Source organism: Periplaneta americana, chromosome 10, assembly GCF_040183065.1.
Source record: "Periplaneta americana isolate PAMFEO1 chromosome 10, P.americana_PAMFEO1_priV1, whole genome shotgun sequence".
NCBI classification, from domain to species: Eukaryota; Metazoa; Arthropoda; class Insecta; order Blattodea; family Blattidae; genus Periplaneta; species Periplaneta americana.
In genome coordinates this window covers 173,122,921-173,247,802 of record NC_091126.1, presented here as the reverse complement: position 1 = coordinate 173,247,802, position 124,882 = coordinate 173,122,921, and the positions used below count along the sequence as shown (strand labels likewise).

At 36.7% G+C, this 124,882-nt stretch overlaps 1 protein-coding gene across 2 annotated transcripts; it reads right to left on the bottom strand.

Moving 5' to 3' along the window:
• Positions 1 to 4,088: 4,088 nt before the first annotated feature.
• Positions 4,089 to 120,508, bottom strand: LOC138708156 (enolase-phosphatase E1-like). Of its 2 annotated transcripts, XM_069838411.1 has the most exons (9): positions 120,354 to 120,504; positions 85,923 to 85,968; positions 56,205 to 56,332; positions 38,753 to 38,920; positions 36,376 to 36,460; positions 34,339 to 34,395; positions 27,013 to 27,052; positions 16,133 to 16,278; positions 4,089 to 6,016 (listed from the first exon to the last, which is right to left on the bottom strand). In XM_069838411.1, exons 1-9 carry the CDS (start codon positions 120,414 to 120,416, stop codon positions 4,503 to 4,505), a joined length of 2,247 nt encoding a protein of 748 aa, XP_069694512.1. In that variant the 5' UTR covers positions 120,417 to 120,504; the 3' UTR covers positions 4,089 to 4,502. The 2 variants fall into 2 exon arrangements, with proteins under 2 accessions (XP_069694512.1, XP_069694513.1); XM_069838412.1 differs by lacking the exon at positions 85,923 to 85,968 and having other exon boundaries at positions 120,354 to 120,508.
• Between the last annotated feature and the right edge of the window lie 4,374 nt (positions 120,509 to 124,882).

Below are 124,882 nucleotides of genomic sequence, written 5' to 3'. Positions count from 1 at the left end.
ACGCCGTACTTGCTAGGCAACTTCTCTGGCACATAAGTAATATGCCTTTGTGGAAGTGTAGGAAGACTGAATTTTCTAGGCTCAACGACTAGCCACATGACGACATACAGAGAGCCATGACACACTTTGAACTGAACACGCAACTTGTTCAACCTAGAGAACTTTAGTTTCCTTTGTTGCATATTATGTCACAAAAAATTTTCTTGCGTCATTTCTTTCTGCGGCTCCTATATCTTGTAGAGTTCTACATAACCCTAACATTGTAGATGTAGCTCTTTACAGACTGGTGTTCTCAGGTTTTCTCATTCTGAGTTGTCATGTAGCTTCATGGAGCCCTAAAGTCAGCCAATGCCAGCAATTCTGTTATTATCCCATGCTTTGGTATATTAATTTTTAGTAGGTTATTTTACGACACTTTATCAACATCTCTGGTTATTTAGCATCTGAATGAGATGAAGGTGATAATGCCGGTGAAATGAATCTGGGGTCCAACACCGAAAATTACCCAGCATTTGCTCGTATTGGGTTGAGGGAAAACCCCGGAAAAAACCTCAACCAGGTAACTTGCCCCAACTGGGAATCGAACCCGGGCCACCTGGTTTTGTGGCCAGACGCACTTATATTAATTGTAAGCTAAATGACGAGCATAATCACATGCTAATTGACGTATATTTGATTGTATATGTTTGTATAGTTTGGCTGATGAATTGTATATGCTTTTAAAATGAATACTAGTCTTAATAGCTCTACTGATGAATTGTATATGCAGTAAATTGTATAGTAGTCTGTATAGCTCAATTGATGAATTGTATATGCTGTAAATTGTATTGTAGTCTGTATAGCTGAACTGATGAATTGTTTATGATTATAAATTGAATTAATCTACTTGATATTAATTGTACAAATTTGTATAGCTTAATGAAAGTATGCTTGTAAATTGAATTAATCTGCTTACTTTGTATTGTATATGTTTGTAGAGTTCTGGCCGATGAATTGTATATGCTTTAAATTGAATAGTAATCTGTAGAGCTCTATTGATAAATTGTTTGTGTTTGTAATTTGAAGTAGTTTGTATGATATGTATTATCAATTTCTGTATATCACAACTGATTGAATTGTTTATGCCTTAAATTTAATTAACTTACTTGTTTTGTATTATACATATAGCTCAACTGATGAATGATCGTTTGGGTTTGTAAATTTAATAATCTGATTGGCTATGTATTGTATACTTTCAGTAGAGCCATCGATGTAGCTCAGTCGGCAGACTCGCTGGGCTGCTGATCCAGAGCTGCGTTCGGGCTTGAGTTGGATCCCCCTTTGGTCTCAATGAATTGGTTTCTTCCGAGGTTTTCCCCAGCCATGGGACTGAAGCCAGATGGTCTATGGCGAGTCCTTGGCATCACTTCATTTCCCCCTTTGATTTGATTACCTGGTTGGGTTTTTCCGAGGTTTTCCCCAACCAAAAGGCAAATGCCGGGTAATCTTTTGGCGAATCCTCGGACCTCACCTCATTATTGTAGAAAGTTACTACATTGTAAAACTGTAAAAATTGTAAAATATTGTAAAAATGTAATTGTAATATTGTAAAATTTTGACTTGTTCCACATCTTAAAGCTTCATTGCTCATGTAAGATCTATGGAAGATAATAAATGAATGAATGCTAGTCATGCCATAATTATCTTAGTACGTTTAATAATCTAATTAGTTCGAACTCCTGCTCCTCGCTGAACACCTGTTGGCTCATGTATCATGAACCATATTTTCCACCTATATCATTACCTTCTTAAACTTCATATAAAATAATGACGTGTGAGTCATGACACACTTTAAAGCTTCAGCTCATAATGAGAGTTTTCCTTCACTGGCAGACCTTGCTACTTCCTGAATAACTTCATTGGATAATTCATGTTTGTTCTGTTGTTTATGTATGTCCGAACAATTTTACGCCCTAGAAACAAATATAATATCAATAAATTCGTTATATTAACTTTTAAAACGTTTTTCAAAGTATTGTTAAATTATGTTGTGGTGCAGTTTTGAACAATGTTCAAATGTTCACCCAAGAAACTGTTCAAATGTGCCCTACATGACCGTATCAAGTACGACCATTCATTAAAAGGAACAAGTAGTAAATATTAGAGAGCTACAATAATTTCCTAAAAGTGAATTCATTAGGCTCTAATATTACATAATGAAACTCATCCCTGAAACGTTCATGTTGTTAGAATATCCTTATGAAGTTCGAAAAAGAAATAGCACTTTCGAAGCACTTCAACAAAAGTGCATCCACTGAGTTCACACCAATAAATTAAATGAAAGGAAAAAGGCAGCCAGTACATTAAAAGGGCTGCCTTCCAGTGGCGGTTCCTCGGGGGAGGGAAGGGAGGAACGTCCTCCTAACATTTTTCTTCTTCTGAAAGTTAATACCAAATAAAATATGTGCCTTGAAATTCAAGGAAGATTCGATAATTTTTAAGTTCACAGCTATAAGAAAACCTCAGTTGATAGAGTTTTAAACGACACGCGCTCATGTGCTGTAGAAAACTGTGAGAAAGATGCGAGATTGTTTGTGTGGAGGAAAGTCAATCCATTCCTCCTTTACTGCAGTTAGCACACACAGACAACAGCGCACTAGCGGCCAGAGAAAGAAGCAGAGTTTTAAAGCAAGTAAATGAACGGAGAGGGAGGAGATCCTCCTCTGAATCAGCGCATGGGCGAGAAATAGAAACCAACTGGTCGTGCAGCAAGCTTGCTACCACTGCCATCTAACAATCTTGCATTCAACCAGACTATAACACATCTAGGAGGAGGCACAATAAAAACAGTTTTAACGCAATGCTATGAAAGATATATAAACTTTTTTTTTTAATTATAAACCAAAAATATTATTCATTGCACTTTATATAGGCTACTCATGGTTTGAAACTTTCAACGATATTTGAAAGTTAATGTTGGGTTTATATAAAACAAAGAAGTAGTTCTACGTTAGTATCGCAGATCTTTTTGGCACCTGAAATTTACTTCCATTCATTGTGTACTAGACAGGGCAACAGCCAAGTTGTCAGTTTTGTACAAATATATTTGAAATTGAAAGTAGGTACTCCAAACTACATTATTTTTAACATAAAAAATTAATTGGCCACCGGCAACTTTGAACAATAATGGTAGTATGTACATGTGGCAACACAGACCACGTGGGTGGGTGCAGTGTTTTCGCTTTCCTCAGATTATTTCCCATTCCCATTTCTGCAGTTCTGATTACGTGTTAGTAGCTATAGTCTCTTCCAACACGTCTGATGCTGTAGTGTGCTCGAAAAATGCTACGAGATGAATTTCCTTGTAATTGTTAATTTGTGCAAATTTCAACAATGAATGGAAGTGAAAATATGATATATTTTGGAAAATTTAGGAAACTCAGTTTACAAGAACAGATTATTGCTATACAGAAGGGAAGGCCAACCCCAACACTATCTGGTCTTTCCATGTATGCATGTTGGCTAATTTGTAGCATGTTTCATTCAAAAAGGTGTCATTTCGTCCTGTTACCTTCTTTCCTCCCCTTAAGAAATAAGCAGGAGCCGCCACTGCTGCCTTCTGCTGCCAATTCTGACAACTTAATGAAAATTATGTGTTGAGGTGAAAAATTCAATCTATTCTAATGTGGTCCCTTCTCCCCTGCTGCTATATTATGTACGGGTATAGGTTTTTTTCCAAAATTAAAAGGTACTGTTTTTTTTTTTCTTGTATGGAGGAGGAACCCGAAGCCTTACATTGCAGCCTGAGGCTTCTTGTGCTTATCACTCCTATTCTGTGAATGATTGATTGGGTAGCCAAACGACTGTGCTCTCGTACAAGTACAGCACGCCGCACCATGAACTTTTTTTCTCTTGCACTAGTTATTAGGAGGAAGAAGATGAAGTGTTGGCTGGGGAGAAGAAGGGAAAGATAAGATAGACATGTTCAGTGGAGGATTTACCACTAGGCTATCTTAGCCTATTGGGTAGGGGCAGTCCGTGGGGAGGTACACAAAAGTGAAGGGCTAAAAGGACAGAAGTGAGGAAGTTTAATAATAACAACAACAATATAAAAAACAAGAATATAATAATAAATTAATTATGTAATAAAAATAACAATAATTTACGGCAGGATCACAAACCAAGTCTAACCTTGGAGAGCAAATTTTAAAAATCCTCCTGTAAGATTCTAATTTGTAAACACAAACATATAATACAAACACATAAATATACACTAAATGTTCTAGCAGAAATTACATTGCTTAGCTAAAATTTGTATTGTAAGGAACAATGTGACTCCTGCACTTCTTCTCTCTCTCTCTCTTCCGAGCTGCTAATTATAGTTACAGAATTAGTAATTTTCAATGTTATGCAGCCTTATACAGTAGAAAACATAAAATTGGGTTGATATTTCAAAGAGTCTTGAATGTGAGTGTAAAACCGAGCACCTAGTGGAGTACCCAAAAATGTAATCTAAATCTGGCTTACTTATTCTCAGGTGGTAAAGATTTCACCACGTTTTCTGGGGTGTTGTCCTGAGGGACTTCATCTGCAGTTTTGGGCTTATCCAGCATGTTATACTCGTTAACACTTCCTTCTATAACAACAGAAGATGTAATGTTTTCTTCTGGTTCTATCACCGTCTTAATTTGCTTCATGCTCTTAGCAAACTTCATTCTTTTCCGTATTCTTGCGCACATCTTGCTTGTCGATACAACTTCTTGCACACCTTTACTTTGGAGCCAACGTGTTGCCCAGGAACAACCTGCCGTATCACTTTTTTCACTATAATTCCCAGATGCAAGAGATTCTTCTTCCTGAGCTTCGTCTAGAGTTTTAATGGTTGGATTTGAATCCTCACAAGGCCGTAGTGATTTTTCTTTGGTCACATCCTCACTTGTAACGTCTTTAACTAAAGGATCACCGTTGGAATTACTACATTGTCTCTGACAATCGGGTGACAAGTTCTGTGTAACATCTGTTTGTTCTGTTGAATCTTGAACTTTAGCACTTTCAATCTTATCGATCACCCCATCATTACTGTCACCTTGAACTTCTACTACATGCTGAGACGATTTCTCTTCCTCACTGCTTAATTCACCATCTTCACGGTCTCGCTCACGCATGGTGACTGCTTTGCTGACAAGAGCTTTGCTGGACACAGCCTCTCTTCCAGTTGATACCCATTCGCTGTTACCCTCTTCCTTTTCCGTGAAATGGATCACTTCAATTCTCACGGCACTACAGAAGCTACTCTGAGAGCTATCTTCATAGTTCACTCCGCGATCTACATGTTTATCTGATTCAGACTGCTTTCTGCTTCTTGGTCGGTTAGGTTTTCTGGACGAACATTGCTCTGACTTAATTGACCTAGGCACTAGGTCTTTATCAATGACGTCTGATGATACACTTGACTGGTCAGTAGTACCTTTACACTGATTTGTGTTCACTTTCTCAATTTCTTTTCGACGAACTTTCTCCTTTAATTTGGTAATGCTCAATTTTTTATCACTACAAATATCTGATTCTGTTAAATTCTCTTTATCTTTGCACAATCCTGCGTCATCACCACAATCAGTTATCACATTCAAACTCGGACTTTCCTTTGACTGGAAATTAACAGATTGAGACATCTCCGGTGTAATATCAAATGCTTCACTGCATTCAACTGCTTCAGATGATTCTATATCTTCTCCCTGTTGTTTCAGAAGTGCTCGAATTGCACGAGCTCTCATTTCTAGCTCGAGAATTTCCAACAGTGTTTTTCCCTTGCTCTCTTCTGTATTCCCTGGTGAATCATCATCCTTCTCTTCATGTCCAACTTTGTCTTCTGATATTTTAGCAGTTGTAGGTTCTTGAATACTTTTTCTTTTCAGTTTCTTTCGACTACTTACTTTACTCTTGTGTTTTTTTGACGTAGAAGCACAAGGTTCCGACTCAGAAGCTGGTAAATGTCTTTTTCTTTCACTTTTTTCAGTTTTTTTACTGGAAGGTATATCTGAAACAATATATAACACAAAGTTACAATAGCAACATGGAGTATACTCCTAAATTTTGTAGTATACAGTAGGCCCCAAAAACAGTTGTGGGCTAATGGTACTGAGAGGTGGTAAAATTATTGGAAATGAACTGCAGATTTAGGGTCTTATTCATAAACGAGACTTTGAACGAAGACTTCCCAAAGTCGACTATTGTAATAAAGTTTAACTTTGTTGAAAGTCCTATTCATAGACAATACTTCTGAGACTTTGACTCTGCCTTTGGCAATCACAATCACTGCCTTCTAAACCAATTAAATTAATAGATGGGTAAAATAGAGTAAGCATTACCACAATCAATGTCATCTTTTGAGTTACAAATCAATGAAACAATTGAACATGTTAAGCGATTGTTAACCATTCTTGTAGCTTTACATAAGAATAATAAAATTCTTCGAGGGCTTAGTGTGAAACTAACGTAAGTACAAGAATTGACGTTTTTAGGTCTTTACACCAATCAATAATAATTTGTTCTTCTACTTAGTCACAAAATATGTACTTCTTAACTACAAAACATGATGGTATAGTTCATCTGAAATAGTATTGCCTGTTAAGAATTTTCATGTGATTAAACATCGAATGTAGTTACGTTAGTTTTACATTAACCCCTCAAATTGCTTCATTATAAAATAATTTTGTGAGGTATGGAAGATAAGAAGATGCCACCAATGACAGAGACTATGAAAGAGACATATTATCCTGCTGACAGTTGGCAGACTTATTCCTTGCATGTCTGTAGAAACTACTTAAAAATTATTTGAAATCAATATGCAGAAAATATTATTATGGCGACTGCAAGGATTATAAATTAACTGCATATCTAACTGTATAACCTATCCTCTATAGAATTAAATACTAAAAATCAATATTAAGCTATCAATCCTTATCTATAGCGTAAGATCGCGATGAAATAACTTGTATTATGGGTGGAACAGATAATCCTCTTTGATTATTATTCATCAATGAATGTTGAAACATGAAGAGGATATCTAATACTGTCTGTTTAACAAATCTGTACCTTGATTTGAATTTACAATGTATAATTATGCGCTAAGCTTTATTAATCTCCTAAATGTCCTCAATATTCTCGGAAAATTCAACAATTTTCTAAATATCAGCCATTTTCCTTATGTTTACAAACGAAAGCCGAAGTCTAGGTTTTCAGCAACTTCGAAGTAAAGTTACAATTGAAGTTTACTTTCCTCAAAGTGTCGACTGTGAATAGGAAAATGGTGGCTTTGTACTTTGCAAAGTCAACTTTGGTCCAAAGTCTTGTCTATGAATACGACCCTTAATGGAGATCATCAGTTTGGAATACAGGTTCTAGGTTTTCTAACATGGATTTATAGTCAAAGTTCGCAACAACATCTGATATTTAGTTTTGGGCTTTCTCTTCTTTCGTTTTAAATCTTTTCTGCCATGGTAAAGTTCAAATCTTATGTGCGGTAATATTAAAATTACTTTAAAAGCAGAACAAGAATGGATACACAAATAAAAGTTTATGAAACAATGGCCATAAGAACCAGTCTCCATAGAAGTGAAACTTTTGTACTAACTTCAAAGAACGATATCAGATAAAGAAATAATCAGCTACAATAAATTACACGAATGGATAATAATAGATTGTTCCATCAAATATTATATTATCTCCTCAGGAAAACGGTATTTAGACTGTCCAAGGAAAAAATGGCAACAAAACTAGAAATGGAGCTGCAACAGGTCACTAGACCTAATGCTGGAAAAAAGAAGTAATATTTCAAATTTCTGCTTGAAGTAATTATGATGTTGGCACTAATACAACAGTTTTCGATACCATCTGATGTACAATTTGTTAGTGAGCAAGCAATGGAACGAGTTACCTAGTAGCAGAACTTCAATACCTGCTACACACAATACAGTAAGAGGATGAACTGAAGTTTCAATTTCTGGACTTTGTGGCTAACCTTGGCCAATAGCGGAAGTACATTAACATATTCATGGAAAATGTGGGACGGTGCTATCGAATATAATCTTAAGCATATGACAAGAAAAGAGAGTTCTTCTATCTGTTTACAATATTCAAGATGTGAAGGTGATTTTACGGAGAACAGATAGCCTCAACCATATACCACCTGAAAGATTCGTTATGATTTTCTGTAGGCTCCAAAATAGGCGCAGCTGCTGGAGCTGGAGTTTCCTTCGAGATGTGTGCAATAGAAACGAGCATTGCATTCACTTCTATACAGGATGAATCATAAATTATGGTTAGAGATATTTGTTTTTTGTTTAGCGATAAAGCCACATGTTTCATTTAGGTGGTTTTAGTAGAACATATTAAGGCATTTAGAATAACAATGACGTATGCACCAACTGCATGAATTTCTGTTTTTTCTCGCAATATATTCCTTACACTGTCCTCTATCATACATCTTGTAAGTGGGTGAAAATGCTATTCAAATATTTGGTATGTGGTCCTTACAGTATTCTTTGGAACGAGGTAGAATTATGAGAATAGCAATGGCGTATGCACCAGTGTGTCCCTTTAAATCCGCTGTTCTACTACAGAATACAGCATTTAAATTTGCTCATCTTTAATATGCATGAAGTTTAAAATAATGAAACGGTAACTATTACAAAATTATAGTATATTTTACAAAATCAAACCAGTTATTAAAGTTATATTTCACATTTATATCACACCTTTTGTATCAAGCATTACATTTTTCATCCAATTCTTGCTGTGAAGTGTTTATTTCTGTAAGATTTGACAATATTAATCCCAACCCACTTACATTTTTTGTTATTTTAATGTGTTTATGTATTTAATGTGGTCCCTTACTCAACAAGCATTGCAAATGTGATGTTTATTCTTTCCAGTAGGCCTATTTTCCACCGATTTATTGTCTCTTCATCCACAAGTAAACTAGAAACGTGATGCTTGTAAGATTCCCTAATCTGTCATCCATCATGTGACCAATTTAAGCAGTAAGCAAACTTTTTTCCAGTATCAGTTACCCTCATCTCAATCATCTCGTAACAGTAGAGTTTTTTCAGTCTTCTCTAGCTCTCTTACTGAGAAATATCACAGTCTAGTATACACAGTCGCGAAGCTTGGGGTGATTTTTTGCATTTCTCGTGATAGTTGCTAGCTGCTTGGAGCACTGTGTGTACTAGGAACAATAGACTGTGTCACTGCCATCATGATCTAATACAGGCCGTAAGGCAGACCATTTAACTCGCTTAACCTTTAGTTGGTGTTGCATTTTCCTACCTTTTAACTGGTGTTGGCGGTATGCTGTACCTCTCGCGGTAAACATCTCTATTATTAAATTTTGAACACTCTAAATAACTTCAGAAGACTGAAAAACTGTTTTTTCAAACACCTTAATGTCTTTAAAGTCATTTATAGAAGTATTACACACCACATTAATGACTAAAAAGTCATTTACAGTAGTATTACACACCTTATTATGGGTTTATTAGTCTTTCACATTTTTCACACAACTTTTGCACACCTTTTTTGCACACTGTAGGCATATTGGCTTCTGGCAACACAAACACAGGAAAAATGTCTTTCTTTTCAATTTTGGAGGGCAGAGGTAGCAAGTTTTCTTGACCTCCAGACGCTCTGCAGTAGAATTTTCACTGGCACTTGACCCAGAATCCTGTCGTTTCCTCTTGAAAGAAATTACGTGCTCCATGCAGGAACGGAGTTCTGATGAAAGGCTTCTTGACATTTCTAATCTTCTGGTGATATGCGGTATGACCAAAGAATCGGCCAGCTTTTTCATGAAGTCAAAACATGTCAGCTTTTCGTTCTTTTTGTAGCTCTGATGCAGAATATAAGCGTTCACGGTGCTTATGTCCAGTAACATATAAAAGACAGCCATAGGCCATCTATTTGTGCGCTGATTTGAACTGTATATGGAACATTTTTTATCTATGCTGTCCACTCCTCCTTTTGTCAAATTATATAAAGAAATTATCTCTGGTTTGTTGTTTGTAGGGTCGGTTTCTACACTATGATGCATTGATGAGACTAGTATAACTGCTTTGCCTTTCTTAGGAACATGTGAAAGTAAAGTGATGTCATCCTGGAAGGCGTATATGTCACTACCTACTAGTCTTGATCTATTAGGCAAGAACGAGTTCGGGATTTCCTTTTTGTTCTTTTTTAGAGTTCCGACGTATGTCCTACCTCTTTTCTGTAATTCTTCTACTAGCTGAATTGAGGAGAACCAATTGTCTGCCGTTATGTTTCTATTAGATTGTTCAATTGGTTTGGCCAGTCTAATTACGGCTTGGGTGGGTATGGCCAGATTTTTCTCTTCCGGACTTAGAGTGTCTCCATCTGAGCCTTTCCCAGTGTACAGGTAGGCATTGTAAAAATAACTAGTTCTTGCATCCGTCATGCACATTACTTTCAAACCATACCTTGCAGGTTTTTTAGGCATGTACACTCTGAACTTGCATCGTCCTCTGAATGGTATAAGCATTTCATCGACTGTTACATAAGCACCTGGATTGTATGATTGCTGACAATTTTCAACAAACAATGAGAACAGTCTTGAAATTGCTGCCGATCGATCAGTCTTCTGTCTTTCTTGTCGCGTTTCTGTATTGTCAAATCGAAGGCAACTTAGGACAGTAAGGAACAGTTTCATTGACATAGTAGCGCGGAAAATATCGCGACCAGATCCATCTGTAGAAAACAGGCTTAGTACACTTTCATGAGATGACTTGAAAATTGAAGTGTAAATGATGATGCCCAAAAATGCTTTCATTTCCATATAGTCCATAGCCTCCCATTCAGCACGCCTTTCAGCGATACCAACTCTTGCTTTCTCGAACTTCAAGTTTGTCATTTCAAGAATTTCTCCAATAATTTCATCGGTAAATAATAATTTCCACACATCATACGGTTCAGGACTTTCACCAAGATCCCTTGCCGGACCACGTATGATCGGCAATTTCACCACCATATTGTGCCTCCTCGTTCTTACATTTGTAGGTGGAGGTTCCTTACACCACTTGAAACCGTTCTTTCCATAAAAGAAACTTCCACCTACAGGGCCACTATCAGGGGAGTCTGCCTCAGCCTCTTGCTCGTCCTCATCGTCTATCTCTTGCTCTGTGTCAGAATCGTGATCTGACTCCTGCACGTAATCTGAATCACCCCCACTGTCCTCCACGGGTTCACTGTCATTCATAGCGTCAACTGTTTCGTTGATAAATTCTTCAAACCTGTAGTCATCAGCCATCATTGACGAGGGTAGAGGTTTTCCCGCCACTTCCTACAATACGATATTCGTAAAATATAGGCCTACGCATTGTAAACGAATATTTCATAAAAATCATAGAATAAAATTACATTAACAGAATACTTACGTAAGTAGTGTTGGCGGTATCGGATACCTCGCGATGAAAAAAATCATTCTTTATACACAACTGAACCACTATCGCACATGTAGCACTGAGCACTATTGGATAAAGGCTGGCTGAGAAGGTATATGGAAGCACAGCAATAATGGTGATTCATAGCGTCTGCTAGACAAGTTTAAACTTGTCTGCACGGTATGTCATACCGGCCACACCAACTAAAGGTTAACTTGATCACGAAGGGCGGCGTTTCAACCATATAAATTAGTTGGAATGCATAAAGAGTAACATATATTTCTCTAAAATGTAGTGTAATTGCATTAATAAAATTTAAAATAATGATTATGAGACACTTCAGACATAAATCACTTGAGAGTTAAGATAAAATATTATTTTTGGTGTGAAAATTACTTAGTTCGTATGTGTAATACCTGCCTTTATTTCGATTAAATATTGCGAAATACTTGTACATTCACTTATGCACGATTCCATAATTTTCAATTGCACTGCATGGATATTTAGATATGTTGAAATTATAGGTTATGTTTACTGTCCCAGTTGCCCCTTTCTGTCTAATTTTAGAGGTATCCAATGCCCTGCCATTCATATGGAAATATTATAGGTTATGTTTACTATATCTTATATTCCTAAATTCGCAATTATACATTATAATTAAGAATAATGTCATGCATGATACTCCATACATTCAATTTGTCTGTATTTTAATACTACAATTGTGTATTAAATTATTGTATTTATCTACTACCTAAGAGACGAAGTAACAATCGTACGTACACTAATTTCATAGGAGTGGTATGATAAATTTTCTGTCTTTATTAAGGAAGGTAGATGTGCTATATTAAATCACAATATAAATTCTTTTTTATTAAACCTCAAAATAGCTTCCATTCTGAACTTAAAATGTTGCTGCGAAAGATTATGTTAACATGTAAAATTATCTTCACATTAAAATAACACAGTTTTGTAATTATTTTTGCAGCATAGGCTAGTATGCAACAAGAAGTAGAGGGAACTTAGGGACAAATTACACTAAATAAAACTTAGCTATGATACGCAATAAAGTTATAATATAATAATTCACTGAGCTCCATACACTGAGATAGAAAACCCGAACATATATTACAGCCTGGTATAGATCGAAAAGGCATTGACTGTGCTATATTTCGCATTGTTGTGAAAATTTGTGTAAATTGTGAAATGTTCGTTATCGGTTGTAATAACTGTAAATGGCTAAAATACAAGAATTTGAACAATAATATGGGACAAGGAGACGTTTGCAGCACTATAAATTCTAAGAAAAAGAGGTCAGAGTTATCCTTCTTCCGAAAGATCCAAGAAAGTGAGTTTATAAAATATAATATATACTTTATGAAAATGATATATAAACCTTATGTATTTCGTATTTCAATAGTGGAAGGTGTTAATTTTTTCAAAAGAACACGATATCAAAAGTACAATACATTTTATCGTCTGCTAGGGAAAGAGTCTGTGATGAGGCGATAGTAGCAATCCTGGTGGCTAGCAACTATCTATGGATGCATATTTCAACTGTGTATGTTTGCATATTTGGTAAGTATTGAGCTTCGCAACTGTACATACTAAACTGTGGAAGTATATAGACGTACTTGTTTAGTTTCTTGAAGTTGCATTTGTAACAGTGCTAAATAATGAGTGAAACAAGTGGTGTATCATCTCGTCCTAGGAAGTGCTCAATACAGGAATCAAAGTGGAAAACAAGTGTAAACAAAAAGATGCGAATTCTAGGAGAAAATTATTATCTTCCCATCTATGTATCGGCCCCCCCAAATGTCTTTTTCCCTCTGGCCTTCCAACTAACACTCTATATACATTTCTGGATTCACCCATATGTGCTACATGCCCTGTCCATCTGGATTCCTAATTATGTCAGGTGAGGAATACAATGTGTGCAACTTTCTCCATTCTCCTGTAATTTCATCCCACTTATCCCCAAATACTTTCCTAAACACCTTATTCTCGAATACCCCTAACCTCTGTTACTCTCTCAAAGTGAAAGTTCAAGTTTCACAACCATAAAGAACAACCGGTAATATAACTGTTTTATAAATTCTAACTTTCAGGTTTTTTTGAGAGCAAACTGGATGACAAAAGCTTCTCAACCGAATAATAACAGGCATTTCCCATATTTATTCTGCATTTAATTTCCTCCTGAGTGTCATTTATATTTGTTATTGTTATTCCAAGGTATTTGAACTTTTCAAACTTTTCAAGGAATAAATTTCCAAATTTTATATATTCTTGACACGCTTACAATTTGTGTACACACTTTTTTCCTGCTTAAGGCTGGTTCACAATAAACCGGGAACGGAAACGACAACAGTGCGTAGAACTGGGGACCCGGGTTCGATTCCTGGTTTGGGAGTGAATTTTCCTCCATTAATAACTTCTAAAGTTACTTTACGTTATAAATATGAAAAAAACAGAAAATGGCATTATTTCGCAAATACAAAGGATTTCCCCATTATAAACTAATTTCGTTTTATTTCGCAATTAAAATTTGTGGTACATGAATAAATCTAGTATGTATGAATAATTATGCATTTGGAATAGCAGTGACGGATGCGCCAAACTCCTCTTTCTTGTAAAATGCGTTTGAAGTTAATGAATCGGTTTGTTGCTTACCTCTGAGTGGCATATGCTCCACTATAGAGATCCATGCTAATAAAATAAGCCTACTACTACTACTACTACTACTACTACTGCTGCCGCTGCCATCACTACTACTACCGATAATGATTATAGTAGGGGAGACTGTTGTACCTTTAGCATAGTGTACCTTTGAACATTTTTGTTTTTTAATTTTTGCGGCTACCTAGAGGACTCAAACTGAAGAAGATTGTAGAGAAAGCCGCTAAGTAGCTCTGGTCGTAGTTTCAGTTTGATTTATTGCAAAGTGTGAATTCCGTGGACAAAAAGAAGTTTTTTTAGTACCAAAAGTAAACATTTCGTTCATTGATGTATGTTTTCTAACACAAAACCAGATTGCATTTGTTAATATCTTTCAAGTACGGTGTGTTCCCTATCATCTGGTGAGTAATAACATATTTTAATTTCCATGATTTATTTGACTCTCTAGTTTTCGGAGCCATATTTGTTTAAACGTGCACCCTCTTGTACCTTTGAACACAAAACATCTTGTACCATGAAACATGTTCCAAATTACACGATACTATCAATTTTTGTTTTTCTTTTATTTTAAGGTCATGTCACGAAGTAACTCTGGAATTAAAGAGGCCCCCAATTGATTCGGATGCCTTGAAGAAAGCTGTTGAAGCAGTTATTGCTTCTCCAGGAAATAAAATCTAAATCAGAGAAGCCTGCTCTGGTTTATGATTGCAAATACATTTTAAATATGATTGTCAGTTTTTACAGCTATATTCCCTCCTATATTCCGTGTGTTCCAACATACAAGAGGTACATGAACCTGTTGTACCTTTGAACACATTACATATCCCTTCATTTTATTTTTTCCATCCTTAATAGATCTACAAAACCGGAAAATACATACAGGAAGTTGTAAAGGAATCTTCAATAATTATTTCAAGCATTTTTTCATTTAAAAATTTTCATTTCCCAAAATTAAAAAAAAAAATAAAATGTGAAAAGTGTTTAAAGGTACAACAGTCTCCAATAATAATAATAATAATAATAATAATAATAATAATAATAATAATAATAATAGTAGTGATAGTAATAATAATAATAATAATAATAATAGTAATAATAATAGTAATAATAATAATAATAGTAATAATAATAATAATAATAATAATAATAATAATAATAATAATAATAATAATAATAATAGAGTTTAAGTTAAACAATTCTCTCTACATATCATATGATAAACTGTGTCGGGTGTATTAGCGAAGTCTTCAAATCAAGGATGTTGTCGCCTTCTTCTATGGCCACGTCCGTTAGCTGTTCATCTTGTTGTGGACTAATTATAGCACTAAAGTACCTGTGATGAGATGAGGGGATTTAATTTCAAAGTTCCTGAATATCTTCACGTTTTTCTCATGATAATGCAACAGGTTTATTGTATTTGTTCGGAAGAAAAACTTTTTATCAAATTGAATAGGATCATAAACATTGCCTTGGCGCTTATGTAATTTTACCCAATAAGGTGTGTCCATACTGTATGCAGAATTAATGCCGAATTCCATCTTGAATTCTTCAGAGATGAACTATTGTGAATGCTCATATTTAAATACATTTATTTTAACATTATTTCCATTGTCGTTCTCATTGTCGTTTCAGTTTCCGATTTATTGTGAACCAGCCTTTAGTCTCTTCTGATAATAACCACACAATGAATACATAAGACTACATTTAAGATTAGTAAAGTATAGCAGAATTAACGTTTTTTCAACTTCTGAGAGTTCACTAGCTATGTGGTTCATGGGTCTGCTGTCATGGCAATGTTGCCAACTTGCTGCTACTGCTAGGAGCCAGTCAGCAATATGTTCGATAATGTGACAGCATCGCCTACAAGCTTGGGCAGGGGATGTCAAACAGTGAATGTCTACTTCCAAGACTGACTTCAGTTACCATGGTAACCCATAACCCACGTGCGTAACGACTGTAATTCACATGGCTAGCAAATTGGCAGAAGTCAAAAGAAACGTTAATTTTACTGTTGTAATGTAAATTCTTACAATTCAATAATTCTCCCATCTCCTTCTTTGTAATGCCTATTTCAAGGGTATCCATATCATTCCCTGATCCGTTTGTTACTCTATTTGTCTCGTCATCTAGGTTCTCTTCTGCATCTTGTGTTTCGAACCTCATCTCGTCACTTGACCTACAATGAAAGAAAGAATTAGTCTTGGCTTTGTATAACTCCATTTTTTTCAGTTTCTAAATTTTTTCAACCTCATTTTCGGAAAAAATTATTTCAATTTCGGAAATACGAGGCGTGTTCTTAAAGTAAGTTCCAAAAGGGTGTAGTAAGTAAACAGGAAGATATTGACAAACCATTTTTGTTGCATTGTATTCCCCACACTTCAATTACTTCTCAACATAATCTCCACTATTATTGAGGCATTTATCGAGTCGTGGCACATGTCTTTCTATCCCCTCATTGTAGAATTCGCCCACCTGCGATGCGGACCACTCTCGCACTGCTGTTTTCACTTCATCGTCGCCATCAAAATGTTGACCACCGAGGAACTTCTTGAGGTGGAGGAAGAGATGAAAGTCACTCGGAGCCAAATCCGGGCTGTAGGGGGGATGGTCAATTTGTTCCCAGCCAAATTTCGAGATGAGATTTTGGGTGTCGTCGCCATCAAAACGTTGACCACCGAGGAACTTCTTGAGGTGCAGGAAGAGATGAAAGTCACTCGGATCCAAATCCGGGCTGTAGGGGGGATGGTCAATTTGTTCCCAGCCAAATTTCGAGATGAGATTTTGGGTGTCGTCGCCATCAAAACGTTGACCACCGAGGAACTTCTTGAGGTGCAGGAAGAGATGAAAGTCACTCGGAGCCAAATCCGGGCTGCAGGGGGGATGGTCAATTTGTTCCCAGCCAAATTTCGAGATGAGATTTTGGGTGTCGTCGCCATCAAAACGTTGACCACCGAGGAACTTCTTGAGGTGCAGGAAGAGATGAAAGTCACTCGGAGCCAAATCCGGGCTGTAGGGGGGATGGTCAATTTGTTCCCAGCCAAATTTCGAGATGAGATTTTGGGTGTCGTCGCCATCAAAACGTTGACCACCGAGGAACTTCTTGAGGTGCAGGAAGAGATGAAAGTCACTCGGATCCAAATCCGGGCTGTAGGGGGGATGGTCAATTTGTTCCCAGCCAAATTTCGAGATGAGATTTTGGGTGTCGTCGCCATCAAAACGTTGACCACCGAGGAGCTTCTTGAGGTGCAGGAAGAGATGAAATTCACTCGGAGCCGAATCCGGGCTCTAGGGGGGATGGTCAATTTGTTCCCAGCCAAATTTCGAGATGAGATTTTGGGTGTCGTCGCCATCAAAATGTTGACCACCGAGGAACTTCTTGAGGTGCTGGAAGAGATGAAAGTCACTCGGAGCCAAATCCGGGCTGTAGGGGGGATGGTCAATTTGTTCCTGTCCTCATGAATTTTTTCATCGACAGCACGCATCAAAACTCATTGATCAAAGATGGCCGACCGGCATGCTGCTCGCCATGCACAGAAACGCGGCTCTCTTTGAACTTTCTAACCCATCTCCTGACCATTCCATCACTAATGGCATCATCACCATACACCTCACAAAGTTGACGATGAATGTCAGCTAGTTTGATGTTTCTCGCATTCAAGAAATGGATAACAGACCGCATCTCACAGTCGGCGGGGTACTCGAGCACTTTAAACATTTCAACTGATCACAACTAACCACACACACGGACTGAAGCTCTGAAACTGCATGCACAGCTTGTCTGAGGACTGAAGAAGAAAACACGCATGCGCAAAATAACGATTGCAGCGATGAGATGGCTATAATTGAAAACGGAACTTACTTTAAGAACACGCCTCGTAGTTAATTGAAGTTCGGAAAATGTAGTGTCAAATTAAAAAAAAAAAAAGTAATTTGAATTTTGGAAAATTGTTTTACAGATAAATTAAATTCATTTTCGTAAACTAATACATATCACACTAATGACATTATTGTGCATTACTGATCACCAATAGTTAACAAATAAAGGAACATTTCTCTTTGGGTTGCAATAAGCACTCAAAAAGAAAATCAATTAATTATTTATAATAATTATTTCACTAACAAGGAGAGGACACACTCTATATATTACCGAATGGAATAAGATTGAGTGAGATGAAAGTACAAGACGTACTGTTTAAAGTCATACCTGATATGGGTGGCCAATGACCCCACGTTTTGAAAATATTGGCTATTGTTTGTGATATACTTCCGTTAGGTGCTCAATAGGGAAGCATTAGCCTGTGTAACAGCGTAGCCCATATGGTTGGATGCTGAGTTGTTATCCACGCAACCTGAGTTCGAATCTTAGCTGGTCCTATATTTTTTTTAATAATGATTAACATTGTGATCACAGTTATCTATTTACATACCTATATCATATTTCTCAATGTATTGAATGCTTCATCATGTTTTAAACAAATTACTAATTAACTAACATTGTATTGTAAAGGATAAACAATGAAATACTGCTCACGTAGGAAGGTAAGATTTGTCACTGGTGTCTGTTCTGTTTCTGTAGCAGCTATTCCATTTCATTTTGTACCCGATTCATTATGATGTCATAAAAACACACAAAATATACATATTTCTTGCACCATGCACAGCAAATGAAGGAAGGTTGTCCACAGTCACACAAATTTTTCCGCACTTCTACTGCGAAACAGATATCCTCCACATTCACAAACACTTCTCGTTCGTTTATCAATTTTGATGCATACCACGCATATTTCAACATGGCTTTGAATATAGGAGCTGACAACTGAAAGTGAATTATAATAATAATAATAATAATAATAATAATAATAATAATAATAATAATAATAATAATAATAATATCAAGCTTTAAAGAATGAGAAGGCAATAGGATTCGAACTCGGGTTTCCTGGATAACAACTCAGCATCCAACCATATGAGCTACGCTTTCACACACTCTAATGCTTCCCTATTAGGCACCTAACGGAAGTATGTCACAAACAATAGCCAATATTTCCAAAACGTGGAATCACTGGCCACCCATACCAGGTATGACTTTAAACAGTGTGTCTTGTACTTTCATGTCACAAAATCTGATTTAATTCGGTGATATACAGAGCATGTCCTCTCCTTGTAAATAACAAAGTAACAGATTTCTCATTTCAAGTAAGTATTTTTCTTCAATTTCCAAGAGCCATGTTGTCCATTCTCTTGGGAGCACGATAATGACTCTGCACATGTCCACAGAGCTAAGACACATCTGTGCCGTGACAACCTGCAATGTAGCATCAGCGATATTCTCAAAGTAACACATTTTTTTGGGTTAATACACCAGCTGGATCACCCATCAAAATGTAGTAGCTCTTTTTCAGACATTGCTGGTGTCTGCCTTTGCACCACTCCAAATATGTTCAATTGGCTTAAACCCTCCAGCATCTCTGACTGAACAAAGAAATTGAGATACGACGAACAATTGAATTCTTGACTCTCTTGTTCTTTCATGGTCATCTGACATTGATCAAGCATGCCATCTCGCTCTACAAGAAAGGGAAGTGGGCTCATGGCATAAGGCTATTCCATCAGCCAATACAGGCACACTTATGGATAACACCCCCTTTAAAATTGCAGTAGGCTTACAACTTGGGTACAACAAGATCTGCCAACCTTACAGATGCATACGTGATGGGGTTACCGATGTTTATAGTCATCATTAGGCTTCGAGACTTCAGACCCAATAGAACAGTTCAATGGGAAATCCGCAAAATGGCGTACTGAGTATAGTGGTAAAGCGTACAGTGGGTGGGGTACTGTAGAATGGATGCCAACAAATACGCAAAGGAACACGCTCTGGATTTGAAGGTTCTGACGAATAATTTGGTTTTCATACAAACCTATTTTCAAACTGTGTCTGAAACTATTACACGGTTAGAAAAGTCGGAGCAAGAGATGCCGGAAGCCCTCAAATTAATTGAAGAAATTACACAGAGAATTAATGAGACACCAAGTATACCGGTTACTGAACGTGTAAAACAGAAGTGGAAATCAATTTTATGTAAAAATAACGGATATGGAATATTGTGTAATATAAACAGCAAATTAGTAGACATAGAGTCAGTCACCCGAGAATAAAGGACTCTCTCTTAGAGACTGCAATGACGTTAGGTTTTTTCGTTTTGCTTCTATCACGTGATGCGACGTAGAGCGCGCATTTCACTGTATAAACTGTGTTTGGCAGATAACAGAAAAATATTTACGTTTGAGACACTGAAAATGTATTACGCCCAATAGAATAAATGAAGAAATTAAAATTGATACATGTTTAATTCCACCATTAACAACGTGTATAATTAAACACAGTCCCGTGCCATGGCGTTGCGGTCCAAGGCATCCTGTCTAGGACTCGCATTACTGAATGCGCGCTGCTTCGAGTCCCCATGGGAGAAGAAATTTTCTCATGAAATTTCGGCCAGTGTATGGGATCGGTGCCCACCCAGCATCGTGATGCACTTGGAGAGCTACGATAGGTAGCGAAAATCCGGTTCAGCAAACCAGCTATAACAGCTGGGGGGATCATCGTGCTAACCACACGATACTTCCATTCTGGTTGGATGATCGTCCACATCTGCTTCGGCATGAGAATACATGCTTTTCATATTCTCTTGACATTGTCATTGTGCAATGTATGTATTTACTTTCAGAATGTGCATATGTGTCTGTTTCCCCATACTACCGTACTCTACTCTAAATAGCAACGTTGTTACCTCAACACAGCTCTACCTTTCCCTACCTACAGCAAGTCAACAACCTATAGTACATGCACAGTAAACTTATTGTATCGGGTCCAAAGTCTCGAAGCCTGGTCATCATGCTTCAAATTGCTCTAAGAGTGCAGGATGATTTTCAAGACTTTTTCAATAAATTATATTATTAAAAGAGCATTAATAACGTTGCTTTTCCAACTATCTTAGAACCCTGTGATCACGTGGTATTAAGGCCACCACACACGGAAGCTGAGCTACGCAAGTTGAGGAAGAAAGTAGCTCTAATGTAGTTATTGGAACAGCACACACAGGGCACTATGCTAAGCCAAGATAAGCTAAGTTTCACAGATTGCCTAGGAAGTGATTTTCGTAGTTGTAGCCAACTTTGCGCATGCACATAATCAGTTGTTGGTAGGAATCTAGCAGACTGTTGTGTGTAAATTTTGTATAGGCCTACTTTAATAATTATTTTATTGTTTCTGTGTACTAATTATCATGGAAGGCAGACCAAGGAAGAAAACGCTAATTAAAGAAATACAAAAATATCCCTGCCTGATGCAACCAGAAAAAACAACTGTTGGCAAGAAATAAGTGAAACTCTCAGAACTGAATGTACGTATAATTTATTCTCTTGCATTATTATTATTATTATTATTATTATTATTATTATTATTATTATTATTATTATATCCTATATATTATGATTTAAGTACTGCTTATTAATTCAGTAATAAGTTTTTCATTTTATGAAATAAATTTATTGCATTATATTGCTAACTTAATGCTGAGCTTATTTTGAACAGTCAATCTTGATTTCGGCAGTCCATTTCTTTCTCTTTCTTCGTCTTCCACAACAGCAGCCAATACCTAAAATTGCCTCCCCTTCAAATATTAAGTGGATGTAATGCTGCCATTTTAAAACATCTGTGTAGCTGAATTTGGCTGCCATTTCGTGTCTTAGCACAAAATAGTTTAGCATCAGAGAGCGTAGCTTAGCTTTCTGTGTGTGGTAGCTTTTAGTCATTCTGTTGGTAAGAGCCCTCATAGTTTAACTTAAGTCCCATGGAGTAAAGGAAAACCTCTCTTTTGGGATGCTACTTGTGTAGATACCCTACCCATTTCCCATTTGCCACACACTTCCAAACTTGCAAGTTCAGCTGCGGAATCAGCTGTCCACAATAAAAGAAATAAATATAAATATGTTATCGAAAACTATATTTTCGTTATCCTCGCAGTTTTAACTATAGGAATGTGACATCAAGAGGCCAAAAATCTTGTATCATTAAACTAAAGTTTCTCACCTACACTCTAGTGAATTCCTGTGAAAGCAAATAGGAAATGTCATTCAACGAGAGTAAGTCAGTAGTGTATTGGGTACATTTCCTCACACCACTCCCCTGGACGAAATTTTCTATTGTCTAAGACATAATTTCTGCATATATATTCAAGGTATTAATTTTTAAGCAAGTTAGCTACTACACAGTCCACCTTTTGATACATGAGTTGTAAATAAAGTAGTGGGAACACTGCTGGGAATGGGTCATGCACACTTTCGCATGCGATATGAGATAACTGGTGATCATAGTTGGAGATATTGTCGAGGTACTGTATTGAATGATAAAACCAGTGCTATGACAACAGATGATGCTATTGTGCGTGGTTAAATGTAGAGCACTACTTTTAACTGCTCTAAAGTATGTTTACTAAACTTGAGCAGTGATCATGGATAAAAATCATATACGATGAAAGAGTAATGGAACGGAGAAAAATTCTCTCCAGCACCGTGATTTGAACCCGGGTTTTCAACTCTATGTGCTGATGCTTTATCCACTAAGCCACACCGGATACCCACCCTGGCGTTGGGCAGAATCGTCTCAGATTAAGTTCCAACTCTTGGGTTCCCTCTAGTGGCCGCCATCTGCACTACGTCATAGATGTCTATGAACGTAGGACCGAAGTCCACACATGTGCTGAGGTGCACTCGTTATGAGTGACTAGTTGGCCGGGATCCGACGGAATAAGGGCCGTCTTAAATCACGAAGTGATTTACGCATATCATATATATTATTTTAATGTACCGAAGTACTTATGATATTTCCATGCAGATATTCTGCATTATCATACGATGAAAGAGTAATGGAACGGAGAAAAATTCTCTCCGGCGCCGGGATTTGAACCCGTGATTTAAGACGGCGCTTATTCCGTCAGAGCCCTGCCAACTAGTCACTCATAACGAGTGCACCTCAGCACATGTGTGGGCTTCAGTCCTACGTTCACAGACATCTATGACGTAGTGCAGAGGGTGGCCACTAGAGGGAACCCAAGAGTTGGAACTTAATCTGAGACGATTCTGCCCAACGCCAGGGTGGGTATCCGGTGTGGCTTAGTGGATAAAGCATCAGCACGTAGAGCTGAAAACCTGGGTTAAAATCCTGGCACCGGAGAGAATTTTTCTCCGTTCCATTACTCTTTCATCGTATGATGATGCAGAATATCTGCATGGAAATATCATATGTACTTCAGTACATTAAAATAATATATATATATATAAATCATAGTAGAAATGCACGCCAATGTCATCAAGGGTTACTTGAAGCTTATGGCAATGATGCACTATGGTTGCAAGATGGGTCTCTGCATTTCATATGGGTCAGAATGAGACGACACATGTGGCTCGCACAGGTTGCCCATCTATTTGTGATGACCAAGTGGCGTTAGTGCGAGGTCTCCTTGCTGCTGACCATCGTTGGACTGTACGAGAATTATCCATCGAGGTTGGACTCAATCATCAAACTGTGTGGCACATCCTGAAGAAAAGCTTCCACATGAGAAAAATTGCAACACGCTGGGTTCCTCATAACATGACAGAAGCACAAAAGTGGCACCAATATGCAATAGCTCAACTCCACCACAGAAGGGGAGATATTCCTGCAACATATTGTTGCCATTGACGAGACGTGGGCATGGGCATACGAGCCTGAACTGAAGTGTCAGTCTAATGAATGGGCACCACAAAGGATCATCACATCCAAAAAAGTGCGATATGAACCCTCTGGGGTGAAAGTCATGCTGATAGTGGCATACAACAGTGAAAGTGTTATCATTAGCCATGCTATACCTCAAGATCAAAATGTCAATGCAGTGTATTACCAACATTTTCTCGAACACAACCTATGTCCTGAAGAAAAACTTCCATATGAGAAAAATTGCAACACGCTGGGTTCCTCATGACAGAAGCACAAAAGTGGCACCAATATGCAACAGCTCAACTCCATCACAGAAGGGGAGATATTCCTGCAAGATATTGTTGCCATTGATGAGACGTGGGCGTGGGCATACGAGCCTGAACTGAAGTGTCAGTCTAATGAATGGGCACCACAAAGGATCATCACGTCCAAAAAAGTGCGATATGAACCCTCTAGGGTGAAAGTCATGCTGATAGTGGCATACAACAGTGAAAGTGTTATCATTAGCCGTGCTGTACCTCAAGACCAAAATGTCAATGCAGCGTATTACCATTATTTTCTCGAACACAACCTATGTCCAGCTATGCGGTGCAAACGTCCACATTTCCTGAGAGACAATCCACCTTTCATCTTGCATGATAATGCTCGTTGTCATGTCGCAGGAGCAGTGGCCCAATTGCTACAGAGATGGGATTGGAAGTACAATAGTGTCCAAAAGTTAAGCATAATTCGTAAAACAGGGAAATGAAAGGGAAAATGGTGAGAAATCGCTATAAAACTTTATCACAGTGTGTGCCGCACCGTACTTGTGCTCTGTGCATTGTGAGGGGGTACCTCAACCTCTGCCTCCCCTCCGAATAAACAAGTGTTTCGATTTTAAGCAAACAGACCCAGTGCGACTCATTTGTTCTTGTTCTCTCATTGTGAACAGAGGGTAGTTGCTTATCACAGTGTATACAGGACAGCACCAACATGCCACAGAGACGTCAACTGGACTCTGGTTTGAAGGGTAGAATAATCGGACGTCTGGAAGCAGGTCAGACACGGACCGAAGTCTCTCGAGCCCTGAATGTGGCACTAAGTGTCATTTCCAGGCTTTGGCAACGGTTCGAAGACACAGGAGATGTTCGTCGTATGCCTGTACAAGGTCGCCCATGGGTCACAACGCCGCAAGAGGACCGATATTTGACCTTAACAGCACGACGTAATCGGACGATGCCTGCAAGACAACTGTCTTCTGAGCTTGCAGCTGCCTCAGGCGTTCGAGTTTCCAAGCAAACTGTATACCGAAGGCTCAGGGCAGGCGGTCTCTGTGCCAGATGACCAGCAGTGTTTGTCCAGCTCACTCAAGTACACATAAGGAACCGTTTACAGTGGAGTCGGTAACATCAACATTGGACCTTGGATGAATGGAGGAACGTGCTGTTTAGAGACAAGTCCAGATTCAGTTTGACCAATGATTCCCATCGCTCAGTAATCTGGAGGGAACGTGGAATCAGGTTTCATCCCACAAAAATCGTGGAAAAACGCCCATTTTGTGGTGGTGGCGTACTCTTGCGGGCAGGCATAATGTTCAATGAACGTACAGATCTGCACATCTTCGCAGCTGGTACTGTGGAGGTCCAGAGACGAGGTATTGGAACGACATGTGCAATTTTTCAGAGCTGCAGTTGGTCCACACTTCATCTTTATGGACGACAATGCACATCCGCATAGAGCCAATCTGGCGGACGAGTATCATGAGGTGGAAAATATCCGGCACATGGACTGGCCAGCTATGTCCCCGGATCTGAACTCTATAGAGCATGCCTGGGATGGATTAGGAAGACGAGTTGCAGCCAACCAACCTCCACCAAGGACCTTTCAGCCTTCCGCAATGCTCCTTGTCAGGAATGGAAACAGCTGTCTGCAGAGCTCTTGAACCACATGATAGAGGGCATGCCACGGCGGTGCGACGCCTGTGTAGCCATGAGGGTAACCACACCCCATATTAACCGCTCAGCACCATCATTGTTGTGGAAGTGATAGTCAGATTTTGTACCGTAATTGTGTAAAATGTGTCCCTACGCCACAATAAAACAAAATTTGCTGATATGTTCTGTTCCATACCAGATCCTGTGTGATTCATTTGTATAAGTTTGGTGCCATTCTGATAGGTTGGGAACAAAATATTGAATTATGCTTAACTTTTGGACACTAGTGTATTAGATCATCTTCCATAGTCCCCTGACATGAGTCTTTGTGACTATGACTTGTTTTTAGAGTTGAAAGAACCACTTAGAGGCAAAAGGTTTCCAGATATTGCATCAGTGCTTCATGCAGCAGGGCAGTCCATCAGAGAGATCAACAGAGTGGCATTCAATGGTTACCACAGATTTGGCAAAAGATACAGGAAAACACTGGTGATTATATTGAAGGGATGTAAATGTATTTTCCATATATGTTCAATAATATGCTCGTATTGTCTATGTTGCCACTACTTTATTTACAACCCTCGTATGTATTAGCTTTTAAAATTTGCTGTTTGTTGTTGGCCTACAATTGCTGTAATTTTGTTCTTTATCTTTTTGTGAACTCATATTTACAAATTTATCACGATTTCAATAATGTTGCACCAAAGCAGTGCCTAAAGTGACTTTAAAGGTGGTGATGATGGTACAGACCTAACGTGAGATAATATAGGAAGGGTGGTAGCATTAATTTCAATAGAATAAGTAAGCATTTTGAAAAATTAAGTTAAAAATGGAATAGGATAATTATAACACATGGTCTATTTAAAAACTTCAATTATAAAAACTACAAATAACCTCCTAGCAATCAACATCATTTAACTCTTAAGCAGTTGTGCAGGGTGTTATCAACACCCCAGTCACATATAAGTTCTAAGCCTGTCTCTGTTGCAAATCTAACGTGACTCCATAAAATAGAGTTAAATGCAGACTTTCTTATATTTCAAAAGTGACCGAGTTCTCAAACCTAGACATAAATCTACTGATCAAATTTGGCATAAACTTCCTATTTATAAAGGTAGGATTTTTTCATATTACAAAAAACCATACACTGATTTAATGTCACATTTTGTAAGAATTCCTACGTAGGGTATGTACATTTATGAAATATTTCCTACTAACAATAATATTAAAGTTTACGTACCACAGACTTTTCTCTCCTGAAGATGTGTCCATAACATTTTCTGAAAGAGATAAAGAAATATTTTGTAATGAAACTTTGCAAGAAAAATTTTGTAACTTTTATACGAATAAGAGGATTGTTAGGACAGTAGTGTTATAAACTTTCTTCCTTGAATAATATCACTTTATCAAGGAGTGTGATGCTGGCTGATTAAAAACATAAAATTAAAATTACACACATTATGATCATAAAAGAAAATAAGGTTTGGTTAAAAACTGAACAGAAAAAAATTACAAGGAATAGTCTATTATACTTAAAACTTAAATAAAACTACCCGTTCCCTCAAGTAATCACTATAATAATAGACACATTTGTTCTAATGGCATATGAAAAAGTTAAATGTCTTTATCAAAGAAATTGCCATCATTAAAGATAGCTAAAAATCCACCTATAATTTCAGGATTTTGTTCATGAAACACTGTAAGGTCCCCCCCCCCCAATTTATTATGCTTTCTGGCTCTAAAAGCCTTACAACACTTAGGGTGCTATTCACAGACATTTCGCTAGACCGCACTACGAGCGTGCTAAACTAGCCCCGGCTATCGACTGATTACTTGTACAGGATTCATATCGTATCATATCACTAACACTGGTTCATGAATACACAAAACGTTAGTTCGCTGATCATCCACCGGAAGCCTGCGCTAAGAATGTCTGTGAATATGGCCCTTAATGTTTAAATGAACAGTCATTCTGATAATGAAGCCCATAGAAAGACCCCCTATCCCACAGCCTACAAAATGGCAATACAGACATTGTATTCAATGTTTTCCTTTTAGTTGGTTATTTAACGACGCTGTATCAACTACTAGGTTATTTAGCGTCGATGAGATTGGTGATAGCGAGATGGTATTTGGCGAGATGAGGCCGAGGATTCGTCACAGATTAACTGGCATTCACCTTACAGTTGCTGAACACCTCGGAAGAAACCCAATCAGGTAATCAGCCCAAGTGGGGATCGAATCCGCGCCCGAGCGCAACTTCAGACCGGCAGGCAAGTGCCTTAACCGACTGAGCCACGCCGGTGGCTACATTCAATGGTTTTGAATAATGATTAAATATGGAGAGTGCTAAAATGTTTAACACTTTGAAGAAAAAGTGTAAAACAATGAGCTGTTCAGGATTAAATATTGCATTTGGCATTTGAAAATTGATGACGATTATGTGTGCTGGCATTCTGTCACAGATGCGAAAAGGGGGAGTTAAGTCCTGGTCAAGATTAAGATTTCAGTAGGAGGAATAAAGGGCAAAGTGAAGAGAAAATCATTACTTACTTACTTACAAATGGCTTTTAAGGAACCCGCAGGTTCATTGCCGCCCTCACATAAGCCCGCCATCGCTCCCTATCTTGTACAAGATTAATCCAGTCTCCATCATCATATTATACTGTCCTCAAATCCATTTTAATATTATCCTTCCATCTACGTCTCGGCCTCCCCAAAGGTCTTTTTCCCTCTGGTGTCCAATTAACACTCTATATGCATTTCTGGATTCGCCCATACGTGCTACATGCCCTGCCCATCTTAAACGTCTGGATTTAATGTTCCTAGTTATGTCAGGTGAAGAAAACAATGCGTGCAGTTTTGCGTTGTGTAACTTTCTCCATTCTCCTGTAACTTCATCCCTCTTAGCCCCAAACATTTTCCTAGGCACCTTATTCTCAAACACCCTTAACCTATGTTCCTCTCTCAAAGTTAGAGTCCAAGTTTCACAACCATACAGAACAACCGGTAATATAACTGTTTTATAAATTCTAACTTTCATATATCGAAACCGACGAACTTCCATAATGATATACCTTGCATCTTAAAGGTTAACTCCCCGACTGTAGCTCTCCAAATTCATTATCATGCTGGGTGGGCACTGGTCCCATACACTGGCAAGATTTCTTCCCTCATAATTACTTGAACCAGCACTCATTCCATATCGCTCGTCCAAGGCATGATACCTTAGATCACGCAGCTGTGGTGCGGGACAGCGTCGTTAAACAACATACACGCACACACAAAAGTCTTGGTGCCGCCTCTGGTTATGAATTTTTAAAGACCTATTTCACAATTTGTCTGCAAAGGAAAGCCACGTAAAAGTTAGGTTATGATACGTGATCCCGGAATGAGAAGCTGATATGTTCCACCGTCATTACTGAAATCCACTGTAACTTTATTCCGTTAACTTTTTTGGGACCGCGTTTAAATGATTGAATTTATTATATGCGAAGATGTCAAGTTTCCTTAAAATTAAGCAGCATCTGCAGCCTGCAATATGGGCGGAAATCCATCACGTCTCATTACTGACGACTCCTTGTTATTTCACCAGCTGAAGTACGAATCCATGCCTAACAATTTCCGTTTACATGAATCAATATGACAAGATTTATAGGGTCTGACAACTATCAAATAGTCGCCTTGTGGTAAGATCAACCAACAGTTCTGTTTCTACACAACACGTTTTTACAGTCCAGTATTTGCATTAATTCGTAGAACATTTTAAACCGCCCTTTCCCGGCAACGTATTCGAACCGCAAACACAGAAAGAAAATAGCGCAATATGAAAATAAACGTGTTTGTAAACTTGCAAATTAAATTACACAAAAGTATATTTCAGTAGGCCTATCGGCGCGTGGTCTAGGATTTGCGGGCTGGACTCGTGCTCCGAGGTCCCCCCTCGAATCTCGTTTGGGTTGATTATCTGGCTGTGGTTTCCAAGATTTTCACCAAATGTAAGACGAATATCAGGTAATTTTAGGGCGAAACCTAGAACTGGTCTCGCCACGAGACCGAAATAAACTGTCGCAATCATTACCACAGACGCTAGTTAACTGCGCAGTTCTGACAGCGTAGTTAAATAATGGAATAAAAATTGGAAGGAACCGCATTCAACAGGGGAGTGTGTGTGTGTGAGATGTGGATATCGTGTGGAAGAATCTATTGCGTACGGGCTATTCCATCTCAAATCGACCGAAATATAGAGAAAATTGACCTTGAAATTTTTTAATACAATGAAACTTTTTCTGTCCGTTGACAACTGTGATACAATGCTTTGTGCAAAGTTTGAGGCATCAGAACTTCATACTGTTTAAATTAAAAATATTTAAATTTATCGCATTTTCATAAAATTAGCAACTTTAAACTGTTGTGGCTCCGAAACCCTTTCACTCAATGATCAAAATCATGGTTTATTTTGATGCGAGAAATTAAAGTTTATATTGACATGTAAACAGTTTTTCTTACTTTTTATGGAAATGGAGAAATTTAGATTTTTCTTCATTAAGACGCCTTTGACCACGAAAAAATATTTTTAAAATATATGGTTAGATTCCGCATTGAAAGTACAAATAAACACATATTTTTTACTGGTGGTACGTTGATAAGAACGTATTGAAAATATAAAATAAAGAAAATAAATACTACGCGCGTGAAGTAACCAGCTGACTGTGAGACGGGAGCTAGCCGAGACAAGCAAGGCCAAGATACAAACACGTGATGTTTCGTTTAGTAGTGCATAGCTGGGCTAGCTTTATCACAAGTTTTCATAAACACAGGAGTAAAATGACACCCAACGCTCGCTTATCTTCAGCTCTCGTCCAGTGCGTGCGGTACTGCGCCGTTCAAGACTAGGCGTGTGAAAATAATTTATTTAATACCCTTGAAACTTATTGCCGAGCCACTAAGCAAACAATGCCGAAGTCCCTCTTAATAATGCAAGGTTTTTTCTCAATATTTTTTACATTTTTACAAATTGGCAAAGAGCCTAAACGTAAGTAAAATCAGATTATTTGTCTCTCTGTATACATTAAAAATAAGGATTACTTAACATAACCTACTAAATGTCAGCTTCAAAATGAGCTCTCATTCAATGTTCTGCAGTAAATGGTTCCAGAGTTCTGAGTGCTGAAAGAGGCTTGTTTTTATAAAATATGCTAAATTTGTCGCTCAATAGCACGAAAACCGTTTGACTTTCGATAGTATATTTTTGAAAATGCACTGTCTTCAGCACCTTGTATAAATAGGGAAAAAATTAGAGTATTAAAAAATGCGAGGTTTTTTACTGATCGATTTCATATGGAATAGTCCATACTGATTTATATTTGTTATCAGTAACGTTTCTATACACCTAATGCATCTGAGACCTCGTTCCTTAGACTATTATACAACACGCACTGAGAATGCGTCAGAGGGTGAGAGGTTAGTGGTAGTGTTGGTAACTTTTAGGATAGCATCAATGGCCTCAATTTAAGACGACTATAGGAGACAAATCATTTACTTGCAGTTCCAATACACAGCCATGTGACCAGTATTCAGTCAGTTTCAACTATGCTACGAGTTTCAGAGACATAACATGAAAGAGTCGGCCTCGGTAGCGTAGTCGGTATAGCGCTGGCCTCCTGTGCTCGAGGTTGCAGGTTCGATCCCGGCCGAGGTCGATGGCATTTAGATTTACTGGCATGTAAAAGAACTCTTTGGGACAAAATTCTGGCACACTAGCGACGCTAACATAACCTCTACAATTGCGAGCGTCGTAAAATAAACCATAATTCAATTTTTTAACATGAAAGATTAACAAAAAAACATAAGGGCATAAGTAATGCAAGAATCAGTAGAAATATATCACTTCATAAAACGTTATTAGAGAAATTATGTACAATTGGAGGATGAAATAAATAAGAAAAGAGATGTAGAAGAAACAGGAAGAACACGTATGTAGGTAGACAGAAGAAGAAATAAATACTGGTACAGAGATAACATTTAATAAACAGACTTATTCTTGAATAGTGTATGGTATACCCAAGGGAAACATCTAGTAGGTCTACACAATTTGATGGGGGCTGAACGAACCATGGGGTCAACGGAAATACATGTATCTATACCGAGTGATGTAAGGGGTTGTTGGACGATAACTTCATTTAGGTCAAAATTACATAAATTCTTACATAACAAATTAATTGCTGATTAATATTTATTACATATAATGAAACTAACATCTGTCCATTCTTATTATTATCATTCATTTCTCTAAATAGATTTACAAAACCTCTAATGGCAATTACATTAATATTCTCATTATAGAAATATATTTTAGATTTATGTATATATATTTTTTTCTTCCTGTAACATAGTTCTAGTAAGCTTATATTAAATTAATTTTCATTTTACTAGCTATCTCAAATCTCAAATAAATTATAATTGAGTGAATTAAATTAACTCATAAATTAAGTTACTACTTTACCTCATAGGTTTATCTAAATTTAAATAAATATGTAGTCTACTAGTCGTTGAAACTTGACTGAAGATTATTGCTGGAGAACCTTTTAAGTGTAGTGTAAATATTCGTAATTTAAATATGTATTGTATTGATTAAGGCTGGTTGAGTGGAAGAGAAGGCCTTATGGCCTTAACTCTGCCAGCGAAAATAAAACATTATTATTATTATTATTATTATTATTATTATTATGCGTATAAAGATTAATTTCTCTTAGAAAATCATCGAATTTGGTTTGGACTAAAACCGCCAATCATTTTTTTACTACAATTATTATACTTCGTATGCATTATTCCTGCATAAACAGGAATATATTGAAGATGAACAAAACCCTTAAAATATTTTGGGATAAGTATCTGTTGACAGGCAGACAGGCGACATATCGAAACGACTCTTTCGTTATAAGGGATGCTGAATACGTGAATTTCCGTGAAATTGTTCTAGGCAATATTTTTCAGCATCGTAATATACTCTTTTCACACTTTGCACAATCAGAAGGTAAAAATAACCAATAAAGCAAGGAAAAAATAAATTGAAAAAATCAGGAAATATACAAAGAGGAACTGACGTGCAATTCTGGATAGACGACGCGTGAGAAGTGCCTTATTAAAACTTCACCACATACATGCATTCAAGCGGTTCGCTATAACGAAAGGAAATGTACTGACGTCGTCAAATGATCCTACTGCACCTCAAAGGTCCCGGGCGTGGACATATTGCCTCATCACTCATATATCAGTCGCCTTTCGAGAGAACGACGAAGGAGCTGTTTGCCACTTCTCCGAGACGTCTCTCGGCCATACATTAAAATCTCAATCTTTGTGACAAAAAGGCCAACTTGATATCTCTGTTCTTGAGGAAATATGATCCAATTTGGAAAGAAACGTAATAAATGTCCCCTCCGCATACAGTGTGCACCATAGACAAGATCAAATCAATGTATACTTTCGAGAGACAATTAAAGCGGCGGCGGCAGCAGCAGCAGCAGCAGTAGTAGTAGTAGTAGTAGTAGCAGCAATTGCAGCAGCAGCAGGAGCAGTAGTAGTAGTAGCAGTAGTAGTAGTAGTAGTAGCAGTAGTAGCAGTAATTGTAGTTGTTGTAGTAGTAGTAGTAGAAGCAGCAGTAGTAGTAGTAGTAGTAGTAGCAGCAGTAGCAGTAATTGTAGTTGTAGTAGTAGTAGTAGTAGTAGTAGCAGTAATTGCAGCAGCAGCAGAAGCAGTAGTAGCAGTAGTAGTAGTAGCAGTAGTAGTAGTAGTAGTAGTAGTAGTAGCAGTACTTGTAGTTGTAGTAGTAGTAGTAGAAGTAGCAGTAGTAGTAGTAGTAGTAGCAGTAATTGTAGTAGTAGCAGCAGCAGTAATTGTAGTAGTAGTAGCAGCAATAGCAGTAATTGTAGTTGTAGTAGTAGTAGTTGTAGTAGTAGTAGCAGTAGTAGTAGTAGTAGTAGTAGCAGTAGTAGTAGTAGTAGTAGTAGTAACAGTAGTAGTAGCAGCAGCAGCAGTAGCAGCAGCAGCAGTAATTGTAGTAGTAGTAGTAGTAGCAGCAGCAGTAATTGTAGTAGTAATAGTAGTAGTAGTAGCAGTAGTAGCAATAGCTGCAGCAGTAGTAATAGCAGCAGCAGCAGTAATAGTAGTAGCAGTAGCTGCAGCAGTAGTAGTAGTAGTAGTAGTAGTAGTAGTAGTAGTAGCAGCAGCAGCAGTAATTGTAGTAGTAGTAATAGTAGTAGTAGCAGTAGTAGCAATAGCTGCAGCAGTAGTAATAGCAGCAGCAGCAGCAGCAGCAGTAGTAGTAGTAGTAGTAGTAGTAGAAGTAGTATAGTAGTAGCAGTAGCTGCAGCAGTAGTAGTAGTAGTAGTAGTAGTACAACATTTCCTCAACCCTGTTAAGTGCAAAGAACTTACGCAAAATATTGAAGTGCAACGTAATTTAATCGTTACGATTTTAGAGGGGAGATTAGAAGTCATAAGCATCACAGTGAAAAGTAATTAAAACTGTCGCAAAACGCGAGGTGAGTTGATCGTGTCAAACTTACCATGCTCAGCATTAGCATTTGCTTCATCGGATTCCGAGGAAATTTCCAATTCTCGACCTGAAACAAAGTTGAAAAGTTAATTAAAACCATGGTCCACACAGTCAGTTGATGGATTTGTCTTTTAGAATTACAAATATAATGTGAACATGTATGCTGTTCCCCACCTAATGCATCTCTCACGTTTATGGAATTCAAAATTAATTCCAAAATATATAACGAAAATTACCGGAAAATATAAGGTCAAATACTCGTATAAAAGTAAAAAAGTAATCATGTTCTTATGGCAGATATAGCAATATGTAATACTATCAGCAAATATATATATATATTTTTTTTGTAATTTTATAATGTGACGTTTGTTTCTCCTGCCACACTATCTTTCCTTTTTTTCCTTCATTCCTTTCTCCTATTTTAGTTTTATTCTTTTTTTTCTTATAATTTATTTATTTCGTTTGATTAATTCCTCTTTCTGTTTCTTTTTTCTCTTTCTCAATAGAGGATAGTTGTCCTCTTCACGTTGCTGGGGGGTTCGAGGCTTACACCAACACTTTTCAGCTAGCGTCGAGGGAGGGTCTGCTATCAGCTAGCGTCGAGGGAGGGTCTGCTATCAGCTAGCATCGAGGGAGGGTCTGCTATCAGCTAGCGTCGAGGGAGGGTCTGCTATCAGCTAGCGTCGAGGGAGGGTCTGCTATCAGCTAGCGTCGAGGGAGGGTCTGCTATCAGCTAGCGTCGAGGAAGGGTCTGCTATCAGCTAGCGTCGAGGGAGGGTCTGTTATCAGCTAGCGTCGAGGGAGGGTCTGCTATCAGCTAGCGTCGAGGGAGGGTCTGCTATCAGCTAGCGTCGAGGGAGAGTCTGCTACCAGCTAGCGTCGAGGGAGGGCCTGCTATCAGCTAGCGTCGAGGGAGGGTCTGCTATCAGCTAGCATCGAGGGAGGGTCTGCTATCAGCTAGCGTCGAGGAAGGGTCTGCTATCAGCTAGCGTCGAGGGAGGGTCTGCTATCAGCTAGTGTCGAGGGAGGGTCTACTATCAGCTAGCGTCGAGGGGGGGTCTGCTATCAGCTAGCATCGAGGGAGGGTCTGCTATCAGCTAGCATCGAGGGAGGGTCTGCAATCAGCTAGCGTCGAGGGAGGGTCTGCTATCAGCTAGCGTCGAGGGAGGGTCTGCTATCAGCTAGCGTCGAGGGAGGGTCTGCTATCAGCTAGCATCGAGGGAGGGTCTGCTATCATCTAGCGTCGAGGGAGAGTCTGCTATCAGCTAGCATGGATGGAGGGTCTGCTATCAGCTAGCATCGAGGGAGGGTCTGCTATCATCTAGCATCGAGGGAGGGTCTGCTATCAGCTAGCGTCGAGGGAGGGTCTGCTATCAGCTAGCATTGAGGGAGGGTCTGCTATCAGCTAGCGTCGAGGGAGGGTCTGCTATCAGCTAGCGTCGAGGGAGGGTCTGCTATCAGCTAGCATCGAGGGAGGATCTGCTATCAGCTAGCGTCAAGGGATGGTTTGCTATCAGCTAACAGTGAGGAAGGGTCTCCTATCAGCTAGCGTCGAGGGATGGTCTGCTTTGAAAATATTGAGATTATACGACATGTTTTGCTCAGAATGTCTTCAGAAACAAGCTCCATAAGTGACGGCAAATCCTCGTGAATCATCCTGTATATCTCAAAATGTTAAACAGTAAATAACATAAGCGTAGAACTCAGAGAATTTTTACTTTATTATTTAACGACGCTGTATCAACTACTGTATTATTTAGCATCATTGGTATTTATGACAGCGAGATAGTATTTGGCGAGATGAGGCCGAGAATTCGTCATATTTTATCTGACATTCGTCATACGGTTCGGGAAAACCTCGGAAAAACCCAACTAGGTAATCATTCCAAGCAGGAATCAACCCATGCCCGAGCGCAACCTCGGATTAGCAGACAAAAGTGATACCATCTGAGCTAAGCCCGTGCCTACGAAGAATTATTGTGAAAAAAGCGAGCATATTACACGCACACTCATGTAAAATACAAGGCACACTGCAAAGAAATCTTACCTTCGAGTATGCTCTGGATGCGTTTCATGGACATTCCAAGCAACTCCTCTAAACAGTAAGACTTCAGTTCCTCAATAGAACAGTCCTGAAACAATCAAATCTTGCAAATTAACAGTTTTAGAATCCAGTAAATTTACGGTAAAGTACGGCAGAAGTAGCATGCAAGAAGTGAACACGTGCAATGAACAACTGCATGCCTTAGTCTAAAGAGTGGAAAAATATGAAGAAAACTTTGGAAATATATGAAATACATACACCCAAAACATGAAAAATTATTAAACTTTCCTGAAAAAATATTAATGCACACAATGCAGAAAGAACGCCGCAAAATTAAATGTTTGTTAGATTTATCAACTCAACATGAGCAAGTAAGCTACAAAATTCCTGAAATTCAGCTACAAATACCAAAATTAATCTGTGCTCCAAACCAGATGATGTCATAAAAGCAAATAAATAAGAATGAAATACATGCCACCCTCCTTATTTAAAAAAACTGGCTCTTCTCAAGCACATCTCACTGATTGTCGACTTCTATCAACATTTAATGCAAAATACTGTAATCATTGTGCAATAGAATTTCATTCATAGAGAGCAGCACATCTGGAGATGTTTGAGAGTGTCCCTGTTTTCGAGTAATAAAAGGAACCAAGGACCAATGCTACAGTTTTAAAGTTGAAAGGCGGATGTGTTGAAGGTGCCATATATTGGGGTAAGGCCAGTTTATTTTTGTATTATCTGAAGCTGTATCTCCCCCTCAAGGGACCTGCCAATGCACAAAACAAATACCGGCAACTGGGTATACTTTACACAAGGGGGGTAACTTTACACATTTCTAGAAAAAATGTTTAGATGGCAGCACATTACAGACAATATGTAGCAACTCCGTGGAATTGATTCTGTGTGACAACAGCACATGTGTGTAGTAGTCTGAAGTGTGTGCCATTATTAAAGCTGTTATACACCATTGTTGCTGGTGAATTTCACGAAGCAAGTATTTTTACTATTTTTTCTATGTGTAAAAACTTTGTGTTGTACTGAATAGTTCAGTTCATACATTCAATTGTGACTAGTATTGTATGAAATTATGAAGCTTTCGGATGCGGGAAATGACTGCCTGACCAGTTTTTCGTTACATGTGCTACCTGTGAGAGGGAAAACAAGAATGATAACCTAATGTACTTCAGAACGGGGCAACTTTACACAGATGTGAAGTGTTTATGGACACTAATTAAAAATAAAAGCTCTTTTTAATATGATGTATAATGTCACTATTAATGGTGGTAGGATCGATTCCCGTCAATCATACGGGAAAATAAATGACTTTCAAACAGACAAGGTCGTTAGCCTACTTGAAGATTATTATTATTGTTATTATTATTATTTTAAATAATCCGTGGCATGCCAGCTCTGAAGGATCAATGCCAGTTGAATCGGTTACTGCAACTAGTAGGTAGCAGTATAGTCATGTGGTTAGCATGACGCTATCCCTCTACCATTGGACTGTCACCAGGTTCTGCAAACGCTTCCTACAGCACCTCCCCAGGAAAATCACAATGTAGCAACACATTCATGAACAGCATATAACCATTTATTGTACTGTTATTACATTTCTTTACTTTTATATACAATATATCATTTTCAGGAATTTACCAATATATTTTGTTCCCACTGTGCTGACTGTAGTGGGCTAATAAATTGCGAAACACATCATATTGTTCAGTAATGTTTTACCTTTCCAATCCCAGTACTTAAAACAGTGCAATGTTGGACTATATTGAACAGAATACTCGATTATAAGGCAAAGTAAATATGTGTGTAAAGTAACCCGGTAAATGGGGCATCTTTACACACGTGATTATTTATTTACAAGTGTGTCATAATGCATATGTACAACCACTAGATTTTTCAAATTTACTCAAATTAACCAGGAACATTCATATAAAAATTAATTTGTGCATCTAACTTAATAATCTTCAATTATTTTAACGAATAAGCAAAAAAAGGCGTGTTGGTACTGTTAGTCATTTATTCTTTTAGACATATGTCCACAGAAGTACTACAGTGCTAAATTCAAACCAAAAATAACATAACAAAAAGAAAAATATAAATAAATATACATGATACTGCTTTATCTTGGGACATCACCAGTACCAATCAGAGTGTTTGACATCTGAGCTACAGAAACTACTTGCAAGAGACGAAAAATAGGTGAGTACATTACATAAAGAAATTAACTAGCAATCACAGATTTGATATATTTATTTTCCGTTATTGACTTCTTCCCACACAACTGTATCATTCAAATTGGCCATCCCAAGTGCGTTCATTCAGGACAATCTGTGCAAATAAGTAGTCTAATTTCAAGTTTTTCTCTTACCTTCAATGCAGGAGGAAGCATGGCTCGCAGTTTACTTTCTTTGATGACTGAGAACATCTGATTAACCATTTCCGCCTTATCATTGATGTAGTATCCAATGGGGTGAATTTCTTCACTTAGGTCCATAGTTCCTCCTCCAATTTCTTCTTCACAGACATTCTCACGAGCCTAAATTAAACAAGAGGCATTCTGTTAAACTATGTGGTTTAGAGTACAACATAATTATTGTGCAGATGACCTATCTCAAATCGCATATTTAATGACGACGTTGTTCTTTGGTGTTATTGGTAATGAGCGAGACAGTGCTGGGAGTAATGTTGTTGCTTTGTGGCTGGGAGATAATTTGCTCATCCAGTATTTTGGTGAGAAGATACCATGTTGATGCAGCATCATTGTGCTTCTCTCTCAGAATCTTTTCTCTGTAATATTCTGCTCTTTTTTACGTAGGGTAGATGCACCATCTGTGGCCACTTTTAGGATTATTTTTAAGTTTATTTTCAAAAATCAATAAATGGGACACTATAGTCCCCAACTTTCTTGAGGTATGTGTTAACCAATATGTTTACTATGAACTGTTTTATTAGCATAGCTCAAAAACAAATACGTACACTTACACAAAAACTTTTATACATGTTTACAATTTTCACCATTTGTGGCCACGTAAACGGGTCATTCCATATCAAATCAACAAGGCGCTCAACCCAACCGACTCAGATTTCTTTCAAATTTTGAGGGTTTGTTTTACCTGCCGCGCTAACTAAAACTGACGAGTTTCATATGCCCTGTGCTTTTCGTTTTCTGTCAGTGGCGTTTCAAACATGAAGAAAAATCATATTTTTGTAAGCATGCCGCTTCAATTAAAATTATATATCTCAACAACGACTCCAGATAAATTTACAAAAATTAGGTGATACATTCTTAATGTGACAGTTTTTATTGCTTATACTGTTTTCTGCATGTATTCAATTACACTAAAAAAAACATGGTGAAACAATTTTCATATATTCATATTTAAAAATGCGGGGGTTCTATTTTAAGGAAAAAAATATATAGGACGCCTCAATTAGTGATATAATGAACTGATAAGTTTCAACTTGGAATCATCATAGGTTACAAAGATAAAAATTATTATGTCACTGCAAGCGTAAGTTAACCGTATAAGTCGCGATAATTATGTCCCACACATTCGTTGTATTTAATTATATTTGATCATATTCTTGAATGTCGCTATGTAATTTAACATGTAGTACATAATTCGAATTTTTAAAATTATTACTTGAAATAAATTATTGTCACATGGATTTTGTTAAACCTGAAGTTCTGTAAGAAATGCTTACCTTTCATTGCTGAGATGAAATAGCCTGATCATCTTTCCAGACAGGATGCTGCGTTGCTTCAGCTGCATTTTAAAACTGCTTAGCAAGTATAATACCCATCCTAAACAGCAGGACTGTATGAAACTTGTGTTTCAGGCACTGCGGTGGATTTTGCAAATCGAAGAGCAAGCATTATTTCCTCTTCAGTAGGATAGCTTTTTTCAGTCACATAAACGGTATTAATGTTTGGGAGATGATCCGTTGTCCAGTCGTACAATTCCCTAGGGGTAGTTATTTGTTTATCGGATGGTCTCTGCAAACTAGCACAAGCCGCAAACCTTTAAGTGTCCCACCTACAACGTCGCATGCTCTTTTGCCATGCGATAGGCCTATGCAAAAATAATGCAATTCTGTTGGAAATCCAAAATCTTCTTCATGTAATGTGAGGTTCAGGAAATTTTTTCCTATTTTTATACTGAGCAGAGAATCCTTCGGAGAAATACATAATTTTTGTGGCGAATTACAGATGTTTGTTTTAATGACTCCATTAGATATTTTCGAAACAGATGTACAGCTGTAGTGTCATATTTCGGGCAGTGTGAAATTATTACCAGATTTTTAATAGAGACTGTATCGGATAACGATTCGTTATAATATATTACGAAAGTATGAATGGTTGTGTGCACATTAGTCCTGTGATATGACTGAATTTCATCTTAGACTACGAAATAATAGTTTTCAGCGAAGTCGCATAACACAACAAGCTGGCATGGCTGTACAAATGATTTCATATCACGTAGAAACTTACTTTGTTCAGATGATATAAATGAGTGAGTCAGTAAATCGCCAAGTTTCTCCAAGAGACAGTCGAAAAATTTGTCTGTGGGTTTCATTACGGTCTCAAGAGTTGATCGGTCAGTCGTCATCCACTGCTTGTAGGTCACTGATTCACTGAAGTTTTATACGAAACATTTCTCTAAACCCTCTCTTATTTTGAATGGTTCAGGACATTCTGTGCATTTCCTGAACAAAAAATTTATATGAGAAAGATTGCACACCATAGTAGCCAAGAAATGTTAAGTTGGAAGGTATAAAGAAATTTTTTTTTGAAATCCACGTAGACCTGAAACTTTAATAAATTGCTTCCGGCATAAGTTTTACATTCTGATAAGGACACAAACACAGACAGTATAGTTACACTAACTCCAGCTAGAATACAATTTCTTGGCCAGGGTTAGAATTTTTAAACACTGCATATAATTCATTTCTGCTCATGTGATTTACTCCCTGATTCTTTAATCACAACAAATATTTCTTACCAGGCATCATTCTGCTTATCTCATCAGAACAACAGAATTCTTTAACTTTACAGGCAACAGCAGCGAGCAAGGGTTTTCCAGGTTTCGGATTTGGTGAACAGAAAATTCCCTTTCCCTTTGTCAGGAATTTTGCTTTCTGAATTATGTATTCAAAAGCTGAAAGAAACTTTTTTTTATATTATTTACGCTCCAGCTTTTAGGTAGTAGTGTTAAAATGGTGATTTTCTCACTTTTACCTGAAATTTTGAAAATTTTCCTGCAACTGAGACAAAATTTCAGAATCAGACAGGTCCTGGTTCCTCGGCGTCTTTAATATCGAAGACTTTATCTTTTACAATATTTTCAAATTTCTGTCTCTTATATTTCTCTTGTTGTAGCCTTTCTTGTTTAATAAGGAACATACCTTGGTCAAAAAGACTTGTATTTAATGAACTTACATTTGCTGTAGAGTCGACGTATTCTTCAGTACTAGGGTCATTATGAGGATTCTGCGTAATAGCATCACATTATATTTTTATTTCTTTGCGACACATAGCGCACACCTTTTGTTTCTGTTTTAAATCAGGAAATACATGAAGCATCCACGATATAACACTTCTTAAATTTTTCCTCTAATTACAATGCCCTGATTTCTCGAAGGGATTGCAGCAAACATAGGCCTATAACTTAAAACGCGACTCCATTACATCACACAAAACTACCACATACTACAAAAACTAACAACACTGCACTTGAAACAGATCGCACGTTTTGTATAAACTGAAGACTGTATAAACTGCCACTCATGATGGCCTGACTGATCGACAACGCAGATAAGACAAGTACGAACTCGCGCGCATGCAGTGTTGGTGTAAGATGGGTTTAAGTGCTACAAACCAATACATTGATATATTTTTTTACTGATATTCCTGAAACGTTTCCAAAATGAAACTTACACCAAGGGGAGAATAATCTTACCTCTATAACATACATTTTTCGCGAAATAATTTATGTCCCGCATTTATAGATATTCAATGTTAAAATATGTTTCACGTGACTATTCAATAAAGAATTCATTGCTTTGATGCAAACCTATTTTTATTGAAACGTATGATCCATTAGCTTTAAAATAAGCCCAAGTTTAAGATTCTACCTCAATTAGAAGAGAAGTTATGAATTATTTTTGTTGACATAGTATGCGACATTTTTACATTTTTTCTCGTATTGACAGAATTGCTGTATGGATATCGTGCATTATTGAGGACTAAAATTTTACATAATTAATTAACTTAAGGTTCTTTACCATCCTATCAAATTTAATGAAAATCTGAGGTGGTCGGGTTGAAAAGTCCACTTTTTTGTGTTGATTTGACATGGAATGGCCCAAACCCCATTTTTGGCCACCCGCTTGTACCATATGTGGCCATTTTTGTTTTTGCCATAACATTGTCACAATCTTTCATTTCCATAAATTTAACAAGATAAGGGATAAATTACTGTAATTTGAGTTTACAAATGAGCATATGTTTTGCAGCAGACAAATCTTAAATACAAATAATATACTATATTAAACTTACTAAATAAACAAAAAAATCACTCCACATTCAAACGTTTAAAGCCTTCAGAGAAAATGAAGCATATTACACAGTCATCTTTTCTATGGAATTTGGGAAGAGATAACACTCTTTCTATTTGTTCATTGTCAACTACTGATATGTCATCATTTACAAGCCATTTAAATTTATTCGCCCCAACTCGTCTAGCAAATTTCACAAGCCATCCATCAATATGTTTTTCTTGCATTAAACCCACAAATCTTGGGACACTTTTCTTGTGCCTAAATGCAACAAGTACCCAATCATTTACTTCAGCCTCTTTGGCACGAACATTTTTATCACTGGATTCGTCACAAAGTTCAGATTCAGATGAAATAGCAATGTCACTTTCGGATGTGGTTATTTCATCTTCCACCTTCCTTTGATTTTTAGTTTTTGATCTTTAGGACACTTTCTGTTTATTTTCACGCCTCTTCTTAGTTTCATTGTCTTTCTGTTTTTTTTTTTTTCAATTCGCTTGCTTCACAACTGTCATATTCATTCTTTCATATTTATACAAAGCCAGAGGAGGTGCCAATACTCCAGATGCATTCACTGTGATAAGTGTTGTAATGTTCTCCTTATCACTAGTCTTTGACGTGTCATAAACATGTTCACCTTTGGGTGCAAGAACTAAGCCTCCTGAGGGTGAAAGGTAGAACGAAGTTTCATCACAATTCCACACTCTCTGGGGATCATTTAATACTTCCTGTTCTTCAGGAGTAAGCAGATCAGTAATTTCCCTAAACCAATTCCGGATTTTTTCCTCTGTGATTAATGCCTGAGTCTTGTTGATCTGCTCTGCTTCTTTTATACTTAGATCAGGATGTCTTCTCACAAATGCATCAAACCACTTACGTCCAGGTCTGCAATTGATGAATGGTGTGTTTAGTTTACAGTTTCGTACAATTTTTTCAACAGAATCCAGCAAGCTTTCTTTGTTTATTGGAAATCCAGACCTTGCACAACTTTTCAACCATTTTGCCAGCAACATCTCCGAGAACCGCACACTGTCCAACTTTTCCAGATGATTCAGGTGCACGTCCTGATAGTTTGTTCCTTAACGTAGATCTGGGAACATTAAAGGTTATGGCAGCTGTTGCAACTTTCATTCCATCTCTCACTGCATGCAGAGCACGTGATACTTTTGATGGCGAATATTGAAATAATTTTCTTTTATATTCACGATTTTTCTTAGAACTCATGTTAAGTAAAAGTGCTATAAAAGAAAAATAAAATAAAGAAAACACAAAATATTAGAATTTCCTAACTGGAATAATAAATTACAAAAGTGGTCAGAAATGGTGCTTAAGTAACCCCTATTTGTGGTCATTATTGTGACCACAAATGGTGCTTGATACTACATTCATGTTCCATTTGTGGCCATCCCTGGTATCAAGGATTGCGATTATGTTTTCATAAAATACTGAATATCGGTAGATACCTTTATGCTTTGAGATGGATCACAACAACAATACCATGTAACTTTATAGAAACTAGTACAGATTTTATATTGTAATTCTTACCTGCAACTCTAAAGAAAATACGTAAGCAAGAAGCACAACTTCAATACATTTATGAATTAACCATTTTGTAGAACAAAAGATTGGAGCTGAATGGCAACCAATCAGAATCATGGTTACACAGCAACACACTGGAACATGTTAGCATGATTCCCATTGCCAGAACTAAATTAGACACTTAATATAACATTTTAAATTCGAAAATGGCCACTAATGGTGCACTGGCCACAAATGCTATGTCTACCCTATATTACATAAAGCATGCAAACAATTAAAATTCATTGCGTAATGAGAAATTACCTGTGTTATAAGAATTGCTCAAAGTGGTGGCCATTTTGATTCACACATGCCTGGCATTTTGTGATGAAATAATAAGCAAATGTTTCTTGTTCAGTAATTCTGATCATATCTGTTCTTATATTAACTTTGAGTTCATCGATGGTGTGCAAGTTACTTCTATGGAATCTGCTTTTCTGGGATCCCCACAAATAATAGTCGCACACAGGAAGATCTGAAGAATGTGACAGCCATAAACTTTTGGAAATAATTCTTTCATTAATAGCCTCCCTCATATCGTTCAAAGAATAGTCAGCAGTGTGGGATATGGTAGGATATTGTTCAAAATACTCTTATCTCGTTATCTGACAAAAACAAGAAGAAATTTGAGGGTGTGTGTGGTACCTCTCTGCATTTGTCATCTCAAAAAATATGGTCAATATTATTCTTCCGGCAGTGACAACAAACCATACACCAATTTTTGCATCATGTAAGGGAACTTAGTGAATTCTGTGGGGGTTTTCCAAGCTCCAGTATCCGTTGTTTTTTGTACAGACATAACTGTTTAAATAAAATCGTGCCTCGTCACTCACCCTGAACGATTTCAGTTTTAAGTTTATTTGTCACATGGGCTGATCCTTTTGAATCGCCTACTTCTTGTGACAGACGACGTGTATGGAGTATTTGGCCTATTTAGGCAGCCAAAAACTGATTTTCTAAAACTCAATCTAGGTAGGTAAAAAATACCACGTGGCAAAGCTGAATAGTCAGGGAACAATAAACTACCCTACTACCACCGTTTTGAGCAAATCTTCAGACAGTATGAAAGTCGAAACTTGATCATATCTTGTAGTGCAAGTAGCTTTCCTCGGCATTGTTTGTGTAAGCTTACATTCTTCACTAAATATTATTTATTCTGAGTATAGTATGAAGTGAATATTCACTGATTCTGATGAAGCCGATAAGTATAAATACATCGGTATTGTAACTATTTTGACGAAGACAAAGCGCTCTAAAAATGTTTTTTTTTTCATGGTTTTCTTAGGCTAATTTTCGAAAATTCTAATATATTAGATCACTTCCAGGCATTTTCCGGTACTGTTTTTTACTGTAACAGAAAGGTTAAGATTCTATGTCACGATTTCGTAAAAATCAACCATGGAATCATGCGGTTTTCCAGGATATAGATTCATTAACACTTTCTGGCCCTGTGTGCATAATTATGCACATCACCAAAATTTTATTTTATTTTTTTTTTTCAGCATAAGTGCACAGATTTGATAAAATTGTACTTATTTTTGGGTGTTTAAATATGAATTTATAAGGTACTTTGTAAAATTATTTATACATGTTGAAGAAAAAATGGAGTTGGAGATAAAATCATTTTTCACATTTTGAAAATATAAATTTGCAAGAAATGGCCTTTAGGACCCCACATGTCAAAATTTGAAGGGAAAAAAAGAATATTATGTAAAATTAAAAATCAAGGTTTGAACAGATGAAGTACAGTATTGGTGGAAAGTAAACTAGACCTGTTAGTAGAAATTTAGGTTTTTCGACCCTATGTTTATTCTTGTTTTATACTGTTCTAATTTTTAGGACCACTGGACGTCAATATGACTCAAAGAAATTTGTGTAACATGATGTAGCAGCAAACATTAACAAAAAATTGGAATTTGTAGAAAATTATCTACTATCCTATAAAATTATTCAGATGAACAAACAAAAAGAAAAATAAAGCATAAATTTTCGCATTTCTCAGATTACGATAATACTCGTATTAATATGCTTTCATCTAATACACAATACATCACACACGACAAAACATTAATGTACATTAATATATTTCTCTCTCAGAATCAGTGACTGAACAACCGCAGTCGATCAAAAAGATTGTCTGTCAGTCTGGATCTACATATGGATTTTATGTTTTCATTACACTAAATAGTTGCTCACAAATGTACATTGTAGCGAATACGGCTTCAATGGAATAAGCAAAATAACGGAGATTTTTATACTTATTTTTTACACAAATTATTGAAAACTTAGCACCAGTTAATTCCTTCTTAGATCTAGTTTTAGTGATGTGTGTGTATCCAATGCCTACCCACTTCTTTTGCGTGATTCGGGTTATGCATACTGTGGATAGATGGCAGGACTGTGTCCGGGGTCCAGCACCGAAAGTTACCCAGCATTTGCTCGTATTGGATTGAGGGAAAATCCCGGAAAAAACCTCAACCAGGTAGCTTGCCCCGACCGGGATTCGAACCCGGGCCACCTGGTTTCACGGCCAGACGCGCTGACCGTTACTCCACAGGTGTGGACTCGTCTTTGGATCAAAAATAAAAATACTACGAGAATAAATATATTACATTTTGTCTTTGGTTAAAATAAAATACATGAATAACAAATGAGAGCAAAGAAATTAAGTAATGATTTATGCTCGTTCTGTAATAAATCCACACATCACTTTTGCGGTCTAACGGCTTACTTAATTTGTATTCGTGGCTTAAAAATTTAGCCCCCACAACCTGTCTAGTTTTCCCCATCCAAAGTAACTGGGGTAACTGCCAGAGTGCGTTTCGCTCGCTTCGAGCATCACTTGCTCTAAGTTTAGTGGAGAGCGATGAAGTCTAATACACTTGCAGCATCTAGCAGTTTACTAGGCAACTACAGTACAGGAAGCAAGACCTGTCCTGTGCAATGGTTGGGTATGGAGGGGGAAGATAGGTTTCAGTCTGAGATGAACTTCGGTGTCCGTAGATTAGTATAATATTAACCATCAAGAAACATACTTTCTTTTTGATAGGTAATTCTTTCTCATCTCGCACTGCTCACATGCCAGGTCTCGCCTCCTCATCTGTACAAGATCGCTTTCTCACGCTCGAGCGAAATCAATAAATGTTGGGCCCTGCCTCATTGTGTGATTTTATTAATAACTTTCTACTATGAAATTAGGTGGCTGTGAATGTCGTAAGACATACCGACAAGTCATGGTCACCTGAAAATGTATAGGCACTAGGAAGCATTGATGACCGCACGTATCTTATAGCCTCTATACTGGTGACAGACTACAGTCACTAATCGCGATTATCGACCTAATCGCGATCGGGTTTGTAGTGTGTCACAGTCCCGATCGCGATCAGGAGCTAAATCCTGTTTCTAGAACAAGATAATCGCGCTGAGGCACGGCCCAGTGGACGAAAGTAACATTTTAGTAATCTTTGGTTTGATTTATATTATTTAGGAAGTCGTGATAGCTTCTGCTGTGGAATTTTGTTACCCCTTCCATTGTATTATATGAAATAGAAACGAAAATGAATGGCTAGAAAATGAATTTGGCTACTATTAGACGTAGTGGAGAAATTTAATGCAGATGTGAGAAAAGTAAAAAGAAATATATTAACAAATGACAGAAGAATTATATATATATATATATATATATATATATATATATATATATATAGAGAGAGAGAGAGAGAGTAATAGAAGGCTGCTGAAAGATGTTTCATTTCAATAAATAATGGATTACAAACTGGAACTGGTTTCTTTTTCAGATTTTCAATTGCAGTCTCCATTACGACGCTATCGTTGAGGTTAGGGTCGATTTTAAAAATATGTTTTATTACAAAATAATATAAATTTTTGGCATGATATAATTTTTATAGGTTATAAAATCTCTTTTCAAAATAATATAAATAGTAATGACATACATGGTATCAGATTACATTGTAAAGCATATAACAATTTTAACAAATAAATTCCCATATCAAGCTGCAAGAAACAACAAAAAAAAAAAGGAAAAAAAACAATGAACAAACATCAAAAGAAAGTATACCTCGAGCAACTCGAGGTTTGCCAAGCCACAGCCGTGGAAACAAGGCTTAACATGTAGGAATTAGGAAAAAATCCACACAGTAGCTTTGTGATCTAAAGCATCAGGCCTAGGCATCGCATTACGGGTTGGGAGCTGGTTCGAGTCCTCATAGGGAAGGAATTTTTTCACGAATTTCGGCCAGTGCATAGGACCAGTGCCAACCCAGCATCGTGATGAATTTGGAGAGCTATGATAGGCAGCAAAATCCGGTTTCAAAAACAAGCTATAAGGCCTGGGAGGATCATCACGTTCCCCCGTACTGTCTGGGTGATCGTTCACCTCCGCTGAAACATGTGTACGCGAGGCCACAGTCAGCTGATGAACCTTGGTTCTTCATGGGCTGTCACGCAACGGATTATGAGGGAATTTCATCATACGTGATGCTTCAATGTCCTGAAATGAATGGTTGGTTAACTGCTTCGTTGCTAATACAAGTAATGAATGTATTCTTGGAATTCACTAAAATCTCAGACTGAATAATTCCATTTCGGAAGTGCAGCATATTTAACAAGGGAACCTTTGAAAACTTGAATTCGGAAACTTCCTTGAAAATTTTCATACGGATAAATACGTAAATATTTTAGAGCGTGATCCCAAACTGTTAATAAACAGGACATTCTTATAACGGAGAAAAACTCGGAAGACCCTCCAAAAATAAATGTTAGTTTTCAAATACATACACTCGATTAGAAATTTTAAGCTATATACAGCGAAATCCAATCGTCAGTCGGGACAGAGTTGAATATATACAGAGTTTCTAAATGTTACTTCCTATGCATTTCTGGCTTTGTTCCTCCATTACACTTCCCTCCGCTTTCTTCCCGTAATAAAACTTTATAATCCATAACCGTGCTGCTATGGCTGGATGGGGGAGGCAGCCCCATGAAGGCGACTCTGCGCCAGCTTTTAAAGCCTGTTTAGTTTACAGGAACTACATATAGTAAAGGTGAGGCGCAGCTGGATACGGACTTGACCAGATCTGACTTGAGTCGGCTTGCGCCGAACTTACAGACCAAACTTTAAGTTCCACAAGTGGTCGGTATGTGCTTAGCTCCGTACTTTGTTGATCCATAAACAAAAATATATGAATAACCTAAACCAGGGGTTCTCAACTTTGGGGTTCGCGAATGATTCGGAAAAGGTCCACGGAAACAAGACGTGTCTTCAAGCGGTATTTTAACTAAGCTTAACTTTATCACATTCTCTGATTCTCTTCTCGGAGAAAGTCCGAAATTGAGAAAGAAACGGAGATGATGTTTGATTATGATGATGAAAGAGTAATTCTGATGGCGAAATGAGTTCGAGGTCCAACGCCGAAAGTTACCCAGCAATTCTGCTCTAATTGGTTAAGGGAAAACATTGGAAAAGACTTCAACTAGATAATTTGTCCCAACCAGAATTTTAACTTGGACCCGCTCGTTTCACGGTCAGGCATGCTAACCATCACTCCACAACGGTGGACCAATTGTTGGCTAAGGAAAACAATATTATGGTGTGTGGTTCTTTATTTTCCGACTTTGTTTCATATGTGGACTCCCCAATTTATTTTTCACAATGCATTCACAGCTCAGTCACCCATACTCATAGCAAGGATAAAGTCCTACTTTGAGTTGTACCTACGTGGGTTATGACTGAGTAAACTTTTTTGTGAAGTTAATTTCTATGTCAAATTTATTTTTAATCCTGATCCATTTTTAATTTTGCTTTTGCAGTTTTCGTGTAATCTATACTAATAATAAATCTGTAGCCGAAATTTTTCTGGTAATTTTCGATTTTCCAAAAATTCCTAACATATATAATTAACCACCCTGAAACCGAAAATCGCATTTTTGAAATTTTTGTTTGTATGTCTGTCTGTATGTTTGTTACCTTTTCACGCGATAATGGCTGAACCGATTTATATGAAAATTGGAATATAAATTAAGTTCGTTGTAACTTAGATTTTAGGCTATATGGCATTCAAAATACTTTATTTAAAAGGGGGGTTATAAGGGGGCCTGAATTAAATAAATCGAAATATCTCGCTTATTATTGATTTTTGTGAAAAATGTTACATAACAAAAGTTTCTTTAAAATGATTTCCGATAAGTTTTATTCTTTACAAAATTTTGATAGGATAGATATTTAATGAGATAAATGAGTTTTAAAATTAAAATAACGCCATCTAAGACGGTGCAATGAATTACTGTAAGAACAAATGACTTCGTCTATAAGGGGCCTTGGACAACAACAATCGAAACAGGGGCCTTGGACATCAACAATCGAAAGCTATTAAACATAGCCTACAGAGAATGTTTCTGTGTTTTTATGAAGTAATATCAGAAGCTAAATTAACCGATTTGTATAATTAATTATTATTTCACCATTGGGAAGTGTAGTTTCTCTAGATGGACATAATGCTATAATGTTATTACACTAATGTCTGGGTAAATCGAGGACAGGTAAGATTAAAATAGCTTCTTATGCACAGAAAATTTGATAGGCTATTTTGTACATTCGTTTTCTGTATTTCTTAAAATAATATTTATGTACACTCATTTTAATCTCAGAGAATTAACTAACAATGAGAGTGTATTGATTTAGTATGCAGTAATAGTACGTTCGCTTAGCAATCCATTATTTTATAATTCAAATTTTAACTATGCTCAATTGAATCGTGTTAAAATACATAAAATATATACGCAATAAATGCAATGCAAAAAAAAAATGGGTAATGAGCGAAGCAGATTATCTTGCGCTGTTGTAATAGTTGTTCCCTGGATCAAACGTCCTATTTTAATTATGTAATTACTTTATATTTATTTCTAACAGGTGCAGCGGAGCGCACAGGTATGGCTAGTTACATAATAAAAATAATTGTGTAAACAGTGACTATTTGAACAGCAAGTAGTTCATCAACCGACCAGAATAAGAGGTCAGTGTTAATAATTATATCAGTATAATTATGACAGGTGAGGCATGTCGTGGGAACTATTTTTTTTTTGTGAGAAACCGGGCGCAGTTCAAGGTTTGAAATATGCAAATAAACGAGCAGAGTATGTGTACTAGTGATGTGCAACAAGGAACATACATCCATGAACGACACAGCATCAAGCTACTCTTGTTTATTAGTATAGTTGGAATAGCATTACAGCACACATACCCACTCTAAAAACCTACCAATTCACGTACATTCTGCATGGCAGTCGATTCACAACTGCATTATGCATAACATCACTCTTTGTCCGATAACCATATCACACTGTCATCTAGCGATGCGACCACATACTCGTACTACAGATGCACAGCGGTCGACTCAAAATGAATTCTCATCGTTCTCTGTGTGATAACTAGAGTCCTACATTTGGTTACCTGAAGCCTCCAAGCAACCCGCAGCAGTGTGGCCTACAGTGCTTCTCAAAAGTTTAAGGCACCCCTTTTAAAAACAACATTTTTGTCAATATATGTTCATATATATATATATATATATATTTTTTTTTTAAATTAAGGTTGCTAAAGTGTGTATTTGAGTCGTGGAGACATGCATTTCGAGACTTTTGCAATTTTTTTATACGCTTTAGTTTCTGACATAATGCCAAAGTTTATGTTGATAGAAATTTCGCATATTTATATTAATACTTTCAATTTTTAAATTCTGATTAAAATGCCAATAAATTCTTGGAATTTGGCTTCTACTTTCGTGATATTGGCATAAAAGTAAAATAATATTTTTATTATTGATTATTAATCTCCGCCACATTTTCACTGCAATATCATGTATGAAGAAATTGCCAAAAACTTTGGTATCTTTTATAAAAAAATGCAACATTTTAAAAGCATAAAACTTACTACAGTATATCTCAAGAAGGCATGCGTTATATAGTTGTATCACCCCCTCAAAATATTTGTATTGAAGCCTCAAGAATGTTACTTGGGAAACCAAAACTTAAAAAAACATTTGATATTCACAAAAATATTGTTTTTAAGAGGGGTGCCTTCAACTTTTGAGAAGCACTGTAGGTATGAAGTATAGCTTGACTGCATCCAACACAACTTAGTTCAGGGATGCTGTTCAGTGAACATAGGAAAACAAAACAAAGCTTAGCGGTTGGAAATGAGTGCTCCAATAGAACAATTTTGTCACCGAGCAGTCATTTGAAACACTTAAAATGTTTATAGTCATTGATTGTAATGGGTAGAAACCTATAAAGTACTCAAAATGTGTTTTATTTTGTGTTGAAATTTGTTTTTTTCTCATTTGTTATTTTCAAACTTCAATTAGAGTTACAGTATCTAGATGCATTTTACTTATTGTAAAAATCAGGGATAGACAAATTCCGGGCATCAAGTAGCCATGGCGACTAAAAATTGTATGTGACACCTCAATTTTTTATTGAGTTCAAAATGTTTTATGTCTTCGATTTCTTTTATGTCACTACGACTAATTCATACTGTTTTCAAAAGCAGTTATAGGAAGAAATTCGAACGTGATTTTTAAATTAACCCCTTTCCACAGACTGGGACAGATATGGCACACTGTCAAGAAAAACTGGATTTGACTATATGTGACATCAGTTGAGAAAGAGAGAACTAATTAAGTTATTTACATATTAAATCAGTGTGTGTGCAAAACTGTTCTATGCAGTAACGGGTTAATATCATTACATTTGCTGACCATCGCAGGATATTGTCCTACATTGCTTCAGAACGTCTCTGACAGCATTTGTTTGCAATGCATGGATATTTAATATACTATTTCAGTATTGCATGTGTAGGCGAAATATGGTGACTTCTGAAAATAATGGGGTTAATTCCTTTTTTTTTCTCTAGTAAAAGTTATCTTTTATTGCATATCAGCTGCCTTTAAGTATATATGTCGTTACTGTTATTAAATCCAAATGGTATTCCAGTTGTTCACGACTTATACACACAGGTACACGAATAAACCAACACAGTAGTGATGCATGCAGGAAGACTGCTTGGTTCACTGAAGCGTGAACTGTTGACTCGCAACTTGCTCTCCATACGAAGCTAGTATGATCGATGTACACCTAACTTTTATTCAAAGTAACCAAACTCAAGACTCTAGTGATAACCACACTGCCATCTAGTAATGCAACCACATACCATGAATGCATCCACTGCTGTGGAGTAACGGTTAGCCTGGGTTCAAATTCAGGCTGGGCCAAGTTACCGGTGTTTTCCCTCAAGCCATTAAGAGCAAATACTAGGTAACATTTGACTCTGGACTCATTTCACTGGGATTACCACTTTCATTTCACTCAGATGCTAGATAACTATCGCAGTTGATAAAGCGTTGTAAAATAACCTAATTAAAAAAACTATGCCATATACATCAGGCGATACTATTGCTTAACATGAATAGTTGCCATGACTTACGTACTATCATACAAAATTAAAAAAATAAATAAGCTAAAAAGAAATTGCTTAATACAGGGAAATATTTCAGGAAAATTTATAATTTTATTCTTTCAGTACAATTATAAAATTGTACAAAATCAGTGAGCTATAGAATTACTTAAGGAGAAAATTCAGTAAATTTATAACTTCATTAGTACGATTTAAAATACCTAGCAAAATCAGCAAACTAAACATTTCCTATAGGCATAATAGATCGACTATTGATCAGATTTTTTGTATTCAACAGATATTGGAGAAAAAATGGGAGTATAAGGGTACAATACATCAGTTATTCATAGATTTTAAAAAGGCGTATGACTCGGTTAAGAGAGAAGTTTTATATAATATTCTTATTGAATTTTGTATTCCCAAGAAACTAGTTCGATTAATTAAAATGTGTCTTAGTGAAACTTACAGCAGAGTACGTATAGGCCAGTTTCTATCTGATGCTTTTCCAATTCACTGCGGGCTAAAGCAGGGAGATGCACTATCACCTTTACTTTTTAACTTCGCTCTAGAATATGCCATTAGGAAAGTTCAGGATAACAAAGAGGGTTTGGAATTGAACGGGTTACATCAGCTTCTTGTCTATGTGGATGACGTGAATATGTTAGGAGAAAATCCACAAAAGATTAGGGAAAACGCGGAAATTCTAGTTGAAGCAAGTAAAGCGATAGGGTTGGAAGTAAATCCCGAAAAGACTAAGTATATGATTATGTTTCGTGACCAGAATATTGTACGAAATGGAACTATAAAAATTGGAGATTTATCCTTCGAAGAGGTAGAAAAATTCAAATATCTTGGAGCAACAGTAACAAATATAAATGACACTCGGGAGGAAATTAAATGCAGAATAAATATGGGAAATGCCTGTTATTATTCGGTTGAGAAGCTTTTGTCATCTAGTCTTCTGTCAAAAAATCTTAAAGTAAGAATTTATAAAACAGTTATATTACCGGTTGTTCTGTATGGTTGTGAAACTTGGACTCTCACTTTAAGAGAGGAACAGAGATTAAGGGTGTTTGAGAGTAAGGTTCTTAGAAAAATATTTGGGGCTAAGAGGGATGAAGTTACAGGAGAATGGAGAAAGTTACACAACGCAGAGCTGCACACATTGTATCCTTCACCTGACATAATTAGGGACAAAATCCAGACGTTTGAGATGGGAAGGACATGTAGCATGTATGGGCGAATCCAGAAATGCGTGTAGAGCGTCAGTTGGGAGGCCGGAGGGAAAAAGACCTTTGGGGAGGCCGAGACGTAGATGGGAAGACAATATTAAAATGGATTTGAGGGAGGTGGGATATGATGGTAGAGACTGGATTAATCTTGCTCAGGATAGGGACCAATGGCGGGCTTATGTGAGGGCGGCAATGAACCTCCGGGTTCCTTAAAAGCCAGAAAGTAAGTATGTAAGTAAGTAAGTAAGTAAACATTTCCTAATAAGTGGCGCAAACATTTTGATCATTAATTGAACAGCCACCCAGAACAAGGTTGTAACCAGCAAATACGAAATTCTTCAAAAATGGGGAAAAACACATTGTACTGTACAAACTTTTAATTTTTTAGAGCAAGATTGACAATCAGACGTGTGCTGATTTTGATACGAGTACAAGCATTACACATAGTGCATCACTAGCAACCATTATTCTCGAAAAAGTCTGCTTATTAGAAATGGGGATTACAATCTTGTTCTGGGCGGCTATTCAATCGTCACTGATATAGAAGGAACGCTAAAAATTGTCCACTGAACATATTTCTGCAGCACTGGATTGTATACATTACAAAGAAAAACAAATTTGGGCAGAAGCACACATGATTTCCTAGACCAAGACACTGGACTGACATTATCTTCATAATTGTAACCTTAAGAATGTGACGAATTACGAGCCAGTTATTTTTCCTGCTTAGGGTTGTATGAACATTAATTAAAATAACAGTAATACTGATCCGCAACAACAAAAGTATTACACGACTGGCCTGGGTTCGAACCCCGTTTGGAGTCTTTTCCGAATTTTTCCACGATGTAATGTCAATGTCAGGCGAATTATGGGAATTATCTCTCCAAAATAACATCGATAACAGAATAATTGACGCAGTGTCGTTAAATAACAGGTGATAGATAGGTGAAAAATAACAATGTAAACCAACATGTTAAAAAAATTACCTTAGTCTCTTCATGTGTTGCCTTGCTTAACCTCCTCTTCTTCTTTTTCTTTCCATGTGTATGTGTCCTTTTCACTTTTTTTTCCTTATGTTTCCGGACTGCGCCGGAAGTCATTGCTTGTTCCCGATCTGGAAAGAAAAGAGTACCTATGTATTTAGATAACGATTCTAAGGGGAGTCAAGTGACTACTCTATGAGGATCCATGTATTCTGGAACCTCACTGTCCATCAGAACATGGTTTTACCTGGTAAAATGCTTGGTATGATTACGTCTCTTTCTACACGTGGAGTGTCATTGTAGCAGTTTCTTCAGAAAGTTATAAAGTTTACAATCATACATACAGAGTGATTTAATTGCTCCTTACGATTAAGTTTTATGCTATCATGAATTTATAGTATACCACGAAATTGCCGTATCTGTTTCTAGGAGATTTAAACGCAAAGTTAGATAAGAAATTTCTATATATCCAGGGTGGGTAATTCCTCAATTGAAAATCAAATAAAGTTAGCAAAATTGGTTTTGAAATGATAATGAAGTAAGCACCTACAGTAGGTTAGGTTATAATGATACATTTCAATAAAGCATTATGTCTATTTGTAAGTAGGTATTTAAGGTGCTAGTGTTGAAAGCATGCTCGAAGTGCTGACCTCGATTTACGATGCCGCAGGCGTACATACTACGTTTTCTTAATTGGTTATTTTACGACGCTTTATCAACTTAAATGGTTATCTAGCGTCTGAGTGAGATTAAAGAGATAATGATATCGAAATGAGCCCTGGGTCCAGCGCCGAAACTACCCAGCACTTATTCTTAATGGGTTGAGGCAAACCCCCCTTACAAAAAAAAAACAATCGGGTAACTTGTCCCAACAAGGATTTGAACCCGGGCCCGCTCGTTTCGCTATTAGACCGGCTAATCAATATTCCACAGCGCTCCACTACTGTTTCGATTTCAGAGGTGCTGAAATTATGCATTTGCTCAATATTTATTTATTTATTTATTTACGTACGTTTTTAATTACTTATATATATATATATATATATATATATATATATATATATATATATATATATTCTAGCAACTCAACGCGAACGAAATGAACCGAACTACTCGAGATTCGTGTATACACGTAACTAGTGATTACGCGCAGTGTCAGTCGGTATGAAATACATGTTTACTCCTTGCAAATCACAGAGCGTGTCTTGCACACTCCTCGATTTACTGTAAAATGAAGGGGTCGAGCTTTAACTGAACAAAATTTACACAATTGACACGATTAGATCATTAGATCATACTTCCAACCCTACGATGTATTTTGGAACATCATTAATAACTCCTTTTTAAACTTGACTTCAGAAAAAATGAGGTGAAAATGGCCTCGCGATTATATAACAAAAGTAAATAAATGAAGTATTTCCACTAGATTACGTTCAAATATTTTACACCCCTACATGTTTTGCACGAGTCGACATACGGCTGCCAATATGTAATATTTTCAGAGGGATAAGGGTAGTTAAAACCCCCACAAAAATTGATACTATTGCAACACATTTACTTATAAAGTATCCCCTTTCTAAAGTGACAACCTCCGTAACTCGGTTAGGGGGAAATGTTAAAAAATGGAAGGATAGGGTGGAATAAGAATGAAACAGAAATCGTGCAATAAGACACGCTCTTCAATTGTCCGGAAGGAAGGGAAAGTGCAGTGATATCCACAACTAATACATTTTCAATAATGATAAACGTTATAAATCATTCACCATATTTTCCAGGAATTTATCCCAAGGCTACAAGAAACGATCGCATTGCATTTTTTTGTTATAGGAAGTAGAAAAGAGAAAGTATTGCGGTCTGCAAAAATTTTATTTAGAAAATTTCGCTGAAATATATGCTTTTAGCAGTCCTGTTACGAAAAGAAAACGTTTTTAATGCCATCTACCTACAGAATGTTCAAGAAATATTGTAAAAATATTTATGCCATTGTAGGGCAGGGCATTTAGGGCAGTTTACCCCAATTGTCTGTTTATTACGCCACTAGAAGAGTGAAAATGAGACTGTTTTAAGTTTTAGAGTAAACATAGGCCTATATGTAATGAAATAAAACAAAGTAATTGATTAACTAGCGGACTTACTCGTGTTAATTATGTGAGTCTGTGCGGCTTACAGCTGTTTCGGTGCTTCATCACACCATCCTCAGAGCCTACTAGATCTCGGCGTCATCTCGAACTTCTCTGCCTGTTGTGTGGGTGCGTTTGATTGTTGAAAGGTGTTGAAAAGTGGAGTCAGGCAGAGAAGTTCGAGATAACGCCGAGATCTAGTAGGCTCTGAGGATGGTGTGATGAAGCACCGAAACAGCTGTAAGCCGCACAGACTTACATAATTAACACAAGTCCGCTAGTTAATCAATTACTTATATTCAAGTGTTAAAAGTAGCGTACGCAAGATTCAAAATGAAATAAAACTACTTAGAAATCACATTCTGCTTGAAGTTTACCGTAATTTTTACAATTTATCATGGCCAGAAGGTTAGCAAGTGTGTAGCATAATAATAATAATAATAATAATAATAATAATAATAATAATAGTAGTAATGTTATTATTACTGGTATTTTGTTTTGAGTATCAAAAAAGGAATTCAAATTAAGGTAAATTATAAAGTTGTATTGTCTGGTGTCCTAGAACCGACATCGCAATAATGATGAAGGGTGTTTCGCTCCGGCTAAAGTATATTTATATATACAATATATCAGGACAAAAGTCTGCAGTGTAATACGATGTTTGTCTATAAATGTTACAGCGAAAAGAGAATTCAAGTAATAAAATTCTACAATATCTTATTAAGGTAGCCAAACACATGGGATGATACGGACAGCTGTATGTGGATTGGGTTAGGGTGTTTGACGGCAGCTGATATTCTCCACCCCACAGGTGCTCTTTTATTACAATTTCCCGATGAATAAAGTAGGCCTACACGTTTCCCTTCAGCAGATAGACATTTGAACTTCCTGTCACTTTCTACAGACTAGAATTCCAATAATTTTATCTCGGATATTTTATTGGAAACATCAGATGTAATTTTTGAGTAATTTGCGTAGGATTATGATTAAGACAACTTAAAACAATTAAAAATTTTCTCTTAGCTACATTGAACTTAAAAATTCTTAGTAAAGTGACAGCGAATTCTAGCTGATGTGTAGTCAATAGCCAGTGGTGAGCGAACAGGGTAACAGGTTTTACTCTGGTAAAACCTGTTATGACACAAAACAATGGAAATGCTGATGATAATTGAAGACTATGAAGTAAACAAGAACTAAATGCCGAAAAATATGAGAATGTGTAATTTTGCTGAATAATGCACTATGTGTCAAGATATATAACTTAAATAAAGTGCCAAAAATCATAGTAGTTGCTACAGCCAACGCGAGATGGCATGAGTACCCAGTGTAATGCTTCATTACAAGGTACATAGCGCCTCACGGCGTAAGAACAAGGTAAATCAAGTGGAAGAAAATCATCTTGTTTTGAATATCTGTTATTATTCCACATAAGCCTGTCCATACGCTGAGCACTTAACCATTCCTCACTACTTTTAAAAGATTCAAGTTTCTAGTGTCAAGACATTTTTTGCTGACATGCGATAGAGCCTTTACAGCAATTGAAATCGGAGCGAATCACAAAATGTGTTACTTCAGAGTATCTAAAAACGCATAGCTGAAGGTGTAGGTGAAACAAATCCATTTTCTATGAATACGATATCCGAGAATTATTTTCTAGATTTTAAGAAGGTAGCCACACTTAAAGCTGGTCCACAATAAACCGAGAACTATTATTAGTAGAGTACTGGAAAGCGAATAATGTGAACATGGAGATCTTTGATCAAAATAAACCGAAAACGGAAACGACTATGCATATCGATATATGTATGCCAATAACAATATGAAAAGTCGATATTATACACTGATATTATTTGTTTATAATTGAGCAATAGCCTTCTCTCATGAGTACAAGTCAGTCAATATAAACACATCTCAACCAACTTCAAAATTTGACACAACATTTTTAAGAATTCAATTCACATGCATCAGTCTGGCCACATACACTTGTGGCTTTTAAGAAACCGGGAGGTTCATTGCCGCCCTCGCATAAGCCCGCCATTGGTCCCTATCCTGAGCAAGATTAATCCAGTCTCTATCATATTGCACCTCCTTCAAATTTTAATATTATCCTCCCACCTACGTCTCGGCCTCCCCAAAAGTCTTTTTCCCTCCGGTCTTCCAACTAACACTCTGTTCCTAATTATGTCAGGTGAAGAATAAAATGCGTGCAGTTCTGCGTTGCGCAACTTTCTCCATTCTCCTGGAACTTTATTCCTCTTAACCCCAAATATTTTCTTAAGCACCTTATTCTCAAACATCTTTAACCTCTATTCCTCTCTCAAAGAGAGAGTCAAGTTTCACAACCATACAGAACAACCGGTAATATAGCTGTTTTATAAATTCTAACTTTCAGCTTTTTTGAGAGCAGAATGGATGAAAAAGCTCCTCAACCGAATAATAACAGGCATTTCCCATATTAAATTCTGCGTTTATTTATTAAATTTTATTCTGTGTTTAATTTTCTCATTTATATTTGTTACTGTTGGGTCACATATACACGTATCAGTAGCATATTATATTGAAAGTGATTCTACTGAATTTCTAGGTTAGAAATGATGGATGAAATTATGACACGGCCTCCTTGCTACAAAATGTACAACCAAATACAGACGTGGACAAATTATTAGACTAAAATAATCATATGTGCAACAAAGCTGTATTTATCGGCAGAAATAAAGACCAAAAATGTATTTTGCACAGAAATAATGAACAGAAAATTGAGTCTGGAGGTTACTAATATTTTGTGAACATTCCCTTATTCTTCATTAACACGTTGATTTTGTCAGGGATGCTGGAAACCAAAGTTTGACACTTTCTTTGAATATCAGCATCATTTAGCCAGATATCAGACAGTGCTTAAATGAGTCCATGTTTTGTTGTAAGCTTCTTTTGTTCAGTTTCTTCTTCAGTATAGATCACAGATTTTCAATTTCGTTCATGTCCGGTCTTCTTGCAGGCCATGGGAGAACAGACTGTTGAATATCTTCCGCAGTATTTAATTAAAACACCAGTAGTACCAACACAGCCAGACAAAATATACTTAACCATTGGAAAAGTATAACAGAAGATGTAAACAATTATTATATTTACAACAATAGAGATCTGTGAATTATACTGATAATTGATATGACGAATTCTATTATGTTTCCAAGAAAAACGTTTTAGTCTAATAATTTGTCCACGTCTGTAGTTTTATGGTAACAGATAGTCTCTGATCGAAACCCAGAATGACAAAATTAAAATTTAGCAACTCTTATGTCACAGTCACAATCACAATCACAACCACAGTCACAGTCACACACACACACACACACACACACACACACACACACTCACTCCCTCTCTCTTTTTCGTTCTCGTTTCCGTTCCTCGTTTATTGTGGATCAGATCTGACATTAACATCAGTAAACTTGAAATATCGGAATAACAGGTACATATCAGCAACAATAATCCTGGTGTAACTAAAGCACTAATGACGCTGAATGTTGAGGAAGCCTGGAAAACCAAGAAGATTCTGCAGAAAGAAGTGAAATTTGAAGATACAAATAACTGTGAACCTCCCACAATGTATCAGAAACCCGAATTTCTTAAAAAAAAAAAAAAAAAAAATGCATACTTAAATGAAGGCACATGTAAGGCATTTTACATACCTCCACTTAATAAACAAGCTCATGCCGATAGACCCACTTAAGTGTAATTTTGGCCTCTATTTACGTAATGGATTATGAAACTTCATACCTTTGTGCCTTTCGGAGTTCAAGGAAAACATGTATCTACTGCATATCACATTCATATCTAACGAAGACTACGTTTATCTTCCTTCATGTATACCATAAATATATTACGTAAAACTTGTGATATTATTACTTAATTTCTTTTATATGTACGAGTACTTTCTTAAACACGATTTCCTCAGAATGTTAGTTTTGGCACTCAGAGACTTTTTTTTCATTCAAGACTTCAATTACAAGGAAAATAATGATGGTAATGACAAAGTAGGATCAGTTGTTAGAGGTAACGAAGATAAAAATGAATGATTAAGTTGAAGGAAAGGATGATGATGACGGTGACGAAGATTACCAGACAAGGAAATGATGATAATGAAACGATAGTGAGAAAAAGAAAACAAAGCTGATTAGTCAAAAGAAATATAAAGATTGCAGAGAAATTGTATAAAAATAACAGGGAAATAATATTAAACAAGATTGCAGTCAAATTTTTCCGTATCTAGAGAGATGCGTCAGCAATCGAACCCCTGTTCCTTTGTGTTTAGTTCGTATCCGCTTGCGTGTGTGGGGAGGAATCCAGTTACTCGTGAAGTACGTATGTTTCATTCGCTAACAAAGCAATGTATCATGGAGGGAGATTTCGTTGAGAAATATAAAATGAAATTGTAACAGTAGAATGTGTGTTTTATCCCAAGCAACAGAAGTGACGTGTCTGGCTGCAGGTGTCACGCCACCTGCTCCAATATAGCACAGCATGCGCGAGGCAATTATACTACAAGTGTCGGCATCAGAATTACAATTTAAAACCAAATAAATAAACCGTCGCAACAGAACTCAAATAAAACAGCATCAGTGAAATCCAAACACTGCGACACAGACATACAGCATACAGTGACAGTTCTGTTTGTACTTATAATATATGTTCTAACTGCGCAACTCATTCGTTTGCAAACTGTGCTGCACAGTTTCTTTGTGTCGAGCAACGGTTCAGACTCTGCTTCCGAATAGGGCATCAAGAGTTTCCGCAGTTTAGCGCTAATTCCACATCATGAGTCCTCCCCCCTCCATGCCCTGTGACCGTTCAGTGATAAGTTTATAAATGCCCAAACAAGGAATGGAAATAAAACCACGCTCGTAGTAGTAGAATAATTTAAGGGGACATCTCCAGCCTATATAAACAACGTTAAATTGCTGCATATTGGTGATCCATTTCTGGAGAAATTATCAACAGTAATCTCACTAGACGTTTTGATTTTATCTATAAATCTGCGAGTGGAACACGCTAGATGGCAGTAGTGAGCAATGCCTTCTCGTCGAGAAGTTCTTGATCTATTATACACGATGGCAATGTTACTAGTCAAGAAGGCTTTGTTGATTCAGTTTCATTTTTATTAAAATGCAATATTCCACTTCAATTATCCGAATCCCAGTAACCAACGTCACTTGGCAGATGATTTTCAATAAATCTTAATATTAAACAATCTCTGATACATGACTATCCATAATATTATATAGCAGAAGCTATAACATAACCTAACTAATATACACAAGTGTTAGAAAAGTTTTAATTAACGACGATGCCATAAAAAATAAACATGAATAATTTTAAAAGGAATAATTATTGAATGTACAATTTTCAAATTTGAATGTGGTTGGTGGTTCAATTGGTGTTATATTGGACGTGTGCGTAATAGAAGTGGAACTCGTTGATTTAGGCTTACATGGTGTATTCAACTTATTTAGGATTTCCGAATGGTGCTCTTCATTTATTTGTAAATCGGATTTCAGAAGATGCATAGGTATGATCAGTGATTTTTATTAATTCTTGTTCTTGAATGCCAATGCGAGTTATATTTTAAACTGCTGTGCATCGACTGGAGTGGTTTGTAATTATATATATATATATATATTTATTGACGTCCAGACCAGCGCAGTTGCAAATGTTGGCAAACAAAGAAACAAATGCTAGGGACGCGATAAAATTAAACAAATGCTAGGGACGCGATAAAATTAAACAAATGCTAGGGACGCGATAAAATTGTGCGATAAGCAGCCATGATTGGTTGAAAGATGTCCTTTCGTACCGTTTTATTGGCCAAAAGTAGTATGATGTAGTAAGAGTGTAATAGTCTTAGCTAAATAGTTGAAATTTTTACTATAGATTATCTATCGTGTGATGAGGTCGCTGAGCCTTTGAAAGAGTTATTCAAGATTCTAACCACGACTATTACACTTCTACTACGTCACACTACTTTTAACCAATAAAACGGTACGAAAGGACATCTTTCAACCAATCATGGCTGCTTACCGCACAATTTTATCGAGTCCCTAGCATTTGCTTAATTTTATCGCTTCCCTAGCATTTGTTTATTTTTATCACTACCCTAGCATTTGTTTCTTTGTTTGCCAACATTTCAAACTGCACTGGTCTGGACGTCACAAAAAAAAAAAAAAAAAAAAACAGAAAATTACAAACCACTCCAGTCGATGTACAGCAGTTTCAAATATGACTCGCATTGGCATTCAAGAACAAGAATAAAGATCACTGGTCATAGCTATGCATCTTCCCTGAATCCCTATTTACAAATAAATGAAGAGCACCATTCGGAAATCCTGAATAAGTTGAGTAATACACCATGTATATCAACGAGTTCACTTCTTTTACGCACACGTCCAATATAACATCAACTGAAACACCAACAACTAAAACATTCAAATTTGAAAATTGTACTTTCAATAACTGTTCCTTTTAAAATTATTCATATTTATTTTTTATGTCACAATCGTTAATTAAAACTTTATTTCATTATCTCTAATTAAAACTTTTCTAACACTTGTTTATATTATTTAGGTTATGGTATAGCTTCTGCTATATGATATTATGGATAGTCACGTATCAGAGATTGTTTAATACTATGATTTATTGAAAATCATCTGTCAAGTGACGTTGATTATTGGGATCCGGATAATTGAAGTGGAATGCAACTGTTTTAATAAAAATGAAATTGAATCAACAAAGCCTTCTTGACTAGTAACCGTCTACAGAGTTCAATGAAGATTCCATAGTTGGCACAACTGATAACAAGAAAACAGCTAATCATAACACACTACTGCCATCTAGCATGCATCTAGCGTAATATTTGTAATGATGAGATGATACAATAATACATTTGAAGACAGTTGTATTTTCGTAAGTCAATATTTTATTGTATTGGAGTACTTCGTTACTTCTATTCTTTATATACTTTCTTCTAATCGTGTAATAGTCAATTAAATCCCACTCGAGTTTTGATTTTCTCTAGATAAATCAAAACCTCTAGTGAGATTACTGTTGATAAAAAATTAACTAATTATGATAATTAATTTACCTATTATTTTCACTAATTTTTTTCTGAGTATGATATCAAAGGGAAACTGAGTGTAACTCCAGTAATTTATGAGATAATGGTGTATTTTTGTGAAAAAAATGTTTTCCATAAACCGCGATCAAAGTTTTGGGACTCTTATATAATAATAATAATAATAATAATAATAATAATAATAATAATAATAATAATAATAATAATAATAATAATAATAATCCGTTGCGCCACAGCCCTTGAAGGGCCCAGCCGGTTGCTGGCCTCACGTTTCACACGCCGAAGCAGAGGTGGACGATCATCCAACCATAATAGAGGTATCGTGTGGTTAGCACGACGATCTCCCCAGCCATTATAGCCGGCTTTTGCAACCGGATTTCGCTACCTATCGTAGCTCAAGTGCATCACGATGTTTGGTGGGCACCGGTCCCATACACTGACCGAAATTTTATGAGAAAATTTCTTCCCCCATGAGGACTCGAACCAGCACGCATTCCGTAACGCGAGTCCTAGGCAGGATGACTTAGACTACGACGCCACAGTGCGGGACGTAAATCATAACATGAGTATTTAAAAAATCTAAAGCCCAGAAACTTGAATTAAAAAGTCCTAACATAAGGCATTGCATGTAAGTTTACATTTGAAGAGTCCACTGTTTGAAATGATCTGCCTGTCTGTCCTACACGTTACAAAGAACACATCACAGCCATAACAAAATTACAAAACACCTCCACATATGCAGAACACATCACAAATGCTAACCACACCCACAGAGACATCAACGCAGACATGGAAATACTACACATCCAACCAAAAAGCCAGAAACTAAAGACACTAGAACAATATCAAATATACAGACACATGAAAACACACCCCAACGAAATTCTCAACACACAACTCAATTTCAGAACACACACACTCTTTGACTCTACATTATACCACATGAACACAACCTCATAGGAAACAAAACAAGAGGCGCCAAGACCAACAACGACCAGTTCTGAGGATGACCCATAAATAGGTCGGAACATGTAAACAAGGTACGTTAGAATTTAACACAAGAAAGTCTTATCATACATATTCCGAAGTGATACAGTGTTAAAAGTTGTGTAATCAAGATGTATAAAGTTATTTCTCAATTACTAGATTTATTTTCATAATTTTCTTTGTTTATTTTTATGAACATGAAAAGTACGTAGGTAGAAAATGAGAACACACCACAAGAGAGCAACTTTCCTAATCTACGTCATTTGATAAATAATTGTGAAAGAGGAAATTCTGGAAGAAGAAATAGGACTTTCCGAAGGAAATCACCTCCAATACTGTCTTGAACCTTTTCAATTAGCAGAATCTTTCACGGACTGTTGTGCATCTAGTCAAACACATCTTTCAACACATCTCAGAAGAAAGCCAGCTTATGTCATTTACTTCATTTGATAGTGACAGGTGTAAGTAGATGGAATTCTGACTCTAGGCTTTGGTCTAAAACTACAGTTACTGAGGTAACGATTGGCCGCTTTACCACAGTTTTCACGTTGTTAGCTACGGTCGTGAAAAACTATGAACTTGTAACGTTTAAGGGAGCAATAACACTGCATCACAATGTACTAATAAGGGGTATTTCCCAAGATTAGATTGAGACATCCACGATGTAATTTTCATAATACAGCTGTCATAAATCGGGATGTGCACCTGTCAACCTAAAATAAACTGACAACAGCTATATTTGATGCAGGATTAAACATCTAAACGTCTTAACCTGTTATATCTCACTAAGGCTAAGCCTCTTCCCGAACAACATGCAATGGATGCTGTTAAACGCAGATTGTCATTCGTCGTAAGGTGGAAGAGTGATTCGGCAAAGTAGAAAAATTCTGAATAGGTTCTCTCATTCATTCATTGTTCTGTCCAAGGGCAGATTTTTCACTGCAAACCTTGCATTCTCCAATATCTCCTATTTTTTGCCTTCCTCTTTGTCTCCTCATATGATTCATGTATTTTAATGTCGTCTATCTGATATCTTCTTCTGTCCCGAACTCTTCTACCGTTTACCATTCCTTCCAGTGAATCTTTCAGTAGGCAGTTTCTTCTCAACCAGTGACCTAGCCAATTCCTTTTCCTCTTTCTGATCAGTTTCAGCATCATTCTTTATTCACCCACTCTTGCCAACACAGCTTCATTTCTTATTCTGTCTGTCCACTTCACACTTCCATTCTTCTCCATATCCACATTTCAAATGGTTCTATTCGCATCTCTTCACTTCGTCGTGATGTCCATGTTTCTGCCCCATACAATGCTACACTCCATACAAAACAATTCACTAGTTTCTTCCTTAGTTCTTTCTCCACAGATCCGCAGAAGATGCTCCTTTTTCTATTAAAAGCTTTCTTGGCCATTGCTATCCTTTTGACTTTCTGGCAGCAGCTCATGTTACTACTTATAGTACACCCCAAGTATTTGTATTATAGGAAGATAAAGATAAAGATAAATTAACGCATTGAATTCTGCTGTGTTCGCGTGGTTCCTGAAGTGGATAGCTCGCGTCACGTTGACCACAACAATGCCACAACTTACTTACCTACAACTTTGATTTGGAGATACATAATAAATTTGAACTGCTATTTTCACAGATATGACAAACATCTATACTAATAATAAATCTGTAAGCGAAATTTTTCTGGTAATTTTCTCTTTTCCAAAAATAATTGGTGTTAACATGTATAATTAATCATCTTGAAACCGAAAATCGCTTTTTTTTTTTTTTTTTTAATTTTTGTTTGTCTGTCTGTGTCTGGATGTTTGTTACCTTTTCACGCGATAATGGCTCGACGAATTTCGATGAAAATTGGAACATAAAATAAGTTCGTTGTAACTTAGATTTTAGGCTATATGGCATTCAAAATATTTTATTTAAAAGGGGGGTTATAAGGAGGTCTGAATTAAATGAACCGAAATATCTCGCTTATTATTGACTTTTATGAAAAATGCTACATAACAAAAGTTTCTTTAAAAATGATTTCCGATAAGCTTTATCCCCGGAAAAATTTTGATAGGACTGATATTTAAGGATATACAAGAGTTTTAAAATAACAATACATTACATTTCCACCGCCGCTTCAGATTATAGTGTCGTTGTTCCGTAACTTCTGTGTGCAAAATATTAAAATTTTTAGTAGGAAGAAAAACAAATTTATTCATTCTATGGCAGTAGTGCATAATTTCTTGAAATTATATTTATGTAGGGTACCTCATTTTTTTATTTGCATAAACAATGATATACAACCGAGTGAGTTGGCTCAGGCGGTAGCATTTGAGACACGTATTCGGGGGTCCCGGGTTCAAACCCCGTGGCCGACCAATCTGACTGAGGTTTTTCATGATTTCCCTTAGTCATAAAGCCAAATGCTGGATTGGAAAGATACATGCCACTATTCATCACCGCCTCGATTGCCAATACCAAAAACATTAACCAAAGCCTATAATCAGTTACATGAACACAAGCCATCTACAACACACAATAGAAACAGGAACTCAACAATAGTAAAAACGGCCTGCTGATATACCCACACATTATAAACACGCCACATAACCACAGATGTTAAGGCGTGACTAAAATAAACTTAACAAAAAAAAAAATGCACAGTAAGATTAACATAAAAATTATCTTCGTACACAATCAACTCTATTAATTAGGAGTGATTTATTAAAGGATGCATTCAAGACTAATTTAGGAAAATGTTAAACGAATTATATTTGCACCAAATGAGTGGTCTCTGGACCAAAATGATAGCATTTTAATTATTTAAATACAATTTAAATTAAGTAACATATTAAACAATTTATTCTTGTATCAAACACGAATGTTCCCTGGACCCAATGTTCTATTTTAATTATGTTATTACTTTATATTTATTTCTAATAAGTGCAGCGGAGCGCACGGGTACAGCTAGTTTTAGGAATATAATTTTGATATATATCTATACGAAAGTAAATTAAATTATAACACAGCATTTTAAACTATTATCTGTGCATTTCGAACTGCCGGATCAAAGTCATGTACAAACGTACAAAGTACAAACCACGCACTAGTCACTGAACTGAAAACTGTGAACTGAAGCAATGGTAATATCGGCTGTCCCAGCTGACTTAGTTGAGGAGAATGGTCCAGGATTGGGGTAAGCACATGTGGAAAATGCAGTTCATTACTTGACCTTGAGCAGTCAGTAGGATAATAGGATTGTGGGTTTCAACACATGGGGTACCTACAGTTCTGAAGATGGATGCAATAATATTTAGAGTTATATGGGACAGGACTGATTGGTTCTGAAACCTATTATTTCAATGACAGATTACTGATAAAATATAAACTAACAGATTATTGGCAACCTGCTTGATCGTCGGTTTTTCCGTCGTAAAATTCGCAAGCTTTGCCGGTGGACTAAATCAGATTGACTTAATAACGATTAATTTGAATCAGGTTTACTATCAACTGAGCACTAACACAACTACTACTGCAATAATTCTGGAGAAGTACTGCAGAGAAACAGGCTACTCCTTTATTTTCATCTATTCATAGTCTTAGAGCATGAGAACATTTCCAAGTAAGTTTTTGTAAAATTCTTGCCAGAATTTCATTATTATTAGCATACAGATACACAATTCTGTGCAAGAATTACAATTCAATACATCAATACTCTCTCAAATCAATGTATTGTGAGAAATCATTTAGGCGCGAAGGATATCCTTTGTCTTCTACGTATGTTTAACGTTGTAATCGACCGTGGTTTTGTCTTACACCTGGGACAATATTATACACACGCCGAGATGTGCGACTGACAAACACACACATGACGTCTCTAGTCGCAAGTACTAATGCTTTTCACCGTATTTTAATACAAAACCAGCACTTTTATAAACGGCAAGTTAGTTGGATTATTATTATCCATTAGTAAGGCCACGTTGTTTGGTATATTTGCTGTAATGAGAACAGGCTTTGGGTGTGAGAAACAGAAGAAATGATAACATTTTCAATAATAATAATAATAATAATAATAATAATAATAATAATAATAATAATAATAATAATAATAATAATAATAATAATAATAATAATAATAATAATAATAAATTATTACTATTATACCGGTAATATAGGTATTCTACACAGTGAATTTAAAGGAATTAAATACCCCACGAAACCCGCAGGTTCATTGCCGCCCTCACATAAGCCCGCCATCGGTCCCTATCCTGTGCAAGATTAATCCAGTCTCTATCATCATATCCCCACCTCCCTCAAATCCATTTTAATATTATCCTCCCATCTACGTCTCGGCCTCCCCAAAGGTCTATTTCCCTCTGGGCTCCCAACTAACACTCTATATGTATTTCTGGATTCGCCCATATGTGCTACATGCCCTGCCCATCTCAAATGTCTGCATTTAATGTTCCTAATTATGTCAGGTGAAGAATACAATGCGTGTAGTTCTGCGTTCTGTAACTTTCTCCATTCTCTTGTAACTTCATCCCTCTTAGCCCCGAATATTTTTCTAAGAACCTTATTCTCAAACACCCTTAATCTCTGGTCTGTGGATAAGTATTCGGGGCTTCTACCGCGTTGTCTTGGTGTTGGTGGCTGACGTTTCGACCGCTGTGTTGTGGTCATCTTCAGAGCAGTTGGATAAGGAAATAGTCTGCGAGCTCGTATATATGACCACAACACAGCGGTCGAAACTTCAGCCACCAACACCAAGACAACGTGGTAGAAGCCCCGAAGCTTATCCACAGACCATGTACACCAGCCGCGGAAGCCTACGCGAACACCCTTAATCTCTGTTTCTCAAAGTGAGAGTCCAAGTTTCACTACCATACAGAAAAACTGGTAACATAACTTGTTTTATAAATTCTGACTTCTCGTTTTCCTGAAAGCAGAATGAATGACAAAAGCTTCTCAACTGAATAATAATAGGTATTTCTCATTTACTTGAAGCACATAATCAGATAGATTTGGAAGTAAATCCCGAAAAGACAAAGTATATGGTTATGTCACGTCACCAGAATATAGTATGAAATAGGAACATAAAAATTGGAAATTTATCCTTTGAAGAAGTGGAAAAATTCAAATATCTTGGAGCAACAGTAACAAACATAAATGACACTCTAGAGGAAATTAAACGCAGAATAAATATGGGAAATACTTACTATTGTTCAGTTGAGGAGCTTTTGTCATTCATTCTGCTTTCAGAAAAATGAGAAGTCAGAATTTATAAAACAAGTTATGTTACCAGTTTTTCTGTATGGTAGTGAAACTTGGACTCTCACTTTGAGACAGGTACAGAGGTTAAGGATGTTCAAGAATAAGGTGTTTATGAAAACACTTAGGGCTAAGAGGGACGAAGTTACAGGAGAATGAAGAAAATTACACAATGCAGAACTGCACTCATTGTATTCTTCACCTAATATAATTAGAAGCATTAAATCCAGATATTTGAGATGGGCATGGTGAATCCAAAAATTCGTAGAGTGTGTTACTTGGAAGACTGAGGAAAAACGACCTTTGGGAAGGCCGAGACATGGATGAGAGCATAATATTAAAGTGGGTTTGAGGAAGTTGGAATATGATGCTAGCGATTGAATTAATCTTTCTCAGGATAGGGGACCAATGGTGGACTTATGTAAGGGTGGCAATGAACTTTTGAGTTTTCTAAAAGCCATCAGTAAGTAATAACAGAAGACTCAACTGAATTTATGTCCCTACCTTCAGTTTCATTATGGCATGATGAGAAAGTAGCAAAAAAGTTGTATTAGAAAAATTTATCACAGCAATATGCAAGGATCATTAAACCATATACTAATAATTTACAATGAAAATCCGGGGATATCTCAGAAAAAATGATTAAATCTGGGGACATTCCAGGGACAGAAAAAAAAAATTTGGGGACTGTCCCCGGGAAATAGGGATGTCTGGTAACCTTAAGTTTCCATTACTGCTAGATGGCATTTAAGTTGCATTAGCAAGAAGTGAGGCTAACACTGAATGATCAGTATTACCAACTTAGTGGTTATATTTTGGTAGTTATAGTGGATATTAATTATTTGGAGGAGGCTATTTTCCAAACAAATCATAAGAATATGATGAAGAATCTGCAGTTCTATGTGAAAAGATTTAGTAATACATTTTCTGTTTTGTCAAACTTGGAGGTTGTACAGCATTTAGCTGAAGCTGGAAAGGAAGAAATACTGGCACATTTCAAAGATTCCCTCCAAAATTCAGTGAAGATCAGTTGACTGATTAATGGTTTAAATAAAAATTGTACAAAGATTTGCCTTCTAAAAAAAACTGAGAAAAATGTCACAAGCTAGCCTTACCATTTCAAGATTTCTTGTGCATTATTCTCAATTATTGTAACAGTACCAGTGTCTACTATAGCTGCGTGTGAACGTGTTTCAATTGTATGAATGGAATAAAATTTACCTCAAGGAACATGCTAATATTTGAAACAACTAATAACTTAATGAACGTTCTACAGCAGTTAGTGTTCGAGACAGATGTGTGCAAGAAGTTCCATCAGCGAGAAGGCAGTTTAGTAAGGTCATATACTGGGATGATAAGCAGAGGAAAAAACTTAGTATTTTTCGGCATAAAGTAAATAGAACAGGAGAAGGGGCTGCGCATTTGTTGCCTACCACAATGATAACGAAATATTTTGCACCAAGATAAAACTGTCTCCTTATTGCACAGTTTTTCAGGCAGAACTTCTAGCAATTAATGAAGCTATGAAATGGTGCATCAAGAACGAAAACCCAGCGCGCATATTTAGTGACTCCCAAGCTGCCCTTCACTGCATCGCTGACAAGTACAACCATCACCCATTAGTGACAGAAGCAAGGGAATCACTTCAAAAGTATGCACACCACATATGCCTCACTTGGGTCCATGGACACATTGGTGTAAGAGGAAATGAAAGAGCTGATGAGCTAGCGAAAGCAGCAGCCTCCAGCAGCGAAACTCCTACCTACACTTTACAACCGATATCATATATCAAGAAACAAATACGACAACAGACTCATCAAAACTGGAATACTAGATGGACGACAAGCACAACAGGATCACTAACAAGAGACACCTACTTCCCAACAATCCATGACCGACTCAAAATCCATCACTTCAAACCTACTTTCGTAACAACGCAGTTTCTTTCTGAACATGGGAAATTTGGAACTTACTTCGACAGATTCAACATTCCAGCAGACATTGACTCTACATGCTCCTGCCGCGAAGACCTTCACAGTGTGAAACACCTTCTGTTTGACTGTCCTATTATTGAAGCAAAGAGATTTCAAATAAAGACACATTTTCTGGACTGCAACACTGAATACAGGACTCCACTATGTGAAATGATCAAAAAACCTTGTTGCTACAGACAATTTATAGACTTGCTAAACTTTATCTTTAAAAGACTATAGATATATATTTCACCATTATCTGTGTAAAAATAAGTAGTATAGATAAATAGTATACTGTATAACAAAACTAAAACCCTAGCATACCGCTTGGTGAATTAGGGTTCTTTTCCATGGATATTTAATAATAGTAACAGGAGAAGGGAGTGACATCATACGAGACTGTGTTCAGATTGTGTTGGGAAGCGTTCAACATGGACATAGGATGGGAGGAAGTACTTGAATGTAAGGAAACAAAAGAATTGTTGAGGCAATTATTAGAAAGATGTGAAATATTTCAAGGTAGATAGGAAGATAATCAATAGAGTGTAGTAAAGAAAAAATTAAGCAGACCTTACTAAACTGCCTTCTCGCTAATGGAGCTTCTTGCAGATGTAACTGAAATTGTAATTAGGTCATGGAGAGCCCGAATAAAGAGATCCATAACCGAATAAGAGTTGTAGAAATAAATGGAGCTTCTTGCAGATGTAACTGAAATTGTAATTAGATCATGGAGAGCCCAAATACAGAGAACCATAACCGAATAAGAGTTGTAGAAATAAATGGAGCTTCTTGCAGATGTAACTGAAATTGTAATTAGGTCATGGAGAGCCCGAATACAGAGATCCATAACCGAATAAGAGTTGTAGAAATAAATGGAGCTTCTTGCAGATGTAACTGAAATTGTAATTAGATCATGGAGAGCCCAAATACAGAGAACCATAACCGAATAAGAGTTGTAGAAATAAATGGAGCTTCTTGCAGATGTAACTGAAATTGTAATTAGGTCATGGAGAGCCCGAATACAGAGATCCATAACCGAATAAGAGTTGTAGAAATAAATGGAGCTTCTTGCAGATGTAACTCAAATTGTAATTAGATCATGGAGAGCCCGAATACAGAGAACCATAACTGAATAAGAGTTGTAGAAATAAATGGAGCTTCTTGCAGATGTAACTGAAATTGTAATTAGGTCATGGAGAGCCCGAATACAGAGATCCATAACCGAATAAGAGTTGTAGAAATAAATGGAGCTTCTTGCAGATGTAACTGAAATTGTAATTAGGTCATGGAGAGCCCGAATACAGAGAACCATAACCGAATAAGAGTTGTAGAAATAAATGGAGCTTCTTGCAGATGTAACTGAAATTGTAATTAGGTCATGGAGAGCCCGAATACAGAGAACTATAACTGAATAAGAGTTGTAGAAATAAATGGAGCTTCTTGCAGATGTAACTGAAATTGTAATTAGGTCATGGAGAGCCCGAATACAGAGAACCATAAATGAATAAGAGTTGTATAAATAAATATATCATATCATAACAACGCACGCATTATATTCTTCACCTGACATAATCAGGAACATTAAATCCAGACATTTGAGATGGGCAGGGCATGTAGCACATATGGGCGGATCCAGAAATGCATATAGAGTGTTAGTTGGGAGGCCGGAGGGAAAAAGACCTTTAGGGAGGCCGAGACGTAGATGGGAAGATAATATTAAAATGGATTTGAGGGAGGTGGGATATAATGATAGAGAATGGATTAATCTTGCTCAGGATAGGGACCAATGGTGGGCTTATGTGAGGGCGGCAATGAACCTCCGGGTTCCTTAAAAGCCAGTAAGTAAGTATCATAATGACCATTAGATGAATGGTCAATCTGTTACCACTTTTGACCCAAACAGAATGCATTCAAAACTGGTTTGTCAACAAATCATGGTGGCCTGCCTTTAAGATGCAATAAATCAGGTCCCTAAAAAAATGGGTGTGTAGATTTTTTGGTGGGCCTCTAAATATTCCGTGCTTATTTGCAATGCTGTACTATAAAAATCTTAGCACCAGAATTTACTACAACTTTAAGCATAACACCCAAAATGACATTTATGGTAATCTAAAAAAAAAAAAAAAAAAAAAAAAAAAAAAGTAAATAGGAAATCAAATAATAACCGAGTTTAAAAAGTGAATAAGGTATAGCATATTTAAACACAAAATTATGAAAATCTTCTGCATAATGCAGTGTGTGTATTACTAAGTAAATAGATTATCTATGAAACATGAGTGTGGCATGAAGTTCAAGAGCAGTGGAGCCTAATTATGTTCCTGAGTGACTGGCAACAAGATTTCGCAGTTAAAGTCACATCACTAGAATGATTGCCTAGGAAAATACTATTTATTTTTATTTTTGAAAAGTTGTATACTCACCTTTCCTAGCAGACAGCATACAATCATCAACACGTGCATTTAGGTACATGACTGCATAATTTAAAAAAAATAAAAGTAAGTAGTATTTTGTTTGACAATCACTCTAGTGCCGTGAGTTCAATCGCGAAATCTTGTTGACCAGGAATATATGCACCGTGAACCATGAATTCAATCTTGAATTCATGTCTCTCAGACAATCCACTCACCCAATATTAGGCTGAACATATCTAGAACATATCACTTGAGCATTACTTCTTTCTTATATACAGGGCTGGGCAAAATACTGATATCCAAGTATTTCAAATACTCAAAATACATCTGTATTTCAAATACTCGAGACAACATATAAAGAAATAAGAATATTACTGAAAATCTAAACATTTTTACCTCGAAGTTTTATATAAACACTGTAACTGAACATTCTTCCTTTTCCCAGTCAGCAATGAAATTATGCCATATATGAATAATTACTGCTCCCTTTCAAAAAAAACCACTCTCTCAAAAAGTTTATCAGATAAGGATCCCCTTGCTTGTGAATGAATAAATCCTGCAAAACAGAACAGTCTTTCTACAGGCGCAGAAGACCACAAACTTGTATTATACTCTATAAAAGCTTGTTTCATTGTTGGATAATTCTGTAGAGTACACAGGGTTGTCCCTTACAATTGAAGAACTGTGTGAGCTCATACTCCGCAGGAGACAAGTTCTTTTCTTTTTGCTTTTCAAAGTCTGTTGTACTTGAGTTGAAAACATAAGAATTATTTTGATCGTCTTCATCTTCTGAACTGACCAAAGGTGTAGCAGAGAACTGCCCAGCTAATTTCAAGCACATATTCTGTGTCCTCTTGTTATCATTTCGTAAGGAGTGTCAGGTAGTCAGCCAACCATCTTAAATGATGGGTGGAAGCAAACTGCCAAAATAGCTCAATTTGATTCTGGGGTCAGATCAAACATTGCTTTAAATATTGATGAAAGCAAACTTATTAGGATTGGAGTTACTTGGAATAGATGGCGTAGATTACTATATAACAGAATATGTAATCTGTTTTGGAGGGAAATTAATTTGGGCAAAAGTTGGCCATAATAGCATGTCTTCTCATTTTGCATTAAATCAAAGGCTACGACAATGGGTTTCAGAACTGCACAATATTCAAGGTACTGAAATTCAACAACTTTGAAGGTTGACAATCTCAGTTTTTCACATATACTGTTTATATCATGTTTGAATTGCAATATTTGAGAGATTGAGTCATAAAGAGAATTCCATCGAGTTGGGCAAGGAAACTATAATGAATATTTCAAGACATCTGATATAATTTCTGAGGATTTAGGTCTCCTAGACGCATTCCATAATGCTGAACATTTAGCAAGTGTTGGGTGATGGATCTTGATGCTGTTGGAAATTTCTTTATGGCATTAAGGAAATCAGTTGTGGCAAGAAAACTAAGTGTGTGGCTAGCACATCTGAAATGTGTAGGCAAATAAGACAAAAGCTCATTCTTCAAATCCAAATCCAAAACTTTGACAAGAAGAAGAAAGTATTTTGAGTATTTGAAATACAAAATACACCAAGTTTATGTATTTAAATACAAAATGCAAAATACTTTCTAAAATCCTTACAAATTACAAAATACAAATGTATTTCAAATACATGTAAATTGCCCAGCCCTGTTATATATATATTTGGGAGTTTTTCACAACTTAGAATAAAAACTGCATGTTCTGTGCAAAAAGCATTACAATTCTTAATGAAAATTATTTTAAATCCTGTAAGCAATGATCGCAATAAAACTAGCTTAAAATATAATATTTTATAAAATAGAATTTAATTAATATCTTCAGTAAAAAAACCTTTCTCATCTATTAAATTCTTCTGTGAATGGTTCTCAGATCTATTTCAATAAATTGTTCACATGAAAAAAATTCAAACTTTCTACTGATGCCATTATCACGAGATTAGACCGATATATCTGAATTTAATTTCACGTTCATTGCTGTAAACGTATCTTTAATTAACGAATTTTGTGATTTATATTCATAAACTCGCTTCCTAAGTTTCACACCCACATATAAATTCATATTTAAAACATAAAATTGACTTTTGTTTTTGACCTCTTCAAAGAATGATTTTATAATATGAAAATAAATATGAGGCATTGCAAATACAAAGGGCGAAGTCAACAAACATTTTTTCGATTAAAAAGAATTTGAAATTATTTCATTCAGGCGAACTCAACAAAAAAAGGACTTAAATAGATTATCTACCTTATCAGTAGCAACATAGCTGCTGCCAGAAAGTCAAAGGGAGGATAGCAATGGCCAAGGATGCTTTTAATAGAAAAAGGAGCATCATCTAAGGACTTCTGGAAAAAGAACTAAGAATGAGACTAGTGAAGTGCTTTGTATGGAATGTGGCATTGAATGGAGGCAGAAACTTGGACATTACGAGGAAGTGAAGGGAAGTGAATAGAAGCATTTGAAATGTGGATATGGAGAAAAATGTAATGTGTGAAGTGGACAGACAGAATAAGAAATTATGCCACGTTAGAAAGAGTGGGTGAAGAAAGAAAAATGAAGCGTCGGCTGGAACAACATTGTAAGTTACAAAATTTTCATTCGGCGTGTTTCAGTGTAATAATGTTGTATGTCATGTTACTTTGCTATACTTCTTGGCTTGCAACTGTCTATCAATGCAGTATGTGAAATTTGTTCACTCAAAAGTTTGCTACCCTCATAAGAACAACGTTGTACACGTACACATTTTTGCAGCTCCTGTAAATTTTACCAAATGTAACTTATAACGTTGTTCCAGCTGATGCTTCAAATGCTGAAACTGATAAGGAAGAGGAGAAGGAATTGATTTGGTCACTGGCTGAGAAGAAACTGCCTACTGAAGGATGATGCACTGGAAGGAATGGTGAATGGGAGAAGAGTTCGGGGCAGAAGAGGATATCAGATGATAGACCACATTAAGATATATGGATCATAAGAGACAAAGAGGAAAGAAAAAAATAGGAAAGATTGGAGAAAGCTGAGTTTGCAGTGAAAGACCTGCCCTTGGGCAGAACACTGAATGAATGAATGAATGAATTAACGGACCTTTTCAGAGAGAAATATTATATATATGATATGATATATAATATTTATTCCACCAGCTTACATCAGTCGTAATGGCCCTTTACATTTCTGTATACAGTACCATCACTCCCTTGGATACATATTCTGTTTACGTTTTTTTATCATCCGACTTTTACATATAAATGACCCTGATTACTTTCCTACGACTTCTCTCACTCACCTCTGCTTCGCCTCCCTTCTTTTTTCTATCTAATCCTTCCCTTTCTCATTTATCCATCTCATTCTTATTAATTTCACTTAACTAAACACTAAACTAAGATTAATTAAAATGACAATGGAAGATACAGTATTTCAAATCAAAATCCAGACAGAAATATCACAATCAAAATTAGTAGGAAGAGGATTAAAACAAGGAGATGGGCTAGCGCTGCTGCTCTTTAACATGGCCCTGGAGTACGTGATAAGGAAAGTGAATATGAATACCAACGGTATGCTAATATACAAATCAGTACAGCTTGCTGCTTACGCTGACGACATAAATATAATGGCTAGAACCTAACATGACTTAATAAATAGCTATCAAAACCTAAAACAATCTTCCAAAGAGGTGGGCCTGAGCATTAACTGTGACAAAACAAGGACTCTGACACAAACACACTCAACATGTCCAATGATCCCCAGCATTACCATAGATGATCACAAAATAGAAAGAGTGGACTATTTTAATTATCTGGGAATGATAACACTGATAAACAAGTGGTAGATATCTGAAGTGATATTTACTGTTTCTAATGTAGTTTTTCATGCTGATTTCAAATCTGAAAACCGTTTTGCTCTATCACGTCAGGTTTTGAAATTACCGACGAAATTTGATTTTTACATGGAATGCAGTCGAATTTCTTTGTCTTTTTCGTTATTCTTAATGCAATGCTGAAAATTTCGTCGTTTGTGTTCTGTTGCATTAATATACTTTCATTTGTATCTTTTTTACTTATTTTCATTGACAATGACAGTGGACGGTGGATTTTACGGCATCCAGAGGTTGTAGAAATTCACCAGAAGTGTTTTGCTACATGTGCGGCTATGTAATAGACAAATCCCATCGGAAGACTTTTACGCCGTTTGCAAAGAAAGCATATGAACTATACTTTGATTCGAAGGTGGATAGTAGTAAGTCGTAGGCACCACAGTTCACTGTTCGACCTGTGCATGCAACTTGCGCGGTTGGTTAAGTAAGGAAAAGAAGATCAACCATCTGGTATTTGGAGTTCCTATGATATGGCGTGAATGAAGCAACCACATCACAGACTGTTATTTCTGTTTGGCAAACGTCACTTCTCCTCCAAAACTCGTGCATCTGTAAAGTAACCTGACGTTTCTTCAGTTTCTAAACCAATTCCATATGATCCCGTCACTTGTCCAATACCAACAGCATCTGGAGAATACACAGTTAGTGAAGAAATGCAAGAAGAATGTCCTCTTTCATCTCCTGCCAACGACTCAGACTCTGATTACTACCAACCTGGAGAAGATATTTATTTGATGAATAATGTTACACTAATACGGGACCTGGCACTAATGAAAGGTCAAGCTGAACTGCTCGGTACGTCTTAAAGAATTTAATTTCCTTGCACAACGAATTCACAGTTTCGGCACAGACACAAAGAACTTGTGAAGTTCTTTGCAATGAGTGACACTATTTGATACTCCACGGACGTTCAAGGTTTTATGTCAAGTCTCGGGGTGGAACACAGCATTGAAGCATGGCGACTATTCATAGACTCATATAGGACAAGTTTGAAGGCCGTATTATTACACAACGGAAACAGAAATGCTTCAGTACCGGTTGCATATTCTACGCACCTGAAAGGGACGTACGAAACCATATCTCTACTTCTTAAAAAAATACGCTATCGCAAGTACAATTGGCGTATCTGTGGTGTTTTAAAAGTTATCACAATTCTCATGGGAATGCAGACAGGGTACACCAAGTACAGCTACTTCATCTGCGTGTGGGACAGCAGAGACAGAAAGAACCGCTAAATAAAGAAAAATTGGCCAGTCAGAGATAGAATGCAGACAGGAAATAAAATCGTCCTTCGTGTGCTGTTGGTTGAGCATGACAAAGTTATTATCCCACAGCTTCATATAAAGCTGGAGCTCACGAAGACTTTCATGAAGGCACTAGACAATGACTCAGATGCTTTTGGGTACCTGTGTAACAAGTCTCCGAAGTTGAGTTGCGAGAAAATGAAAGAAGGTGTGTGCATAGGTCCACAAATAAGGAAGATCATTGCTGACAGCCACTTCCAAGACTTACTGGATGATACTCAAAGAGATGCAAGGGTGGCATTGAAGTCAGTGGTAGACAATTTCCTTGCAAATAATAAATCGACTATGTGAATGTTATGCAAAAGTGCATCAGTGCGTACAGACAGCTAGGTTGCAACACGTCCCTCAAAATGCATCTCCTTGACTCACACCTTGATTTCTTCCCCGAGAACCTAGGTTTAGTCAGTGACGAACATGATGAACGTTTTCATTAAGACATCTCGGTGATGGAGTCATGCTATCAGGGTCGATGGAAGTGCAGTGATATTGGCTGACTACTGCTGGACGCTTGAGCGCGACATGACAAATGCTCAGCACAAATGAAGTATATTCTATATATGTACATATGTATTTTACATGTGTATTATGCCTTCAACTATGTTATTATTATAATTATGTGCCATGTGGCGCATTTGCATAATTTTCTTAGCTAAAGCCATGTTCATTATTACTCCATGTAGCAATAAATGCTCTACTGAAATTCCTGTCTGTGAGTTCTTAAACATAATGTTTGATGTCGTATATCTCAAGAACGGTGGGTAATAGAGACAAATGGTTTGCATATTCGGAATCAGCATGTTCCAGTTGTCTTAGAACGCTTGTTGGATACCAAGATATCCACCGAAAGTGTTATTTTGTTATTCAGTGAATTAACAAAAGAAACAATGAAAATCAGGAAATACAAAACAGGATACTTAAAGCTAATCGTTCTTATTATAATCTTTTAGCCATGTTCAAATCTAAACAAATTCACCCAAATACCAAAATGAGGCTTTACAAGACAATGATATTCCCGGTATTAATTTATGGATGTGAAACATGGGTTATGACCAAAAAAACAGAAAACATTATCAATAGTTTTGAAAGAAAAGTGTTAAGAAGATTTCTCGGACCTGTTAGAGATAATGGGATCTGGAGAATAAGATATGACAAAGAAATTTACAATAGATACAAAGATTGGGAGATTTCAGTAATAGTGAAACTCAAAAAACTGGAATGAGTTGGACATGTTCAGAGAATGGACAATTCAAGCTTACTGAAGATGGCTATGCAGGATCAGATATATGGCAAAAGACCTACTGGAAAACCTAGGAAAAGATGGAAGGACTCAATCAAGGAAGATTACCAGCAGCTATTGAAGTGTAGGAACTGGGAAGTGAGAGCCCGGGATAGAGAAGATAGGAGGCAGAGAATCAAGAAGGCCAGGGCCCATTTTGGGCTGTAGCGCCAACGATGATGATGATGATGGTGAAACACTCACTTCTCTCAATTCCTTATTAATTGTTCCCAAATTTGTTTAGATTAAGTTGAACTCTTCCACAGTTGTAATCCTATTTATTCACGTATCACTTATTCCAACTAATCTAATCTGTATATTTTCCGACGAACTAGTCTCTACACTTTCATTATATTTCCACTCCCACTCTCTTTATTATATTTGAATCACTACTTATCACTCCCTGTCTATTACACACATCTTTCTCATCTTTTTTCACTATTATTCCCTTACATTACTCTCTTTTCAGTCACCATCAGCATTTTCACTTTATCACTTTCCTATGTTTTGTCACTCATGCACCAACCTCTTAAGTTATAACTTTTCTGTCCCTTACTTCTTCCCACTGACATACAGTAGAACCTCTATTATCCGTGGTAATGAAGGGGCTGGGCTGAACGGTTAATCGAAAAAATCGGATAATCCGTACAATATAAAATATTTTCATAAATTAAGTGCATAATATTTTCGTAATTTGAAATTACTACCATATTGCAACCACTAGTGTCTTCATACTGCACATTATTATGGTGGTTATAAGTTATAACTAATAAAAACAGTGAAATACAGTAATATATAGCACTTTGTCCTTGTTTTATTCGATTAAATCGTGCACATTTCTACTGCCAATGTCGTATACGAGATGAGCCACGGATTTTCCTTTCCCAAACAGCTCAACACGTTTTCTTTTGACATTTTGAATAGAATTATTAAATGATGCATGGGTTTGCAATTGTGTGGAAGTATTTGGGATCATTTCTTTGAGAGCAGATAGTGACTATTTTACAAGTTGTGAAAAATAGCCCTTCCAAAAGAAAGTGTTTCTACTGCCAGTATTGGTAGCATTTCTACTACATACTGTGTAACGGTAAAGGCTGGTAATAACACTCTGTAGAAGAAATGCGTACTTACATCATATACAGTACTTCACATTTTTCTGCAGCAAAAAAAGAGAGAGAGAGAGACAGTCGGATAATCCACCAATCGGTTAATAGCGTGACGGATAATCGAGGTTCTACTGTACCTCTATTCGGTGTTGCTAATGTTACTTCATCCCTTTCACTTCTTGCAGAATCTTGACTTCTTATCTCAGTTTCTTCTTCTCTTGGTCCCTTTTGTAATTGCTGACCCATATTTATTCTTTCTGCTGGTTTCATTGAACTCTCTTTGCTGTTCTCAGCTCCTCTTTGCCATTCTTTGGTTCTCCCCTGTCTACATTATTTTAGTTCAAGTTTCTTCCTTTTTCCTCAATCGCTTGTTGACGTCACCCTAGTCTGTTGCTCTTGCTGCATTTTGCATTTTCATACTGCTTCCTGTCCTTTCTTCTGGTTGCCGGAATCTGCTGTTTCATTCCATCACTTGCTATTCTTTCCTGTGCAATGACGTCTCCACCTTCTAATTTTCCAACTAGTTCTCCCAGCATATGCTTTAATACACTTTTCCTTATTTCCTCTTTCAGGTGTCTTTGTAATACGAAGGCTTTTGTTTACATCTCATGTCGGATGAATTCAGTGCCTCTGCGTAGAATCTTTGACACTGCGACTTTGTCAACAAGTTTAAACTTTCGATGCAATTATTTGATTAACCATACATTTAATCTAAAAATATAAAATAGATTTTTTTTTCATTTTCATGTAATCTATCCCTCCTTTCAATGTGCAGGGTTATATCACTTGCACCCTGTATATATAAGTATACAGAATCGAGAAAAATTTAAATAGACCTTTTTGCTAAAATTTTCAAGTATAATGACAAAAGAAAAAATGTTGAGCAAACTGTGGTGTAGTTTATGCTGCGGGGGAATTTTATGTGATAGTGTTGGCTACATTGTTCCTTTTTTGTTGTGAACGCACCCCCCATTTTCGCCTCCTCTGATAGGAAGAAAAAGGGATTGGGGCGGCTGTATGCTGGAGGAGCTAGGAGCGGCCTCGAGAGACGGGTCTCGGGTTCGAAGCGAGTCAGAGAGAGGACGTCTAGTCTCCAACCTCCACGGGAGGATTCGCCGGTTGTTTGTACTTCGCCAATGCCGGGTTTGATTCGACCCGCCTGGTTGAATAGGAACGACTCTGGTTATGCGTGGGACGCATCACCGATAGTACATCATTTTCGTATTGCAGTTACATAGACCCGGTGGTGATCTGCTTCATCTCTAACAGAGCATTGGCCAGCTCTGTTAATTATCATATTCTACACAGCGGGGATCGTCGACATCCTTTATACAGCAGTGAAGTTTCTTCGAGTCTACTGTGGCGTTAATGGTAATAGTTTCTGAGTCCGTGACGAGGTATTCTACACAGACCTGCACCGGCAATCAGTTAAAGGTTGGAGTGTTGAACTTTATGGGGTTTCTCAGAGCCCGTGTGCCATGGAGTACTGTACTTTATGTGGGGGGGGGGGGGTTTGATCACTCGTAGCGTATAGTACTGTATTTTCACTTCTCATTCCATGTTAGTTATTAGTCCTCTATCTCTCGGCAATTTACGCCACTATCAGACTTTAGTATTTAAAATTCTTTTATTATCCCCAGGCATGCCATCATGACAAAACGAAAGAACTTAAAGAACTCAAATATTAGACAGGAACACGATTTTTCAATGAATCTCAAGACAGCAAGAACGCTTACTTAAATGAGGAGGAGAGCTGTTGAATTTTCTCTTCATACTCGCAGCTGCATTGCTCGAAATCTTTGCTCGGTTTTCTTCAATCATTTTCGAAAGGAAAGAAGTGTGAATTCAATAAAATTGTCTCACACTATTGTTCTCCATGGCTCAGAATTGATGAAAATGAATAAATAATAATATTCGTCTATGTTGAGTTCGCCCTTTATCTCCACAGTGCCTCATATTTTCCTTAATATTTCATCAAATATTTTTTTTTAATTCCTTCAGTAGCAATCTCCTTTACACACAAAATTTGGGGGGAGGGACTATTTACTTACAAAAATTGGGAACGATGTTATTGTTATTACAAAGTCAAATAAATTGAATTAAATGATTGTGTATTGTATAAGATCATATGCCTAAAAAAGAAACATGTATCAAATGGTGAGAGCAACTCAGACACATTCTAGACCAGAAACTAGTCTTGTAGTGTTACTGTATGTCAAATTTTCCTTTAAAATTCACAGAGATTCTATGGATTTCTTACTCATGTCCGGGAAGAATGCTGCACGGGTGCCTCGTACTCGGGTTCCCTATGGGAGTGTCAAGAAAATAACAATAATTAAACACAAATATTTAAACTACAAAACGGAAAAGAAAGAAATGAAAACACAACAAAAGTTTAAAAAAAGTACCTAATATATGCAATGGCTTTGAGGAAACACTATTATGAGAGTAATTTTTGATAGTTACACACAGAACTCTAAACCTTCATGACTTCAAGTCCTCTCTAAAAGCTGTGTAATTATGGTTAATGTAGGCCAGCATTTCTCAAACTCAGATGCAAAATAAAAATTTGTTTTCAAGTCATAACAAATGCTTCCTGTATTTAGCTTTCAATGTTACCATAGATGAAAAGCCTCTTTTTCAAATACATAAGACGTGGAAAAAGGGGTTCATACTTTTAAAGCTTCTGTGGTTAAATTTCCAGATTCACTTTGAATTAAAATTAAATTATGGTTTATTTAATGACGCTCGCAACTGCAGAGGTTATATCAGCATCGCCAGTGTGCTGAAATTTTGTACCGTAGGAGTTCTTTTACGTGCAAGTAAATCTACTGACATGAGCCTGTCGCGTTTAAACACACTTAAATGTCATCGAACTGGGCTGGGATCAAACCCGCAACCTCGAGCACAGAAGGCCAGAGCTATACTAACTACGCTACCCAAGCAGACTATATTCACTTTGATGGGAAAGCTAAAACTAAACTAAATCCTCCAATGTAAACTGTAATTTATGTAATGTTCTATCAGATGATTTGACTTGATTATCCCAACTAATGAATTTGCAGCTTCAACAACGTTTTCACGAAATGGACTTAGGTACCCATCTCTTCGAGAAATCATTGTTACCATCTGGAAAATAATCTGGCATTTGAAGTTTCAGCTCACGTAAAATGAATCTATACATCTTGATTAGTCAACGAGAATCTGCACGTTTGTATTCCATCCGAAGTCAAACACTAGTAAATCAATGTTCTGCCTTCCTCTTAGTCTCCACTTATGATCTATGTACCGATATCTTAATGTTGTGTAACTTTCTCCATTATCCTGTAAATTCATTGTTCTCAGCTCCAAATATTTTCCTAAGAACCTTATTTTCAAACACCCTTAATCTCTGTTCCTCTCTCAAAGTGAGAGTTCAAGTTTCAGAAACATACAGCTCAACCAGTAATATAACTGTTTTATAAATTCTAACTTTCAGATATTTTCACACCAGACTAGATGACAAAAGCTTCTCAACCAAATAATAACAGGCATTTCCCATATTTATTCTGCATTTAACTTCCTCTCCAGTGTCATTCATATCTGTTACTGTTGCTTCAAGGTATTTGAATTTTTCTAACTCTTCAAAGGATAAATCTCCAATTTTTATATTTCCATTTCGTAAAATATTCTGGTCACGAGACAATCATATACTTCGTCTTTTCAGGGTTTACTTCCAAACCTATCACTTTACTTGCTTCAAGTAAAATTTCAGTGTTTTCCCTAATTGTATGTGGATATTCTCCTAACATATTCACGTCATCTGCGTAGACAAGAAGCTGATGCAACACATTAAATTCCAAACCCTGTCTGTTATCCTGAACTTTCGTAATGGCATATTCTAGATCAAAGTTAAAAGGCAAAGATGATAGTGCATCTCCTTGCTTTAGTCCACAGTGAATTGGAAAAGCACAGCACGCATATATAATTTTTTTAAGTGGACAAAACATGTTCCTTTCCTATACTCTTCAATTGATTTTGCATATGACGTCTTACAAAACACAACAGAAGAAAATATGTTAAGTGCCAGTTGAGATTTCTTGTTAAATAATATACACTGGTTAAAAAATTAATATATAAATAATTTAGGCTATCTCAAAGTGTTAAGCTATTCTAATAATACAGAGCAAGTCTAACTTAAGTTACTGATATTCTTACCGAACCACAAGTTTATATTTTGATGGACAGCACATTAATTATTCCTAGTTACTTGTTCATTTTCCCACTTACTTCTTTCCTCTAAGCCGGTGGTAGGAGTGTTCTTGCATTTCGCACTGTTAATCTCCATTTGTGCGTTCTTTGATTTATTGAGAAAAATGTAATTCAAACATAATTGAATATACAGGAGAAACAAATCTACTCAAGAAGTCACATTATTTTTGTTGTTTTTATACTTCAGACAATGTTTCCTCTTATCAAGAGTAGAATCTGTTTCTCTCCAGTTACTTGATGCTGTAATACAATTTTTCAATTAAAAATGCTGCTTATAAATGCATAAACACAACTCGTACGACTTAGTCTTCAGTAGATATGTTTCAACTAGGAAAGGTCTTGCTGTGTCTCAAATTATGGTTGAAAGCACTATACATCCTTCAGTACAGCTCAGATAACACAGTAATGGTAACTGACAAAGTAAAGTGTCAGCAGAATTGTGTCACTGCCTAGTGTAAAGAATTAGGAAGGAAACCCATGCATTTTCTTCTCCATGAGGCTTAGACGAAAAAAAAATAACAATCAGGAAAACCCAATATGCTGCACATCTAGAAGCAACCCTGTGGCTGGGTAAAAAATTTCAATAACTTAGAATGGACTCGTCCTGCATAAACTCATTTAAGAATAGGTAATGTCAAATTACAATGGACGAATCCAGAAATGCATACAGAGAGTTAGGTAGGACACCAGAGGGAAAAAGCCCTTTGTCGTGGCAGAGACATAGATGGGAGGATAATATTAAAGTGGATTTGAGGGAGGTGGGATATGATGGTAGAGACTGGATTAATCTTGCTAAGGATAGGGACAGATGGTGAGCTTATGTGAGGGAGGCAATGAACTTCTGGGTTCTCTAAAAGCCATAACTATTGCGAATTTTCAAACACTGGGCTGCATTATTAAAAAGAGATCCAGTTTGGGACGAAAACTGAACATCTTATAAATGATGCATACAAAATATTTTTACAGATCTCACAAAATTTTAAGTTCTAATCTCGTCAACATTACAACAATTTCAATGTGTTACAAAACAATAATTTTACCTGTATTTTTATATTTAGCAAAAAGCGTGATTTAATAAAAAAAATGGCAAAATCAATTTTCATTACCGAAAATAAAAATTGGAAAAGATTTTCGGCCCCATTGGTCATGTTCTATGCTGAGACTGAAAGTCTCCTCTGTAGAGTGATGGAGAATTATTATTAAAGCAGTGGAAGATCACTACAAAGGCCACAACTGAAAGACAAGGACGAAGTTGACAGTGATCTCCTTACAGAGCTTACAATGATCCCAAAATATCCATGTAAACGCTTGTTGCAACTTGTCTAATGAAATTGGGGTTTGTTTAAATAAACTTGGACTTCAAAACATCTCTTCCGATTCACTTCAAGTGAAAAAATTGAGACAAGAGCTCAGGGAGCGAGCATTTCAATCTTGGTGCTCTTTAAATCAGAAAGGGAAAGGCGTCATCCTCTATAAGGAGTTCACTCCCGCCAATAAATGGATCCGACAACCTGATCGCCTCACTAGCAGTGAATGGAGATTAGCTCTTAAAATGACAGCTAATGTTTGTCCGCTGCGTGCTATACCAGGAAGGTCCCGAGACGGAAACCACTGTCGTCGTTGCGTCAGTGAGATAGAAACTCTTGGCCACGTTTTGGGTGCCTGTCCTTTCAGCGAGACACTGCGGAACTCTAGACATCACAGAATTAGGTCCATGATTGCCGAAGCCTTGAGGAAGAAAGGTCTCACTGTGCACGAAGAAATCCATGGCATCTCTCAAGAGGGATCCTGTCGGCGAATTGACATGCTTGCCATTCCACCAGGCTCCACATCCGCCTACATTATCGACCCGACAGTCAGGTTCGAGGCACAGGAACAACAGCCCGCTGAAGTCCACTCAGAAAAATCCAGAATTTGAGCCCACAGTTCCATTCTATTTGGAGAAATATCACCTCACCTCCATTGAAGTAGTTGGGCTAATGGTTGGCGCTAGGGGCACAATACCTCGCCTCTTTGTCAGTTTCTGCAAGAAGTTCCAGCTGAACAACGACTTCATTCGTGATGTTTCCCTTCCCGCTATCAGAGGATCACTTGCTATTTTAAAATACCATCTGTACTTTGTTTCCTAAAAAGGGAGAATTTTGCTCGAATGTCTAATCTGTTTGTTTACTATGTTTAGGCCTGTTATATGCATGCTATTATCTTTCCTGTACTTAATTTTCCTTTTTTTTCGTTCTCCACATTTCTCTTTTGTGGTCTGTTTTTGTTTTCACTCTGTATGTTTGTTATGCTTTGTCCAATGAGGCAGTCCCGTTATTGGGAAAGCTGAAAGAGTGTCTTTCAATGTGTTCATTCCATAATGTCTGACAGGCGACCTAAACAGAGAGAGAGAGAGAGAGAGAGAGAGGGGAAGAGGGAGGGAAGAGAAGAGGGTGGGTAGGTGGGGAAGGTAAGAGTGGTGGAGAGAGGGAAGGAGAGGAGGATGGGGAGAGAAGGGAGGGGAGGGAAAGGGAGAGAGACAGATAAGTATAAATGCTACTGAACTAATGGCAGAGGTCTCATTCCACGCTTATCTTGAAGTTGGATGATCTGAGGCAACACAAGGATCCAATGAGACCTCTGCCATTTGTTGAATAGCAATTATTTTTTCGCGTTCTCTGTCGGCACTTTTTCCATTGCCTGTCAGACATTAAGAAAGGAAGTATAGTAACAGATCGCCGAGAAGCAGATGGAAATAGGAATCTCCAGAGAACATAAGTGAATCAGGCTGGAAACTGTCTCCAGTTTAAGTGGTTATAAATGAGTGAATTAGTTTGAAGATTTCGATGTTGCAAAAACATCGAATTTGATATTTTCCCTATAGCCTACCGAAAAAGTAGTTCTGTGCTTGGCTGCTTGCCATCTACCTTTCTGTCCGTCCTTGCACCTGTAGATAGCAATTACTCTTGTATTGGGGCTATAGGACGGATTATGTTCATTTTATTGGTATTTCTATAGAATTACATTACCACGTTAAGGTACAAATGTATTTATGTACTTGGCTTCTAGTCCAGTCATATGTACTTAAAAGAAAAATTCAGTGCCGAAACCAATTTTGCACCGAAATAAAGGTGGAAAGTTACTGTGAATGTGGTGGTTGGTAGAGAGTTGTGGGCACACAGGATTGCTCTGTCGAGGTTGAAGTGGTAGATGGCAGAGAGGGGCAGCTGTTACATCTCATTTCCTTGTGTTTCCGTACTGAACACAAAGAAAAAGGCGAGTTTTGGTAAGCTCGATTCAGTGATAGGTTAGGTTAGGTAATTTTAGGTTTTTGGTATACCTTGCATATACTCACAGTTGTCTAAAAATGTCATTATCTCACAAACCCCTCTCTCGCATTCTACTTCGTAATGTATTTGGTGGGGTGGAGGGGATTTCAATCTGCCTTAGTTTGGTAACACTATTGTAAAGATTTAACGATTTATCTGACACAAAATAGTGATGAACTTGAAGTTACCGGTATTTGTTTACTTTAGCCGCACCAACTCATCCGCCCTCTAATCTAACCAAATTTATAACCTCGTCAGAGTTTTCAGTCTCTTATCAATTAGCTAAGCCCTCATCTAACCTAAGCTTCAAATCGCAATACTTATGGAAATACACGCCACCAGAAAGTAATACACAATGTAACACGATCAGACGCTTGCACAACTACGTGCCAAATATGGTAAATGCACAGTGCGGCGAAAGAATAATTAAGCCTAAACATACCACTTTTTAGACGCCAATATCAGTCACATGAGAAATAATATTTAGAGAGATTCAATATACCGTACGTAGGCCTATGCTATTTCATGCTGATTTTCCAAACTCAATTACATATATCTACTTAAAAATCAAATTTATGTCTATGCCCAAGGTTGCGGGTTCGATCCCGGGCCATGTCGATAGCATTTAAGTGTATTTAAATGCGACAGGCTCATGTCAGTACATTTACTGGCATGTAAAAGAACTCCTGCGGGACAAAATTCCGCCACTGATATAACCTCTGCAGTTGCGAGCGTCGTTAAATAAAACATAACATTTATTTTTTTCAAATTTATGAGGCCAAAGTCACTGGAATAAGTTATTTACTTTGGGATTGCAGGCAATGTCACTTGCATGTAATCCAAGGAACGGAAGTTTTCAGTATACCAAGTCTCTTTTTGGTATATAAGTGAATATTAAATGATATCCTTTAGAGATGTCATTTAAATAGTAGTTCAATAAGTAAATAATAAAACAGAAACTTCAAATAGGTTATATCAAATCCGGAACTAATGAATGTATTATTAGTACACGCTTATTACTGTTCACTAGCATTTAAAAACCAGATGTACTATTCACCTTAAATTGCCGTTTAGAAATGTTCTTCTTACAAAGCCGAATTTATAATAATTATTAGATACATTTAAGTCGTTTCCTCTCACTTCACAACACTTCACTAAATCTCTACCGCCATTTTGTATTATGTGGCCATTTTGTATGTGGAATATAAACAGCGACACTGCCGTCGAGTTTTGTAACTATGCGAGAAAGTCAAAGTCCTTTCTTCAGTAGGTTATTTTACGACGCTTTATTAACATCTTAGGGTATTTAGCGTCTGAATGAGATGAAGGTGATGATGACGGTGAAATGAGTCCGGGGTCCAGCACCGAAAGTTACCCAGCATTTGCTCATACTGGGTTGAGGAAAAACCCCGGAAAAAACCTCAACCAGGTAACTTGCCCCGACCGGGAATCGAACCCGGGCCACCTGGTTTCGCGGCCAGACGCGCTGACCGTTACTCTACAGGTGTGGACAAGTGCATATTAAATGATATCCTTCAGAGATGTCATTTAAATAGTAGTTCAATAAGTAAATAATAAAACAGAAACTACAAATAGGTTATATCAAATCCGGAACTAATGAATGTATTACTAGTACACCCTTATTACTGTTCATTAGCATTTAAAAACCAACTGTACTATTCACCTTAAATTGCTGTTTAAAAATGTTCTTCTTACAAAGCCGGATTTATCACAATTATTAGATACATTTAAGACGTTTCCTCTCACTTCACAACACTTCACTAAATCTCTACCGCCATTTTGTATTATGTGGCCATTTTGTATGTGGAATATAAACAGCGACACTGCCGTCGAGTTTTGTAACTATGCGAGAAAGTCAAAGTCCTTTCTTTAGTAGGTTATTTTACGACGCTTTATTAACATCTTAGGATATTTAGCGTCTGAATGAGATGGTGATGATGACGGTGAAATGAGTCCGGGGTCTAGCACCGAAAGTTACCCAGCATTTGCTCATATTGGGTTGGGGGAAAACCCCGGAAAAAACCTCAACCAGGTAACTTGCCCGACCGGGAATCGAACCCGCACCTGGTTTCGCGGCCAGACGCGCTGACCGTTACTCCACAGGTGTGGACAAGTGCATGTTAAATGATATCCTTCAGATATGTCATTTAAATAGTAGTTCAATAAGTAAATAATAAAACAGAAACTTGAAATAGGTTATATCAAATCCGGAACTAATGAATGTATTACTAGTACACCCTTATTACTGTTCATTAGCATTTAAAAACCAGCTGTACTATTCACCTTAAATTGCCGTTTAGAAATGTTCTTCTTACAAAGCCGAATTTATAATAATTATTAGATACATTTAAGTCGTTTCCTCTTATTTCACAACACTTCACTAAATCTCTGCCGCCATTTTGTACTATGTGGCCATTTTGTATGTGGAATATAAACAGTGAGACTGCCGTCGAGTTTTGTAACTATGCGAGAAAGTCAAAGTCCTTTCTTTAGTAGGTTATTTTACGACGCTTTATTAACATCTTAGGTTATTTAGCGTCTGAATGAGATGAAGGTGATGATGACGGTGGTCCAGCACCGAAAGTTACTCAGCATTTGCTCATATTGGGTTGAGGGAAAATCCCGGGAAAAACCTCAACCAGGTAACTTGCCCGACCGGGAATCGAACCCGGGCCACCTGGTTTCGCGGCCAGACGCGCTGACCGTTACTTCACAGGTGTGGACAAGTGCATATTAAATGATATCCTTCAGATATATCATTTAAATAGTAGTTCAATAAGTAAATAATAAAACAGAAACTTCAAATAGGTTATATCAAATCCGGAACTAATGAATGTATTACTAGTACACCCTTATTACTGTTCATTAGCATTTAAAAACCAGCTGTACTATTCACCTTAAATTGCCGTTTAGAAATGTTCTTACAAAGCCGAATTTATAATAATTATTAGATATATTTAAGTCGTTTCCTCTTATTTCACAGCACTTCACTAAATCTCTGCCGCCATTTTGTACTATGTGGCCATTTTGTACGTGGAATATAAACAGCGACACTGCCGTCGAGTTTTGTAACTATGCGAGAAAGTCAAAGTCCGAATTTACTACAACCAGGACGAATAGAAAGAATAGTGTACGCACTCACCGAGTTTACACGGGCCCGCCGCAACGCGGCGCTTCTATCGCGAAACTCCTGACTTGGAGGAAGTTCACAGTTCTTGTTACGCTAAACGTAGTCCTTTTTAAAAGCAAATTTCTACCATTTAACCCGTCTATTCGTAACTTTAGGAATACCTGCATAGTCCCTTATTCATAATTAATAGCCTTCTCTCAGTTAACACTATTATGAACGTTCGTAACAGAAAATACAGTGGAATCTGAAACGCTATGAAAGCGATAAGTTCAGTATTTAACAAGTTGCGAATTCAGGGACAGAAAACTGTACAAAATGTTAAATAAAACCAGAGTTTAAAGATATTTTACGTGCTTATAAATTAATTAAATTACTCACCATATGAATGATTAATTGCCTGCTACCTTCGAGAGTTTGCGAGATGACTTGGCGGATTTACGAGCTTGCAATTCTCTTCGGATTTCCTTTGTCCTGAAGAAGAATCGGCACTTTAAGTAGTGGTAAACCAATTTAGGAATAATATCCATGATGTGTTCTCTGTAACAACCTGCTCCCGAAGACTGGATCGTAAGAGCGTCAATAGTATCAAGACAGTCATAGAAGATATCACCCCACATTGCACTCGCTGAGCTAATTTTTTCTTTAATTTTCATTTCTGTTTGAAGAAGTACGTCGTACACAGCTTGGGAGGGATGGGTTAAAAAACTGACGTTCCTACCGGATCCGTAGTCCTTGATTTGGGTGAGAGCTGCACAATGTTTAGACACATTACTTTTCTGTCGAAGGGACTGGACACAGAGAGTACACGCAATAAACTTAGAGGAATGATTTACGACATAACCTGCCACATGATACACTAAACATCTGTCAATCCACACGGCAGGAGTGGTATTTACTAACTCGGGCGCAGCACTTTCCCAGCCTTGACCATGCATTTCTTCACAAAGAACAATTTTTTTCTTTTATACAAGTTTCTACAGACTTCTTAACTGCCTTGTTACGTAATTCCGCATTTCGCGCTAATGTTCGCATTTGGTTCACAAAAGATGTGAGTAGTTTATCACTTTTCGGTTCACAGTTTCCTGCAATGTTCAGGACCTGCTTTGCAGGGACATAAATACATTGTAATAAATGCATATGGAGGAAATCTATCGTCGAAGGATGGTCATCTGAACTGAGTGAACGTAAAATTCCGAAGTGACGTTCCAAGGGGTCTTGGGTGAGTTTCCCTGTTAGGACATATTTGTATCCTTTGCTCCAGAGCCATTCACTCATTTCTAAGGTACTCTGCAAGGTTATTACTAAAGACTCCATTGTTATACCAGAAGCAAATGTGTTGGTTGTAGTTCTGAGACATTGAAGAAAATCAATAAGGAATTTGTGGGACAAACCCTAAGACCGGCACATCCAGATAAATCTTCCTCAAAAAGTCTCCTATAGAAACTGAAATTGATGTTTTTCTCCTTGTAAAGAGAGTTCGACTTTATCATGGAAATAATTTCTTATGCATTTCAATATGTGCACAAAATCTGAGAATGCCCATATCTTCCTTTTTTCGTCGGACGGATTAGGAATATAGCATTGTGCTGGAAATGTTTTCCATTGATTTCTAAAGATTTCCAGGCCTTTTTATTTGTTTGACTGCCATCACAAGTGAAACCGACTACTCTCGCCCCAACTGCTTCTAATTGTAGTATAACTTGAATAAGAATTTTAACAAGAATATCACTTGGAGTAGCATTTCTGCTAGCGTAAATAGCAATTGGTTGAATCCAATCTTGCATAAATGGCACAAACATAAATACTAGTGCATGATTGGCTAATTGCTTCTTTTGGACATCAGTCGTGAGATCTCCGTAATCAACAAATCCGTCCACTTTAAGGGAAGAGTTATTAAAGTGAATTTCTTCTCTCAGTTTGACCTCATCGAATATTACCACTCCGTAACGTTTATTTTCATCTATTTCATCTTTATAGAAATCTGAAATAGCACTCAAGGAATGTGGATTTACACCATATGGACACTTAAGTCCTCGGCAAAGTTTTCTTAAATGCTTTTGTGAGGGAAGAGGCAGCAAATCATGTCGCAAACAATGTCTGTACCCTTTTGGTGATTTTATTCTAAACAGCAAACTCTCCAAAATAAAGTCAGCACTATATCTCATTCCTCTGGGATTTTTGAGTCCACATTTCTTTATCATTGTATCTATAATCATTTTTTGCTTCTTACTAAGGAATTTACTATCTCTATCCTCAATTTTTTTTACATTTTAACTGCTTTTCTATTAAACAAATTCTGGCTTTCGCCGAGGACAGACTGATTTTAGCCCTTGTGTACCTTCGATTCAAATTTTTAAGTTGCTTCTTCAAATGTAATATTTTATCAGCATGACAACTATCTTGAATTTGAATCTTATTATCTTTATTACTGCTAGACTGACCTTGAACGTCAATATGATTCGCTGTTATTGTTGGATCTCCATCATAAATGTCTGCATTCTTCTTTCTTCTTTTCCCTGCGGGTACACCATTCTTCTGTCTCGTGGATGATTTGCGATGTTTTACCTCACTTGATAAATATTTCGGTAAATTAGGGAAAATGTGAGGCACAGCTCCTGGTTTTAATTTCCAACGCACTCGCGGTATTTCTGCCTTTTGACCTTTAATAATAAAACAGTCTGATTTTATAATCGTATCTTCGGAAAAATGCACATCACAAATACGGTTATTTACCGAAAGCTGCCTATCTTTCCGCGGAATCGCTCTGGCCCATTTCCCAAACTCATCTTTTCCTTTGGGAGGTGAAAAAAAAATGTCTTTTGTCACTATTTCTACCGTATCCCGATCTACAACCCGGAGCAAAACAGTACGACATTTTTGCAATTATTTTGTAAACCACCACACAATATTCTTTTGTCACTGGTTAATTCAAAGCACAACAAATTGAAGACTTCTACACAACCCCAAACAACAAAGCATACTAACAACCCCTAGCAACTTTCACCATTAAACGCGCGAGAAATTGTATTGTCGAGGTGTCTGACCTCAGAAAACTTTGGAGTATAGCGATCGAAGCGCCACTAGTTCTCAGGTCCGCCACCGACAATGAGAGCACAGTCTAATACTTACAGTCGCGCAACTTCAATACTTTTTTTGCCAACATTCGCGACACTAGCGCCCAAGCGGCAGGCAAGGCACTGGTAATAGGGTTGATACAATCTCGTTCAGCCAGCACGTGCTTTAAAGGGATGCGAGATGTTATAAACGTTTTAATCATGCGTCGGAACAAAGGCAATGTGTGCAATGACGAAAATTGCAGTAAGAACAAGTTTAAATCTCCGAATTTGTCGTTCTTCAGATTCCCTAAAGACCAAGAGAAAATCATAAATCAGTCATAACCAATAATCCACGTTGTAGGTAGCCTACGTATTGTGTTCTATAAAACATTTATTAGTTATCAGTTACCTATTTGTATGTCAAAGTAGATACCTGTTACAGTATATTATTTTTTTGCAGAGATCATATGTGTAAATGTGTAACCATTCCGATTTTGGATAATGTATCTAGAGTTTTTAATGCAAGTAATTCCATAATTTTTGTATTCGTGTTTATTTCTTTATATATTTTCAGAAGTTGAATGTTATATTGCATTCAAGTAGGGATCATGGTGTTAATTTTTCAAGAATTCATGGAATATTGTAATCCTTTTTCGAAATATTCACTTCTTGAATAAATCCGGACTGTGTCGATAAAATTTCTGATGTGTTAGTGCAGATTCATGTGGCAGACGTATTAAGTTCTCAAGAAATAAAAGAGCCTTTTTAAATTTAATATAAAAAGCAATCTTTTCTGTAATAATTTGCATGACTGTTAACTGTTATTGGTGTTGATTTTACATTCCCAGTGATTATTTGAGCCGCTCAGAGCAGAAGTGGTGTAAGTCAGAATTAGGTAATGAGGGTTAAAGTAAAAATTCTGTAAAATACAGCGCAAAGTAGCAATTAATATATCCGTCATCCTATTCACTGACTACTAATAGTTTAAATAAATTTAATATTAATTGCTACTTTGCGCTGTATTTTACAGAATGTTTTCTTTAACCCTCATTACCCATTTTTGACTTACACCAATTCTGCTCTGAAAATAAAATTAGGCCTACATTTTCTGAGTTAATATTGAAGTTACAATTTTTTCAACAAAATTGTGTGTTCATTTATTTGTTCTCACCTACGTCATATTAACAGTAAGTGCATGTAAATTACGTATTATATAGGTAGGATAAGTTAAAATTAAGCTTATGTGTGAAAACTGGAAATGTAATGTAAAATGCGGTAAACTTGCCATAAAAATTTACACCATAATATCAGCACTATTTGTGACTCAAAATAATAAAGGAAATACCGGTTCTTAAGAAATGGAAAAATAATGAACTTCATAAATCATTGTCATATTAAGGTTTAAATCCTCCCTTTTTTATTTTCAAGTTTACCTCAGCGACCGAGTTTACCCCAATTTGTGGTATGGAAAATAGTTAATGTCTCAGGAAATAGGGAGAGGAGTTCACCACGCGATGTACCCTACGAGATATGGCCTACAATTTTGAAGCTGCTAATTTTTACTCTTCTCACAGTAAATATAGAGTTCCAATGATTCATAAATAAATTTGGGAATGAATTGAATTAACCGTCCACGTACGAACAATTATATTATTTCAAAGCATGATACGTGATCAGGGCCAAGATTCAGTTGTAAGGAGCAGAAAGAATTACGTTTATTCCCAGCTTCTGAAAATTGTAGATTAACTGCGTGTGAAATTCTTCTAGGATTCTAAAGTAAAATTAATAAGAACATATAACTTACTGTATAGCATAAACATATAAAATAAATTACGCAAAACCCGTTTTCTGATGTGTTATCATATGTCGTGTGCACACTGTTAACTTGCCTGCCGCTAGAGGGCTACTGTCGCGCCAGCTGTCAAATGTTGGCATATTTTATACGTATGAGTTGCGTGACTGTAAGTATTAGACTGTGATGAGAGAACATAGGAGTGCGTACACTATTCCTTCTATTCGTCCTGCTACAAGTAACAATGTACCCGAGATTGAAACAATGTCGCTCATAGTATACGCGGCAGTGTATAGAAAAATAATACAGAAAATTGTAAATACATTATTTAACACAATATATATTACACTGTAGACCTGAAATATGAAATGTAACACAAGTTGAGAGGAGTAAGTTAATAGCCTAAAAATAAGACGATAATGAACCTGGCGGTTAATCTAGGATTAAGATTTCTTCTAAAATTTTATTGTGATAGTCGGAAGCTCTGTATTTTCCACCAGACATTAGATAGGCACCGGAAATTAAGCATTTATCACCCCCAGCATGCACAATAAATAAACGCTGACTGTGATACTGTTAGAAATAAACACCTGGTGCACTATCATTCTGCCAACAATTCTTTTTACTGTACAATGAGTGTATCCATGTCTCGTCTAAGTACACCAATGGCTTTATCTGCTATGATATTTTATTTTTCATTACAAATCGGAGATAGTTTCTCCCTTTGCAATTGCCAGTTAGTTCACGAAGAAGTTGACGATTATCTTCACATTTTTTGTTTTTAATTGCTATAAGTGTGAACGATTTTTCTCAGCGTTCCTTTGCAGCCTGTAAAACTTAAATTCTCCTTACAAAATATGTAGGCTATAACTCACGCAACGTACAGATTTCTTTATAATTTTCATACAGTCTCAAAGATCAGCGCCTTGGAATGCATTTTTCGGCAAAATCCAAAGATCAGTGGCTATGTTATCACACCAATAGGAGACCGATGATGAGATATATGACGTCACGCATGATGGCAATAGGCCTACTTCAAAATATGATTTTAAGCTGCCACCACCGACACTCCCGCTTTTCTGTCTCCCACCACTCCACTTCACTCCCTTCCTCTCATATATTTCTATACTTATCTGCCTACTTCATATTACATTGGAATACATCACTTACATTTGAATACGCTGGGATTTGATCCTAGGACCTTTCGTTTAGTGAACCATTATCATAGCCATTTAGCTACGAATTCGTTAATTAACAAACCCTTAAAAACTATACTTACTTACGCACAATTAACGTCAAATATTTCCAAAGTTATTAAAAATATGACTGTATTATTATAGGCCTACAATAGACCTGAATTCATTATTGTGCTATTAATCTTATTACAGTTAATATGGCAAATGGATCACGATTTAATAACTTATATCGTACAAGGAACGAATGTGATAAATATCCGAATTATGGCGTTACTGCACTTATACACTAACAATTGCATTACTACACGTACATTAATTAAGCGTGTTGTGGGATTTAATCGATTAATCTAATCGACTAATCAAAAAGGTAATCGAATAATCGAGTCGATTGAAATTAATCGGTTGTAGTTGATATTATTATTTTGTTAATACAAACTCATACTAAAAATTCCGACAACATTTCTCTCTTGGAAAATGCTTACTTAAAATCACAAGAGTACTATTATTTTCTAACTGTAAACCAGGTAGAGTAGGGAAAATCTTTGCACAAACACTTCAGAAAGAGATCGAAATATCAGGACAGTGACCTAGTCTACCTCTATCGAAAGTTGAAACACAATGCGAAACCCTTATTAAGTTTTATGGTTTTCCAAGAAAACGTCCACCTTGTTGTCAGCTCATCGTCCTAGCATATGAAATACATACTTTTCTGGAATTCGTCCCGCTCATCGCTTTTAAAATAGCCATGTCTACACTGTATGCAAGTGAGAGCGTAACTACCTTGTTCTCTTTTTAAAATCTGGTAATTCGATCACAATAGGGGCCAGTCTTCTGTTTCGATCACTGTAGTTTTGCAGTTGCAGTTTCTGTACTGAGTTTGTATATCAAGGTTGTGTGTTGAGTTTGATAAAGAAAAAAAATCAGTTTTCTGTGGTTTGTGAAAAGTGTACACTCCATTATGTCATATGAGAATTTGAGAAGTAAACTCAGTGAAACGTTTGGATTTAAATTGAACGATAGTGGAGAAGTGCTTGACTGAAAAAAATGTTTTTTCGTGTTTAGTGATGCAGGAAACATTGTTACTAAAGTAGAGCGGCACTTAATTCGGAGCATGTGAATGCACTCACATGTTTAAAATCATGGATGACGCAGTATTAACTAGGCGAGTCTTCATACTTTTTGTTTAACAATTACTGTGTATTAAAGTATATTAAAACATTTTTCAACTCGATCAAAACTCCGTTAATCTATCGATTAGTCGAGTAAATTGGGATAGTTAATCGATTAAATATTTTGATCGATCAACAGCACTAATGTTTTGTCACAGAATTTTCCATGAATGCATGTACTGTCGGTGACCAGGGACGTCGCTGGGGGGTGCGAAAGGGTGCGCAAGTACCCCATAAAAATCGGAGCACCCCTTTCCGCACCCCAAAGGGCAATTTATTAAAAAAAAATACTGGGCATAAGTTATTTTGAAGAACAAAAACAAACAAACAATTTCTTGGATGTGAAAAAATTACGTCTCTTAGTGTATCGTAATGGATGTGATGAACAATAATAATAATAATAATAATAATAATAATAATAACAATAATAATAATAATAATAATAATAATACATAGTAATAATAATAAACAGATGTATAGTATGAGCGCAAGTACATGAGAGAACATTTTGGGCATTTTATGTACCACATTTTTACAGCTCGCACCCCATTTTTAAATCTCGCACCCCCCTTGCTCTGATCCTGGTGACTGTCGGTGACTCAGGAGAAGACGAGAGCGGACTGAGGAGGAAGGGTTGTGAACAGATAATGTACGACAACACGTGCAATAATTGTACTGCAGTAAGCGGAAACATTAGGTCTCCTTCTGTTCAACTTAGCTTTAATTTCCATACGCAATGTTACTCATGTTTCCTGCACGAGTAATAACCTGGCTACTGGGATGCTTATCTGAGCGATGTTTATAATAATTAGCAGCGATAGTGAAGAAGGTCACATTCTTTCCGCTCGCCTTCTCCTGAGTAACGGACAGTAGGCCTATGTTTTAAGATTTGATAGTGCATGGATATCAGGGCTCTACCTATCATAGACTAGTTTAGTTTTAATGTTCTGCTGTCACCAGTGGCGTAGCATGAAATTTTGAGCAGGGGAAGCTAACTCAAGTTGTCTTTCATGCAATATGAGAAAATGTATTACAAAAATAGAGTCTTAAAATAAATAGTAGTCAATTTCAAGTCAGCAGTCGAAGATTGGTTGGAACATCGTAAGTAACACCAATAAGGCATGACCTCAAATGAGACGTAATAAAATACGATTTCACGGTTTACACATATCTCTTAACAAATAGACACGTATACGTATAACATTAGCTCACTCCCTGTCATACTTAGAGAAATCACAATATTAGTATCATTACGTAAGTATGCGTCTGTCTTTTGGTTGTGTCCTTCATTGACAGCAAGGGAGTCGGTCATTTGTTTTTTAAATCACACTTTTGTTCGTAAGTCAGTCTTGATAATACAATTGTCCTAAAAATTCAAGTAAATTAGTGTCAGGAACTGTTATTTCGCTCATTATTTATTATATCAGCCACAATGCACACTAACACTTCAACTGAACACAACTGACAAAAGGGATAACGCGGAAACTACTTATTTTAAATGTTAAAGCTAGCTTCTTTTCGAGCCTTGCGACTAGGGTAGTTTAAAAGGGATGGAAAACCTGCGGGGTGGATTACACAGAAGAAACCGGTCTGCTTGGAAGCTGGTGTGTGCAGGCTTCTTGTTTACTGCTGCATCACAAATAATCCTCAGCTGCCGCATCACAATATTTAATGCGTAAATATAAATTCTATTAACATTAATAAATAATTTTCTCCATAAACTGCAGGTTTATTATGAAATTATTATTAACTGGGGAAGCTAAGCTTTTTAGCTTACATTGACGCTACGCCACTGGCTGTCACATTCAGTAGATTTCTGGGTGGAAAATTTTACTCCCGGCTTTCAGTATCAAGCAACTTTATTATATTAAAGACCATACGCCTAGCGTGAACTCTTAAAAGCGATTGTACACGTTTCCGTTTCCTTGGCATGACTACACCAATCCATAGGTGACGGGATAATGCCGCACCACAGTCTACTATATACAGTCACGAAGGTTGAGTTTTGAGGGTGCTAGAAACAATAGACTGTGACGGTACTATTTTGCATTGCCTGTAATGAGGCGATATTAGCGATCCTAGTGGTGAGCAACTATCTAATGTTTGCATATTTACTACGTATTGAACTTCGCGACTGTATATACTAGACTGTGGCCGCACTGTATACTAGAACAGTTTAGTATATACAGTTGAAATATGCATCCATAGATAGTTGCTAGCCACCAGGATCGCTACAATCGCCTCATCACAGACGATAAAATGTATTGTACTTTTGATATCGTGTTCTTTTGAAAAATTAACACCTTCCTTCCACTATTGAAATTCGAAATACATAAGGTTTATATATTATTTTCATAAAGTATATATTATATTTTATAAACTCACCTTCCTGGATCTTTCAGAAGAAGGATAACTCTGACCTCTTTTTCTTAGAATTTATAGTGCTACAAACGTCTCCTTGTCCCATATTATTATTCAAATTATTGTATTTTAGCCATTTACAGTTATTACAACCGATAACGAACATTTCACAGTTTACACAACTTTTCACAATGAGAAATACAGCACAGTCAATGCCTTTTCGATCTAGACCAGGCCGTAATATATGTTCGGGTTTTCTATTTCAGTGTATGGAGCTCAGTGAACTATTATATTATAACTTTATTGCGTATCATAGCTAAGTTTTATTTAGTGTAATGTGTCCATAATTTCCATTTACTTCTTGTTGCATAATAGCCTATGTGGAAGAAATAATTACAAAACTGTGTTATTTTAATGTGAAGAGAATTTTACATGTTAACATAATCTTTTCGCATCAACATTTTAAGTTTAGAATGGAAGCTATTTTGAGGTTTAATAAAAAAATAATTTATATTGTGATTTAATATAGCACATCTACCTTCCTTAATAAAGACAGAAAATTGATCATACCACTCCTATGAAATTAGTGTACGTACGATTGTTACTTCGTCTCTTAGGTAGTAGATAAATACAATAATTCAATACTCAATTGTAGTATTAAAATACAGACAAATTGAATGTGCGGAGTATCATACATGACATTATGCTTAATTATAATGTATAATTGCGAATTTAGGAATATAAGATATAGTAAACATAACCTATAATATTTCCATATGAACGGTAGGACATTGGAGACCACTAAAATTAGACAGAAAGGGGCAATGGGACAGTAAACATAACCAATAATTTCAACATATCTAAATATCCGTGCGGTGCAACTGAAAATTATTGAATCGTGCATAAATGAATGCACAAGGATTTCGCAATATTTAATCGAAATAAAGGCAGGTATTACACATACGAACAACGTAATTTTCACATCAAAAATAATATTTCATCTTAACTCGCAAGTGATTTATGCCTGAAGTGTCTCATAATCATTGTTTTAAATTTTATTAATGCAATTACACTACATTTTAGAGAAATATATGTTACCCTTTATGCATTCCAACTAATTTATATGGTTGAAACGCCGCCCTTCGTGATCAGGTTAAGCGAGTTACATGGTCTGCCTTACGTCCTGTATTAATCACGGTGGCAGTGACACAGTCGTGTTCCTAGTACTCACAGCGCTCCAAGCGGCTAGCAACTATCGCGAGAAATGCAAAAAATCATCCCAAGCTTCGCAACTGTATATACTAAACTGTGATACTAGTACAAGATGCTGACGTTCCACAAAGAGAATTGTGTACATGTTCACGCATTGAATATGTACCCATTGCAAGACACAACGTAACGTAATAAAATGCACTTATTTTAGCTGACTCACTGTATGTCTTCAAGCAGTCAGACAGCTAATTTGTGGGAGGTCTGGGGTTCACCAATCACGCAACATTCTAGTGCAGGCCTGCACAAACGACGCTCATTGAGCGCGGCCGCTTCTTTGGAGCGGGAGAGCCGTGTAACAGCTCGCCGGAAAAGTACGTCGGAATGACGTAAGCCTGCACTAGGTAGAGGATAGTCCACGCAGTTATCTAAAGTCGCGACGCTGTTATTCCCGGCGTGACTCCTCGTCTTTGCTTACGTCTTAGGAAGTCAAGGCTCTATAAAGTCTAGGTAGGTAGTATCGTTCGCCATTTTTGTTCTTTCGTTGCCGAGCTACACCGTTAAACATTATCATTTCGTAGCTATGATAATAAATCAAACGCACTGTAATTCAGCAAATAATTGAGCGGCAAATAACGTCCTCGTGTGCTTTCTGCGAACGCCAACGAAAGTGCCAAACTGGCGGGCGATTATATATTAAGTATTTAGCCAGCCTTAGGAAATGCTTAACATCTTCATCAGCGAAACACAAGGCGCACACGTTTAAATGTAGCCGACCTGCAACGTGATTGGCTGCCGGAAATTAAAGCGACGGGACTATAGTATAGTGTATATTTTCTTTTATTTGGTTATTTAACGACGCTATATCAACTACTAGATTATTTAGCGTCGATGAGATTTGTGATAGCGATATGGTATTCGACGAGATGAGGTGAGGATGAGGATTCGCCATAGATTACCTCGGATTCACCTTACGGTTGGGGAAAACCTCGGAAAAAACTCAACCAGGTAATCAGACCAAGCGAGGATCGAACCAGCACCCGAGTGCAACTTCAGACCAGCAAGCAAGCGCCTTAACCGACTGAGCTATGCCAGTGGCCTAGTGTGTATTATCAGTAGCTATTTCACTTTGCCTATTTACGGCTACATAATGGAGGAATCTAAAAGACGGAAAAGTGATCATCAGGCAAATTCTTCCAATATTGCATGGGAAAATGCTTATTTTTTCACAGCAGCTGGAGTCAATACCTATCTGCAACAAAAGTTTGAAAGAGAAAGGAAAACATAATATAATTCAATTCAATTCAATTTATTTGGCCATTAGACATACAGTTTTAGGCTTCGTCAGAATACATTGAAAAAACAAATAAATGCATTTTAAAAAACACTATAATGAGCCATTACTAGTCCACACATAGAGATACAATGGTTTTGTTGATGAAGATTGCAGTAAAAATGTTCAGGAGTTGAAAGTTGCATTATTACATGAGGTCGGGTATGTTATAATTTATTAATCATCAACAATTTAAATACCTCTCTACAGGGAAAAGGCCAGCTCATTGTTGATATTAACTTTTTTTCCTTACTTTTATCACCACAAAACGTCAACAATGTGATTTTTATTTCTAATAATTCACCCTACAACAATGAGTATTCCACTGAATACAGAAACACGATAGTTGTTATTGCACTCCACACGACAATAACAATGACGTGTATTATTGAGAACAACAATGTACTCCTAATTCCAATTAATGTTCACAAAACACTACGTGCAGAACAAAACTGTCAGTTCTCAGTTCGCTTGCCTTGGATAGTTCTTCTAGCTCACTGTTCAAGTTCACTGCACATCGAACTCATGTCCTCCGGACGCGTCGCGCTCGCCTGGATACTGCCACAGATACAAACTTAAGTTCACTGCACGTCGAACTCAAGTCCGCTTTGCTCGCTGCTGTCCGAGACAAGACTTGAAGGTTGACTGAAGACTAACTCATCTGAGACTGCTTCTCGCTTTTATTTATTAAACCGTAACATCTGGAATCTTCGATTCGCGTGGCTTTCTGAACCTTCGAGAGGAATACGCTTCTAGATGTTTCTCCTCCTCTCTCCGCTCCGCGCTGTCACCGCAGTTCTTTCCCCTCCCTACGTGCCGCGCTACAGCGCCTACCGAAGCTCGAGTTTCCGTTCCCCGCGCCTTCCCTCTAGCTAGATGCAACTTCCTGAAGCTACCAGAACGTTCCAGAAGGGTGCCACATTTCTTCCTCCTTAGGACTGTACATCGCGGACAGTCCCTTGGTAAGCCGCTAGACGGTCCAATGTTTGGATCCTTCAATTGCTCCCTCCTTATGGTGGCGTCATCCAATCCTGGGCTTGGCTGGACGTCGATTGCTCGGACTGCGTGGGCGCCATCTCGCTCTTCTACTTGATCCTCCAAGGTGAGCCTGCTGGCCATGGGTTGGTCTTCGACGTCCATCAGGAACACTTTATTCTGACCAAAACGAAGTATATGGCGCCGGACGTCCACAGTCGCATAGAATAACCGCATGGCGTCGAGGCCCAGGACGACGTCTTCAGTGATGTTGGTAACGAACACCCGCATCTCCAGTCTCCTCTTTCGCAAGGTCAGATGCAGGAAGACCTCTCTCTGGATGGGCAAATTCTAGCCTGAATCGGTGCATAGCACATATCAATGAAGCGGCATCCTTCCAGGCAGACCACGCTCGACTTCTGGCCTGGCGATAGTGAGCATCGCCCCGGTGTCCACCAGTATTCTGCATTGACGGCCTCTTATCCATCCTTCAGTAATCAGCCCATTGTCACATCTTCTGTTAACCAGCTTCAGAATAAGTCGACGGGACGGTGATGACAGCGCTGACGTGCCCCTCCTAGCATCGGTCCCCTTCATTTCCTAACTGTGGCCAAATCGGCCACAATCCCTTCTTAAGCGTCCAGGTTTGCCGCAGGATCAGCAGGTGCCACTTTTGATTCTTTCATCCACACTTTTCTCATTGAAATCAGACACAAACTTAACTATAATTTCTTACCAAGCATTCGTTTTATTGCTATAGTCATCGCTTTTTATCCCAAATAGCAGGTCGCTGTTCTACTTCACTTATAAAACATTCTGTGTTAATCAAATCTAAATTCATGGCTGGATTATGACTAGTTTCACTCTGCTCGAGTACTGAGTGAGTGATTTGTTGGCAATCTGCAAGCAGTCTCTTGTGATTGGTGTCCCAGTGTGAACACTTCATTTCAAAGAAATGAATGTCGGGTAGTGACTGGTCTGGACACAGTGACCTTGTCCATCACATATGAAGACGGTGAATCACTATTGCGTCACTGTGACTGGGTCAGGCACTGCAGTGTCTCAATATGGACACTCCAATTCAAACTAATGTATTTCTATCAGTGACTGGTGACCGTAACTGGTGTCCTAGTGTAAAAAGGCTCTAAGGCTCTGTGTGGAAAATAGCATAAACAACAGTCAGGAGTGATGAAATAAACGAAAAATTCACCAGCCATGCAGATAACAGGAGACGAACTCCTGAGAATTGTCGAATTGGTATTTTTAGTTGGATAGTCATATAACAGGGATGTCCAACTTTTTACAACCTATTAAATTTATTAATATAAAATAGTACTTTTAACTTCGCTCTAGAATATGCCATTAGGAAAGTTCAGGATAACAGGTAGGGTTTGGAATTGAACGGGTTACATCAGCTTCTTGTCTATGCGGATGACGTGAATATGTTAGGAGAAAATACACAAACGATTAGGGAAAACACGGAAATTTTACTTGAAGCAAGTAGAGCGATCGGTTTGGAAGTAAATCCCGAAAAGACAAAGTATATGATTATGTCTCGTGACCAGAATATTGTACGAAATGGAAATATAAAAATTGGAGATTTATCCTTCGAAGAGGTGGAAAAATTCAAATATCTTGGAGCAACAGTAACAAATATAAATGACACTCGGGAGGAAATTAAACGCAGAATAAATATGGGAAATGCGTGTTATTATTCGGTTGAGAAGCTCTTATCATCCAGTCTGCTGTCCAAAAATCTGAAAGTTAGAATTTATAAAACAGTTATATTACCGGTTCTTCTGTATGGTTGTGAAACTTGGACTCTCACTCTGAGAGAGGAACATAGGTTAAGGATGTTTGAGAATAAGGTGCTTAGGAAAATATTTGGGGCTAAGCGGGATGAAGTTACAGGAGAATGGAGAAAGTTACACAACACAGAACTGCACGCATTGTATTCTTCACCTGACATAATTAGGAACATTAAATCCAGAAGTTTGAGATGGGCAGGGCATGTAGCACGTATGGGCGAATCCAGAAATGCATATAGAGTGTTAGTTGGGAGACCGGAGGGAAAAAGACCTTTAGGGACGCCGAGACGTAGATGGGAGGATAATATTAAAATGGATTTGAGGGAGGTGGGATATGATGATAGAGACTGGATTAATCTTGCACAGGATAGGGACCGCTGGCGGGCTTATGTGAGGGCGGCAATGAACCTTCGGGTTCCTTAAAAGCCATTTGTAAGTAAGTAAGTACATAAGTTTCAATCTGGCAAAGTGCCATGAGTTCACAGATGCAAGGAGCAGCGGTAATGGGGGAGGACCTGCTGCTAGTCAACAAAACAGACAGAAGCACTGGGAACATTTGCTTTGACTCACTTCTACCTCAATACTAGCGACATATCTTGATTACGATTTCAGTAATATTTTTCACAATATAACTTATTCGAAGAGTTGTGTAGGGAACAGTGAGATAAGTTCTGATATAGATGATTCCATGTGAAATCGGACAAACAATTAGGAAAATTTAACTAACAATTTTTAATCTTCATTATATTTTTTATACAATTAGAACAGGGAGAGCTGAATGTTTTTGCGAACTATGACATCCCTAGGCCTAATAATTTCCTTACAAAAATTCGGCGAATTTACCATGTATGAAGAAAATTAATTCTTTATGCAAGGTTGCAAGGGATAGCCATGGTAAATAACTACCTATCTATCACAATCCCACCCTCACATTCTCGTGGTGCAAACTTTCTAGTAACGAGACCCTGGGGACCGAATCACGAATGACAAGGATATGCTGTAGTAACAATGCTCACTGCTGACCTGCCATGGCAGTGGAACTTTCCTTATGCGGCAAATAAGGAATATGGTTGTTGGACTTGTCATGACAGTGCCCCCAAATAGGTCTGAGGGGCCCAATGACCAAAGGCAAGTATGACCCTCCATACCATATGGGAACTGATGAAAGATGATACAACCACGAACTAACAAAACTGTGGTGTCCATTAATGAAGAGTTGTAAACTATTTATGAAATGCTTCCCAAACCAAAAAGTATTGGGAAGCAACAAAGAGAATAAGTTCCCTGTTAACACTTCAGCATTAGATACATACATTCTTTATGCAGCCATGGCTACTGAAATCTTTAAAATTGAAATTTCAGCAAGGCTGTATTTTTAAGCTCTTATCTTCTCGAAGATACTGGCTTGTAAAACATTTTCATCATTGTATAAGTTTAGTACACATTCTATTTTTTACTTTTTAACTTTGCTCTAGAGTATGCCATTAGGAAAGTCCAGGATAACAGAGAGGGCTTGGAATTGAACGGGTTACATCAGCTGCTTGTCTATGCAGATGACATGAATATGTTAGGAGAAAATCCACAAACGATTAGGGAAAACACGGAAATTTACTGGAAGCAAGTAAAGAGATAGGTTTGGAAGTAAATCCCGAAAAGACAAAGTATATAATTATGACTCGTGACGGGAATATTGTACGAAATGGAAATATAAAAATTGGAAATTTATCTTTTGAAGAGGTTGAGAAGTTCAAATATCTTGGAGCAACAGTAACAAATATAAATTATACTCGGGAGGAAATTAAACACAGAATAAATATGGGAAATGCGTGTTATTATTCGGTTGAGAAGCTTTTATCATCCAGTCTGCTGTCAAAAAATCTGAAAGTTAGAATTTATAAAAAAGTTACATTACCGGTTGTTCTTTATGGTTGTGAAACTTGGACTCTCACTTTGAGAGAGGAACATAGGTTAAGGGTTTTTGAGAATAAGGTTCTTAGGAAAATATTTGGGGCTAAGAGGGATGAAGTTACAGGAGAATGGAGAAAATTACACAACACAGAACTGCACACATTGTATTCTTCACCTGACATAATTAGGAACATTAAATCCAGATGTTTGAGATGGGCAGGGCATGTAGCACGTATGGGCGAATCCAGAAATGTATATAGAGTGTTAGTTGGGAGGCCGGAGGGAAAAAGACCTTTAGGGAGGCCGAGACGTAGATGGGAAGATAATATTAAAATGGATTTGAGGGAGGTGGGATATGATGATAAAGAATGGATTAATCTTGCTCAGGACAGGGGCCAATGGCGGGCTTATGTGAGGACGGCAATGAACCTCCGAGTTCCTTAAAAGCCAGTAAGTAAGTAAGTAACACATTCTATTTAATTAGTACTTGAATTATTTTTCCACAAAGAATGAAAACTAAAAATATGTCACTATTGCAAACTTTAAGCATTAATTAATGCATCTTTCAGATTTTTTATTGAAAGTATACAAGCACGGAAATCAAATATTTCATATACAGCAACTATACTAGGGGCAGAAGAAATCGGCGGGTATGGCGAACCCCTACTTCTGTACCCCCGACTCCTACACCCCTCAGAACCTGTAATGTAAACCTAACATAAATCAAATATTTAGCATTACACAAATATTTTGTATTTATGTATTTTCAGAATGTTGTGTTGAAATAGTAAATACTAAATAATGTTTATGCAGTGTATTTACCAACTTTATAAATCACGATAAAATTAAACATTAAAGTACAAAATATTAATGTATGTTTACTAAGTGTGGAATATGTATATTATTATAACATGAACGAGTTTCGTAATGAAAGCACACTTGCGAATGGTTTAGCTTAATAAAGTAAATAACATAATAAATATGACACAAAAATCGTTTTATAAATTGGGCACTCAGCACTATTCTGATTCTATGCAGTGAGTTTCATTCAGTCTTGTTTATGCGTCTGTATTATTGAAGTCCATCAACAATTCAATACAAGAAGTGTTGAAATAGCATATATTCAATGAAAAAAGTCGATAAAATAGTCGCCAGTCACAGTTATATCTACTCAAGTTAATGTACTGTTATTGCAAGTTATCTTGAACCTTACATCCCCTAAGTCAGTCTTTCGAACTGCTCGGTACGGCATGTACTCATCAACGTAGCGCCACGGAAAGGATGCCCCTCCCTCGGGTAATGTGACTCTTTTCAGAAAACGTTGGTTCTTTCACTTTACGACTCTCTACTGTGAAAGAACTGAACATGGTTTCGTAGCAGGTTTTAATTAACCTGTAATCTAAGTATTTAAATATAATCGTGTGTACACTCCTCCTCTCTCAACCGGGCTGGGGACAGGCAATGGCGGAGTTACTACAGCTATTTCTATACATTATATAGGCCTACATGACTTACATCTACAGTGATATGTACATATTCTTATAACAATATTTTACAGACTTATTATTTGAATTTACATTAATTCACAATTATACACAATTCATATTCCTATCATTGCTGCCATCATCGTCATCATCTTCATCGCTTGGTCCAAAATTAATTATTATTTCGTCAATGGCATCATCCATTCGGAATTATCTTAAACGTAGGTACTACTTTCTGAACAAGATAGAATTCTTCGATTGTATCCCGAATGACATGTTGATCGAATTCGTCCACTTTACCACAAGTCCTAATTCTGGAATGAAATAATATGTTTTGCAGAGCTATAACAAAATAAGAACTTACAACAGTAATTCATTATGTCGCTCACAGTACACACACTATTGTGCGTAACTATTATAGCAATAATTTAATAACATTACATACCTATTCTTTCCCGGAGTAGCGTGGGGTTAATTCGGTTGTAATTCAATATTATTCTTAATTCTCTTCACGGAACTAATACTTTTGCCAGAGTATTTAGCTGCTCTCTCATATTCCTTATCAAGAGGTTCCAGCAAATATTTGTTTAATTTTTCCTCATCGCAACATTATATTTGCGATAATTTCTCTTTCTCCCCTGTGGATAACAGCGTTACTTTTTCTCTACGGTGGTGTGATTTCACTATAATTACTACCCTGTGGTTGCTGCTCCATGTTAACACTACTGGTACGCAGTGAAGGAAATAGTCCTATGTTTCTTGACAAGAGATTATGACGCGGAGCATGCGCAAATAACTCAGTTGACTCCACCCACGTTACGCTCTTCCTTCCCTCTGTCTCTCTGTCCCCGCTCAGAAAGTTCAAGATAACTTGCAATAACAGTATTATTGACAAGTTATTAAATAATATTTCATTTTACGATCCTAATAATATTTTATTCCCAAACGTAATGTATTGTACCTAATTGTAACTAACACTGGAGCTCCTAAAAATTTAGCAGTCAAGAACATGTAGTAGACTACAATATAATACTCCATTTGACAGAGATATAATTAGCACATCAATTAAGAAATTTACCTTATTCCGTGAACAATTTCTAAAAAAATTAAATTAACTTAATAATGGTCTTCAACAATCTAAATAATTAAACACTTTTCCATTGTTAATGTCTTAAATAAACAACTTTATAGCATAAAATAAAATGTTACAATATCTAAAAAAACTATTATTAATCTAAATGTAAAATTCCATATTATCTACATCTGTCCGTGTATTCTTTAAATAAATATATGTAAAATTAGGTTCCATAGGATCATTGTTTTACTGCTATTCGTCTCCTTTTTTGCATAAATTCTCTGGACCGATCGTAAAGAAGCGCCACTGGCCTTTGACAGTGACTGTCTGCATTGATGATAGGACATTTTTAATGTCCTCACAGTTCTTTCAAGAAACAGTGAAGTTGATAAACAACACCTTTAGTAAGGCTTCTGATATCAGGGCCCAATTGAGACATGATAGCGATTACAGTACTCGGATGATTAGTAGCTGTTTAAAAATACTGTGTATTATGAGATATATTGTATTTACGAACAAACTGTAGCACAGTACTATCACAGACAAGTACTTGTCAATAACTAACATTTGAATGGAGTGACAGAAAGGTCTCTTTATTCAGGTCATAAACCGCTAGAGAAAGTGTGGAGTGAGTTGTTTCCGTACCAAACCAAAAACCCGCCAATTGATTCTGCCTGTACTATAATTTCCTTATATATATATATATATATATATATATATATATATCTTGCACATCAACAGCATACAAGTCAAGTATATGCAAGCTTGCAGAGCAAGTCTGTTTGTTTCAGAGTGACACTGAAGATGTGACTGTGAGTATTCACTGAACCAGATGTTAGTGGTGACTTTCCTACCTAGGAGGGACAACTTTTATCAGTTGTTAGTACGAGTAAGTATTCGTGCTTTTCAATTAACACAAATTTGTGTGTCATTTTAATCTATACGCATTTAATTAAGTCTTGACACTTAACAGTGTGACAGTAACTTGGAAACCAGTAAAGATTTTGAGTAGCAATAACTTTTAAAAGTAATTTCCGTTCTTTCTCAACATTTCTCTCGCTTTGACTCACATATAACATGAAAAACAAAAAAAGTTTTTCCCTTACCAACTCTTGAATATATAAAAAAGTATGGTTTATTTAACGACACTTGCAACTGCCGATGTTATAGCCAGTGTGCCGGAATTTTGTCCCACAAGGAGTTCTTTTACATGCCAGTAAATCTAATGACACGAGCCTGTCGCATTTAACCACACTTAAATGCCATTGACCTGAGCCATGATCGAATCCGCAACCTCGAGCACAGAAGGCCAGCGCTATATCGACTACGCTATCAGGCCGACTTTTTGAATATATAAATGTCTGTTTCGAAAATATCAATTTGAAGTTAGCATTTTTTCTCGCTTTAAAAAAAAAGTGATTTCCAATTATTTTTCTATTATTTCCTTAGACACTGACCTATCAACCAAAAAAAAGTATAGTGTGATTGACTATCATATGCACTACGACATGTTTGTACCCTCTACAAAAACTAATATGCCATTCTTCTAACAGTGCAAAGAAATTCTTGCTGTCGCACTTACATAAGTGAAGCTTGCATGCTACTAGCTATAAGGCAAGTATTTTACAGATACATGAACAAAATTTCTCTTTTTTCATTTTAATGCACTTGTAGTGCTCATATTATCACTGTCTTTGAGTCATATGATTAAACTACATGGAATCCTACTCCACACAGCTTGCATAACTCATTTTTTTCAAAAAGGGTACAAAACACGTTCCTTTTCTATACTCTTCAATTGCTTTTGCATATGATGTGTTACCAAGCACAACTGAAGACGATATGTTAAATGAATGTTGAGATTTCTTGTTAATAAAATAAAATAAACTGGTTTAAAATTAATGTGTAACTAAACAATTGAGGCTATCTCAATGTGTTAAGATAGTCTGATACTACAAAACAAGTCTAACCTAAGTTAATGTCATTCTTACCAAGCCGCAAGTTTGTATTTTAATGGCGAGCACATTAGATTTTCCCAATTACTTGTTCATTTTCTCAGTTACTTCTTTCCTCTAAGCCAGGCACTAAGCTGGTGGCAGGAGTTATCTTCCACTTTTCACTCCCAATCTCCATTAGTGCGTTGTTTGAACTATTGAGAAAAACGTATTGCAACCATACTTGAATACACAGCAGCCCAAAACGTATTTTTCTCAATGAAATGTAAAAATTTAAAATTAAAATTATGGTTTATTTAATGACGCTCGCAACTGCAGAGGTTATATCAGCATTGCCGGTATGCTGGAATTTTGTTCCGCAAGAGTTCTTTTACATGTCAGTAAATCTACTGACATGAGCCTGTCGCATTTAAACACACTTAAATGCCATCGACCTGGGTCAGGATCGAATCAGCAACCTCGAGCATAGAAGGCCAGTGCTATACCAACTACACTACTGAGGCCAACTCTATTAAACGTATCTATTGAAGAAGTCATATTAGTTGCTTTTATACTTCAGACAATGTTTCCTCTTATCAAGAGTAGAATCTGTTTCTCTCCACTTACTTGATTATGTAATACAAATTTTCAATCAGAAATGCTGCTGATAAATGCATAAACACAACTCGTATGACTTATTCTTCAGCAGATATATTTCAACGAGAAAAAGATCTTGCTGTGTCTCAAATTATGGTTGAAAGTACTATATATCCTTCAGTACAGTGTCAGCAGAATTGTGTCACTGACTTGGTGTAAGGATTTGGGAAGGAAAACCATGCATTTTGTTCTCCATGGGGCTTAGAGGGAAAAAAAACAATCAGGAAAACCCAATGTGCTGCACATATAAAAGCAACCCCATGGCTGGGTAAAAAAAGTCAATAACTTAGAATGGAATTGCCCTGCATAAACTCATTTAAGATAGGTAAAACATTCGAGATTTATATAAGGGTATAAAGGAACTTAAGAATGGATATCAGGCAAAGGTAAACGTGAACAAGGATGAGAAAATGGCGATTTGCTTGCAGACTGTCACTTAATCCTGAACAGATGGAAAAACTATTTTGGGGAACTACTAAATGTACACAGGCAAAATAGAAATGATCTGGATGAAATTCAAATACAAACTGCTAAGCCATTTATACTCGAATCCACACTTTCTGAAGTCGATATTGCGATAGAAAATCTGAAAAAGTACATGTCTCCAGGTATCAATAAAATTCCAACAGATTTAATACAAGAGGGTGGAAGTGCATTATCTAGCAAAATTTATAAGCCTGTACTTGCTATTTGGGAAAAGGAAATTGTACCAGAACCATGGAAGGAGTCCATAATTGTACTTATTTTTAAGAAGGGGGACAAGACTAACTGTAGTAACATTCGAGGAATATCACTTTTGTTGATGTCATACAAAATTTTGCCCAACATTCTTTTGAGAAGATTAACTCCATATGTAGATGAAAGTACAATTATTGCTCTTAAGGAAATTTGTGCAATGTTCTTGAGAGCACAGAGTGCAGGCTCTTTGACATTCCTGATGAAGATTCATGTAGATGAAAGTACAATTATCGCTCTCAAGGAAATGTTGTGCAGGATCTTAAGAGCACACCGTGCAGGCTCTTTGACATTCCTGATGAAGATTCATAGCCCCGAAGTTCCAGCTTTTTAATGGTGTTCGAAATCCAACTCAAGTGACTTGTGATGTATGCTATCGATGAAGCTACTTCGAATCATGGATTCACGCACAGATGATGCACCTTCAGGAGCAAATGTTTCCACCACCGACTTCACTTCCTCAAAATGTTCTTTAAAGAAGTTCAAGCTTCTATCCAGGTTCCCCATCTAGTAATCACAGGCTGTGGAGGTAAAGGCACATCCTGTAACAGTTTGTTGTAGCACTGCATGTGATAGGGAAACTCGGAACACATTTTTTGTTGCAGATATCAAACCATTCACTTCAGAAAATTTATCATTTATGGTCTCAGCCACTCACTGTAGTCCATGTGCCAAACTTGTGTAGTGAACCATATGGGGTAAAACACAGACAGGACACCAGCAACTTTTATTTATTAATCTCTAACTGCTTAAGTCCATTGTTGATGAATCAAGAAACTGTAGCATGGTTTGTCAGTTCCAGTAAATTAAATAAAGCTTGGACGGAGTCTCTGGATTCAATTTACCTGTGACAAGTTTTGTGACCCAAGACATTGGTTGTCTCGTCAACGGCAACCCATACGTAGGAATCACCAAGCTCAGCTCTAATAGTTTCCATTGTGTCAGTGTATCAGGAGTTCAAATAATTTTTCCGGAATATTGAAGTTGCAGTATTTGCATAGGACTAATAGAAACTTTGACACTCCAAATTTATTCTATACCATGGTATGTTTACAGTAGCCATTGCCATATACAAATCTTTATTAAATTCATTGGTAGAAGATGAAGAAGGTACCAGCACCACATGTGTAACAACTTGTTTTTTCTTACATGAAGTTCAGTTTTTAAATGCTGTTCTATTTGTGACTTCATGGTGCACCCAATGTATTTCTCACACACTTTGCACAGCACGAATTTATCATCACTAGTAAAGGTATTGTCAACCGAAATCCAATATTTTAACTTGGATGTGAATGGTGCTATAGCAGTAGACTAGTTAGCTGATGTCAGAACAATCTTCTCAAGCAAACTGAAAGAACTATCGTTTTCTTTCAGAGCAACTGATTGAAGGTGTTTGTGCCAAATGGTCATTCCCACAGTGTAAACTTCACTGTCCTTCACTGTGGTAGCAGTACAATGACCCACCCTTTGCACTGATACCGGTATTTGTTTCTACTTTACTGTTACTTCTTAAAGGACACACAAACTGTTTGCATGGCAAAGGGATGTCCATTTTTTTTTTACAGAATACGTTATTATTTTCAGTTATGAAATTATTTTTATGTATTAGAGACGAAGGGACAAGCTTTATAAACAATTTTCAAATGTATAACTTATGAATTAAATCGAGGGAAAATTGGTGAAAAAAAATGTGTATTCTTTAAAAAAAAATGCAATAGGCCTATCAATCAAAATTGGTAAAATATGTAACAGGCCTATATGCCAAAATATTTATTATGTACTAAAATATGTAAAAATATATAACTCTTAGCTATGGAATAACGATCCCGTTGGTGTGATTTGCAGATATTTTAGCTTTTCTTATAGCTATATATATATATATATATATATACTGACAGAATATGTAATTACATAAGATCCAGGCCCTAGTAATAACAAATTGATTCACTGGTATTCTTTACAATTGCGTTACCATGTTAAGGTACAAATGTATTTATGTACTTGGCTTCTAGTCGAGTTATATGTACCGTAAGCAAGAGAAAATTCAATGCCAACACAAATTTCGCACCGAAATAATTGTGAAAATTTGCTGTGAAAGTGATGGTTGCAGAGAGTTGTGGGTACAAAGGATAGCTCTGTCGAAGGTGAAGGGTTAGGTGGCAGGAAGGGGCAGCTCATATATCTCATTTGCTTACGTTTATACTGATCACAGAGAAAAAAAAAGAGAGTTTTCGTAAGGTCGAATAGTGGAAGGTTAGATTAGGTTATTTAGACTTCTGGTATGCCTTGTGTATATACTCACACTTGTCTAAGAATTTGAGTACCTCATCCAAACTCCTCTTTCTCATTCTATCCCATAATTTATTTGGTCAGGAGGTGTCCTTGTAGTCGCCTTCTATGGTAACACTATTGCAAAGATTAATCCATTTATCTAACACAAAATAGTGATGAACTTGAAAGTATTTGTTTACTTTAGCCGCACCAGCTTACTCATCCTCTAATCTAACCAACTTTAACCTTGTTAGAGTTTTCAGTTTCTTGTCAATTAGCTAAGCCCTCATCTACAGTAACCTAAGCTTCAAATCGCAATATTTATGGAAATGCATGCCACCAGAAAGTAATACCACAGTCTAGTATATACAGTCACGAAGCTCAATACGTAGGAAATATGCATTCATAGATAGTTGCTAACCACTAGGATCGCTACTATTGCCTCATCACAAACAATGCGAAATAGTACCGGCACAGTCTATTGTTCCTAGTACCCTCAACAACTCAAGCTTCGTGACTTCATATACTAGACTGCGGTAATGCACAGTGTAACACGTTCCCCACGATCAGACGCTACAACTAACATGTGTCAAATACTGTAAACGCACGTTACGGCTAGGAATAATTACGCATGCCACTTCTTACATGCCGATATCGGTAACAGAGAAATAATATTGAAAAGGGTTGCACTATACTACATGTATGCTGATTTGTCAAAATTAATTACATATACCGGTACGGTACCTACTTAAAAATTAGAATTATGACAAAGGTACCGGTAAGTTACGGTATTTACTTTGGGATTCCAGACAATGTCATTTGCATGTAATCCAGGGAACGACCCGACTTTTTTTAGAATGATTTCATTTAACGATGTCATTTAAATAGCAGTTCAATAATCAAAGAAAAAAGAAAAGGAAACTTCAAATAGGTTATGTCACACCGGTAAATATTTAATGTATTACTGGTACATCCTTATTACTGTCAATTAGCATTTGAAAAGAGCTCTGCTACTTACCTTAAATTTCCATTTAGAAATTTTCTTCGTACCAGCCCAAATTTCTAACAACCATGTTAACATACACAACGGAAAGTCATTTAAGATCTATTTAGCACAGAATTTCACGAACTCACTGACGCCATTTTGTTTGTTTACGATAGTATTATATTAGTGGCTGCGTGATTCTGCAACGAGCATGGTTACGAGAGATGTGAGTCACTGCCACAGTGATCATGGCATAGGCGGTAGGATGACGGACGACAGATTTGTAAGTACTGGCTATTTAAATAATAAGTTAAAAGTGTCAGTTTTAAGTGTCTATTTTTAAAATAGTAATAAATAATATTCTTTCTAAACCATACATCCATTTCATCAAAAGTGCATAGTTCATTCCATTAATAAAATATTGAACATTTATCACCCAACCTGTCATTGTATTTTATCGTCTCTCTTATCTGAAAATAATTATTTTGTATCTATTTATTTATTTTACAATAAACATTTCTTTTCAGTACAGTAATTTTTGTTTCATTTGTGTTGTTTCTACCTTTCTTCTTGGTGTGATTTTTTTTTACATATTTAATATAATTCTACTGCTTTCTTTTAATTTGTCATTGTGAAATTTAGCGGGAATAAAGATGCTGTGGAGAGCTTTCTCAAGTCTGTGATATCAAGGGAGAACTTTATTGATCCACACTACCGTCCAAAATCTGACACGCGGTTGGAACTCAAATGGATATAGGGTGTTTTACCGAAACATTTCTAGTGTCATAATTTTCATACACTTCTTGTAACAAATTTTCTTTCATAACTTGGAAGTCGTTTTACACTATCGGCTATTGTCAAGAGAATAATGCAAATTTCAACATTGTTATGTTCACACGCAAAATTATTTTTATATGGTGATGATGATTGTTGACAGTTATTCTGAAATGAGAAGGTTTCTTACAGGGAAATATGATAGAAAATATATAACTTCATTAAAAGTTAAATCTTTAAAAGCATTACAAGTAAGGTAATATACCTTACTGTCAGACGGTATCGCTGTGTGTATGTATGTATGTATGTATGTATGTATGTATGTATGTATGTATGTGTATATATATATATATATATATATATATATATATATATATATATATATATATATATATATATATATATAAAACGTAATACAAGGATTGGAATCTTTCACTCAGGCAATTACAAATGTGGTTTTGTTGTTATTTTGGTCATTGAATGTATTGTCATAGCTTGAGACAACATAGAACAACAGAGCAATGACAGATACCAATTTTCATTTCGAACCCAGATATCCGTACGCTGCTAATGAGGCGAAATCGAGAAATGTTTCATTTATAAGCTAGTGCACGAACGAGTTACGTGACTATTGCAACCGCCGATATCTTTTCTAGAAATTTCTGAGGACAAACTCCCCCCTTCTATGAATGGTTGATTTTCTGAACTAATACGGCATTAGTTACAACAAAAAAATATTCTTGGCAAATTTGCCGAAGACCTTAATTCTGCACGGTGATATAACAAATACAACTCCGCTCATTGGACTACATAAAAGCTTCCGTTTCATTGTCGAATTAAGCATGATTACTTTCTGAAAACTGAAATGTACTATTTTCTATAATTTGAACTGTTTTTCAGGCGCTGTGTTAAACCACAGTCTACTATATACAGTCACAAAGCTTGAGTTTTGAGGGTGCTAGAAACAATAGACTGTGACGGTACTATTTTGCATTGCCTGTAATGAGGCGATATTAGCGATCCTAGTGGTGAGCAACTACCTAATGTTTGCATATTTACTACGTATTGAGCTTCGCGACTGTATATACTAGACTGTGGTTAAACCGTGGTCTTACGCCATGCTTATTGCATGGCCAGAGAATCCGGTGGTTGTGAATGTCTTGTGTTGGCTCATGTTTCTCACAGAAATGAGAATGTACAGAGCCATATGCCCGAAATACTTGAACGCGGATTACTACTTCTGCTGCTACTGCTTCCGAGTCGAGGGGCATGTATTATGTTTGCATAGGTACTTTAAGGCGGAAATAAGAAGTTATTCGAAAGAGAATGCCATTTAGATATTCCCATAACCCTGTTCAAAAATTAAGTTTAAGAAAAATAATAATACATTTATATTTATAAAGTAATGGGGCTTAACAACCATTCAACATTTTTACTTTCCGTAACCACTGTAATAGATTTATTGATAAATATTCAAAAGTTAATTACAAGCACTTACTAAATTCTATCCTTTTCTTTCAAATTTGGAATTTTGCATAGGTGTCACTCATGATATATGCGCAATAATCTTCATACTATATGGTACTTATTACCCGAGCAGAAGATGAGCTAAAAAAAAATGGGTATCATTAATGAGTGGCGCGTACGCATAATTTTGTCAATGTGGGGAGTCATTATTAAAATTGTCTCTGTATATTATTTTTCTTCTTCTTCTTCTTCTTCTTATTATTATTATTATTATTATTATTATTATTATTATTATTATTATTATTTTACAATATATTTAGTAATATTATACTATGTCCTAATAGAACTTATTAATTATGAATATCCTTATAAAATCTTCGAAACGTAATTTTTTCACAGTCATCCAATTTTTAACGAACAAGTTAAATTTCATATTATGTCGGCATCATTTCATTAGAAGGTCGGTACAAGACGGTAGGTCTCTCTATAAAAAATATAGCATTGTTATAAGAGTAATTCGAACGTGCCGCAGCACCAAGCACAGGGATTGTATGGAAGGAGGGGTAGGAGGAACATCTAAATAAATATATTTGTGCAATATTTTGAAGTTTAAATGAAATGTTTAGAAATAGTAAGAGGACGTTCACAAAATTATCGATATTACACATCGTTATTAAGATACACAATAATTTTTCTGCGTAGTCCAGCCTATAATACATGATTTTATGGAAATTGTGACAAATAACGAGCTAGAATAACCTTTATTTTAGCTCGTTGGTAGCAAATTTAGTAAACTGTCGATCATACGATTTTTTAGTCAGTGCTGCCGACACAGTATTAACATTTCCTGCTTTTTATGAACATGTCACCGCTACGAGATAACCAAATTGAGCCACTGTGCTCGGTTTTACTAGTAGGACATTTTCATCAACAGATGGCGCACCATTCAATTTATGTTTCTCTTGATGTAGGGCTGTAGGTTTCCGACGCTGAAACATCAGGTCGCAACAACACAATTTTATTGTCACAGATTTCCAATTTTGTGTTTACTAAGATTTGTAGCTACTGAGGCGATCCATTTCGAAACTTGCCTTATTCATCATAAATATTTTTCCAGGGGAAGATAAAAACCCATAATCTCTATAACTAATGTCCGATTTCTTTAACATTTTACCAACAGTCCTACTCGGAAACAAAATAAACACTTAAACGAAATTATAAATGTAATCAACAGAAAATAGGTTAATTAACTTTTAATTATGAATACAACGGTTTTCAAGCAATATATACAGTAAGAAAGAAGTATTTTACCTTACACAACTTTATTAAAACCGATTTAGTAGTTTTCTGTGAGAATAGCCAGGAAAAAAGCAATGCATTTTAATCTGATTCGTCATATTTGCATCATATTAATCCAAATGCAAAGTCCATGTTCTTTCCTAGCACTTATTTTAGTGACAGTTTCAACAATATAATATTTTAATATTTTAAGTCCAAATATTAACTCAGTACAGTATATTCTTATATATGAATCATCTCTAAGCCCATCGCAAAAACATTTACACTTCTTAACGGCAATTATTTTCGTCTACAGATAATGAAGCTGCAAAGATTCTTCTAAGAAGCAATCTCAAAATGATTTTGTGGAAAATTATGTATGTTCTTTACTTTTGCAAGGTTTAACAATATGCTTCTGGAATACTTAACAAGGCGAATTCATTTTCCAATACCGATGTTTGGATAGTAGTCGCATTTCCCAGTGCATCTTTACTAACCACAAATCTTTTCGTTGATACTTCAAGGTATATGCTTTTTCATCATATTTTCAGCAAATATTTTTCAAATGATTACCGGGCAGTCCCCACCTAACTTAAAGAATTCAGAGTGTTTGCCAAAGATCTCTTATAATCTGATGTATTGCAGATGATACGGTATTTTCGTATGTCTTCGTCAATTTCAAGGTTAAGGCACTTGCCTGCCGGTCTGAATTTGCGCTCGGTCGCGGGTTCGATCCCCGCTTGGGCTGATTACCTGGTTGGTTTTTTCCGAGGTTTTCCCCAACCGTAAGGTGAATGCCAGGTAATTACGGCGAATCCTCGTCCTCATCTCGGCAAATACCATCTCGCTATCACCAATCTCATCGACGCTAAATAACATAGTAGTTGATACACCGTCGTTAAATAACCAACTAAAAAAAATCAACAAATACCGTGTCAGAGGGAAGAAATAAGTGACCTGTAATTAGAAACACTAACTCAATACATTATACAGTAGTGAAGCGAAATATATCAATTTGTAATATCTGATGAGTAGACCACGGA

What these genes read in the sequence shown, in the direction of transcription:
- LOC138708156 (XM_069838411.1), bottom strand. Translation starts at nt 120,416, where the DNA reads ATGTTAACATGGTTGTTAGAAATTTGGGCTGGTACGAAGAAAATTTCT. An exon ending in TGCTTCCTCCTGCATTGAAG is followed by an intron (nt 36,461 to 38,752) that starts GTAAGAGAAAAA and finishes TGATTGTTTCAG; the next exon opens with GACTGTTCTATTGAGGAACT. An exon ending in CATCCAGAGCATACTCGAAG is followed by an intron (nt 34,396 to 36,375) that starts GTAAGATTTCTT and finishes ACTTTGTTTCAG; the next exon opens with GTCGAGAATTGGAAATTTCC.